Source organism: Anomaloglossus baeobatrachus, chromosome 7 (assembly GCF_048569485.1).
Source record: "Anomaloglossus baeobatrachus isolate aAnoBae1 chromosome 7, aAnoBae1.hap1, whole genome shotgun sequence".
NCBI lineage: Eukaryota > Metazoa > Chordata > Amphibia > Anura > Aromobatidae > Anomaloglossus > Anomaloglossus baeobatrachus.
In genome coordinates, this window is record NC_134359.1 from 231,960,214 (window position 1) to 232,104,392 (window position 144,179).

The following is a 144,179-nucleotide window of genomic DNA, read 5'->3' on the forward strand; positions in this document are numbered from 1 at the left end:
GAGTGGGGCCGTGGGCGGCGCTAGAAAAGTGCGGGAATCTGGAGTCCCCACAGTGATCAGTGAGGGGGGAGGAAACATACAGGATGCTCCGGCCCTCACATCCGACGTCAGGTCGGCAGTCCCGCCCTTACCCCTGATAGACAGGCCCGGGGGCGGGAGTTTTGCTACTAGGCCGCAATTGAAGCCGGGGACTAAATTTAAGACCGCGGCCGACAAGCAGGCGCGGTCGGCGCGGAAGTCCGCCGGCCGTCACCAATAAGCAGCTGCTGCAGCGTCCGGGATGAAGGCGCTCCATGCACATCCCCCATGGGGACACAGAGTACCTTAGTGATGCAGGGCCCGGTCCCTGAGGATAAATAGACTCCTGTCCGACAGATTCCCACAGGGGCTGCGGAGGGAGCATGGTCCCAGTGAATGGATGACCGCTCAGGATCCCACTTCTCCCAGAGCCGCTAAGGGATGGTGAAGGAGACGGCATGAGGCTCCGGCCTTTGTACCCGCAATGGGTACCTCAACCTTAACAGCACCGCCGACGTAGTGGGGTGAGAAGGGAACATGCCGGGGGCCCCGTGGGGGCCCACTTTTCTTCCAACCGATATAACTAAAATGAGAATGCATGAGTGGATGTGTGCCTCCTTCCACACAAAGCATAAAACTGAGGAGCCCGTGATGCACGGGAGGGTGTATAGGCAGAGGGGAGGGGTTACACTTTTTAAAGTGTAATACTTTGTGTGGCCTCCGGAGGCAGAAGCTATACACCCAATTGTCTGGGTCTCCCAATGGAGCGACAAAGAAAAAAGCACAACTGGTATTTTCAACATTTTTTATTAATATATTACCATATACTAACCACCCTTGTAAGAAAATGATCATGTAGATTATATACATATAATGCATATTATATACATATACAATGGCAGACGCTATGACAGCTTTTAAAAAGGGTCTGGGTGATTTTCTCACAACAAATGGTACCGTGGGTTATAAGTAATCTGATAGAGAATGTATAACTGGTGGAAGGTTGTACATGATGGACATATACCTGTCTTTTTTAACCTATACAGAGTGCCTTGGAAAAGTATTCCCATCCGATATACTTTTTTTCCCATGTTAAACCCACAAATGTATTTATTGGGATTTTATGTGATAAGTATTTGTGAAGTGTAAAAGGAGATGATACATGGTTTTCTAAATATTTTAAAATTATAACCTGAAATTTTGTTTTCAGCCCCTATAGTCTGATACCCCTAATTAAAATCCTGTGTGACCAATTGCCTCCAGAAGTCACCTAATTCGTAAATTAAGTCCACCTGTGTGTAATTTATTCTCAGAATAACTACAGCTGTTTGTTTTTTTTTTTTAAGAACATTAGTGCTCAAACTACATCATGAAAATCAAGGAACACACCAGACAGGTCAGGGAAAAAGTTGTTAAGAGTAAGCAGGGTTACGTTATGAAAAAAAAAAATAATAGCCCACGTTCTGAGCATCTTGTAAAGCTCTGTTCAATCCATCATCCAAAAATGGAAGTAGTATGGCACAACTGCAAATATACCACGACCTGTTGGTCGACCTAAATTGATATCCCAAGAAAGGAGAGAACTAATTGGAGAATTACTCTAGAGGCCCATAGCATCAGGAGGAGCTGCAGAGATCCACAACTCAGGTGGGAAAATCTGTCCACAGGACAACTATTAGGCTGAAGTCACACTAGGGTATTGCATGCAATGCGAGAGCAGAGTATCAGACTGTGATCCGATCTTCCGATTGGATCACAGCTGCGGAGGAGAGGAATTAATCTCTCCATCTCCTCCAATGTCAGCCTGTGTGTATATCTCACTGCACTTTGATATCATCAAAGTGTAGTCCGATGTTTCACTCACACCTCTAGACTTGTATAGGTGCGAGTGATGAGAGACTCGTAGACAATCACAGCATGCTTCGATTTTTTTTCCATGGTCCAATTAGGGCTGGGGAAAAACTCACAGATCTAAGCTGCAGTATTGCCTTAGATGGGGCCGAGTGCAATACGAGAATCATACGCCAGTGTGACTCTGCCCTGAGTTGTATATTCCACATAGCTGGCTTTTATGGAAGACTAGCAAGAAGAAAAATCATTTTTGAAAGAAAGCAATAAGAAGTCTCACTTGAAGTTTGAAAAGAGCCATGTAGGAGACACAGCGAGCATGTGGAAGCAGCTGCTCTGGTCAGATGAGAGCAAAGTAGAAATTTATGGGCTAAATGCAAAATGCTGTATTTGGCAGAAAACTAACACTGCACATAAACCTGAAAACACCATCCCCACAGTCTAACATGGTGGTGGCAGCATTATGCAGTGGTGGTGGGGGGGAGGGCTTTTCTTCAGCAGGGACAGGGAAATTGGTCAGACTTGAGAAGATGGATGGAGCTAAATACAGGGCAATCCTGAAGGAAAACCTGTAAGGTCATGTACACACTAAACATTTGGGGAGTTTTTTACCTCACTATTTGTAAGCCAAAACTAGGAGTGGAAGAGTCAGTGGAAAAGTATATTAGAAACACAGGCACCATTTCTGCATCATTTTTTTTTTACCTACTCCTAGTTTTGGCTTACAAATACTGATATTAAAAACTCACCAAATACTCACTGGGTACATGTGGACTTAAGAGGCTGCAAAAGACGTGAGACAGGGGAGTAGGTTCATCTTTCAGCAGAACAACAATCCTAAACATCCTGCCAGAGCTACAATGGATGGTTTAGATCAAAGCATATTCACTTGTGTGAACAGCCCAAACTCCAGACCTAAATCCCATTGAGAATCTGTGGAAAGACTAGAAAATTGCTGTTCACAGACGTCGCAATCTAATCTCACTGAGCTAGAGCCATTTTGAAAAGAAGAGTATAGACATGGCACAGCAAAAAAATGGTAGAAAAAATGTTAATGAAGACTAGAAAGTTAATGACAAAAAAACAAAAAACCTGGGAAGGTTTAACTAACCTTTAAGTACTTAAGTCCATTTTACAAATCATTGATGGTTTGTTTAAAAAAATATGGCCACATAAAAGGGGGCTTTAAAACCCATTTATTTAATTATATTAAATTATTAATTCATCATTGATCAAATTGATGCTCCCTGAGTAAAGAGTAGACAAAATGATAATGGGGCACTAATCCTAAAGCCTAATTTCATTGCCATGCAATTGCATACTATCTATAGTAACGCTTCTGTGATGGAAAATAGGAGCAATTACAAGTATAAAAAATAAATTAAATTTTCCTTAATAGATGGGATATATACACAGACATCTCAGCGTTTTGCTTTCCCTTGGGAAACTGCTTCGGTGTAAGACGTGTGAATGAAATCATAAAGTTGTTTTGCCGTATTAGAGTTTCCAAGGATCTCAGACAATCTCTCTAGAGGTAGGGTTGTCAGTTCTGCTATGTTCTTTACATGATTCATTATAGCTCGGCAATTTTTGGCATTGACCCCTGGCATTTTTAGAAGGAAGTCCTGAGGGCCTGGATTATACTTCTCAGATTCCGGGATGGTTTCCGAGTCTGCAGTAATAGCCATGGCAGTCGCGGCGTCAGGTTGTGGCCTGTTCTGCTTTAGCTCCTCAAACAGTTCCGCAGTGGCGTAAGGTGATGGACACCACAGAATACGAAGCCTAGGAAAGTGCAGCGTAAGAAGGGTGATTTTTGAGGTGATGTCATTCACAGAAATTTCCTGGTGGATTGAACTCCGAGATGTGAGGGAGAATGGCTTGTTGGGGTCAAATTCTATCAAAAGTATAGGTCGCTTGTAGTATCGGCTCATGGAAACGCACTGCGTGTAGAGACGTCCATTGTTCAATGACCCAATCAGGTCACTGACGCTTTTCCGTTCTACACATATGTCGGGCGTTAGAATATAATCTCCCACTTCCAGAGTGACAGGCTCTATGTCAATGCCGCGCCGGTGGATCAGAGATGGTAGCTCGCTACGGAATTCCCTCATGTCGACAATGATGTTGTGCTGCACGTTCTTCTGCTTCTGGCCTCCTAAAATTCAAAGAACTAGAATGACATATGCACTAAAGGTAAAAAGCAAGACAATTATACTGTGGAAATATCAACCTTTAATGAATCGCATGGGATCCATTGGACTCAAAGTGAGTTTTTTTCAAATCATATCTCTGCAAGTATGGAAGGTAGGTTACCATTCGTTTTGGTAGTTTCTTAGCTTGGACGCCCCTCAGTGCAGCACCACATACGGAGTTGACTACACGTGCCATAGTGACTAATAGTGTAAGTATTTTGGCACAACTAACTGAATGTTAAAAAGAGTCATTGTGGAATTAATATAACTTGGCTGCTTTTTTTTCCCCCCGAAACAAGAGAAACCCTGTCCATTAGATGAGTGGGCCGCAATACCACACACAACCAATGGACAGGTAAGGCACTCTTTTTGGCTGAAAGCTTCCATATCTCTTTAATCCTGTGCAACCCCTTACACTTCCAAGTTGCAGAAGATCTAAAATATAGAGAAGTTTTAATACATTTCTTGTGCTTTTGAAACTGCAGAGAAATGAGCTCCAATCTTTCCACAGTTTGATCCCAGAGACCTTACCTTCTTGGAGAATCTATGTTCGCACTTCTCAGTAGTTCCCCATATAAAACTGATATTATATAGAAATACCATGCTGTATAGTCACATAAAGTATCTGCAGAACTGATCATTATATTTCTTTAATAAGCAGTATATGTGACCAACAATCTTATCTTTCACAGACACGATGACAACTCTCGTGACAATTGTAGAGCAATTTTTTGTTAAATCTCCTTATTTTGCCATTACTGTTAATCTTTCTTGACATGTATGTATAAATTAAAGGTAACCTGTTATAAAAAAAACCCCAAAACTTTTAACGTGCAGATAAACTGTTCTAAAAGTGCGCAGTTGACCCATTGAAATCTTGGCTATTGTGAGGAAATTAATTCCTTCCGTCAACCTTTAAAGGGAACCTGTCACCACTTTTTTGGTGTATAAGCAGCGGCCACCACCAGTGGGCTCTTATGTACAGCATTCTAACATGCTGTATATAAAAGAGCCCAGGCCGCTGTGACAACATAAAAAACACTTTATAATACTTATCCAACGGTCACGTAGTTGGGTCATATGGGCGTCTCCGTTCTCCGGTGCCTCCTCTATCTGAAGCCTGTGTGCATGACGCGCACTACAATACTTTGATCTGCCCTGCTCAGGGCAGATCAAAGTGCACCTGCTCAGGACCTGAATGCCGGCAAGTGTGTATGACGTCGGACACGTCATGCACCGCGGCTAGAGGAGAATAAAGATGGCCAAAAGAGGCGGCGCCGGCACCGGACAACTGAGACACCCATCTGGCGAACCGCGCGACCGTTAGGTAAGTATTATAAAGTGTTTAAGTTCTCACAGCGGCCTGGGCTCTTATATACAGCATGTTAGAATACTGTATATAAGAGCCCGGTGTTGGTGGCCGCAGCTTATAGGCCAAAAAAGTGGTGACAGGTTCCCTTTAACTTTCAGTCATAGGGATTTTAGTCACCACTCTGTACATAGGGAGCAGTGGCTGTAATTGTTCTCCAGCCCTGACAAACAGCCGCTTCTGTACAGATGCAATGTTGTCTCTACTCCACATTTTCTGGAATTGTCCCAGATTGAGGAGTCTCTGGGAAAATATTTCTAGTCTGATTAATCAGATTACTAACTCCACAATTCAGATAACTCCCCAAATGGCCCTGCTTTCACTTAATTTGGAAAAATTTGACCCTATATATAAACCCATCCTAAGTCATTTACTTCTAGTTACTAGAAATCTTATAGCTTCTAATTGGAAAAAAACCTGCGGTGCCCACTATCTCTGAGGTCGTAGAGACTACTTCTCTTCACAACAATTTCGAGAAGTACTTTGCTACCATTAACAATGCCTTTGCCTCCTATTACCAAAGATGGGATCACTGGAATAGTTTTATACAAATTGTTACATAATTAAATATTATTTATACCCCCTTCACCTTGTTTTTCCTTGCCTCCACCCCCCTCCCCTTTTTCATCCCCAATAAAGTAATTACTTTACCTCCCCCTCCCTTCTCTTTTCCTATACCTCTACCCCCCCAGATAAAAAAAAGATGTATTCATACAATAGATCTCCACATGTATTCAAATAATGGTATGCTACGCACAATATCTTGATTGTGTGGATTTAATGTTATTCTGTTAACCTTATTTTAATAAAAAGGTATGAAAACAAATGCAATGCTGAGCTGACTGTTACTCAATGCTAGGGGGTGGTTATGTGCCGCCCCGGTCTTAGTCGGGTTGCTCGGATTCGGGATCGTGGCTCAAGGGGGGTCCGTACCCGGGCTCGGCGGACACTTTGATCCGTATAAAGGGTGTATTTACAGGGGATAAGTTTGTGACGCCACCTGCGGGTTGCGGTAATGGGAGTAACGCCGCTGCTGTAAGGAGTACCGGGGCAGATGGGGCTAAGCAGCCAGATTGTCAGTCCCTCCACAGGTAGGGAAGGCCCCCGGGCTCAGGGTTTTGGTAGTTATTTGGGAGAGCCGGGTGCAGGGGACCAGGGTACTCACTGTGGGGTGGGTAGTCGTGGTGCTGGATGAGGTGCGTCGGTGAGCTATTTGCGCAGGTGCGAGATTATGGTCGGCGCTGTGCATGGCGTCACTGCGTCATCCTTGTTCCCGACCTAATCCTCGTGCCTGTGCATTTGGCTCACCGGAACTCGCGAGAGCACCTATGTTTTCTGCTCTGCCCGCGATATGGCAGAGCAAACTGCGCCTGCACAATCAGACATGACTGCACAGGCGCGAAATTTGAAAGAGCAACGAGGATGATAACAAAGGCGTCATCACGTCAATCAAGAAAGGAAGACAGCGAACAGCGGCAGGAGGGGGGACAGAATCCGAAAGAGAGCACGCCCATCTGGCCAACACAGGTAATTAGCATACCTAACGGTCATGTTTTCTAAAGTTATTTTTGGGGTCTGCAAGGGGAGTCAGGGAACAAGGTGCATCTTCATAGAATGCAGCCCAGGAGCTGCAGAAGGTGACACTTTTTGTTTAATAGTGAAAAATCTGGTGACAGGCTCCCTTTAAAAGAAGCTGTCCAATGCTTAATATTGGTGGCCTATCCCTAGATAGAATATGTCATCAATATCAGATCAGTGTAAGTGAGAGACATGGCTCACCCCCTCGGATAAACTGTTCTAGTTCTTTTTCCTGGCATAGTCACTTGATACTTCAAGCCTCACCTTCACTCCCCTAAATTAAAAAAAAAACAAAAAAAAAAAAACAGTTCCTGACTGGCGGAGACTATTGATGACTAGTAATGTTTGTGTTGCCTGCTTAAGGATTTTAACGTACACATAATTGAGCCAGACTGCAATGGTTAATACTATACCTGCAACAAAAAGCTGGTGATAAGAGGACATTAAAATTCTTTTGTAGAACTTCTGCTATTTGCACTTGAGATTTCATTGTTGAAAATATGAGATAACTATCCCGAGAACAAAAGCTTTTAGATTGTGTTTACATGGCGAAAGTAATCGGCTTAAATAACATTTACCATTCCAAGAACAGTGGTTGAAAAGCAGTAATGGGATCTCACACTACCTACCAGCTCTGCGGGTATCGGGGGCATCTGATGCAGAAGAGGAATCTCTCTGAAGATCCAAGTTTGTGTCATCTCTCCCTTCCCTTTCCTCGGGGATCACCATGCTGGCCTTTTCCCTAAAAGCATACAAGATAAAAGATAAAATATATTAATAACAAACTATCAAGAAAAATACATGGATCGCACATCCCAAGAAATACAATGATCTAAAGCCGTTAGGCAAAAAATTAAATAGAACATGAGGTTCTTTGTTACCATTCTGATCAGATTGTATTACGCTCACTGCCACGTCACGGCGAACCTCTTCAGTGGGTCCCTATTCTAAACCTTGTAGTGCGGCACCGTGCACCAACCACTGCTTCAGCGACAAAGCGCCAGCAGGGCAGGTGACCTGGTGCCTAACAGCACCCATGCTGCAAGGCGTAGCCCCCGTGGCTCCAGGCCGGACCGCCCCACTGACAAGACACCACCACAACTGCGGCCAGCACACAGTACCAGCACACTGTGAGAGGAGCTGCGCACTCACCCTCCCACTGGCTCCCATATGTGAACTGGGAGCAAAAAAGGCTGACCCCTCTTGCAGTCTCCTGCTGAGCAAAATCATTTTTTTCTTGGATCTGCACTCCCCCCATTTGGCACAGGTGATTTTAATCAGCAGGAGAGTGCAAAGGCGTCAGCCTTTTTTGCTCCCAGTTCACATATGGGAAGCAGTGGGAGGTGAGTGCACAGCTCCTCTCACTGTGTGCTGGTACAGTGTGCTGGCCGCTGTTGTGGTGGTGTCGTGTCAGTGCAGCGGTGGTGCCTGGAGCCACGGGGGCTTCGCCTTGCAGCATGGGCACTGTGAGGCACCAGGTCACCTGCCCTGCTGGAGCTTTAGTCGCTGCAGCAGTGGTTAGTGCACAGTGCCGCACTGTAAGGTTTAGAATCGGAACCCACTCAAGAGGTTCGCCGTCACGATGCAGTGGGCTTAATACAATCTGATCAGAATGGTAACAAAGAACCCCATGTTCTATTTAATTTTTTGCCTGACGGCTTTAGATCATTGTATTTTTTGGGATGTGCGATCCATGTTTTTTTCTTCATAGTGTGTTATAAAATATATTAATGTTGCACACCTCACCTGCTAAGAATGTGTGTTTCCTCAAATTTAAAAAATAAACATTTCTAATTAGATATCAATTCACAGATTACTCCCAAAATCCCATTCTTTTTTCAGCTCTATCCGCCCCTCTGTGCATCCAGCGTCACACAGCAGAATGGGCGACCTTATTCTTATATGCTAAAAACTACATTTCCCAGCAGCACTTGTTTCTTCTTAGTACAGCAACTTTTATGAGCTAGCGACATTCTCCCATGTGACAAGCCCCATTGATCTGAGTCACCATTAAGCTAATTTAAGTGTAAAAATCACCTTATGAGAATATGCACTCTGCTGAGCGATAAAACCTTCTGTCATCTACATCAGTATAGATGCCTGTTTGGTTTTACAACATTGTTAGCTGGATTTCTGGCAGAAAACAACTGACCTCCCCCCATCCCTCCTCTGTGCACCGTCACATGCCTAGGCTCTCGCTGGCCCTGAACTCACCCTGACTAGTGAAGGCCAGCAAGACGCTAGTCACGCCACTGCAATAACACGACATGAGGAAGGTAAGACAAGCAGGTGGGGAAAGACAACAAATAACAGTCCACAGCTTCTCCAGCAGGAAGTTCTAAGCTGCAACAGAAGCGCACACCTAAGCTTCTCCAGAGACAGGCTCCTTCAAAGTGGACAGTACAGAATGAACTATGGCCGACATAGGGAGAAGTGAGAAGTGGATATTTATAGCAGAAAGGAATGGTTGCAGCTGAGGTTACAACTATCTGTTAGATCACTGCGGGATAGAAGGAAACCTTAATCCCTTCAGTATTATCAGATGGAATTAAATGAGCTCCAACTCTGTGTAAACGACGAGCAGGCACTAAAGAGGATCTGTGATCAACTATACACTGTGACCTTCTGATCCCAGATCATTCTTTAAAGTGGTCTTACACATAAGGATACAGCTGGCCAATCCCAATGATTTTGGTAACACCAGACTATTTTCTATGTGTATTGGAAGTTTAAAGGGGTTGTCCACTAATAGGATAACTCCTTCTGATTCCACTTGTTTTCCCCGGTTAAAATAAGAGACCCTGTACTCGCCTGCCATTCTGGCGTTGTTCCAGCGCTGTCGATAACCTCGGTTTGGAGCTCACAGGACATTGTGATGTCTCGGGAGCCTGTGTCCAATCACTGCCGGCTTCTCTCTCCCCACCTTCGGCCCAAATGAGCAATCAACAGGAAGTGAGTGATAGTTGCAACAGGAAGTGAGTGACAGCCGCAGCGTCACTTCCAGTTGATAAACTCATCTGATCCGAAGGCGATCTTTCGAGCAAATATTAGCTTGTGCAATAATTCGTTTTTACGCATGATAACTGTGTGATAACTATTTTCTCATCAATTGCCATCATTAACATTTTTTCCTGTCTAATAGGTCCTTTAGTTTCTTACTTTCCTCTTAATGCTCAAAACAAAAAACCCGTGTATTTTCACATAACCCCAAAAAAAGTAAAAATGCCCCGCTATTAAACTGACTTATGGTTAGTTTACACATAATTCCCAAAATAATAGGTTATAGTGGCAATTATATTGGATTACAAGGCCTGATTATAACTTAGTTTTCAACAGAAATATAAGACATGCATTGATTATTTTACCACTTTAAAATCAGCGTTCTCACATTGCTTAGTGATATTACGCTATGCACTCCATATACCGTCAGTACACAGAGCACTTTACGCACAGTAATACCTTTTCTATGGAAATCATTTGAATAGTGACACACGCTGGCAGGAAGGCACAACTGTTCTATATTAGACAGCAACAATAAATTAAATGCAGTTTCATGAATTTAGCGAGTGGGCCTCAGCCAGAGATTTTAACACTTTCCAATATCTCCATTTACTTTGGCCTCAGACAAGTTTTCCTTTGTTAATTGTCTTGGTATTACCTAATCAGCTGCTCAAAGGCTTCTTTTTCCTTCCTGAGTGAAGTGAGGTATCTCTGCTCTTCTGTGGATCCACCATAGATCAGAAAATAAACTCTAGAATTGGGAAATATAAAGATGGAAAAATACAATATAAACCTCAACAAAAACAATACAAACAACAATACAAACAACAACAATACAAACAACCACAACAATACAAACAGTAACAATATTAACAATACAAACAATAACGACAATAATAACAATACAAACAACAATAACAACAATACAAACAATAATAATAATAGTAAATGTACATAAAGGGTGATCTCATGTTCAGTCTTCAGTAGTGTACTGCTCCCATGCTTCCCAGCTTTCCGTTTTTTGTTTTTGTTTTGTTTTTTTGCATTCCTGAAGATTCACAGTTCGGACCTGCAGTACATTTCAACTGGTCACAACCGTTCGCTCTCTCATGCTGCAAGCAAAGGCATAGTTTTGCCTTTGCAGGGAAAATTAAGCTGTCAGGATACGGAGATCTGAAAGTGTAGCTTCAGAGCAGCACTTGCAAGCTCTTAAAGGAAATCTGTCAACAGTTTTTGCTACCTCATCCAAGAGCAGCATGATGTAGACAAAGAGGTCCCAAGTTCAACGATGTATCACTTAGATTACTGTGTGCAGGTGTTCTAACACTGAAAGATTTTAAATTTTGCATGTAGCAGAGCCGGAAGAGCTGTCCTTGCCCACACCAGGCTTTCAGTGCACATTTCCATAGACAGAAGCTGCTAAATCACAGAGGGGGGTGGAGTTGGACTGGAGCTCATGGGCTGCTGAAACCCACTAATGATAAGGATAAGATGCTTAAGGTGGTGTCACACACAGCGACAGCGACAACCACGTCGCTGCTAAGTCACCATTTTCTGTGACGAAGCAGCGACGTCCCGTCGCTGTGTTTGACATCCAGCAACAAGCTGGCCCCTGCTGTGAGGTCATCGGTCGTTGCTGAATGTCCTGCTTCATTTTTTGGACGTTGCTCTCCCACTGTGAAGCACACATCGCTGTGTGTGACAGCGAGAGAGCGACAAACTGAAGTGAGCAGGGAGACTGCTTCTGGCAGCCTGCGGTAAGCTGTAACCAAGGTAAACATCGGGTAACCAAGGTGGTTACCCGATATTTACCTTAGTTACTAGCGTCCGCCCCTCTCACGCTGCCAGTGCTGGCTCCCTGCTCCCTGCACACGTAGCTGGAGTACACATCGGGTTCGGGTAATTAACCCGATGTGTACTCTGGCTAGGAGTGCAAGGAACAGGGAGCCGGCACTGGCAGCGTGAGAGCGGCGGACGCTAGTAAGTAAGGAAATATCGGGTAACCAAGAGAAGTGCTTTCCTTGGTTACCCGATATTTACCTTAGTTACCAAGCGCAGCATCACTTCCACGCGTCGCTGCTGGCTGGGGGGCTGGTCACTGGTGAGATCTGCCTGTTTTACAGCTCACCAGCGACCATGTAATGACGCAGCAGCGATCCTGATAAGGTCAGGTCGCCCGTCGTGATCGCTGCTGCGTCGCTATGTGTGACCCCAGCTTTAAACTAACATCTCAGGAAAAAAAAGCAGACTAAGATAAGACACCCAGGGATGAATTCTCGGTTTGCAGATTACATTGCAAACACCTGCAGAGTCCCTTTAACAAAAAGATTTGCCAGCGCTAGGCTCTTGTACTAAGACACCTGCTGCCGCTAAAACTGCAAAGGTGGTCGGTAACCTAGGCAACCTGCAGTAAACTATACAATTAAAAATCCCTCTTTTCCTAAGAATGGAAAGGATGTTTAATTACAAGTATATTGCTGGTTTTAACAAGTATTTTGCAATTTTAACTACCGTATTTATAAGGAATGTAGAGAATAACTCTTAAAGAACCCAAAACTCCACCTATGCCCAAAATGAGCTGTAATTCCCTTTTCTGTCCAAAAGGATGTCATCAGCGTGAACTATGGAGTATTCTAGCAAGCAGCAAACCTATAGAAGACTGCTCATTTCCATATACCCTGCACAATGGATGTCGGTCAATACATGGTCTGTTGGACTTTCAAGAACTGTTTGGCCACAATAAGTATTCACAATTGTCTTGATCGTTTTTGTCTCATACACACCTCAATGTCTTCTGCTTGCTTGCCCGGTATATCTCGAGCTGTCGCACAAAGCTGAGCTCTGCATCATATAAGACCACGTATCTTGGATCCACTTCGTGCAGCACCCTGGTAAGTGCATAAGGGTCAGTGCAGCCTTGCAAAGGATGGATGACAGTGAGGGGCTCCTTTAAGATGCCGTAATAACAGTCTGAAGGCAAGTTCAACTGAAGGTCTTCATATTTCGGCTCTTCGATACTGCTCTCACTTTCCGGCCTAAACAGGTCTTCCTGATCTTTCCCCACCTCATCTTCTCCACCTTTCCCTATCATCTGGGTTAAAGTCAGTTCTGTCGTCTTTGCATTTTTTTTCTGTTTACTTGTTCCTTCTTTAGCCTTTTTTGCCCGAGCGTTTTTCCCACTTGCACCCAGATCCTTTTTCTTGCCAGCTTTTCGGTTTTTCAGCCACAATTCAGCAGCTTTCTCGTCCTTCCCAAAGGTTTTGTTGTATAGTCTCATCAACAGCGCTTCAGCCCCCACTGCAATATATTCTCTTAGCTGGGCACAGGTACGGTCATCACTGGCGCAAATCAGCACTCGGCCTGAAAAAGGAAGAAAACGACAAATATATTACAAAGAATGACCAAATCCAATTTAGAAATTGGAAGGCGACAAATGTGAATACATTTCCTATAAGAGTTTTACCAGTTTGAAATATACTGGAGTATTTCACTTTTTTCTCAAATGTGAAGAGCAAATAACCAATATAATGATTGCATCTTATGTATGTACATTTTGTAATATATTTTTTATTTCGCCATGCTGTTTGAGCACTCTCCTCTTGGTAATGCTACTGCTACCCATAGTGCTTGGAGATAATCAATAGTTCTCCATTTCTGGCCACCCTTCCTTCAGCTGGCTGGGAAATAGAAACTACAGCTGTATCCACCTTCATTCTGGTGATGTTTTTGTTTCCGTGAATAGCAGTATACGTGTAGCTTCAGTGTGCAGTTCATAATTTTTTCCCCATACAGACTAATAGTTAAAGAAGCACTCCCATCAAAGTTTTATCTTATTGCAATCACCATATTATATAGCACTGTGCATTTAAAAGTTCTCATTTTGCCATTCTACCCAGTTAATTCTTCTCTTTTCTCTGCTCTATGTAGAAAGAGGAAGTCTCTTGTCCCTGTATGAATCATTACCCAACCCAGCTGCTCAGCTCCTTCCCATTGCCAGAGACTTTGTAGTGATGACTCACAAGGAAAAGAGACTTCCTGTTTCTACATAGAGCTTAGAAGGATTCAGCTAGTCAGTTTTTAATCTTGTGTTGACATATACCTAATGGAAAAAGAGAGGCTTTAACTGGGTAGAAAGGCAAAATGAGCAAGTGTAAGTACACAGTGCTATATAATATGATTGCAATATATTAAGATGATAAAAAATGTTGATGGAAGTGTTTCTTTGAACATAAAGCACCACTTCGGCGTGTTTTTTTTTATTGCACAGCTGGAGTGGTGCAAAAAAAAAAAAAAAAAAAAAAGCAAGTCCCCTAACAACTTTCTGATACTCACCTCCTTGTGACTTCAACCTCTGCCTCTCCATCAGGCTTTGGAAATTTGTGACCAGTGGCTGCTACAGTATTTCATGGAGTGCTCTGTAGATCACTCTTCAATGCATCTCTATGAAAGCCTCATTTTGGCTCTCATAGACATGAATTAACATTGTGATATAACTTCTGACTTCCAGACAGTCAGAAGTTACTGTCACAAGATGGTGCCACAAGACTGGAGAGGCGTCGGTGAAAGGTAAAGCCGCTGGAAGGCGAGTATAGCACATGGGGCTTAGATTTAAAGCGCCACTCCAGCGCTATAAACAAAATAAAATGCTGGAGTAGCACTTTAAGTACGATTTGCAAAAATGGACAATACGAAATGTGGGGGTTTATTATTTTTTTTTTGTTTCAGGTCGGTCACATGGGTCAGTGGAAAAAACAGATGTGAATAGCCCCACTGACTCCGTGAGATGTTTGTGTCATCTTAAAATGAGAAAATCTTTTGTGAGGTCATGAACATTTTTGATACTTCTCATCTAGATAAATTGCTGTTGGTCAGAGCAAATACACATAATCCTGCAGGAAAATAAAAAAAACAAAACAAAAAACAGTGCAGATTTTGATGCCGATTTGCTTGTTGATTTGATTTCTGAAAAGCAGCAAAGCATTAAAAAACAAAACAAAGAAGAAAACCCCACAACTACAGTCACCCACCGATGCTCCTGTGCAAAAACGTCTGTAATTTGCTTCGGATTCTGGATTTCCCAATTCCCACAATAAATCTTTTATGCAACAAATCTGAGTACATACTGAACAGAAACGAGATCCAAAGATACCATAGGCATGTCAGCCATAACCTCCAAGACAGATCAGAGGTGGAGCACATAATTACAGAAATTCGGTCTTATTCTCAATCTGGTTTAATGGGACTGATCTTGATTGCAGATATTTAAACAAATAATGCACCGCTCCTTGGGAAAACATGCCAGAAGAAGGCGGATATGCGATCTTGCACTTCATAACACTCTGTCAGGTTAATGCTAAAAATATAACTTCTCACTGTTAGGCGGGCTTTGCACACTACGACATCGCAGGTGCGATGTCGGTGGGGTCAAATCGAAAGTGACGCACATCCGGCGTCACTTGCGATGTCATAGTGTGTAAATCCTAGATGATACGATGAACGAGCGCAAAATCGTCGTCATCGTATCATCGCTGCAGCCTCCGACATTTCCATAATGCCGGGGGAGCGACAGGTACGATGTAGTTCCTCGTTCCTGCGGCCGCACACATCGCTGTGTGTGAAGCCGCAGGAGCGAGGAACTTCACCTTACCTGCCTCCCGGCTGCAATGAGAAGGACGGAGGTGGGCGGGATGTTTACATCCTGCTCATCTCCGCCCCTCCACTTCAATTGGCCGCCTGCCGTGTGACGTCACTGTGACGCCACACGACCCGCCCCCCTAAGGAAGGAGGCGGGTCGCCGGCCAGAGGGACGTCGCACGGCAGGTATGTGCGTGTAAAGCTGCCGTAGCGATAATAATCGCTACGACAGCTTTCACTATATATCTAACGTGCGACGGGGGCGGGACTATCGCTGCAGCATCGGTAACACATAGTTACCGATGTTGCAACGTGCAAAGCCCGCCTTAGTCTTAGTGCCAGATGTCAGAATAGAGAATTCACTTAAGAAGGAAACAGTTTCTGAAAACTGCAGTGCGAGGACACAATAAAAGGAGGAACGATTTTAGGATTTCGTAGTATATTAGGTTCTCAAACCTTAATATATGGATGCACTTTCCAAGAGTTTAAATAGTAAACTCTAGGGAAAATACCCCTAAGAGTCACATGAAAATTGGAAATGCAGAAACTTTGCTAATAAGCTCTAATCTTCAAATTGGGTTGAATAACTTGTGGCTAAAAAAAAGTCCAACTCATCACCCCGCCACCACCATGCTTGACTGTTAGTATGAGAGGTTTGTGCCAATACAGTGTGTTTGGCTTTTACCAAACATGGTGCAGCGCATTATGGCCAAATATCGACTTTAGTCTCATCTGCCCAAAAGACATTGTTCTAGAGGTGCTGCAGCTTGCTCAGATGCACCATTGCAAACTTTACCCAGGCTGCCAAGTCGGACTCAATCATTTTACAGTGAAAAAATTATTCACAAGTGGAAAACATTCAGGATAGTTGCTAATCTTCCCAAGAATTAAAGGGAACCTGTCAGGTGCAATATGCACCCAGAACCACATTGCTAATCCCTGTCTAACTGTCCCTGTATCTAGCAGCATAGATAAATCTTTAGATTTATAGATCTTTAGAAAAAGTATTTCAAAGATCTTTTATGATATGCTAATGAGCGCAGTGACTAGTCACAAGGGTGTTATTTCCCCCACTAGTCTCGCCCTCTTAGCAAGCCCACAGGGGTCTGCTAACATGCTATTCAATGCCCAGCATCATCGGTGGCGACCGGTGTACCTGTGTCTGTTGTCACCGCTTCAGAACGCTAGTGTAGGGTCAGTGTGCATGATCAAAAGTCATTGCACTTCCAGTCATACGCACTAGACCTCTCTGAAGCCGGGACGTGTACACCTGCTTCATAGTGCGCATGACCAGAAGTGCTGGGACTTCCCCTGTGGGATGCTTCTGTGGGCATGCTAACATGCTAAGAGGACGGACTAGTTGGGGGAAATAACGCCCTTGCGACTAGTCCCTGCGCTCATTAGCATATCATGAAGGATCTTTAGAAATACGTTTTCTAAAGATCTCTTCATCTATGCTACTAGATACAGGGACAGTTAGGCAGGGTTTGGAAATATGCACACAGAATTGCTCGTGTTGCTGGGTGCATATTGCAGCTGACACGTCCCCTTTAATGTCCCTGGAAGCTCACCCCAAGGTCATACTAGGCAATGCTCAAAAGTAATTCCAAAAAACCCAAGAGATACAGCTTTGGCTCTAAAGGCCTCAGCTTGAATATTTTACAAGCTGAGGCCTTTAGAGCCTGAGCTGTAGCTCTTGTTTTTTTTTTGCAATTTCTCTGAGCATTGCTTAGTCTGACTTTGGGGTGAGTTTACTGAGACATTAATCCTTGAGAGGATTATCAACTACCCTGAATGTTTCTACTTGTGAATAATCTTTTTGAATGTAATATCATGGAATCCAAATTGTTTTGAAATGGCCTGATAGTCCTTCCTGGACTGATGGGAGCAACAATTATTTCTGAGATCATTACTGATATCATTTGTCCTCGGCATTGTGTTAACACATGTCCGAGTGCTCCAGACCAGCAAACTGCTTCTTCTACGCTCATACGTTATGGCCACAGTGCAAAACACACAGTTTTGGCACAATTTTCCAAAATCAAGGCAAAAAGGTTGCCGTTGTACCTTGATTGAGGCAAAAATTGTGTGAACACAGCCATGAAAAGAGATGGTCATACTTATTTATTTACTTGTGTATATAGCACCACTTATTTACACTACTCTGTACAGACATCACTTGCTAATTAACAATCAAGGGCATTTGATTATGAGCAAAAGGCTGCTACTTACCCTCATAAAGGAAGCGTGACATCAATAATCAATGGGCGGCACGGTGGCTCAGTGGTTAGCACTACAGCCTTGCAGCGCTGGGGTCCTGGGTTCAAATCCCACCAAGGACACTATCTGCAAGGAGTTTGTATGTTCTCCCCGTGTTTGCGTGGGTTTCCTCCGGGTACTCCGGTTTCCTCCCACACTCCAAAGACATACTGATAGGGACTCTAGATTGTGAGCCCCAATGGGGACAGTGTTACCAATGTATGTAAAGCACTGTGGAATTAACAGCGCTATATAAATGAATAAAATATTATCAATATATTACCTAGTAAGTTAATCCCAGATGCCTGCATGCAGGTATATGATAATTACACTGTTTGTAGCTAAACTATATTTGTAGTGGTTTTGATATACTTAAGTATAAACTTGCCTTTGTAAGTAGAAAACCGATAGCTTGAGTCTTCACGTACAATGGCCAAGTCACAGTCATGGTCTAAAGAAACATCCTTTCACTCGAATCGCTCCCGCCAGGTGACATCAGCACAGTCGTCTTTGAAATCTAGTGTGGACACTTGCATATTCTAGGCTCAGGACTCCATTAAGGGCGTTGAGCTTGGCGAGGCGTATACACTTTAGCTCGCTGCACATCACAGAGGCGTTCTGAGCGTAATTTCAAAGACGTCAGCTCTGAAGTTATCTGGCTGAAGCGATCAATCAATCAAAGAGAAAAACGTTTCTTCATATCGAGACTCACTGACTCGGCCAGTATACTGTAACACCCCAATAACTCGGGGTAACTTTTTTCTACTCACTGAGGCAAGATTTTACTTGACAATTATAGCAAAACAATTACACACAGTGTAACAACAAATCTCATTGTAATTCTCACGTAATTTCCTGCAGAAGACTGAGATTAAATTACTGTATTTTTCGCTTTATAAGACGCAATTTTGTTCCCCCAAATTTTGGGGGAAAGTAGGGGGAGCGTCTTATAAGCCGAATATACGGGGGGGAGGGGATGTGTGTGTATATATATATTATAGATATATATTATATATATATATATATATATATATATATATATATATATATATATATAAATAATATACATATATACATATATACACATTATATATATATGTGTATATATGTATACTTTTTATATATATATATATATATATATATATATATATGTATATATGTATATTATTTATTATATATATATATATATATATATATATATATATATATATATATATATATATATATATATATATATATATATATATATATATATACACACACACACACATACATACATACATATATACATACACTGCAGGGTACGCTCTGGAGCACTGCTGGGGGCAGGTGAACGCTGCGGGCGGCAGCGTTACATCTCCTGCTCCCGCTCATATAATATGCACAGCCGCTGTACATCACCGTGGTGCTGAAACCGCACCGCAGTGACGGGCTGGGGCAACGGTGCATATTATATGAGCCTGCGTCCCACTGTGATGGCACATGCCTCCCCTGTGTTAGATATGGCCCCTATGCTGCTGCTCATCCTAAAATAAAAAAGCTTTACTTGCCTCCTCCAGCGTTTCTCCCCGGTGTCCCTGCTTCCACTGTGATCAGGCAGGCAGAGATCTCACTCTGCTGTGCCGATCACATGACCGGCACCAAGAACCAGGAAGTGGAGGAACAGAAGCACGGAGGGAGACAGGAGGGAGTTCAGCGCTGCAGGAAGTACGGAAAGAGTGTTTTATTTTACTATGGGCAGCAGCCTGGGGGCGATATCTAACACAGGGGAATGTGTGCAATCCATAGGGGGGCATAGGCAGCACAGGGGAATGTATGCAATCCATAGGGGGCCATAGGCAGCACAGAGGAACGTATGCAATCCATAGGGGGCCATAGGCAGCACAGGGGAACGTATGCAATCCATAGGGGGCCATAGGCAGCACAGGGGACTGTGTGCAGTCCATAGGGGGCCATAGGCAGCACAGGGGAACGTGTGCAATCCATAGGGGGCCATAGGCAGCACAGGGGAACATGTGAAATCCATAGGGGGCCATAGGCAGCACAGGGGAACGTGTGCAATCCATAGGGGGCCATAGGCAGCACAGGGGAACGTGTGCAACCCATAGGGGGCCACAGGCAGCACAGGGGAATGTGTGCAACCCATAGGGGGCCACAGGCAGCACAGGGGAATGTGTGCAATCCATAGGGGGCAATAGGCGGCACAGGGGAATGTGTGCCAGCACAAGGGGGCTATATTCAATATAAGGTGGCCATATCCAGATTAAGGGGGCTAATTTTAGGATGGGGGGCTATGAGGGACATATACCCTATATGATTTGTTAGACGGACACTGGCATTATAAGATGGACCCCATTTAACATTAAAAAAAAAATAAATTATTTTTTCCTTCACCAAATTTGGGGGTGCGTCTTATAATCAGGTGCGTCTTATAAAGCGAAAAATACGGTAATAGGCCATTTTCTGATGTCATGATCCATTTAAAAGGGAACCTATCAGGTCGCCTATAAACCCAGATCTACAAGCAGTACTGGTTGCATATTTCTATTCCCTGCCTAACCGTCCCTGTATCTATTAGCATAGATAGAGATCTTTAGAAAAAAGTATTTCTAAAGAGCCTTTATTATATGCTAATGAGTGCAGGGACTAGTCACAAGGGCGTTATGTCCCCAGACTAGTCCACCCTCTTAGCATGTCAGCACACCCACAGGGGCGTGTGTACACGCTATTCAATGCCCACTGCCTTGCGCTATCAGCAGTGAAGCCCTTACCTGTGTCCCTTGTCACCACCTCATACACCGGGTTTAGGCTCAAGGCGGATGATCAGAAGTCCTGGCACTTCCACTCATGTGCACTAGACCTCTCTGAATCCGGGACACGTTCACCCGACTTCATAGTGTGCATGACTGTAAGTGCTGGGACTTCTGATCATGTGCACGGACCCTGGACCTGGCGTCTGAGGCGGTGACAACAGACACAGGTACATGTGTCATGGCTGACGACGCTGGGCAAGGGGCATTGAATAGCATATTAGCATTCCCCTGTGGGCGTGCTAACATGGTAAGAGGGTGGCTAGTCGGGAGACTGAAAGCCCTTGCGACTAATCCCAGCACTCATTAGCATCTCATAAAGGATCTTTAGAAACACTTTTTCTAAAGATCTCTTTATGTATACTACTAGGTACAGGGACAGTTAGGCAGGGATTAGCAATATGTACCCAGAACTGTCTGTGGGTCTAGGTGCATATTGCACCTGACCTGTTCCCTATAGTTCTCGTGGAAGCAGTAGGAGGGTACTTAATTTTTCACACACTGCTTCTGCATATTGTGTGTGTATAATGGGAGTTGAGGCCATGTTGTTGTCTATAATATTTGCAGCATAACCTATCTGTTGTAGGTCTCTTCCACATTTGTCACCTATTTAATCCATTCCAAGCTGCATGTGCACATAAAATAAAAGCGTCAGATTTTGCAGACCGCGATCTTACCCGGCCCTCCTACAGCATCACTGTCCTTGTTCTCTTCTTCAATCTCTTTCAGAACTTCACTCAAAGCTTCCCACTTGGGGTTGCTCTCTAGCACCAGCTCTCGCTTTCCATCTGATAATAGAAATTAGAAAGACAAGTTATTTATGCTTTGTACCGAAAAGCAGGTTATGAAAAAATAGTTCAGTAAATACACAACTTTTTTCATTTTACAAATCAGTGCATGGTGGTCAGAAATAAAAACACATACTCCCTGCCATTCCCTCATCGTTGTCCCAGCTTCCTTTTCTGTTGGCCGTGTCATGTTACAGATTTACGCAATCGCCACCGACTGGCTGCAGTGGTCACAGGTCGTCTGAGCCAGGAGAGAGTCCTAGTAGGTTTTCTCGCTTAGATCAGACAGAACGTCACCACTGTGAACAATCAATGGGCACTGATTGACTGCAGCAGTCCCATGCTCCCCCAATAAAAGAGAAGATAAGGAGCCTGACGAGGACACAGGCAGCGGTAATCAGGACTGGGGGCAGTCAAGTAGTTATGATTGTTATTTTACAGTATCGGCAGGTAATAATGGAGTTCCCATTTAAGTGTTTGCAGACCACCCAATGTCGTAATATATAGAGACAGTCAGAACCAATAATGTTTTAGAAAGTCACTGCATGAATATTGTGCAGCTGTAGAAGCATAGAACTGGCTGGCCGGACCCCCCCCACGGAAAAGATTTTCCACCATTTGTGCCTTCACAATTGCTGGATATATAGAGTTGAACAAGTGCTGTATAACAGCGCTTCCACATCCCATCCTTGTGATCATGCGACGCTGGGGGCCAATAGGGAGCAGATGCTGCCGGGTACTGAGTTTGCTAATATGGCAGCCCCAGTTACAGGGGAAATTGGCAATAATAAACATGTATTTAAAGCACCACTCCAGTGTTGGTTTTTTTTTGTTTATTTCACAGCTGGAGTCATGCTTTAAATGTAAGTCCTCCTGTCCCCTGTACTATGCTCACCTACTACCATCTTAATCAGTTTCCAGCGTCACTCTGGTCGGCCTCTGGCAATTTGTGACCTGCCAGCAGCTCTACTGTTCTTGGAGAGCGCTGGAGGTCACAAATCAATACACGCACCTCGTTCTGGTTTTCAGAGATGCATTGGGAGCTTGTGACATAACTTCTGACTTCCAGTCTTCGGTTATAGGCACAGGTTAGCGCCACAGGACATGAGCGATGTGCAAAATGAATTTTCTTAAGAAAATTCCGGAGGCTCAGTAAGATTTCCGCACCTGCGGGAAAATACCGCACCGAAATCTGCATCCAAATCCGCATGTGGTTTGTTGCGTTTTGCTGCGGATTTGTTGCGGAAATGCCGCAGCCAGCATCGGACTGGCTACTGGAGGAATCTCCAGTAATACCAGGCCTGTCCGTGGTTACCTGCACTGAACTCCGGAGCTCTCACCTGAGCTCCGGAGTGCAGCCTAGACTAAACTGCAAGCGCCGAGTGATTGATTCCCTGGCGATTGCAGTTTAGTTCAGGCCGGGCTGATCTCCGGAGCTCAGATGACAGCTCCGGAGTGCAGCCCGGCCTCTCTACAGCCGTCACCTGAGCTCCGGAGATCAGCCCAGCCTGAACTAAACTGCAATTGCTGGGGAATCAATCACTCGGCGCTTGCAGTTTAGTCTACGCTGCACTCCGGAGCTCAGGTGACAGCTCCGGAGTTTAGTTCAGGTAACGGAATCCAGGCCTGGCATAACTGGAGATTCCTCCGGTAGCCAGTCTCGCAGCTACCTGCGGAAAAGAAGTGACATGCAATTGTTTTTGCTGCAGAAATCCCGCAGCAAAACATGCAGCTGTCAAAATCCGCCTAGCGCGTACAGCATTTTTTTTTCACCATAGGATTTGCTGGTGAATCACTGCAGAGATGTTATGAACATTTTCTGCAGCGAAACATGCAGCAAATCCGCGGGTAAACGTGGGAAATTCTGTCTAGTGCGCACAAGGCCTTAAAGGGAATCTGTTACCTACTCACCTGCTCGACGGTCCCTTTCAATAGTTGCGTTGCTGGTTTTGATCTGGCGCTTCCACTATCTTTGCGATCACTGTCCTCTGTCTTGCTTGGTGTATATGATGCATTCTATAACTAATACAAAGGACCGGCACTCCAAATCTTCTGGAATATTTTTATACTTTATTACATATCATATCATACAGGCGTAAAATAACGCGTTTCGGCTAATAGTGAGCCTTTTTCACATCTATAGATTGAATGAATGCACACACATATATATACAAACAATTAGTGGATTACTTCCTTTGTGACTGACCCACCTATCTCATCTGCATATTAAATTAATTAGTTAAATTATGTTACTCAAATTTCCATATATGTGTCTCATTTCACTTAAATCAAAAACAAGCAGATTCACTAAGATGATGGTTCAATCACCATTACAACGGAATTAAACATATAAGAAAACTATAGTTAAACAACAGCCTGTCTCTGAGCTTATACACCCCCTGACGAGCAGACTCAGCCAGTTTAGTGCAAAAGCTGAAGGAGAATAGCCACCCACAAGTAAAAACAGAGCAAGAACCGGAACAACCGGAGACTCTGTCCACGACAACAGTCGGTGATAACACGCAGAACAAGAAATTGCCAACAGGCAACAGGGAGGGAGCTGGGTCTCCCAATACGGAACTATAAGAAAAAGAATTTACGGTAAGTAAACAAAATTCTCTTTTTCTTTATCGTTCCTTTGGGAGACCCAGACCATGGGACGTCTCAAAGCTGTCCCTGGGTGGGAAATAAACAGAAAACTAAGAAGTAGGCATAACCTAACTTCACAAATGGGCGACAGCCGCTTGAAGGATGCGTCTGCCCAAGCTCGCATCTGCCGAAGCATGAGCATGCACTTGGTAGTGCTTTGAAAAGGTATGCAGGCTAGTCCAAGTGGCAGCCTGACAGACTTGTTGAGCCGTAGCCTGGTGCCTGAAAGCCCAAGAGGCACCGACAGCTCTGGTCGAGTGTGCCCTGATCCCCGGCGGGGGAGGCACCTGAGAACACTGGTAGGCGTCCGAAATGGTCGACCTAATCCAACGGGATAAGGTCGGTTTAGAAGCAGAGAGGCCCTTGCGCCGACCTGTGGTTAGCACAAAAAGAGAAGTGCACCGCCTAAGAGTAGCGTTGCGAGACAGATAGATCCGGAGAGCACGCACCAGATCCAGAGTATGCAGCGCTTTTTCAAAGCGATGAACAGGAGCCGGACAAAAGGAAGGTAGGGTAATGTCCTGGTTAAGGTGGAAAGGAGAGACCAAGAAAGTCCGGAGTCGGACGGAGAACCACCTTGTCTTGATGAAAAACCAAAAAAGGTGACTCCGAAGAGAGCGCAGCCAAATCGGAGACTCTCCTGAGGGAAGTTATGGCCACCAGAAAGACCACTTTCTGTGAAAGACGAAACAAAGAAACCTCCCTAAGAGGCTCAAAGGGGGGTTTCTGCAAAACCGTGAGAACCAAATTAAGGTCCCAGGGATCCAAGGGCCGCCGGTAAGGCGGAATGATGTGAGACGCGCCCTGCATGAAGGTGCGGACCTGAGCCAGCCGGGCGAGAAGCCGCTGGAACAGCACTGACAGAGCTGAGACTTGTCCCTTGAGAGAGTTGAGGGACAGTCCCAGCTGCAGACCGGACTGTAGAAAAGACAGAAGGGTCGGCAAGGAGAATGGCCAAGGAGGATGGCCGGACGAGCGACACCAGGACAGGAAAATTTTCCAAGTCCTGTGATAGATCTTGGCGGAGGAAGACTTACGGGCCCGAGTCATAGTGGAGATGACTTCAGGAGGAATACCAGAAGCCGTCAAGATCCAGGACTCAAGAGCCACGCCGTCAATATGAGAGCCGCAGAATTCAGGCGGAAAAACGGACCTTGTGAGAGAAGGTCTGGACGGTCCGGGAGATGCCACGGCACCTCTACGGACAGATGGAGCAGGTCTGGGTACCAAGCTCGCCTGGGCCAGTCCGGTGCAATGAGGATGACTCGACGGCCCTCCATTCTGGTCTTGCGCAGGACTCTGGGCAAGAGAGCTAGAGGGGGAAACACGTAGGACAGACGAAACTGGGACCAGTCTTGCACCAGAGCGTCCGCGGCGAATGCCTGAGGATCGTGGGAGCGAGCCACATAAACAGGAACTTTGTTGTTGTGACGGGATGCCATTAGATCCACGTCCGGAGTGCCCCATTTGCGGCAGATTGACTGAAAAACTGCCGGGTGCAGGGACCACTCGCCACTGTCCACGGTTTGACGGCTGAGATAATCTGCCTCCCAGTTTTCCACGCCTGGGATGTGGACTGCGGATATGGTGGACTTTGAGTCCTCCGCCCATTGAAGGATGCGTTGTACCTCCAACATTGCCAGGCGGCTGCGTGTCCCGCCTTGGTGATTGATGTAGGCAACCGCTGTCGCGTTGTCTGACTGGACTCGGATGTGCCTGCCCGCCAGCAGATGGTGAAAAGCTAGGAGAGCCAGAAGCACGGCTCTGGTTTCCAGCACATTGATCGAAAGGGCTGACTCGGACGGAGTCCAAGTGCCCTGCGCTCGGTGGTGGAGACATACCGCTCCCCAGCCGGATAGACTGGCATCCGTGGTGAGGATCACCCAGGACGGAGCCAGGAAGGAGCGCCCCTGGGACAGAGAGAGGGGCCGAAGCCACCACTGAAGAGAGCTCCTGGTCTGTGGCGACAGAGCCACTAACCTGTGCAAGGAGGAAGGCCGCTTGTCCCAACAGCGGAGAATGTCCAGCTGCAGGGGACGCAGATGGAACTGGGCAAAGGGAACAGCCTCCATTGACGCCACCATTTGACCCAGCACCTGCATCAGGCGCCTGAGGGAATAACGGCGGGGCCTCAGCAGAGAGCGCACCGTCAGTTGGAGGGACTGCTGTTTGACTAAGGGCAACTTCACAAGTGCCGGCAAAGTCTCGAACTGCATCCCTAGGTACATGAGACTCTGGGTCGGAGTCAGAGTGGATTTGGGAAGATTGACAAGCCACCCGAATTGGGCTAGAATGGCGAGAGTGAGCGAGACACTCCGCTGACAGTCCACGCTGGATGAAGCCTTGACTAGAAGGTCGTCCAGGTAAGGGATCACTGCCAACCCCTGTAGGTGCAAGACCGCAATCACTGCTGCCATGACCTTGGTGAACACCCGAGGAGCTGTGGCCAACCCGAAGGGGAGAGCCACGAATTGGAAATGATCTTCTCCGATTGCAAAACGTAGCCAACGCTGGTGTGAAACTGCAATTGGCACATGCAGATCGGCATCTCTGATGTCGATGGATGCCAGGAAATCCCCTTGGGTCATTGAGGCAATGACTGATCGCAGAGACTCCATGCGAAAATGCCGCACCTGAACATGCTTGTTGAGAATCTTGAGATCCAGGATGGGCCGGAAGGAACCGTCCTTTTTGGGAACTATCAAACAAAGCTGTGGAAACAAGAAGCGCAAATAGGGTTTTATCTGATATACAGATGGGTGTAAGAGATAAGACAGGTACTCACCTGTTTGAGTTGTGACAGGCACAACTCCTTTGTAGGCATATAGCAAAAATATTTGCAGAGAATGGTCAGCCGCAGCCCCGATGATGCAGTAAAAATCACAGGGTGGATAGAGAAGTCGGGTTAAATGCTGCGCTAGAAACCACAAATCCAGGAGATGTAATGAATTCTTTCCTTTATTAACACAGGTCAACGCGTTTCAAAGGCATCTCCGCCTTCTTCATCAGGACAAAGAAGAAACAGTTTGTTTCTTTCTTTGTCCTGATGAAGAAGGCGGAGATGCCTTTGAAACGCATTGACCTGTGTTAATAAAGGAAAGAATTCATTACATCTCCTGGATTTGTGGTTTCTAGCGCAGCATTTAACCCGACTTCTCTATCCACCCTGTGCTTTTTGGGAACTAGGAAGAGATTTGAGTAGAAACCTCTGAACCGTTCCCGGGCGGGAACCGGTACAATTACTCCGTTGGCCTGCAAGGATGCCACAGCCTGTGAGAAGGCGGCGGCCTTGGAGCAGGGGGGAGTTGAGAGAAAAAATCTGTTTGGCGGGCTGGAAGAGAATTCTATCCTGTAGCCGTGGGGGATGATATCCCTCACCCACTGATCGGAGACATGTTGAAACCACGCGTCGCCAAAGTGGGAGAGCCTGCCACCGACTAAGGACGTTGCTGGCGCGGACAGATAATCACGAGGAGGCTGCCTTGGCGGCAGCACCTCCTGCGGTCTTCTGTGGACGCGCTTTTGGGCGCCAGTTGGATTTCTGGTCCTTGGCTGAGTTAGTGGACGAGGCCGAGGGCTTAGAGGATGACCAGTTGGAGGAACGAAAGGAACGAAACCTCGACTGATTCCTGCCCTGGACAGGTTTCCTGGTTTTGGTTTGTGGCATGGAAGTACTCTTCCCGCCAGTAGCTTCCTTAATAATTTCATCCAGCTGTTCACCGAACAGCCGGGACCCAGCAAAAGGGAGCCCAGCAAGGTACTTCTTTGAAGAAGCATCTGCCTTCCACTCTCGAAGCCACAAGATCCTGCGGATAGCGAGGGAATTAGCCGAAGCCACCGCAGTGCGGTGAGAAGCCTCCAGCATGGCAGACATGGCATAGGATGAAAAAGCTGAAGCTTGGGAAGTTAAGGTAACCATTTCGGGCATAGATTCCCATGCGAGGGAATGCATCCCCTCTAGAGAAGCAGAGATGGCTTTGAGAGCCCACACTGCTGCAAAAGTCGGGGAGAACGAGGCCCCTGCCGCTTCATATACGGGTTTGGCCAGAAGGTCAATCTGGCGGTCAGTGGAATCCTTAAGGGAGGTGCCATCAGCCACCGACACAACGGTCCGGGCTGACAGTCTAGACACCGGGGGGTCTACCTTTGGGGAATGAGCCCACTCCTTGACCACCTCAGGTGGAAAGGGAAAGCGGTCATCAGAACCACGCTTTGGGAAGCGTTTGTCAGGACAGGCCCTGGGCTTGGTCACAGCGGCCTGAAAACTGGAGTGGTTAAAGAACACTCTTTACTCTCTTAGGCGAGGTAAACTGGTGCTTTTCTGCCAGAGAGGGTTGCTCCTCTGATACTGGCGGATTGAGATCCAGTACAGAATTAATGGAAGCAATCAAATCACTAACATCTGAGTCACTTTCGGACAGATCAATGGGGTTCATGGAGTTAACCTCCGAGCCCCCCGTAAAGGCATCCTCCTCGTCCTGCGAGTCAGCTCCTGAATCAGAGCCGCGGGACGAGTAAGGAGAGGGAACCCTGCGTCTCTTCTTAGGAGGACGGGGTCTGGGACCAGATGATGAATCCTCTGTGAGCTCCGGTCCTGAGAGACCCCTAGCAGCAGAGGCACCCTGTGAAGGGGGCTGATGCATGTTCAGCAAAGTCCTGGACAGAAGTCCCATGGAGTCAGCAAAAGACTGGGAGATAGACCTAGAAAAAGATTCTACCCAAGCCGGGGGTTCAGCCACAGGAGCAGGAGCAGCCTGAGAGACCACTGGGGGTGAGACTCCAGGCTGAGGCACCGCCAGGTTAGAGCAGGCATCACAATGTGGGAAGATGCTCGGTTCAGGCAGCAGGAGCTTACATGCAGTGCATACTGAATAAAGCTTTGGAGCCTTGCTCCTCGTGTGAGACATGCTGCTGGAGTGGGGGCTCTGCCAGAGAATGAACCCCAGAGAGTATAATCAGAGATCCACAACTGGAGACCGGTTGTGGCTTACCAGACCGCTGGAGTGGTGTTGTGTGCCCTCCAGATCCCGAAGCCCGGACCCCCAAGTACAGCACCTCAGCAGAGATGCTGCAGACCAGCGCTGCAATGACTGATCGCAGAGAGAACGCTGAGAAAATGGCCACCGGAGCAAAGAGAGGGGGCGGGACTTGCTTGAGGAGCGGGATCTGGAGGGCCACAGAGACCTACAGGGGAGGGGACACACACTGCAGTGGGGAGTGTCCCTCCCCTGTACAGAACGGCCGCCGGGCGGAGCCGAGCCTGTCCATCTGCATGAGTGACATGCGAGGGCAGTGAAACCGAAACTAGGCCTCCGGCGAAGCCGGGGCCTAGATTTGATCGGTGCGGCCGGCGCGCAGGCACCATCGGCGCGGTTCTCAGGCGACAGCCAGAGAACCCGCCGGAAATGTCAGAACACATAATAAGCACACTCTGCCACAACAATAAAGTACAGGGACCCCCAATATATAAACGTCTCAGGTACTTAGCTTACTGAGACGCAGGGTCAAGTCCCTGGGGATGAGTGCTCCGGTCCAGCAGGGTCCTGAAGGGCTGCGGATGGAGACCGGTCTCCTGCTAGGCATGGAGACCGTGCTGGCTCCCACTTCAAGCCAGAGCCCATGAGGGATGGTGAAGGAGCGCGGCATGTAAGGCTCCAGCCTTGGAAATCAACCTTAACAACACCACCGACACAGTGGGGTGAGAAGGGACATGCCGGGAGTCCAGACGTTGACCCGGTTTTCTTCAAACTCTTTCCAAAAATCAAACAAATCAGATGAGAATGCATGTGTGGATGTACGCCTCCTGAACACAAAGCGATAAACTGGCTGAGTCTGCTTGTCAGGGGGTGTATAAGCTCAGAGGGAGGAGCTACACTTTTAAGTGTAGTACTTTGTGTGTCCTCCGGAGGCAGAAGCTAAACACCCATGGTCTGGGTCTCCCAAAGGAACGATAAAGAAAAGGCTGACTATTAGCCGAAACGCGTTATTTTACGCCTGTATGATATGATGGAATAAAGTCTAAAAATATTCCAGAAGATTTCGAGTGCCGGTCCTTTGTATTAGTTATACTGTTGATGCCTTGCTTGGACACGTGCACTTTCGATTGTGTGCCGCATGGAACTTCTGTTTCTTCATATGATGCATTCTATGTCATCAACAGTGTCCTCCTTTACTCACCTGTGCACACACACTTCTCTCTGTCCTATTGAGGGCAAATCAAAATATTGTAGTGTGGATGTGTGGGCAGTCATTGACCTTTCCCTGCACCTGCGCATTAGAGCGTTTAACTCTGCGCTCAGCTGGGCACAGAGAAGTGCGCAGGAGCGTAATGGAAGACACTATGTGGATGATGAAGGACGCATTATCCAAAAGAATCTAGACGTAGGGTGGTGATCGCGAGGATATATACACATATACATAACACACACACACACACCAAAAAAGATGAAATCCAAATGTTATCTTGGGCTTGGGAGCACTTTCATTATCTCTTGGGGGACATATTACATAAATAGCTCTTTAAGAAAAAAGTCCTGACCCCCCCAAATTGTTTTATTTATTTAATAAGTGCATTTTAGTACATATTCGTAACATATAAACCTATAAAGACTACACTGACATTGGTTTAACAAGAAATCATCTTTATTGAAAAATAAAAAAATATATTAAATATATCTAAAAACAGGTGCACAGCAGTTATGCATGAAAAAGCTATTCCAGAACACATAAATATTACTGATAGCTTCTGATATATATATTTTGTTGCCATCAGCATGTGATATTCATAAAAAAAGAAAAAAAAAAAAAGTATCAGAAATTAATATAAGGAAAAAAAAAAAAATTAAATAAAAATTGCAGTAGGTGATCTATAACAATATATCACCAACCTGATAGATTGCTATGTAAAGATTGCCAGGTACAGCATACAAAATGTGCCACATTACAACATATTAACAAAGCCTTACCTATGGGACACCCTGACGCGTTTTGCCGTGGCTTTCTCTAAGGGCGTGTACATATTCATAACAATAAAAAGCCTACACATACTAGGCATACACATGACTTTGTTCATTATTTTATATTATTTACACACCCACTCACATATATCTATGTAAACATACATACCCACAATACAGTGATTTATATGTAATCCCATAAACAATGCTCTCGAAAAATAAGATTTCTCCAGTAAGCCAGGCCTCATACAAACATGTAAGTATAAAAAAAAAAAAAAAAGTTATGACTCCTGAAGATTGGAGGCAAAAACGTAGCTCCCAATGATGTGCCTAATGACAAACCAGCTTCCAAACTGAAGTCTAAACTTCCTCTCTGATGTCACGTTTCTTCACCCTTGAATCCCACAAAGTATTGACAGGTTAGATTCCCAGTTTGTGGTCTCCAGAATGGTTACCGAGTGGTAGCAAGTGCACTAAAGAACTATTAGGCTATGTGCGCACGCTGCGTTTTTTTTTGCTAGACCCAAAAAAAAAAAAAAAACGCACAAAAACGCATCTATGAAAAAAACGCATTAAAAAAGCATGTTATTTTATATGTGCGTTTTTTTCCATTACATTCAATGGGTGAAAAACGCAGGGAAAAACGCAAAAAAATTGACATGCTGCATCTTTGTGGTCACCACAAAAATGCAGCAAACAAAAAAAAACAAACAAACCCAAAACTGCACTGTGTGGACAGCAAAAATTAAATCTCAGACTTAGCTGGAGAATGAAATTCATGCAGTTTTGAGACAAAAACTGCACCCAAAAAATGTGCAAAAACGCAGTGTGCGCACATAGCCTTACAAAGCCAACCGGATTGTTCGGTTACAGCCAAGCCAGCCCCTTTTCTGTCTACACATCAGCCATGAAAAAGGCTGACTAGGCTTATAAACTGAGCGGTCACCCTCTCCCCTTCTTCATATTTGCACATTGATCAAGTCATATGCCAACAAAAAATAGCCTAGATTCTTCCCATGCCTATCATCAGAGCTTGGACATCAACAGCAATTTTTTTGAAGGGATATAACTTAATAGAAAAGGCCCAAAGAACAGATACATTTGCGATTTAATTTATAAGAACACAGCCTGCACAGTTAAAGCTTTTTGTTTCTTACCCTGCTTGTCATTTGTTTCCATTGTTTTACATTTTTTTGTAGATTTCGAGTCAGGAACACGGTAGACCCGGCCTCGGGCATGAACAAACATGGACGTACTTGAGTCAAGAAACAGCCAGCCTTACAGGGGGAGCAAAAGAAGAAAATATATTTTAATAGCATTATTTAATGCTTTTAAAAGCACCCAACTCTGTTTTATATTCATAAATATTCTTTAAAAAGGAACTTCACGAACGTCTAGGCTTTTAAAAGATAAGACAAATTGATCCCTTTGTGACGCCACAGCAATGGTCCAGCAGCGGGAAATTACGTTTTATAGTTCTGTATATACTGTATATCTTTGGAAGTGTATTTGGGTGTGACGATGCACTTACAGCTCCTCCCCAATGCACTGCCAGATTCAGATAAAAATATACAAAAATATATATTTTTTCTCTGGAATTGCATTGTGGCGTGATTATACACCTATAGCGTCTCAACATCATACTGTACTTTTTGCATAACAACACTTCTCAGGTTCACAGACATGTCGCTGGTTCCGATAAATAGCAGGAAATACAGTCTGACACCTAAGCTGTAAGTGCCATGTCACACCCCAATAAACTTCCAGAGAGATAGATAAATATTTATTATTATACATACTAAAATATATTTATATATATATATATATATATATATATATATATATATATATATATATATATATATATATATATATATATATATATCTATATATATATATATATCTATATATATATATCTATATATATATATATATACATACATATATTAGTAAAATGGTCATTGGACACGTCTTAGAGGGGAGATATGCGTCACAGGGGTGGTTATCCTCCGTCATCTAAGCATGGAAGCAAGTTCCAGATCATATAGTACAGAAAGTGTTAATAGGGCATGGCAAGAGGAGGTTTACGACCAGTCCGAGAGATGGGTGGGATTGGCTGCTCAAGTATCCCCACCCTGGGGTGTGGTATGGTGAACATCATTAGCTGTCAGTGTGTGGAGGTAAGAAGTCCTCCTGTGTGAGGTCTTCACACTTGGACATGTATGCTGGTCTACTACTAAAGTGCCATTGTTGGGACTGTGTATCCCGTTTTCCTGCAAAGACAGACTATATATTTTCCTTGTGTGGTTTGCTTAATGGAGTTAAAAAAAAAAAAGCAGAAAAAAAAAAGCAGCCTTGATGTCTTGTTTAAATCGCCTCCTGTGCCTACCTCACATGCTGCTGATTGAGCAGAGATCGCTCCAATATATTTATATTTTTATATGCACAGAATGTCAAGACACTTTCCTGCTGCTGGAGGTTAGCCCTTTACCTTTTAAAGGGTAACCCAGACATATAAATTTCTACACCCCTTCAAGTCATTGCTATCAAGCATTTTAATTTGTTCTGCATCATTTTTCAGGTCTTTAGACTCAGCCAGTATTCTATGGATTACATTATTTCATCCATGACATCTCTTTTCTAAACTTCATAAACAAACAAAAAAAAAAATCCAGGGTCTAGACCAGACCTGGCCAAAGGGTGGCCCGCGGGCCACATCCGGCCCGCCTACTCTCTGTGACCGGCCCGCCTGGCTCAGGGCGCCCTTGCTGGCCGGTCAGTGATGAGGGCAATCTGACCTGTTGTCAGGAGCTCCAGGCTCCGGGAGGCCCGTGGTCAGATTGCCCTCATCACATGCTGCGTGCCAGGTAGGAAACAGAGGACAGATCCTGCAGCTCCGCACAGTCAGTGCAGGAAGCGGAACGCAGGAATCTCTCCTCTGTTCCCTGTCCGGCACCTTTTTCTGTGACACACGCGCGCCCTGATATCGTCAGTACGGCGCGCGTGTGTCATTTGAAAAGTTCCCGCCCGGCAGGAGAAGAAGCTGCAGCGGCGGGGCCCGTACGGAGAGAAGCAGCGGCTCCTAGGAATACAGCATCGGCGCAGCCTGGGTGGGCATGTGAAAGAGAAGCCGCTCAGCGGGGGGCTCGTACGGAGGTGCCTGAGGAGGGGACAATAAGAAGAGAGGGGAGTGGTTACTAGTAACCTGCGTGGACAATGGAGGGCGGGCGGAGGGGGTTAACTGTTGACAAATATTTGGGGTGTAGTGGTGTAGTATATGGGAATGTAGTTTTACAGGTGTGGTATATGGGGGGGGGTGTAGTGGTGTAGTATATAGTGGTGTAGTTTTATAGGGGTGTAGTATAATACAGGTGTAGTATAATACTACACCCCTATATACACACCTGTATTATCCTACACCCCTATATACACCTGTATTATACTACACCCCTATATATACCTGTATTATACTTCACCCCTATATACACCTGTATTATACTACACCCCTATATACACCTGTATTATACTACACCCCTATATACACCTGTATTATACTATACCACTACACCCCTATATACACCTGTATTATACTACACCCCTATATACACCTGTATAATACAGGTGTATATAGGGGTGTAGTGCTGTAGTATAATACAGGTGTAGTATATAGTGGTGTAGTATAATACAGGTGTAGTATATAGTGGTGTAGTATAATACAGGTGTATATAGGGGTGTAGTATAATACAGGTGTATATAGGGGTGTAGTATAATACAGGTGTATATAGGGGTGTAGTATAATACAGGTGTATATAGGGGTGTAGTGCTGTAGTATAATACAGGTGTAGTATATAGGAGTGTAGTATAATAAAGGTGTATATAGGGGTGTAATGGTGTAGTATAATACAGATGTATATAGGGGTGTAGTATAATACAGGTGTATATAGCGGTGTAGTATAATACAGGTGTAGTATATAGTGGTGTAGTATAATACAGGTGTAGTATATAGTGGTGTAGTATAATACAGGTGTATATAGGGGTGTAGTATAATACAGGTGTATATAGGGGTGTAGTATAATACAGGTGTATATAGGGGTGTAGTATAATACAGGTGTATATAGGGGTGTAGTGCTGTAGTATAATACAGGTGTAGTATATAGGAGTGTAGTATAATAAAGGTGTATATAGGGGTGTAATGGTGTAGTATAATACAGATGTATATAGGGGTGTAGTATAATACAGGTGTATATAGCGGTGTAGTATAATACAGGTGTATATAGGGGTGTAGTATAATACAGGTGTATATTGGGGTGTAGTGCTGTAGTATAATACAGGTATAGTATACAGGGGTGTAGTATAATACAGGTGTATATAGGGGTGTAGTGGTGTAGTATAATACAGGTGCATATAGGGGTGTAGTGGTGTAGTATAATACAGATGTATATAGGGGTGTAGTATAATACAGGTGTATATAGGGGTGTAGTATAATACAGGTGTATATTGGGGTGTAGTGCTGTAGTATTTTACAGGTATAGTATACAGGGGTGTAGTATAATACAGGTGTATATAGGGGTGTAGTGGTGTAGTATAATACAGGTGTATATAGGGGTGTAGTGGTGTAGTATAATACAGATGTATATAGTGGTGTAGTATAATATAAGTGTAGTATATAGGGGTGTAGTGATGTAGGTTATCACAGGTGTAGTATATAGTGATGTAGTATATTACAGGTGTAGTATATAGTGATGTAGTATATTACAGGTGTATGTAGGGGTGTAGTGATGTAGTATATAGTGGTATAGTCCAACAATGTAGACCAGCTCACTCCTGTGAATCACCTGGAACCTCAGCTGACCTGGTTAACTCCGTTCTGCCCGGATCAGGACGTAGGAGTCCATCCATACAAATGTGAACAACGACAAGGCAGAGTCCAGCAATAACGTGAGCAATCCAGGATGCTGTTAAAAAATTGTTTCCTTCTTTTTATTCATAAATTCATTAAAATATAATGGTCCAAGCAATTCAGAACAGCATTATCGCAGGAAAATAGCGCAGATAGGACTACGCGTTTCAGCGGTAAAATCCGCCTTCTTCATGGTCCAGAATCTGATCTGCTTTCCAAACATAGAACCTTATATACATCTCACTCCCATCAGGGTAATTACAAACATGTGTGAGAGATTTAAAAACATAAGCTAGAAAAGCAAATCAAACATGTAAGCTATCCGCATATTAATCAATATACAGCATGCATAAAAGTTATAAAGAAAGGATTCAGCATTTTGGAGAAAAATACAATCAGAAAATCCAATAACCTGACCATAAAATTATTTTTTAAGTGATACAAAAGCATAACACAGTAGTAATAGCCAGCAACATATAATGCAACAATGTATCAATAGTGCATAATGATATCCATACGATTGTTAAAGCCCTGTGGCATGCGGGTCCCCAGCTCAAATATCCACCTACTCTCTCTTCTCTCTTGCAAGCACTTTTTTATGAAAATCTCCCCCTCTCAATGGTTTTTTTACATGCTCTATGCCCATAAAAGAAAAACCGCGTAAATCCCCATTGTGTTTTTTTGAAAAATGTCGGGATACTACTGATGCACCAACCATTGGCAAATTGCTAGCATCTGAAAGAGGTTTGCGGATTCTAGTTTTAAGGGGGTTCATCGTGCAACCTACATATTGCATGCGGCATATATTGCAATTAATTAGATAAACTACATTCTCCGTATTACAGTTTATAAAAGAACGAACATTAAACTGTTTTTCATTGGAAATAGATGTAAATATTTTAGACTTATTAGCAAAACCGCAGCACTTACAAATATTAGCACCGCATTTAAAAAATCCTATTGTTTTTAACCAGTTGCTAGGGGAGATTTTGTCTGGATCTTTGAATATGCTAGGTGATAATAATGTAGCTAAGGTTGGGGCTCTTTTTGCCACAAAGGCAATATCATTATTTTCCACAATGTTTTTCAAAATATCATTCTGAGATAATAACGGAAGATATTTTCTGATAATTTTGACAATAGAATTAAACTGAGGACTATAGTTGGTGCTGAAAACTACCCCAGATTTTTTGGAGTCAAACTGTCTTTTTTTCTTAGTAGAATCCAACAGCTTAACCCTATCAATGCCTGCTATTTTTTTCTTGGCTCTCTCCAAAGACCAATTGGGATACCCCCTTTTTTTTAAATTGTTACAAGTTATTTCAATTTCTTCCTCCAATCTATCACTAGATGTGGTATTCCTTTTTAGTCTAATAAGCTCCCCCACAGGAATATTCTGAATTACATGTTTGGGATGACTGGAGGAAGCCATTAAAATACTATTGCATGCAGTAGATTTTTTATAGGGAGATATCAAGACCTTATTGCTATCCAAATCTGCGGTCAATTTTAAGTCCAAGAAGTTTGTTGATACCTCATGACCACTACTCGTAAATTTTAGATTGAAATCATTCAAATCCAAATAAGAAAAAAAAAACCTATCGCAGACGAGAGACTACCCCTCCAGACAAATATCAGATCATCAATAAATCTACCCAGCCAAACAATATTATCCTTGTATGGGTTATCAATGTTAAAAATATAATTTTCCTCCCACACGGACATAACCAGGTTAGCTAGGGAAGGTGAAAACTTAGCGCCCATGCTCACGCCTTGTGTCTGGAGGAAGTATCTCTCATCAAACGAAAAATAATTGTGGCTTAAAAGAAAATGAATTGAAGAGACAATAAACTTCTGGATGGAATCCTCGTAATTGCTGTATCTGGACAAACAATATGTGATACATCGTATCGCGACGTGATGGGGGATAGAGGGATATAACCCCACCACATCGCAAGATAGCCACATATAGTCAGATTGCCAGTGAAATTTTTCCATAATCTGTATCATACTTTTGGAATCTTTAAGGTGACTTGGTGTTAATGGCACTAGGGGTTGAAGATAAAAATCCACCCACTCCCCTAGTTTCTCGCTGAATGACCCTATCCCAGACACAATAGGTCTGAGAGGGGGAGGAAATACCTCTTTATGAACTTTGGGGAGTGAGTGGTATATTGGGACAATCGGTGTTTCACAAAAGATAAACTTCTTAATTCTATCTGAGATAGCACCCATACTGATCCCCTCCTGTAACAGATGTAGTAATTCAGAATTAAATTAATTAGTTGGATTTGATGGCAATTCAACATAGGTGCTACTATTTTCCAGATCCAACAAGTTCACCTTCCTGTATAAACCAGCATTGAGAGCTACAACAGCGCCCCCCTTGTCCGCCTGGACAATAAGGAGATCGCTGTTTGCTCTCAGCTCATTAATTGCCCTATGTTCAGAAGTACTCAGATTGAATTTAACCTCTTGATGTTCTACCTGGTTGTAAAGAGACACCAACTCACTTTCAATTGTTTCCTGGAAAAAATCAAGGAAAGGAGGTCTCGATTTTACTGGGTAAAATATAGGATTACGAGTCTGAAACCTGTCATTTAAATTCACCCTATGCTCCAGCTCTGTCTCCCCCTCTAGTTGTCTTAGATTGGAGACCGCTACCTGTTTACTAAAATGAATACAATTATTATCCAATGATACACTGGTAGATGATAAATCATTATACACATGAATATTATCCTCATTATAATGAACTTTAAGGGTCAAATTGCGTGCAAATCTATTGATATCAACAATAGTGTCAAATAAATTGAATTTTTTGACTGGAGAGAAACCAAGTCCTTTAGACAAAAGTCCAATTTGCCACAGGCACCCAGCACGCCGCCCACAGCCCAATCATTCAGGAAGATTGGGGCCGCCTCAGTGATATCGGGTCAACTGGAAGTTGACGTGACATCACTGGATCTCAGAGGTCATGGAGCCTGGGGGTCACATAATAGGGATGAGCGGACGGCAATAGCGCTGCTCAGAGGCACAATTAACTACACAAGGTATTTCAGAAATGCTTTACATCGATGTGACCACTATTCTGTGTAGTGGACCATCCCTTTAAGTTCCTGATGTGTTGCCTTTATCATATGCAATTCTGTATTATTTGCCTATATGGTCATCAAATGTCTGTGATGGGACTGTCACCCCACAGAAGCATACAACGAATAATCCTGTACTAGGACAGTGAGCAGAGATCTTGGAAATCATGATAAATTGATGCAAAACTAATGCTACAAATTTGATGTCCTGAAACAATAATACAAAATAACTGTTTAATTTAAGAATTCACCTGAATTTTGTCCAAAAGCTTTCTCACTGGCTCGCATGGACTCTAACAGGTTGAGAAAAGTCACGCAGTCGTACTGGGACAGGTACTGGAGCAACGTGCGGAGGATCTTTAAATCCTGAACCAAAGATTTAGTTTTGGCTCCAAGCTGATGCCACAGGGGATCCAAGTAATGACGTATAGTCTAGGAGAGAACAAAACAAAACCACACACATTAATGATTTATACCGTTTAGTCCTTCTATTACACAACTTTTGGCCCCGATTCATCGAGACTGGTGTTTTGTACACCGGTCATGAAGAAGAGTGCGCCGGAGTAAAATGTGAAAAACTCATTAGGAAGCGCGAGACTGGAGCTAGGGTTGTCAGCTCATACACATTATAGCAATGTAGGCTGAAAACACTTATCCATTGTGTATAGGGGCTTCTTTTCTCCCCACAAGAGATGACGAATCTGAAGGGTTATCACATCTAAGGACACGATGGCCATTGTCATTACACAGCTGATTGCTCGAGCAAAAATTATCAATCACTATTTACTTGGGGTGACAATACATGTGAACCTCACGAATGTCAAAAGGGATTTCGGTCAGATGGCTTTCAAGTGCAATAACTAGTGGTGGTGTGAAATATTTCACAGGACCCGGTCCATTGACTACATCAGTGTTCTGTGGCCACTGGATGGGAGCCCTGAGAACCTCCTCTTACCCGCAGGGAGTCTTCTTCTGAGTAACCGGCCTGGTGCGACTTTAGATGTGTGTCACGCCACAATGATGACGTCCCGCCACAATGAGGAAATTACGTCACAATGAGGACGTCCCGCCACAATGATGACATCACGCCACAATGAGGAAATGACGTCACAATGAGGACGTCCCGCCACAATGAGGCCGTACCGCCACAATGAGGAAATGACGTCACAATGAGGCCGTCCCGCCACAATGAGGCCGTCCCGCCACAGTGAAGCCGTCCCGCCACAATGAGGCCGTCCCGCCACAATGAGGCCGTCCCGCCACAATGAGGCCGTCCCGCCACAATGAGGCCGTCCCGCCACAATGAGGCCGTCCCGCCATGCCGGCTGATCGTAAGAAGAGGCTGTTCTCACGGTTCGTTTACAGCAGACTCAGATTACTGACATGGACGAAAGGACTTGGTTGTATGAATCGATTTGCACCAACTTTAGTAATAACTGATCTAACAAGTGTCGACAACAGCAACTCATTACATTTTTCGGAGCAAATCTGAAAATGTACACAATGACCTGAATACTTATAGGGAATCAGTCACCAAGTTTTTGCTGCCTCGTCTGAAAACAGAACTAATGTAGGAAAAGAGACCCCGGTTCCAGCGATGTATCACTTAGTTTACTGACTGCAGCAGTGGTGACAGTTCGCAGGTGTAGCAGAGCTCAGAAAGCTAACCCCGCCTATACCACAGCTCTCTATGTACATTGTCTATTGACACTGAGCTGCTTATCAGAGGAGAGAGTGTGGTCAGACAAATGCTCACAAGTACTTTATTCAGGGCAGTAATTATAGCCTGGTGATAAATTGCTTCATGGTGTGGAAACAACAGCACACAGCCAAATAAGGCGCCACTCACATCAGCAGTATTTTGCTGGAAAGCCGGATCCGGCACAGATCAGTTCCATTCATTTACAGAGCAAGTGCAGCAAAATGCGGTTACATGTGGTTGTGCATGATGCACGCAACCACATGTGACTGCATCTTGCCGCGCTTCCATTGTAAATAAATAGAACTGAAATGCATTTGTGCCGGAGTTGGCTTTCTGGCAAATTACCGCTGATGTGAGCGGCGCCTAAGCAACACATCCCTCAAATCAGTATCTAGGCCTCTAAAGCATGCTGTCCTCAGATTACATAGCAAAAACCTGCTGACAGATTCCCTTTAAGACCTATACTGAGACTTGTACTGCATCTAGGCATTGCCCAAGCTGCTTACAGTACCACGTGCCATAAGTTACCCATGTGTGTATCAGACGCTTACCAAGAAATGGAATCTGCCGACCATATACTTTTAAGTCTCTTTTATTAGATGAAAAATTATTTCCTCTAAAATGGTCTATCTACTGATGACCCGGTTAGCAATAAAGCATGTTCCTGGCCTTATCATATATTCTCTGACCATACAGACCCAATTCCCTCATGGACTCCCAATGAAGTCACGGGCTATAAATATATTCTGGTCATTATATTAGCGCAGGAATTATCATATACCTTATCAAAGGCCCTGCCGATGGCATTCTCCAGGGACAGATCTTCCACCTCCAGTGCAGGATTGTAGCGTTTCAGCTCCTTCAGACACGCGTTCATTATGTCCAGGACGGATGCTTGGATGGCCAGCATGGCCGGGGTCATGGTGATGTGCAGCTCCACCACTTCAGGCTTCTGATTCTCCAAAAATGAATTCACAGACACATGAAACCTTCAGAAACAAAGGATGGGTTATTTCTTTTTTGAATGCATGACATCAGAGAGAAAATCGTTCTAACTACACAGACACCAGCTATATACCTGTCCCCACCTGTCGCTGCACGAGCTGCAGGTTGTACTGGTAGGGAATGCATCTTAAAAGGGGATGTCCAGCTTTGGGGACAATTTATTATATTTTTGCTTTATGTATTTGAAGCTAAAAATCTTTTTTGCTATTCAGATTCATTACAAATGTGGCACCTTATGGCTTTTATAGGCTCTTTGTGTCCCTGCAAATTTAACTTTCATGTGTTCTGTGGTCATAAATCAGCTGATAATCTGAAAGAACAGATACTTAGAAACTCTCCTATTGAAACATAAGAATGAGCTCACTAACGAATTCTCAGTTAACTCACTTTGTAGTCAGCAGAAGAAAGTGCAACACAAGGGTTAGGCTAGGTTCACATTTCCGTTAAATTGTATCAGTCACAATCTGCGGCTCTGGTAAATAATGGAGTCCGTTTGGCGGATGCTGTTGTTTCCTATAGACTTGTATTAGTGGCGGAATGCGACTGATGACCTTGCGTTGCATCCGCTGCGCCGCGGTCAGTCGTTTTTGGACTGACTGTCGGGCGGAAACAACGCAGAATGTAACGTTTTTCGGGCTGTCAAAATTAACGCACCGCGCAGGAATCAGTCAGGCTTGTAATGTTTGTCTATGGTGCTGGATTGCGTCGTAATCCGTCTTACGACGGAATCCAGCGCTGGATTTCGTCATGCTCTACTGAGCATGCCCAGCAAGTTTGGCACACCCACTGGGCTGTCCCAAACACAAACGGATCATGACTGATCTGTCAAAAAACGGATGAACAGCGGATGTAACGGACGCGACAAATCAGTTTTTTCACAGGATTCCTGTGAAAGGAATCCTGTGAAAAACACATCAGTTGCGTTAGATGTCGACTGATCCGTTTCTGACGGACCTAACGGATTTAAAGCAAGGGAAATGTGAACCTAGCCTAACAGAACACAAAAATAGTGACAATTGTCATTTTCTGAACCCAAAATAGCAGAAATAATTTTTAGCCCAAAATACAAGAATTTAGGTACAAAAAAATCCAAATCACCAGGTGTGCAGTAGTTCTCTAGGAAGGTGTCAGCATGTATCATCCTTACATGGCGCACGCTAAAGTCCCTCTCATCTAGAGGTTATAAAGCAGATATCCCTCATAAGATAATGCTGCGGGTTCCCCTGAGACATCGCAGAGGACCACGGATCACATTGTAGTATCGGTGACGATTCACGCATCATTCACAGATTCTGGGATTTGTTGGAGGTGCACTGACATATGCCGGTGGGGGGTAAATCATTGTGCATACACTCCACATAGACTTCTCCCTTACAGTATATGCATATGGTATTTGCTTAGGAATCCACATTTCTTAAAGGGTAACTGTCATTTTTATTTCATAAATCTATAGTATACCTGAAAATAAGTTCTCATCACACAAATCTGCTGCTTTCTCTGCCAGAATTGATCAGTCATTATCAAAAGTCTCAATTCTGAGATAAAATCTGTATTCAGTGAAGACTTTCCCATTACTGAGATAGGAGATGGCGGCTGTTACTGATGAGATTCTACGATGATGGGAAGAGGGAGGAGCTAGAGGCAGAGGGAGGAGCTAGAGGCAGAGCTCCGCCCACCCATCTATCTGCAAAGAAACTCATCAGAATAAACAAAAAAGGCAGCACTAAATGTGCACTACTGCACTAAAAATGACAACTGTACTTATTATAAATTTGAGATTTTTGGCAAAAAATTGCAATTTCTTGAGCTGCCTCGCCACGTCACGGCAAATCTCTTTGGGGCAGTCCTACGCTAAAATATTTTTATAAAATGTGCCAGACGTCCTCACATATGAAATAGTAGAACTGCTCTTAGCAGCACTCACCTGGTCTATTTCAATCCCGTACCCATGACTGAGTCATGGGAATTGGTCGGTGGCTGACCCCCAGCTTGCTATGCACCCCACTTGGGATGTATTCCACCTGTCTAGATTTTGGCGGTTGGTGGCTGTTCACATTCAGCCATCAGGCCCTGTCCACAGGCTATTTACTTCATGCAGCATTTGCTTGGACCTGTCCCGCCCACAGCCATGGGTACGGGATTGAAAAAGACCAAGTAAGTGCTGCTAAGAGCAGTTCTACTATTTCATATGTGAGGCCGTCTGGCACATTTTATAACAATATGTTAGCGTAGGACTGCCCCAAAGAGATTTGCCGTGACATGGCGGGGTAGCTCAAGAAATTGCAATTTTTTGCCAAAATTCTCAAATTTTTATAAGTACAGTTTGGAAGTTTTAGTGCTGTAATGCACATTTTGTGCTGGCTTTTTGGTTTTTCTTCATAGAAACTCATCAGTAACAAATACCATCTCCTATGAAGGGGGGGGGGTTGACGTTCTGCCACTAGCTCTACCCCATCTATAGCTCCTCCCTCTGCCTCTAGCTCTACCCTGTCTATAGCTCCTCCCTCTGCCTCTAGCTCTACCCTGTCTATAGCTCCTCCCTCTGACACTAGCTCTACCCTGTCTATAGCTCCTCGCTCTGACACTAGCTCTACCCTGTCTATAGCTCCTCCCTCTGACACTAGCTCTACCCTGTCTATAGCTCCTCCCTCTGACACTAGCTCTACCCTGTCTATAGCTCCTCCCTCTGACACTAGCTCTACCCTGTCTATAGCTCCTCCCTCTGCCTCTAGCTCTACCCTGTCTATAGCTCCTCCCTCTGCCTCTAGCTCTACCCCATCTATAGCTCCTCCCTCTGACACTAGCTCTACCCCGTCTATAGCTCATCCCTCTGCTACTAGCTACCTTGTCTATAGCTCCTCCCTCTGCCTCTAGCTCTACCCCATCTATAGCTCCTCCCTCTGACACTAGCTCTACCCCATCTATAGCTCCTCCCTCTGACACTAGCTCTACCCTGTCTATAGCTCCTCCCTCTGACACTAGCTCTACCCTGTCTATAGCTCCTCCCGCTACCACTAGCTCTACCCTGTCTATAGCTCCTTCATCTGCCTCTAGCTCTACCCTGTCTATAGCTGCTTCCTCTGCCACTAGCTCTACCCTGTCTATAGCTCCTCCCGCTGCCACTAGCTCTACCCTGTCTATAGCTCCTTCATCTGCCTCTAGCTCTACCCTGTCTATAGCTGATTCCTCTGCCACTAGCTCTACCCTGTCTATAGCTCCTCCCGCTGCCACTAGCTCTACCCTGTCTATAGCTCCTTCATCTGCCTCTAGCTCTACCCTGTCTATAGCTGATTCCTCTGCCACTAGCTCTACCCTGTCTATAGCTCCTCCCGCTGCCACTAGCTCTACCCTGTCTATAGCTCCTCCCTCTGACACTAGCTCTACCCTGTCTATAGCTGCTTCCTCTGCCTCTAGCTCCTCCCATCATCATAGAATCTCATCAGTAACTACTGCCATCTCCTATCTCATGTGTATGACTCCTCAACCACTGGGGGTCCCATCATTCCAAGAGCAGGGGCTTGAGAGTGGAGGCGGATCCTGCACACCGATGCTCCATCCATTATGGGAGGTCTGAGCACCAGCTGAGTGCTACACAATCTCTGGCGGTCCCATTAAGAATTAATGGAGCACAAACGTATACGATCCATCTACAGCGCTCGGGATCAGGGGGGTCCCAGTAGATGGAAAGTTATCCCTATAAGTTCCCAAGTCCTATATATAATAAGAACAACCCTTTTATGCTACAGTCTTCTTTTTCCCTGGATATTCTGCCTGTGCTATAATCCTTATATCGCCTATGCACAGTACATTGGGCCATTATTATCTTTCCTTGCAAAACCCACACAAATTATTCATTTCCAACAGATTATTACTCTTTTTACTACTTCAAAGTGGAACATTAATCCCTTTGTGAACAGCAGCCAGATCCGTACTTGTCTGCAACCTTTCATTCTTGGTCACTAATGCTCGGTGGACTGGAGGGAAGAAAAATCCACCATCTGGAAGAAGCTGCAAAGAGCAGCCAAAGTGCCCCAAATAAGCCAGATAAACCCGGGGAGGACTGGCACCGAGTCAGCAGGTCCCAATGTAATGTGCTCGTAGAGTACACATGGCTGAACACCGCCAACACAACAGCGCCCGGTGATCAAAAGGCTTTCTTCATTAACCCCGTCGCTTTACAGCTAATGAAGATTCATTGCGTCATTTAGAAAATGATGTAACTGGATCCGTGCTCTCTCCAGTCCAGCTGGATCCGTGCTCTCTCCAGTCCAGCTGGATCCGTGCTCTCTCCAGTTCAGCTGGATCCGTGCTCTCTCCAGTTCAGCTGGATCCGTGCTCTCTCCAGTCCAGCTGGATCCGTGCTCTCTCCAGTCCAGCTGGATCCGTGCTCTCTCCAGTCCAGCTGGATCCGTGCTCTCTCCAGTCCAGCTGGATCCGTGCTCTCTCCAGTCCAGCTGGATCCGTGCTCTCTCCAGTCCAGCTGGATCCAAGACTGAAGGATTCCAGAAAAAAGCCTCTTCTGTGATAAGTATAGGTGAAATCGCCTTATAATGGTTCATTCAGGGCTTGAAGGAATGAATGTCGCTGACTTTGCATATACTGTATATTTTGGAACTAGAACATAGGGAATTGGTAAAGGAGCCGACTAAATCAGCGGTGATGTGGATTTATAGACATTCATCAGGCGAGGTCCAATGTATAGAAAACATTTTTCTACTAATCTCTACAAAAACAGAATACCGTACATATTATAGATATTTTGTTTTGTGGGGGAAGTAAAGCAATAACCAGTATGGTCACTAGCAATCCTATAGGAAGCCATGCTAAATTTCAAAAGGTCATCTTGTGCCGCTGCTCGTGAAGTTTTTTATTTGAAGGGGTTTTTCAAAACTTCCTTTTTCCCTGCTGCAGTTTGTTTTACCAAAACAAACTGTGCTTTACTCACCCTACCCGGGTCCAGCATTTCAGCTGCTTTATCCTGTCTGTTAGGGCTGACATCACGTCTGCAGCCAATCAGTGAGCACAGCTTCTGCTGCCATCTACTAGCGGTAGAGCCACTGATTGGCTGCAGAGGTGACACCGGCAGTAGCGACGGAGACTCAGCGCTAGACCAAGGGAGGGTGAATAAAGCTCAATTTATTTTTGAAAAACAAACTGCAGCCAATGAAATGGGGGTTTTCGGAACTAGAAAACCCCTTTAAATGACTGAATCTGAAGTGACTGAAAGGCTTAAAGGGAATGTGTCACCAGGTTTTTGCACCCTCATTTAAGAGCAGCATAATGTAGAGAAAGGGACCCTGATTCCAGCGATGTGTCACTTACTGACCTGTTTGCTGTCATTTTGATAAAATCAGTGTTTTCTCTGATGTAGATACTGTATAGCAGTTAGGCCTCTTTCACACGTCCGTGTAAAACACATTTTGTATGGTCTTTATGTGTGTGTGTGTGTGTGTTCAGCATGTGCTGTCAGTGTGCTATATGTGTGACAACCCCATAGCACACGGACAGTATAAACATCTATACTCCCCTGCCCCCGGCACTGTCGTCTCTGGCACTGCTGCTGTTCCAGGTCCGTGGTGCAGTGAATATTCTTGAGCATAATGAGCGGGCCCGGAAGCAAGTGACGGCAGTGCCGAAGACAGCAGCACTGGAGACAGGAAAGTATAGAAAATAATTTTATTTAAAAAAACACGTGTTTTCTCAGGTATGTGTCACATGCATCACATCAATGTATGGTGTGACACCCGTGCTGCCAGAGAAGAACGGACATGTCGCCGTGTAGAGCACACGGACATGCGTACTACGTTCCACACAGGCACATGGTCCTTGTGAAAACTCTCATGTGTGCGCAGACCCATTGATTTTAATGGGTCTATGTGTCAGTGTCTCCAATGCGTGTGAAAGCGGACATCACACATACCAGAAACACGGACGTGTGAAGGGGGCCTTATACAGAGCTCATGAATATGCTGGACTACCTGGCAGCACACCAAGTAGTCCACTAATGCTAAAAATAACTGATTAATCAGCAGCAGATTATCAAAACCACACTAAGCAGCCCAGTAAGTGACACATCGCTGGAATCAGGATCTCTGCCCCTACGTTATGCTGCTCTCAGATTAGGTGGCAAATATTTGGTGGCAGATTCCCTTTAAAGGTTTTGTTTATTGGACAGAGCAAGCAGCAACCCATCAACATAAATGCCGGCTTGCTTAAAATGATTCGGCTGCTGAAACGCTGAAGATTTGTTGCACATTTCACCTTTACGATCGAAAAGTGTACAATCAGCATTGAAATCGGTAGCTTAAAGTAATATACTGTGGATTTTAATTCCACGGTGACGGTCAATTTCCACAGTGGATTTTCTCCGCAGAATATGGTTGAGAATTTGTAAATCGTATGATAAGGTTTAGAAAAATTATACATTTTATTGTCATGTTTTCATGTTGTGACCCCGTCCTGACCAAATCTGATATGTAATTTACATGGTAATAGCTGGACTGTTGTGTCCTGGTGATTGTGAGAGTGGCGTTTTACTTTTATTTAAGGTTTATACCAACACACAGTCACAAGCCAGAACTGTTATATTTTCTCATTTTTTTCAAGATTTAAAAAAAATATACTTTTTTTTTTTTTTTTTTTAAGGGGGGGGGGTTCTTAATTCTTATTGTTCCTTGAGGAGACCTGTGATTATATTAAAATATACAATAGATATGACAACCTCCTATGACACCAAACCTATGGCCGAGCTTCAGAGGAGTACAAGAGTGGCGGCGATGGGTTAGGCCTCTTTCACACATCAGTTTTTTGCCATCCGGCAAATTGCGGATAAAACGGATCTGGCGTCTGATGCCACCGAATCAGTTTTTTTCCTCATAGACTTTTATTAACACCGGATTGTGCCACATGGCCTCGTGTTTCATCCGGCAAAATTTGTATGTGCGGCCGCCAGAAGCAACGTCCAAAGGACCACCGAAAAAACGGAAGGCGACGAATCAGGCGTCGTCCGTCTTTTTTTTTTTACAATGAAAAGACTATGGGCGCTGGATCAGTCGTCTTCTGGAAAATGATGGAATCAGGCGACGTTTTTTGCTTCTAGGCATGCTCAGATGTGTAAATTCACTTCTGGTCACAAAAGAAGTTCTCTCTATCTCTCTCATAGTAAAAAACCTTTGGCCTGAAGGGAAAAAATGAGACGGATCCGTTTTTTTACCGGATCCGTTGCATCAGTTTTGACACAATCTGCGACGGATCCGTCACATCGGGCACAAACCTGGATTATGCCTGATCGCTAAAAACTGATGTGTGAAGATGATGGGAATTATACATCACCATTATAGATTCATAGTGATTATACAGAAACATTTGGAGCCATCTCTGTATAACACATCTGGCACATGCCCTCATCTTTCAAACATCTGTACCAGCCATAGTGGGGTAGGTCAGTACGGTGGTGGGCTATGCTCAGGGTAGGTCATCAATATCAGATTGGTGGGGTGCGACAGCTGGCACTCCTGCCGGTGAGCTGTGCATGGCAACAACAGGATGTGATCAGTCTATTAACAGTGTAATATATGGAGATAAGGTATGCACACCAGTGACTATGGAAGGGGAATACATGAAAAGCAGAAACTGCTGTGTGAATACTGACATGAAAAATCCAATAGCTATATGTAAGAATGAAAATGTGAAAAATGGATCCTGCATTACTGCCATGAACATATGAATAAAGAGAAATTTAGCTTCTGAATTGATCAATGCAACAGAGCCCCAACACTACGCCAAAGTATTTCTCTACGTTGGGGTCCCTAGCTTGTGTGTGTCCTCTCATGCAGTTAAAAAACTTACCGTGTATGGGAAGCTGAGACCCAGGCTATATATGCGTATAATGTGGACTGGCAATAGGTGTGGGTGGGGAGGGTTCACAAACGAAAGACTACAAATCAATCAAGAAATAACGTCTGGAACACCATGCTGAGTCTGAACTGGGTGCAAAATCTAAAAAATCTACACTATATGGAGAGAAGGTATGCACACCAGTGACTATGTAAGGGGAATATATGAAAAGCAGAAACTGCTGTGTGAATACTGACATGAAAAATCCAATAGCTATATGTAAGAGTGAAAATGTGAAAAATGGAATCTGCATTACTGCCATGAACATATGAATCAAGAGAAATTTAGCTTCTCTCCATATAGTGTAGATTTTTTAGGTTTTTGCACCCAGTTCAGACTCAGAATGGTGTTCCAGACGTTTTTTCTTAATTGATTTGTAGTTTTTCGTTTGTGAACCCGGCCCCACCCACACCTATTGCCAGTCCACATTATACGCATAAATAGCCTGGGTCTCAGCTTCCCATACACAGTAAGTTTTTTTAACTGCATGAGAGGACACACACAAGCTAGGGACCCCAACATAGAGAAATACTTTGGCGTAGTGTTGGGGCTCTATTGCATTGATCAATTCAGTAGCTAAATTTCTCTTGATTCATATGTTCATGGCAGTAATGCAGATTCCATTTTTCACATTTTCACTCTTACATATAGCTATTGGATTTTTCATGTCAGTATTCACACAGCAGTTTCTGCTTTACATGTATTCCCCTTGCATGGTCACTGGTGTGCATACCTTATCTCCATATAGTGTAGATTGTTTAGGTTTTTGCACCCAGTTCAGACTTAGCATGGTGTTCCAGACGTTATTTCTTGATATATTAACAGTATAATGGCCGCGGCCGGGTACTGCACATTCACAGTTATATGAATGAATGGGAGTTGATCTGCCGTACCCAGTGGCAGACATTAAAAAATTGATGGAGTTGCGCTATCTGCTCCAAAACAGATTGCATATGGTCGCCGTCAGCACCGAGAGCAACTGATGGGCAGTGCGGCTGGGGGTCACACTCCCCCAACTGGATATTGATGATCTATCTGAAGTATGGGCCATTAATATAGAAGTAATGGACAACACTTCTACTTTCATCCATCACCAAGATTACATTGGAATCAGAAGGCAGAAAAATGGGGTCCAATTTTTACTTGAAATCGTTTTTTTTTCCAATACGATAGGTTTTCTATGTTGTGGTTAATAAAACTTATTTTCTAGTTCTCATGAACATATAGACAATTCAGACATTGATCTACAGATAGAGTAATTGTTTTGGGTTTTTTTTCGCTCTATTATTAACCCCTGCTTAACTCCCCCTCCTGACTTCCTTCAGAAAGGAATATTTTATGCATTATGATTACTTCTGCTGTCTTTTAACCACTTCACAACTGGCCGATTTTTCGCTTTCCGTTTTTGGTTTTCGCCATTCTTCAGAGAGACGTCACTTTCTTTTTTATTTTTCGGTCAATATGGTCATGTGAGGGCTCATTTTTTTTGCGGAACGAGTTGGACTTTTAAATTAAACCATGAGTTTTACCATATAGTGTACTGGAAAATGACAAAAAATTTCCAAATGCGAAAAAATTGCAAAAAAAGTGCGATAGCACTATTGTTTTTGAGATATTTTATTCACTGTGTTCATTATATGGTAAAACTGATGTGTGGGTGTGATGCCTGAGGTCAGTGCGAGTTCGTAGACACCAAACATGTATAGGTTTACTTTTATATAAGGAGTTAAAAAAAAAATCAGACGTTTGTCCGAAAAAAGTGGCGCACGTTTTACGTCATATTCCGTGACCCGTAGCGTTCTCATTTTTCGGGATCTATGGCTCAGTGATGGCTTATTTTTTGCGTCTCAGTCTGCCGTTTTTAACTGTACCATTTTTGCGCACATGCTACGTTTCGATTGCCTATTATTGCACTTTGCGCAAAATTCGTGGCAACCAAAATAACGTAATTTTGGCGTTTGGATTATTTTTGCCGCTACACTGTTAACTGATCAGATTAATTGATTTTATATTTTGATAGATCGGGCGTTTCTGAACGCGCCGATACCAAATGTGTATATTTTTTTAACCCTTTCATTTTCATTGTGGCGAAAGGGGGGTGATTTGAACTTTTAGGTTTTTTATTTCTTTTTAATTTAAAACTTTAACTTTTTTTTTTTTTTATTTTACTAGTCCCCCTAGGGGGCTATATGGATCAACAATCCGATCGCTCTGCCATATCTGCTGATCACAGCTATACAGCTGTAAACAACAGATATGCTCATTTTCTGCATCACCCAGCTCCAGGAAGGGTGAACCCGAAAGTAATTCATGTGAGCTACAGGAGTCATCACATGACCCTGTGCTTCCATGACAACCACCGGAAGTCACGTGATCACGTCACGTGACTTCTGTTATCGGCCGGTGAGTAAATGTTTACCGCCGATGCTGTTATAATGGCGCTGTCACATACTGACAGCGCCATTTAAGGAGTTAAACGGCACGAGCAGATAACGATTCTGCTTGTACCTGGCAGGCACACATCCCGCTGTGAAAATCAGCTGAGATGTGCGCAGATCGCGGCAAGCTGACTATGACCGCTAGGACGTAATATTACTGCCCGCGGTCGTTAAGGGGTTAATATTAAAAATCAGTTTAAAGTAAATCAATTATGGTAAACCTGATCCTGCTACAATCAGAGGAAGCCTTGTGCATCAAGCGCAATTGTATAGAGTCACTCCTGCGTCTCCCTGATAAATTGGGGGCTTCTCACCAGGGGCAGGGACTCAGATTGAGGAGAGTTTGGTTGAGCCCCCATACAGTTCTTGTGCTATCACTTCCATACAAGTAGTGATTAATCGTTCACGACTATTTGTTTTCTACATCTGCAGCACAGATAAGAGCACAATTCCAGTAAAGGATTTAGTGCCTGGCACAAGATGATAAAGGACGGCAGCTAGGTAAAAATCGAACAGCACGAAGGTGACCTCCATGTGCTGTCCATTCACATCACGTACACATTCACAGAAATGTACAAATCAGATCAAATGTGAACATGTTTCTGTTTTTTGGACATATGAATGAGGACTTAGGATGATTTCCCATCTGCACCGTATGGTCGGCCAGGAGCCTTTGTTGCATTTCCGTCCTATGTGACGGAAACAATACTGCAGTCATATTCTTCCAGTCTAAATTTTAATAGTGATTGTCCACTACTAGAACAACACCTTCTGATTCCACGTTTCCCCCAGGTAAAGTAATAAAGATTATACTCACCTCCCGTACCAGTGCTGTTACAGCAGTGCTGCTCCTCTGAGGCTTACACAGGGTTGTGACGTCATTTGAGCCCTGCATCCAATCACCGCCGGCTTCCTTCTCCCCGCCTTCAGATCAAACAAGTTAAAGGGAACCGGTCATCGGATGTTTTAATACTCCCCTACTGGTCGGTGTGGTGTAGACTGGTCAGATGAGCGTCTCCGTTCTCAGGGTCCCGCGCCTGCTCTTTCGGTCACCTTTGTCAGCGCTGCGGCTGTGTTCACTTCCCACTGATTGCTTCTGTGTCTGAAGGCGCGGCGTAGGAAGCCGGCGCAGGACTCACACGACGTCCCAACCCCACATAAGTTCTGTAGCACCACAGGAACAGCACTAGTACAGGAGGTGAGTATAATCTATTATTTTACCTGGGGCAAACATATGAAATCAGAAGGGGTTGTCCTAGTAGTGGACAATCCCTTTAATAAGTTATTTACCGTATTTTTGGGATTATAAGACACACTTTTCCTCCCAAAAATTTGGGAGGAAAATGAGGGGTGCGTCTTAAAATCTAAATGTAGCTTACCGGGGGGTTGTGAAGAGGGGTCAAAGGAAAAAGGGATAATGTTATGTGGGTGCTGCCGGCGCTGGTCAGTACGGCGCCACTCTGCTTGGCTCTGCTCGGCGCACAGCTGTTCTGCTCGGCGCACAGCTGTTCTGCTCGGCGCACAGCTGTTCTGCTCGGCGCGCGGTCATTCTGAAGATGTCGGCAGTCAGGGATTCAAATAATGGCGCCTAGAGTCAGCGCCTTCGCAGATGGAGCTCTCAGCTCAAGCTCTCATCTGCGTACGCGCCGACTCCGGCCACCATTATTTGAAGCCCTTATCGTAGACCACCGACACAGAGCGGAGTCACAAGCCCCGCGCAGAGCAGAGACCGCAGTGAGTATCTGGGCCTCCCTCTATACAATTGCCAGCATTACTGTACTCCAGTACCGCCTCTGACTCCTGTGACTCCCGCTCCGCTGCTGCCCCCTCTCCCTGATAAGCCACCACCAGATTACAAAAAAAAAATGGGGTCCGTTTTATTTCACCTTTTTTTTCTCCAAATTTGGGGGGCATCTTATAACACAAAATATATGGTAAGTTGATGGAGTTCACTGGGCCCCATCAATGTCCGCAGATTCAGGCTTACACAGAACTACTGTACATTCACATACAGCTCATCTATAAAACAACCAAATAAATAACAAATATATCCAACATCAGATTTATTTCAAGGACCAAAATCACATTGTTTTTAACCAATTTTAGACGTGTTCAGAGTAAATCTGGGTCTACTCACCTCGGCCATAAGTAAAGTTTTCTGACAAACAGATTTCTCATGACTCGTTCTACTTGGCAGAAACCGGTGTGAAAAGCGAGTGGATTGTCGGTGAAGGCCTTTATAAAACCCTGCTTGTTCTTTTGTCGATATAAGCGCAGGATGAAGGCTTCCTGGCAGGACTCCATAATCTTGTGTGCTTTATACACAAGGATACCTGAAGAAAACAATGAGAAGTGGATTATCGATAGCAATCACGTCACTAGTCACTTACCTTACCAACACAATATCCCTAAATGCCTTATGATCTTTATGTTCCACTTAATGGACAGAAGTAATTTCAGATATGGTCTAAACTGTCTTGAAGTTATAGAACAAAGAGCCTTCTTTTTGCTTAAGCAACCGCCTTGTGATCATTTCAGAGAAGCAGGTTTCCAGTGATTGCATTTTTGATTTATGAAAGGATGGGGGAATGAGAAAGGTTTAAAGCCATAACAATAACATGTAATAGTCCCATTTGCATCCAACCGAATTTTTAAGAATTCAGGTCAAATAACATAGGAGTTGAATGTTAGGGGAAGAAAGCAGGACTATGCTGCCCTCTAGTGGTGAAATTAGAATAAGCAGGGGTTTCTATATATCTAGTGGACAGTTTAATTCTCCAAGTGTCTAAAGGATGCTTTACACGAGACGATCTATCGTGCGATAGATCGTCGGGGTCACGGTTTTTGTGGCGCACATCCGGCATCGCTTGCGACGTCGGGCTGTGTGACACCTCCTAGCGACGCAGTATCGCTCACAAATCGTGAGTCGTGTACTCGTCGCTCGGTTTCATAATCTCGTTTAATTAAAATGGCGCCGGTTGCTCATCGTTCCCGGAGTAGCACACGGCGCTCCGTGTGACACCCCGGGAACGGTGAACAGCAGCTTACCTCCGTCCTGCGGCACCCGCCGGCTATGCGGAAGGAAGAAGGTGGGCGGGAGGTTTACGTCCCGCTCATCTCCGCCCCTCCGCTTCTGATGGCCGGCCGCTGTGCGATGTCGCTATGACGCCAAACGTCCCTCCCCCTTCAGGAAGAGGATGTTAGCCTCCCACAGCGAGGTCGCTCAGCAGGTAAGTGCGTGTGACGGGGGTTAACGACTTTGTGCGCCACTGACAACTAATTGCCCGTGACGCACAAACGACAGGGGCGGGTACGATCGATCGTGAAATTGCACAATAGATCGTACCGTGTAAAGCAGGCTTAAGGTAATCTCTGGATAAAGAGGGGCAATTATCAGATAAAGAGGGGCAATTAACAGATAAAGAGGGGCAATTATCAGATAAAGAGGAGCAATTATCAGATAGAGGGGCAATTATCAGATAAAGAGGGGCAATTATCAGATAAAGAGGGGCAATTATCAGATAAAGAGGGGCAATTACCAGATAAAGAGGGGCAATTATCAGATAAAGAGGGGCAATTATCAGATAAAGAGGGGCAATTATCAGATAAAGAGGGGCAATTATCAGATAAAGAGGGGCAATTATCAGATAAAGAGGGGCAATTATCAGATAAAGAGGGGAAATTATCAGATAAAGAGGGGAAATTATCAGATAAAGAGGGGAAATTATCAGATAAAGAGGGGAAATTATCAGATAAAGAGGGCAATTATCAGATAAAGAGGGGCAATTATCAGATAAAGAGGGGCAATTATCAGATAAAGAGGGGAAATTATCAGATAAAGAGGGGAAATTATCAGATAAAGAGGGGCAATTAAATCAGAGAAGTGTCATGTGCCCAGTATATAATTTCCTGAATGTAAAACACCAGAACATATTAAGCCTGATTCATCAAAGCTTTAATGGGTAAAACGCTTTGAAAAAGTTGCATAATTTTGGTGCAACTGGAGGCAGCGTGGCAACCACCACACGTCAAATTCATAATGAAAGGCAGAATTCGCTACACCAAAAATTTTACTCCAGCAGGGGCTGTTGTACGATTTGTGGCAGACACATCAAGCCCGTTGTCTGCAAATAATACCAGGAGAAATTGGCTGTGAAACCTGCAGAATTATGAATGCAGCTGTGGAGGACAAGATAAGAAATATAGATTAATGCAGTATCTAAAAAGTGTAACATTAAAGGGGCTATCCAGAACTTTGGTTATCTTTTCGTATGGGGCTAAAACCTTACTGGCAAATACCTATCTGGTGCTGATCTATGCTGGACCAGGTGGTGAAACTCCAGCTTCCTTTAAAGGGAACCTGTCACCAGGATTTTGCCACCTAATCTGAGAGCAGATTAACGTAAGGGCAGAGACTCTGATTCCAGCGATGTGTCACTTACTGGGCTGCTTAGTGCTATTTTGATAACATCACTGTGTAATCAGCAGTAAATTATCATTAGAGGACTACTTGGTGTGATGGCCAGGTAGTCCAGCATATTCATGAGCTCTACTTAACTGCTAGATCTGCAGAAGAAAAAACATTGATTTTATCAAAATGGCAGCAAACAGCTCAGTAATTGGACACATCGCTGGAATCAGGATCTCTGCCCCTACCTTATGCTGCTGTCAGATGAGGTAGCAAAAACTTAACAGATTCCCTTTAACCTCATGTCAACAGTGCAGCTCTTCTTTTCTGCTCTATTGATGGGCGTCTCTGCCGACGTCCTGCAGATTGACAGCATCTCCCCTCATTGACAGTGATGCCTCGTGTAAGATAAACATCTCCATCATGATGGCATCACAGGAAGCAGCACAATCGCCAGTCTGTGACGCTGGCTGGAACACTACATGCCAATTAGTTCTTAGTCCCATACCCCCCCAAAAAAAGCAAGGTCCAAGATAACTCCAATAAAGGGACTCCCGTGGTACATATTGATGACCCATTTTCAGTTCACCAAGAACCTGCACTGATTTGGGCTGTGGATGATGTAAACACGGAACAGGGCTGCACCGGGAGCACGTAGGAGCTGAACACCAGAGCACGACCCGGCCACTACACAATGAATGGTGCTGTGCAGCTCTGATCAGAGGTAAGAACAGTTTTCACTGGGGGTGCAGCTTGTCGGATCCCCACTCATCATCAATTTAAAATGTTTGGAGAACCAATATAATCTCCTGGGCTCCAACGCAAACTATAATTATACTGCTACAACAGTACTTAAAGGGAAGCTGTCAGGTGCAATGTGCACCCAGAGCTATGAGCAGTTCTGTGTACATATTGCTAATCCCTGCCTAAAGCTGGGGTCACACATAGCGACAGCGACATCGCTGTTACGTCACCATTTTCTGTAACGCAACAGCGACCTTGTAAGTCGCTGTTATGATCGCTGCTTAGCTGTCAAACACAGCGACGCAGCAGCGATCATAACGTCGCTACATGTGCAGAGAGCAGGGAGCCGCGCACACTGCTTAGCGCTGGCTCCTTGCTCTCCTAGATACAGTACACATAGGGTCCTGGACTCGACAAAGCGCGTGTCAGCGCGAAACAGGCTGTCGTCCGTTCACCGTCCCCTGCACCCCCTCTCTCCCCATGCTCCTGTATTTTGTCTGCAATAACGCAGAATAAAGGATATTTTTTGCACGCGATGGAGTGAGTTGCCGCATTCTGTTCTAGGATTTGTGGTTATGGACTTGTGTTGTTGCTGAGCACCGCTCCACCAGGCATCTTCAATCCAGGAGCAGTTAAAGTCCAGAAACATTGATTCCATGCAACTGTGAGTACGGCTCCACTGTTTGGCAGATTTTGCTCTGCAGTGCCCGATCTTGATAATTTTTATATTAATTACCTGATGCGTACTGCAGCTACATGTACACAGAGCAGGAGCCGGCACTAGCAGCAAGAGCGGCGGAGGCTGGTAACGAAGGTAAATAATGGGTAACCAGGGAAAGGTCTTCCCTTGGTTACCTGATGTTTACCATGGTTACAGCTTTCCGCAGCTGCCTGACGCCGGCTCCTGCTCCCTGCTCCCTTCATTTCGTCGCTCTCTCGCTGTCACACACAGCGATGTGTGTGTCACAGCGGGAGAGTGACGACCAAAAAATGAAGCTGGACATTCAGCAACGAGCAACGACCTCACAGCAGGGGCCAGGTCGTTGCTGGATGTCACACACAGCGACAGCGACGGGACGTCGCTGCAACGTCACAGAAAATGGTGACGTAGCAGCGACGTCGTTGTCGACGTCGCTGTGTGTGACACCACCTTAACTGTCCCTGTATACATTAGCATAGATAAAGAGATCTTTAGAAAAAGTATTTATAAAGCTCTTTTATTGTATGCTAATGAGCGAGGGGCCTAGTCCCCTAGGCATTAGTTCCCCAGCATGTTAGTGTGTCCCTGTGGGTGTGCTAACATGCTAATGAATACGCAGCGTCACAGGATGATCTCACTCACCTCTCCGCGTCAGACGGGGTATTTTGGCTCAGTGCGCATGACCTTTTAGTTTGGGTCATGTGCACTACTTCAGTTTGAAGCCAGGACGTGTACACCCGGCTTCATAGTGCGCATGACCCAAACTCCGGGGTCAAGCGCACTGAGCCGAAATCCCCCTTCGGACGCGGAGAGGTGAGTGAGATCATCCTGTGAAGCTGCACAGTCATTAGCATGATAGCACGCTCACAGGGACGCACTAACATGCTAATGGGGGCGACTGGGCGGGGAACTGACGCCCAGAGGTTTAGTCTCCTCGCTCTCATTAGCATACGGTAAAAAAATCTTTAGAAATACTTTTTCTGTAGACCCCTTTATCTATGCTAGTGTATACAGGGACAGTTATGCAGGGATTAGCAATATGCACCAGAACTGCTCGTAGTTCTAGGTGCATATTGCACCTGACAGGTTCCCTTTAATAATTATCACTCCCAAAATATAGAACTGACACTTAAGTGAGCTTTACACGCTATGAGTTTGTTACAGCGATCTCGTTGGGGTCACGGATTTTGTGACGCACATCCGGCCGCTGCAGCGATCTCGTTGTGTGTGACTCCTAGGAGCGATTTTGGATTGTTACATCGCTACGTGTGATGCCGCAGGAACAAGGAATCTCTCCTTACCTGCCACATGCCAGTAATGAGGAAGGAAGAAGGTGGGCGGGATGTTACGTCCCGCTCATCTCCGCCCCTCCACTTTGATTGGGCGGCCGCTTAGTGACGTCGCTGTGACGCCGAACGAAACCGCCCCCTTATAAAGGAGGCGGTTCGCCAGTCACAGCGACGTCGCCGAGCAGGTAAGTACGTGCAACGCTGCCGTAGCGATAATGTTCGCTACGGCAGCGAACTTCACATATCGGCATAACGATAGGGGTGGGTGCTATCATGCTCGCCATCGCTAGCATCGGCTAGCGATCTCGTAACGTGTAAAGCCTCCCTTAGTGCACCATCAGGCTCCAACTCCATTCACAGTCTTGTTAGCTAATAGGCATCGTCAATCTTTCTACCACTAAGAAACCCCTGAAAATATTTCTTTACAAAACTCAGACTTAAGACCCTTGGCATATTTTAGGCCTAGCATACTAGACCCTATGCCAAGGCTTTAAATCAAAGGAGTTTTCTACTATGTGAAGGATTTCATTATTGGTGTTGATGGCTCGGCCTTTCTTCTCCCTCCAGGGCTGACATCAGTCTGATGTGCCTTATGTCAGTGATTGCTCTTCTCTCCCGGTGTTGTGGCACTCACCAGTTATCAGGTTGGCAGGAATCCGGTCAGTGAGGAAATCAACCACGAGGATGCGGCTGGTGACGAACAGGACGCCCCCCTGTGTGTAGACATCGTAGCGTTCATTACTGCCAACCTCATTGGTGATAATACGAGGCAAATGGGCGACTCCTTCCGATCTCATCTGTTCAATTAGATATTCCTGAAACGACAGAGCAGCACCAATGTTATAAAGAAAGACATTACAGGAGAACTGTTGTGGCCTTAGGCTGGTTTCACATCCCCGGTATTTTGCCGGAATCCGGATCTGGCACAAATGAAAAACAGTTACATTCATTTACAATGGAAGCACGAAACAATGTGGTCGTGTATGAAGCATGTGTCCGCATGGTGTCGCACTTCCATTGTAAATGAATGTAACTGTACTGCATTTGTGCCGCATCCGGCAAAATACCGGAGATGTGAAACCGGCCTTACCCGAAAATCAATACTAAGTGCTGCTCCAAAATACTACATAATGCTGCCCCGAGCAGGCTTCATCAACGCCACATTGACCCACTCCTGACCAGGTGGTTTCCCATGTTTTGGTGGTTTCATTTTTTTCCTCCCCTTCTTCTATGAGCCATCATTTTAATATTTTCATCCACACAACCATAGGAGGACTTGTTTTTTGCAGGATAATTATAATAATATTTATTAATTTTTATAGCGCTATTAATTCCATAGCACTTTACATACATTGGCAACACTGTCCCCATTGGGGCTCACAATCTAAGGTCCCTAAATGTATGTTTTTGGAGTGTGGAAGGAAACCGGAGAACCCGGAGGAAACCCACGCAAACACGGGGAGAACATACAGATGTTGTCCTTGGTGGGATTTGAACCCAGGACCCCAGTGCTGCAAGACTGCAGTGCTAACCACTGAGCCACCGTGCCGCCCTAGATGAGCTGTAATTTTCAATGAGGGGAGGGGGGTGTGAGGTAGCACGGTCGGCTGCGCAGCAGAAGACACGGGATCCAGGCATATAGGTTCACAGCACTCGGTTTTAATCTTCAAACAAAAGTCCATAACACAATACATGTGCCTCTCCAGCAGAGAACTCAGGGAGTTCTGTTCACTCCCTCACACCCGGCACACCTGCCCTTGTTCCTGATTCTATTTAACCCTTCCTTCAGTCTGTAGGGAAACAGCATTAACCCTATAGTGGATTTACTTTCTATCATGGAGTGAGCACAACCTGGGCGAGACATACCGGCCGTCATAGATAACCCCGGTCACAGTCTCACATACCCCCCCCTCAGTTCAAGCGTGCGGGGTTGAACTCCAGCCATCAAACACGGGCCGCGGGACAAGGCATCGGCGTTGCCCTGCAACCTACCGGCCCGGTGTTCAACCGTAAACCGGAAGTTCTGCAGAGAAAGGAACCACCGGGTAACCCGGGCATTCCGTTCCTTGGCGGACCTCATCCAGACCAGTGGAGAGTGATCCGTCACCAAGCGAAACTGCCGTCCCAGCAGGTAATAGCGTAGGGACTCCAAGGCCCACTTGATCGCCAGGCACTCCTTCTCCACTACGCTATAATTCCGCTCGGGAGGGGTGAGCTTCCTACTCAAGAAGGTGACGGGGTGTTCCTCCCCCTGAACCACCTGAGACAGTACTGCCCCCAGGCCGACCTCCGAGGCGTCAGTCTGTACAATGAACTCCTTCCGGAAATCAGGGTTGACCAGAACGGGCTGTCCGCACAGGACCTCCTTCAGGGCCCGGAAGGAGTCCTCGGCCTGCGGAGTCCAGCGCACCATGACGGACTTCTTGCCTTTGAGAAGGTCCGTCAAGGGGGCTGATAGTCCCGCAAAATCCTTTACAAACCTCCTGTAGTACCCCACGATACCCAGGAAGGCCCTAACCTGCTTCGTGGTCAGGGGTCTAGGCCACTTCTGGATCGCCTCAACCTTGTTAATTTGGGGCTTAATCACTCCTTGGCCTATCACGTAGCCCAAGTAGCGGGCTTCCGTGAGTCCCAATGCACATTTCTTGGGATTGGCTGTCAGTCCGGCTGTTCGAAGCGCGTCCACCACCGCTTGTACCTGTTCCAAGTGGGTCTGCCACTCGGAGCTGTAAATAATGATGTCATCAAGGTACGCTGATGCATACGCCTGGTGGCGTTCCAGCACTAAGTCCATCAACCTCTGGAACGTGGCCGGAGCGCCATGTAACCCAAAAGGCAAGACAACATAGTGGAAGAGACCCTCCGGCGTAACAAAAGCGGTTTTCTCCTTGGCGGACTCCGTCAGTGGCACCTGCCAGTACCCCTTGGTCAGGTCGAGCGTGGTAAAATACCGCGCCTGTCCCAGCCTATCAATCAGCTCATCCACTCTGGGCATGGGGTAGAGATCGAACTTGGATATTTCGTTCAATCTCCTAAAGTCATTGCAGAACCTTAAGGAGCCATCGGGTTTTGGTATTAGGACGATCGGACTAGCCCATTCACTCCGGGATTTTTCGATGACCCCCAGGCGTAACATTGTCTTTACTTCCTCCGATATGGCTTGTCGTCGAGCCTCCGGTACCCGGTATGACTTCAGGCGTACCTTCAGGTGGGGCTCGGTGACAATATCATGTCGTATCAGACTGGTCCTACCGGGCAGCTCGGAGAAGACATCGGGGTTCTGCTGAACCAACCGTCTGGCCTCTCACCTCTGAGTCTTGGTGAGGGCTTCTCCAATCCTTACTTCCGGTTCGTCCTCTCCGGAGGTCGCTGGAGCCGGAGGTGAAGGACCCGAAGAGGAGGGAGATGGGGAAAAAGCAGCCATCAGGCTTTCCCGTTCCTGCCAGGGTTTTAATAGGTTGACATGGTATATTTGTTCAGGTTTCCGCCTACCGGGCTGCAATACTTTATAGTTAACCACCCCGACTCTTTCCTTTATCTCGTAGGGGCCTTGCCACTGAGCCAGGAATTTACTCTCCGCCGTGGGGATTAATACCAACACCCGATCCCCGGGTTTAAAGGTCCGCACGGTGGCTTGTCTATTGTAGCGGCCGCTTTGCGCTGCCTGAGCCTCCTGTAAATGCTCCTTCACAATTGGCATGACCGCGCTTATGCGGTTCTGCATACCCAAAATGTGTTCAATCACACTTTTATGGGGGGGTGGGCTCTTGCTCCCATGTTTCCTTTGCCAGGTCCAACAATCCCCGGGGATGTCGCCCGTATAACAACTCAAAAGGCGAAAACCCCGTGGATGCCTGTGGCACCTCACGGATGGCAAACATCAAATAGGGAAGCATCATATCCCAGTCTTTCCCGTCTTTTGAAATCACCCTTTTTAGCATGGTTTTCAGGGTTTTATTGAAACGCTCCACTAAACCGTCCGTTTGAGGATGGTACACAGACGTACACAACTGCTTGATCTGGAGTAGCCGGCATAGCTCTTTGGTCACTTTAGACATGAATGGGGTCCCCTGATCCGTAAGGATCTCCTTGGGCAACCCCACCCGGCAGAACACAGCAAACAACTCCCGAGCTATAAGCTTTGCTGCAGTATGTCTGAGAGGTATCGCCTCGGGATACCGGGTGGCATAGTCAACGATCACTAGGATGTGTTGGTGCCCTCGAGCGGACTTTACGAGGGGCCCCACCAGATCCATCCCTATCCGTTCAAAAGGGACTTCTATAATGGGTAACGGTACCAACGGACTGCGAAAATGGGTCAGGGGTGCGGTAAGCTGACACTCCGGGCAGGTTTCGCAGAACCGTTTTACCTCCCCAAAGACTCCGGGCCAATAGAACCTTTGCAATATTCGCTCCTGCGTTTTCTTGACCCCCAGGTGGCCACTCATCAGGTGTTTATGAGCCAAGTCGAGGACCCGCCGACGATGCGGCTGGGGCACCACCAACTGCTCTACCCCCACGCCCCGTATTTCATCTACCCGGTAGAGTAAATCCTGCTTAAGAGCGAAATGGGGGTACCTTACCTGGGCACCGGGCAGCTGTGCCACCCCGTCAAGTACTGTCACCCGACTCCGGGCATGTATTAATGTAGGGTCCTGGAGTTGGGCAGTCCCAAACGTATCCGGGGACGCCTCCAACTCCGGGATGGATTCGACCGTCTCAGCCTCTCCTGCCAATACCTCTAGGGGCGACCTATCGGGTTCACATTCTGTCCCTATCATGGGGACCCCTACGGCAGGTGTCCCGGATTCAGGATTGTAGGGCTCAGGTCCCGGACTGACCAATATCTGAGGAGACTTAGAGGGTCCCTTCCATAAAGTCCAAAAATAGGGCAGATCCCTTCCTAGGATCACGTCATAAGGAAGAGTGTTAAGAAGTCCCACCTCATGTTGCACCTGACCGCAAGGTGCTGTGATGGTGACAATCCCCGTGGGATAGTCTCGGCGGTCCCCATGTATGCAAACCACCCCCACGGTACGTCCTGTGGCCTTTACTTTAGCCCTCAAGGTGGATCGCACAAGGGTCACTAAGCTTCCGGAATCCAACAATCCTGTAACCGGACATCTATTCACCTGTATTTGGCACAAGTGGGGCTCCGTCTCTGGGGAGACCAGGTCAGCGGTACACACCACCTGAGCATACATTGAACCCCGCCGGGTAACCCCACAATCCATGGGCTCCGTGGTGAGTGGACACTGGGCTTCCATATGTCCCACCCGCTGGCACCGCCAACATCTAATGGGGACGGAAACACCCTTGACGGGTTGTCGTTTAGGGTACAGAACCTTCAGGACCTCAGGATTGGCGGCCGCGGCCTCAGGCGGGACGGTAGGGGACTCCTGCACCGTTGTCGGCGGTGGGTCCTTGGCCCTAGGCTTGGAGGGGCCGGACCGACGGGCGGTACGCAAAGTCTCAGTGTCCCGTATCAAGTCCTGCGTAGCCACATGCCGCTCTACCAGGGACACTAATTGGTCCAGGGTACTCGGGTCACCCTGTCCTACCCACCGTTGAACGGTGACGGGTAAAGTGCGCACAAAACGATCCACTACTACCCTTTCCACCATCTGCGCCGGGCTCAGAGTGTCAGGCTGCAACCATTTTTTTACAAGATGCAACAAGTCATAGGCCTGGGAGCGTACGGGTTTGGCTTCCTCATAGAACCACTGATTTACCCGCTGAGCCCGTACATAGGTATTCACCCCCAACCGTGCCAGTATTTCGGCTTTTAGGGTCACATAGTCAATGGCGTCCTCGGTACAGAGGTCCAGGTACGCTTTTTGGGGTTCCCCCGTCAGATAGGGCGACAATACCTCAGCCCACTGGGGGGGTCGGCAGCTTTTCCCGCTCGGCCACCCGCTCAAACACCGCCAGGAACGCTTCCACATCGTCCCCCGGGGTCATCTTTTGCAACGCTTGTCTCACCGCTTTCCGGACGCTGCCGTCATCACCCGGTCCCGGGGTTGTTGCTGCCGGTCCGGCACGGATCGACTTGGCCAGGAGAACCATCTGTTCTTGGTGCCTTTTTTCCTGCAATTGCAAGGCTTGCTGCTGACGTGCATTGGCCTGATCCATCTGTTCTTGGAATTTTTTTTTCCTGCACTTGCAAGGATTGGAGCAGGTGTGCATTGGTCTGTTGTTGCTGTGCATTAGCCTGTTGTTGCTGTGCATTAGCCTGTTGTTGCTGTGCATTAGCCTGAGCCAAATGCTTTAGTATGTCCTCCATGGCGTCGCCGGGTTTGGGCTGTAGTATAGCCGCTCGAATCCAGGACATGCGCAGCTGGGTCACCAGGGATGGATGCTACACCTCACCGGCTGTGATGCCCGCATTCTCCACCATATGTGAGGTAGCACGGTCGGCTGCGCAGCAGAAGACACGGGATCCAGGCATATAGGTTCACAGCACTCGGTTTTAATCTTCAAACAAAAGTCCATAACACAATACATGTGCCTCTCCAGCAGAGAACTCAGGGAGTTCTGTTCACTCCCTCACACCCGGCACACCTGCCCTTGTTCCTGATTCTATTTAACCCTTCCTTCAGTCTGTAGGGAAACAGCATTAACCCTATAGTGGATTTACTTTCTATCATGGAGTGAGCACAACCTGGGCGAGACATACCGGCCGTCATAGATAACCCCGGTCACAGTCTCACAGGGGTTTATGAGATACATTGGAGGGTGGTAAAACTGACCTAACAGTAGGATTCTACAGGTCAGTACGATTATGGCAATAAAGAATAATTTAAAAAAAACAAAAGTTTAAATGGTGAAAAAATTGTGGAAATTCATTAAAAAAATAAAAATAGCTTGTGTCGCCATTTTTTTTTAATATTTTTGGGGGAGGGTCTGTTTTTTTGCATGGGTAGTAGTGCTGGGCACTGCTCGGTACTAGATCGAGCATTAGGGGTGAGCATTAGGGTGCTCGATTTAGTAATAAGAAGGGCCAGGTATCGCGTGGTGCTCGGGTTAGGCTGTGTTCACATGTTGCTTTTTTCATGAGTTTTATGTAAATGAAAAGCTGCTTTTTACACTAACAGCAAAAGCTACAAGATTCCAGAAATCTCACACACGTCTGCTTTTTTTACCTGTCTGAAATGGAAAACTGCTGCGTTTTTGAAAGAAGCAGCGTGTCAGTTATTTCAGCGTTTTTGTTCCTTTTTTTCACTATTGAAAGCAATGACAGAAGTGCAAAAACACAACTGAGCGTTCTACGGCTTTTGTGGTGAATGAATCTAACATTATTCCAACATGTACTGTAAACAAAAGACACCAAAAAACGTAGCAAAAAAAAAAGCTGCAAAAAAATCCAGCAAAACCGGCTGTTTGGAAGCTGCTTTTTTAGTGGCAAAAGAGCAGGTGTGGCTGCAGGAAAAAAAGCAGCAAAAAAGCAACATGTGAACATAGCCTTAGGATGAACCAGCTTCTTTTTAGTTATTGGAACCACCACTGAAGCCGGGGACTGCCCCCAGGTGAATGCAGGTACTCCTCGCTCAGCTGAAGAACTCCTGGGTTAGTTCCCTCTTCCATCTGACTGTCTCTGCTCTGCTATACCTGACCAACTCAGTCCGATGTAGGAAAGACGGTCAGATGTAGCAGAGCAGACTGTCAGAGACGATACATCAGATGAAGTGTCTCAGCTCTGCTATACCTGACCACCTCACACAGATGTAGCATCTCTGACTGTCTCTGTTCTGCTACATCTGACAGTCTCTGCCTTACCTGTCTCAGCTCTGCTATATGTAAGTGAGACAATAAGATGTAACAGTACAGAGACAGATGTATAGTGTCTGACTGTCTCTGCTCTGCTACATCTGACCTTCCCTACCAGGCTCGCTTGCTATCATCTCCTCCCTCATGACGATCGCTGCCCTCCCCCATGACGATCGCTGCCCTCCCCCATGACGATCGCTGCCCTCCCCCATGACGATCGCCGCCTTCCCCTCCCCTCCCCCATGACGATCGCCGCCTTCCCCTCCCCTCCCCCATGACAATCGCCGCCTTCCCCTCCCCTCCCCCATGACAATCGCCGCCTTCCCCTCCCCTCCCCCATGACAATCGCCACCTTCCCCTCCCCCATGACAATCGCCGCCTTCCCCTCCCCCATGACAATCGCCGCCTTCCCCTCCCCCATGACCCTCGCCGCCATTCCCCTCCCCTCCCCCATGACCCTCGCCGCCATTCCCCTCCCCTCCCCCATGACCCTCGCCGCCGTTCCCCTCCCCTCCCCCATGACCCTCGCCGCCGTTCCCCTCCCCTCCCCTCCCCCATGACCCTCGCCGCCGTTCCCCTCCCCTCCCCCATGACCCTCGCCGCCGTTCCCCTCCCCTCCCCCATGACCCTCGCCGCCATTCCCCTCCCCTCCCCCATGACCCTCGCCGCCGTTCCCCTCCCCTCCCCCATGACCCTCGCCGCCGTTCCCCTCCCCTCCCCCATGACCCTCGCCGCCGTTCCCCTCCCCCCATGACCCTCGCTGCCGTTCCCCTCCCCTCCCCCATGACCCTCGCCGCCGTTCCCCTCCCCTCCCCCATGACCCTCGCCGCCGTTCCCCTCCCCTCCCCCATGACCCTCGCCGCCGTTCCCTCCCCTCCCCCATGACCCTCGCCGCCGTTCCCTCCAATCCCCCATGACCCTCGCCGCCGTTCCCTCCAATCCCCCATGACCCTCGCCGCCGTTCCCTCCAATCCCCCATGACCCTCGCCGCCGTTCCCTCCAATCCCCCATGACCCTCGCCGCCGTTCCCTCCAATCCCCCATGACCCTCGCCGCCGTTCCCTCCAATCCCCCATGACCCTCGCCGCCGTTCCCTCCAATCCCCCATGACCCTCGCCGCCGTTCCCTCCAATCCCCCATGACCCTCGCCGCCGTTCCCTCCAACCCCCCATGACCCTCGCCGCCGTTCCCTCCAATCCCCCATGACCCTCGCCGCCGTTCCCTCCAATCCCCCATGACCCTCGCCGCCGTTCCCTCCAATCCCCCCATGACCCTCGCCGCCGTTCCCTCCAATCCCCCATGACCCTCGCCGCCGTTCCCTCCAATCCCCCATGACCCTCGCCGCCGTTCCCTCCAATCCCCCCATGACCCTCGCCGCCGTTCCCTCCAATCTCCCCATGACCCTCGCCGCCGTTCCCTCCAATCCCCCCATGACCCTCGCCGCCGTTCCCTCCAATCCCCCCCATGACCCTCGCCGCCGTTCCCTCCAATTCCCCCATGACCCTCGCCGCCGTTCCCTCCAATCCCCCCATGACCCTCGCCGCCGTTCCCTCCAATCCCCCATGACACTCGCTGCTGGCCCCGCCCCCATGACACTCGCTGCTGGCCCCGCCCCCATGACACTCGCTGCCGGTCCCACCCCCATGACACTCGCTGCCGGTCCCACCCCCATGACACTCGCTGCCGGTCCCACCCCCATGACACTCGCTGTCGGTCCCACCCCCATGACACTCGCTGCCGGTCCCGCCTACATGACACTCGCTGCCGGTCCCGCCTACATGACACTCGCTGCCGGCCCCTCTCCCCCATGACACTTGCTGCCGGCCCCTCTCCCCCATGACCCTCGCCGCCGACCCCTCTCCCCCATGACACTCGCCGCCGACCCCTCTCTCCCATGACACTCGCCGCTGGCCCCGCCCCCATGACACTCGCTGCCGGTCCCACCCCCATGACACTCGCTGCCGGTCCCGCCTACATGACACTCGCTGCCGGTCCCGCCTACATGACCCTCGCCGCCGTTCCCTCCAATCCCCCCATGACCCTCGCCGCCGTTCCCTCCAATCCCCCCATGACCCTCGCCGCCGACCCCTCTCTCCCATGACACTCGCTGCCGGTCCCGCTCTGCTTGCTCCTGTTACCTCCTCTGCAGGACCGGTATTCAGCACCAGCACCAGGTTTCCCGGGTCACAATACAGCTTCAGGAAGTTCTGCAGGATCCTGTCAATGCCGAGTCCACGGGCGGCGATCACCAGCCCGTCCTCATGGAACAGGTCCAGGAAGATCTGGTTCTCGTACTCCAGGAGGGGAGCCATGAGGACTCCTGCAGTGTGCGCTATAGAGGTGCTCAGGGGCTGCGCACTGTGACCGTCCAGCAGGCTGTGCAGCCTGTAGCACCATGTGTCAGCCGCTGGAGGGCAGCACTCGCTGTGGACCCTCCCCACACTCCTGTGTATGCTGCTGGGAGCCTCTAGAGTGGAGTTGATTTTTCGAGGGGAAGACGTCACCGGAAGGGGCGGGGCCTCCTCAATGCAGCGCAGACTGCAGAGCTGTGGGCGGGAAGCAGCGGTGCTCGGGCTGTGCAGAGCGGACGGAGCCTGACCCTGAGGTGGAGAAACAGTCCTCATTAGTGATAACGCGGAGGTCTCAGACTGGATGTTGGGGGCACAGAGCAGCGTCTCCTGTCAGTGCGGGGGGCTGCAGCTCGTGTATATGTCACAGGGAATGTACTGAGGCTGCAGCACCGTGCTGTGGAGGCTTCAATAAGGAAGGGGGCTTATGGGGGGGTTACACGGAGCAGGGGGTGATGCTGTGGAGGCTTTCATAAGGAATGCGGGGGTTACACAAGCAGGAGGCGACGCTGCATGTTTGGGGGGGGGGGGGCTTGTAGGAGGCAATGTGGAACGTTTTAGGGGGGCTTGCACTTGCCAGGGAGCGACTCTGCACGTTTGTGGGGTCTCACACTGGGCAGAGGGTGACACTGCATGTTGGGGGGTGCTCGCGCTGGGCAGGGGGCGACGCAGCATGTTTGGGTGACTCACGGGGGCGACACTGCACGTTTGGGGGGCTCGCCCTGGGCAGCAGAGGGCGAAGCTGCATGTTTGGGGGGGCTCACAGGGGGCCGTGTTGCACGTTGGGGGGGCTCGCAGGGAGAGAGGCTGCACGTTGGGGGGGGCTCGCAGGGAGAGAGGCTGCACGTTGGGGGGGGGGGCTCGCAGGGAGAGAGGCTGCATTTTGGGGGGGGCTCGCAGGGAGAGAGGCTGCACGTTGGGGGGGCTCGCAGGGATAGAGGCTGCACGTTGGGGGGGCTCGCAGGGAGAGAGGCTGCACGTTGGGGGGGCTCGCAGGGAGAGAGGCTGCACGTTGGGGGGGGCTCACAGGGAGAGAGGCTGCACGTTGGGGGGGCTCGCAGGGAGAGAGGCTGCACGTTGAGGGGGGGCTCGCAGGGAGAGAGGCTGCACGTTGGGGCGGGCTCGCAGGGAGAGAGGCTGCACGTTGAGGGGGCTCGCAGGGAGAGAGGCTGCACGTTGGGGGGGCTCGCAGGGAGAGAGGCTGCACGTTGGGGGGGCTCGCAGGGAGAGAGGCTGCACGTTGGGGGGGGCTCGCAGGGAGAGAGGCTGCACGTTGGGGGGGGCTCGCAGGGAGAGAGGCTGCACGTTGGGGGAGGGCTTGCAGGGAGAGAGGCTGCACGTTGGGGGAGGGCTCGCAGGGAGAGAGGCTGCACGTTGGTGGGGGCTCGCAGGGAGAGAGGCTGCACGTTGGGGGGGGCTCACAGGGAGAGAGGCTGCACGTTGGGGGGGCTCGCAGGGAGAGAGGCTGCACGTTGGGGGGGCTCGCAGGGAGAGAGGCTGCACGTTGGGGGGGCTCGCAGGGAGAGAGGCTGCACGTTGGGGGGGGCTCGCAGGGAGAGAGGCTGCACGTTGGGGGGGGGCTCGCAGGGAGAGAGGCTGCACGCCTATAAAAATAAAACTATAAATATCTTTTTTTTTATTTTTTTAGAATTGATATACTTGCTTTAATAAAACTGTTCTAGAACTTTAGGCAGAATGTTCATTTCTATAATGATAAAGCTCGGAGTGACATTAGTGAGCAGTCACTGCCGGTTGGATCTGTATCGGGCTGCTTTCACACATTGCTGTAGGTAATTTCCAAAACAACTCCAAAGTCCTCGCATGTAGACCCACAGTAAACTGTTCAGATCTCGCTGACCGTTCATTTCCTGTCTTTAGCAGCCCCCTCTGATCCTCGCTTATGCCCCACATTTATTAGGCCCCAGTCCTATTTCCCTCCTTTTATGGCAACATAACTCCATGAGGCTCACACCGCCTGATTCAGGTCATAGGGGGCGAAACGGTTTTTTTGTGTTTTTTTTTTTTTAAAGGGACGTAAGTTACTTTTCGCTAAGCGTCTGTCTGTTGCCACCGCTGTTCCATAGGACAGGCTCTGGCAGAGGTCACACTATATATTTTACACAGGGGTCACAATACGCCTTAGAAATTTTGTGAAGTATTTTTAGCCAAGGAGGGGAACATCATAATTTGCAGCAACTCAAAACGATAGTACATACAGTAGATGGGTATCCATAAGGCCCCTTTCAGATGTCCGTGTTTAAACAGGTGAAAGCCACACGTACTGGTATGGTCATCCGTGTGGTACCGGTAAAAAAAGTAAGATACTGAAATTAATGTTTTGGGCTGTTTTTTTTTTTTTTTTGTGTAAAGCCTGAAAAATTATAGATATAGAAAGATAAATAGAACTGATAGAATACTGTTAGGCTATGTGCACACGTTGCTTTTTTTTCAGCGCGAAAAAAAACGCACCCTCTGGCAGAGGGGAGAATTGTAAACAATGCTTTTTGAGAAAAACACATCGAAAACGCATGCGGTTTTCATGCGTTTTTCATGCGTTTTTTTTAGGTGCGTTTTTTTTAAGACTTGTCAGTGTTAATAAAGTTGGTTGAATACAGACCTTTGGAAAAGAAAACCTGTGATGTCATTTCCTTCTCCACATTCTGTTTGGATAAATGGGAGGGCTTGGAATGGAAGAAGCACCATTTGAATTTTGGAAAAGTTGAAATAAACTTCGCGCACCATGTCACATTAGCAGGGCTCCTTGGGTACCTATACGTCAGAAAACCCCCACAAGTGACCCCATTTTGGAATCTGCACCCCTCAAGGATTTTATTCAGGAGTATATTAAGCATTTTGAATCCACAGCTACTTCCCCCAAAATGTTGCTGTAGCAACAATATTCTCACTTTTAGGCCCGTTTCACACGTCAGTGAAAAACACTGATGTTTTTCACTGGCGTGTAAAACACGCACATGTCCCTCCGTGTGCCGTGAATCACGGCACACATGGGTTGTCTAAGTGCAATCCGGGCTCCGTTCTCCGTGGCCCGTGATTGCACTCAGCAATCATCTTACCTGCGCCCGCTCCCGCTCTCCATGGTGCTGATCGCTCCCGCGGTGTAGCATCCGGCTGGTGCTGACCCCCGCAGCAGCTGCTTCCGGGTCGGCTGTGTCACGCATCATGAATATGCGCGACAATAATGAGCTGGCTCAGAAGCAGCAGGGAGAACGGGCTGCAGAGGACATCGCTGGACGCCGGGTGAGTAAAAATGATTTCTTTAACGTTCCTATGGGAGACCCAGACCATGGGTGTATAGCTACTGCCTCCGGAGGACACACAAAGTACTACACTCAAAACGTGTAGCTCCTCCCTCCTAGCATATACACCCCCTGCTAGCCAGTCCTAGCCAGTTCAATGCTTTGTGTTTCAGGAGGTCACACACACATGCATTCTCTGATTTTGATTTTTGATTTTTCCTTCTGGATCAAAGATTTGGAAGAAAAGCGGGTCCAGTCTGGACTCCCGGCATGTCCCTTCTCACCCCACTGTCGGCGGTGCTGTTAAGGTTGACTTTACAAGGCTGGAGCCATCACATGCCGCGCTCCTTCACATCCTCTGAGAGGCTCTGGGTTGAAGTGGGAGCCAACACGGTTCTCACTGCTTTGCAGGAGACCGGTCTCCATCCACAGCCCTGTTCAGGATCCTGCTGGGCGGAGCTATCACCCCCCAGGGACCTGGCAACCTGCGTCTCACAAGCTAAGTATATGAGACGTTATTACCACAGAAAGTGGTCTTTCCAGGGGTCCTTATTATTTATTTATTGGGGGAGTGTGTTTTCTGTTTTGTGTTAACGTTTCCGGCCGGTTCTCCAGTTTTCACTGGAGAACCGCGCCGATGGTGCCTGTACGCCGGCCGCATGTTTTACTCTAGGCCCCGGCTTTCCCTGAGGCCTAGTTTCAGTTTCCACTGCCTCTGCATGTCAGTCATGCAGAGGGACAGTGTGGCTCCGCCCAGCGGCTGTGCAGCACAGGGAAGGGACTCTCCTCACTGAGGAAGGATTCCCTCCCCTGGCTACCTCATTTGCCGCTCTCAGAGCAGGCCCTGCCCCTCTCCTCGCTACGGTCGCCATTTTCTCAGCGTTCTCTGCCTGCATAGGCACAGAGATTCCGCGTTGTGACAAGTGGGGGCCTGGGCTGAGGGCTAGAGGGCACAGACATGTCTGTTTAAACGAACTGGCAGCCACAACCTCCGGTTTGTGCAGCTGCTTATTTTATCTGTTTATATATGCTGGGGGCCATTCTAGACAGAGCCCCCACCTCTGCAGCATGTCTAACAGAGCGAGGCTGCAGGCTGTTTTTATTCTCCACTGCAGGTAGTCTCGTACGGCCGAGCTCATAACCACTGTGGCCCCTCAGCTTGGAGGCTCATTAATGGTCCCCCCAGCTGCTCCGGCTTCGGTGGCTGACCCCTGGTTTGGCTGGAATCCTATCTCCAGGGGTCGGCTGTCTCGGCATCTGCTGAGCATGCAGCCCCCTTCTCAGGGCGTTTTCTGCTAAGAGGAGATGCATTCCCTCAGCTCGCTCAGCAAAGCTCACAGAGGACTCTCCTTCTGGTCTCAGACCCCGTCCTCCTGACAGGAGACGCAGGGTCCCCTGTCCTCCCCGTCCCGCAGCTCTGATTACGAGCTGACTCACTGGACGAGGAGGATGTCTCTACCAGGGGCTCGGACGCTTCTTTATGTACCATTGATCCGTCCGTAGGTGACGCAGATGCTAATGATTGGATTGCGTCCATTATACTTGTACTGGACCTCCATCCGCCTGTATCAGGGGAGTATTCCCCGCTAGCAGAAAGGCATCAGTATACCTTTAACAGGACAAGGAGTGTGTTCCTTATCCACTCCAGTTTTCAGCCCACTATGTCCAAGCCCACAGCCTGTCCTGTCAGACCCCAAAGCGGGGTTCTGCTGCCTGTTTCCCCCTCCCATCAGAGGTGGTCAAGGAGTGAGCTCATTCGCCAAGGGTGGTCCCTCCGGTGTCTAGACTTTCAGCCCGGATAGTTGTATCAGTGGCTGACGGCACCTCTATAAGGATCCCACGGTACATTAATTTTGTACTGGACCTCAATCCGCCGGAGTTACCTTGCCTAGGAGAACACAATGCGTGTTCCTTAACCACTCCAGTTTTCAGGCCATTGTGACCAAGCCCAGGGTCCGCTCTGACAGTCGCTTCCCATGAAGCGTGATTCTGAGGACTGTCTTTTCCCTGTTCACCAATGGTGGTCAAGAAGTGGGCTCATTCACCTCAGGTGGCTCAGCCGGGACCGTTATGTCAGTGGCTGATGGCTCCTCACTTAAGGTTTTGCGGTCCGCCCGGTTGTCCTTCTGGCCAAATCTGTATGGGGGCGGCAGGAGCTTTGTTCTCCTCAGCTTTACAGCAGTGCGGTTTTTTTGTAGCCTTCTCTGCTTCTCTGGAGGAGATGCATTCCCTCACAGGGACTCTATGCCGAAACGGTTGCCTGAACTTCCAGACTTCAGTCCTATCATCCTATGCCATGTCTGCCATGCTGGACACCGCACGGCGGTGGCCTTGGCTACTTTCCACGCTATCCGCAGGCTCCTGTGGCTTCGGAAATGGAAGGCAGATGCCTCTATAGAAGTTCCTTGCTGGGTCCCTTTTGTGGGACCAGTCTCTTCGGAACCAACTGGATGAAATTCAGGAAGCTCTTGGCGGGGAGAGTTCTTCCTTGCCACAAACCTAAACCAGGGAACCTGTCCAGGGCAGGAATCAGTTGAGGTTTCGGTTGTTTCCGTTCCTCATCTGATCGTTCTCTAAGCCCTCGGCCTCGTCCTCTAGCTCGGCCAAGGTTCATAGACCCAAATGGCGCTCGAAGCTGCGTCTTCAGTAGACCGCAGGAGATGCTGCCACTGAGTCAGCTTCCTCCGAGCTATCTAGCCACAACGTCCTTGGTCGGTGGACAGGCTCTCTCCACTTGGCGACGTATGGTTTTAACACGTCTCCGTTCAGTGGGGGCGGGATTATATCTCCCATGGCTACAGGATGGAATTCTATCCACCCGCCAAACAGATTTTTTCTGTCAACTCCCCCCGGCTCCAAGGCCGCCGCCTTCTCACAGGCCGTGGCATTTCTTGCAGGCCAATGGAGTAATTGTACCGGTTCCCGACTGGGAACGGTTCTGAGATTTCTGCTTAAATCTATTCCTAGTCCCCGAAGAGGGCGGTGCCTTCCGACCTGGATCTTTAGCTTTTCAAGCATGATCAGGTGTGGCGTTTTCACATGGAGTCTCGGTCTTGTTCCGTGTGTTTGTCACCGGATCAATCAAGAACCCAAGGAGATTCCCTAGCAGCCATCGGCATCAGAGATGCCTATCTGCAGGTGTCAATCGCAGTTTCACACCAGCGTTGGCTACGTTTTGCAATCGGAGTGGTCCAATTCGTGGCTCTTCCCTTGGGGTTAGCCACGGCCCCTCGAGTATTCTCATTGGGGCAGCTGTGATTAGGGTCCTGCACCTCTAGGGATTAGCAGTGATCTTTTGCCCTGGACGGTCTTCTTGTCGGGGCTTCATCCAGTGCAGACTCTTAGCAGAGTGCTTCGCTCACTCTCGCCACTCTAACCAATTCGGGTGGCTTGTCATTCTGTCCAAGTCCACTCTGACTTCGAACCAGAGGTTCCCAGGGACGCAATTCGAGACTCTGTCGGCACTTGTGAAGCTGCTCTTAGTCGAACAGTAGTTCCTCCGCTGGCGGTCGACGTCGTTCTATCAGACACCGAATACAGGTGCTGGTCAGATGGTGGCGTCAATGGAAGCGATTCCTTGCCCAGTTTCTCCTGCGTCCTCTGAGACTGGATGTTTTCCGCTGTACAAGCGAACTTCCTCCTTCCACGGGGTGGTGGCTTCGCCACTGACCAGGGGCTCGTTTCAGTGGTGGCTTCGGCCACTCTGTCTCAGGGACGCTCCTTCCTGGCCCCGTCCCGGGTGATCCTCACCGGGATGCTAGTCTATCCGCCTTGGGAGCAGTATATCTCCACCGTGGAGCGCAGGGCGCTTGGACTCTGTCCGAATCAGCCCTCTGGATCAATGTGCTGGAGATCAGAGCTGTATTTCTAGCTCTCTAAGCCTTTCACCATCTGTTGGCGGCTAGGCACATTCGAGTCCAGTCGGACAACGTGACAGCGTTTTCCTACATCAACTTCCAGGGCGGGACACTCAGCCGCCTGGCAATGTTGGCGGCTCAACGCATTCTTCAGTGGACGAGGGACTCCTAGTCCACCGTATCCACAGCCCACATCCTAGATGTCAAAACTGCGAGGCAGACTATTTCAGCTGTCCAACCGTGGTCCACGATCCTCAGGTTTTTGCGGCAGACGCACTGGTTCATGTTTGGTCCCAGTTTCGTCTCTTTTACGTATTTCACCCTCTAGCTCTTGTCCAGAGTCCTGCGCAAGATCAGTAAAGAGGGCCATCGGGTCATTCTCATTCTCCAGACTGACCCAGGCAGGCTTGGTACCCTGACCTGCTCCTTCTGTCCGTTGGGTTGCCATGGCATCTTCCGGACCGTCCAGACCTTTTCTCAGAAGGTCCGTTTTTTCCGCCAGAATTCTGGACTCTCAGATTGACGGCGTAGCTTTTGAGTCCTGGATCTTGTCGACTTCTGGTATCCTTCCTGAAGTCATCTCCATTATGACTCGAGCTCCAAAGTGTCCTTTGACCTTTTTGGCCTTGCCGACCCTCCTGTCCCTTCCACAGTCCGGTCTACAGCTAGGACTATCCCTCATTAAGGGACAGGTCTCGGCTCTGTCACTGTGTGCCAGCGGCGTATCGTCCGGCTGGCTCCGGTGCGCTCCTTCAAGGGCGCATCTCACATCATTCCGCCTTTTCCGGCGGCCTATGGAGCCCTGGGACCTTAATCCGGTCCTCACGGTTCCCGGAAACCCCCCTTTACGCCTCTTAGGGAGTTTTCTTTGTTTCATCTTTCACAGAAAGTAGTCTTTCTAGTGGCCATAATTTCCCGCCAGAGAGTTTTGGCTGCACTCTCTTCGGAGTCACCCCCTTTTTTGGTCTTTTGCATCAAGACAAGGTGGTCTCCGTCCGACTCCGGACTTTTTTCCCTAAGGTGGTTACTGCTTCCACCTTATCCGGGGCAATTTTCCTGCCTTTCTTTTGTCCGGCTCCTGTTCATCGCTTTGAGGAAGCGTTGCATTTCCTGGATCTGGTGCGGGCGCTCCGGATCTATGTGTCTCGCACCGCCGTTATTAGGCGGTGCACCTCTCTCTGGTGCTGACCGCTAGTCAGCGTAGCGGTCTCTCGGCATCTAAACCGACCCTGGTTCGTTGGCTTAGGTCGGCCTTTTCCGATGCCTACAAGTGTACTCTAGTGCCTTCCCCGCCGGGGATCAGGGCACACTTGATCAGACCTGTCGGTGCCTTTTGGGCTTTCAAGCACCAGGCTACGGCTCAGTAGGTCTGTCAGACTGCAGCTCGAATTAGTCTACATACTTTTTCGAAGCACTACCCAAGGCATGCTCATGCTTTGGCAGACGCGGGCTTGGGCAGACGCATCTTTCAGGCGTCTGTCGCCCATTTGTGAAGTTAGGTTTCGCCTGCTTCTCAGTTGTCTGTTTATTCCCACCCATGGACTGCTTTAGAACGTCCCATGGTCTGGGTCTCCCATAGGAACGTTAAAGAAAAAGAGAATTTTGTTACTTACCGTAAATTCTTTTTCTTGTAGTTCCGTCATGGGAGACCCAGCACCCTCCCTATTGCCTGTTGGCAGGTTTCTTGTTCCGTGTGTCTTCACCGGCTGTTGTTGTTGTAGACAGAGGTTCCGGTTCTTCCGGGTTTTACTCTGTCTCTTCTTGTGGGTGGATGTCCTCCTTCAGCTTTTGCACTAAAATGGCTAGGACTGGCTAGCAGGGGGTGTATATGCTAGGAGGGAGGAGCTACACGTTTTGAGTGTAGTACTTTGTGTGTCCTCCGGAGGAAGTAGCTATACACCCATGGTCTGGGTCTCCCATGACGGAACTACAAGAAAAAGAATTTACGGTAAGTAACAAAATTCTCTTTTTTTATTTTAAAAGCACGTTTTTTTCTGGCACGTGTTTCACGGACCACACCACTACGTGGTCCGTGGAACATCAGTGATGCCAGAAAAAAATGGACATGTCTCCGTGCGGCAATCACGCACACGCGGGTACGCCGCACGGAGACACGTGCAGTGAAAAATCACTGACGTGTGAGCAGACCCATTCATTATAATGGGTCTGCGTATGTCAGTGATTCTGGTATGTTTAAAAAAAAGCACAAACGTACCAGAATCACTGACGTGTGAAAGGGGCCTAAGGCTATGTGGCCATGATCCAGCGACACGGCGTCTAGTACACAGTGTCAGCCTTCCTGCAACTTTGGGTTCAGGCTGCTGTGGAGCTCTATGCTACCTGCAGAGAACACTCTCGTCTCCGCAGCATAAATTGACATGCTGAGGCTCGGGAAGCCACGCCACTGGTCAGTTTATGCTGTGGAGAAAAGAAGCACAGTGGGCATGGGATCTCCAAAAATCCTTCCACTGTGCTTCTACTGCACAACGCAGCGTTATGGACGCAGGGAAAACACTCAGCGCCCATAACGCTGCAAACCCTGATTGTGGGCACACAGCCTAAAAAGCGTCAATGGATGAATGGATGTCAAATATATATAACATCCCACCCCCCTGCATATTCTAAGCTGGCACCTTTAGTACCTTTCATGTGGCACTAAAGGGTGCCTAGCTTAGTATTTATCCAAAAAAAAAAAACAATGAAAAAATGGCGTGGGGTCCCCCCTATTTTTGATAGCCAGTCAGGGTAAAGCAGACAGCTGTAGCCTGCAAACCACAGCTGGCAGCTTCATCTTGGCTGGTGATCAATTTGGAGGGCTCCCCAGGCTTTTTTTTTTATTCATAAATAAAGAATTAAAAAAAAAATAACTTGGGGTCCCCCCAAATTAGATCATCAGCCAAGGTGAAGCTGACCGCTGGGGTCTGGTATTCTCAGGGTGGGAAGAGCCATTGTTATTGGACTCTTCCCAGCCTAAAAATAGCAGGCCGCAGCCGCCCCAGAAGTGGCGCATCCATTAGATGCGCCAATCCTGGCGCTTCGCCCCAACTCATCCCGCACCCTGGTGCGTTGGCAAACGGGGTAATAAATGGGGTTGATACTAGATGTGTAATGTCACCTGGCATCAAGCCCAGCAATTAGTGATGTCACGGCGTCTATCAGATACCAGACATAACTAATTGACAGTAAACAAAAGCAAAAAAAAATGACAAAAATTTTTTTATTAGAAAAAAACACTCCCCAAATCATTCCCTTGTCTCCAATTTAATCAAAAAATGTGAAAAAAATGGGTCCGCAGAAATCCATTTGGACGTCCCACGTCGCCTCTGGACCTTCTAGAATATGGGGGCACGTTCAGGGAACGTATCCCCCATTTTCTAGGAGGGCAGACCCTCCATTTGAGGAGAGTGGGTGCCAAAAATCTGCACCCACTCTCCCCGGGTCACAGCTGCAGAGTGCGAGCAGCCAGCACAGCTCTCTGAACACAGTGCTGAGCTGTCAGCTGCTCTGCTCATGTGACCGCACTGACCGGCGTCTGCTGTGAAGGAGGAGGGGACCGCGGGGGATCAGCGCTGCGACCGGACAGGTAAGGGGGAATACCGGGGGGAATAGGGGGTGACCTGGCAGGGCCTTGGGGGCATTTTCTGTCGCATGTCTCAAGGCACATGCGACAGAAATCATAGGAGCAGGGTGGCCGGTGCGCTACTGTGCGCGCGGCCATGTTGGATTTTCGGGAGGGGGGTCGGGGGTCGGGACGGGCACTTTGGCGACACCGGGGGCTTTCCAGGACTTTGCTAGGAAGTGAGGTCAACAGGAAACCTCTTGACGTCACTTCCAGGAAAATGCCTGCGTTCTGGCATGCCGATAAAGCCCGCGGAGCGCAACAAAAAAGCAGCTCACTGCGGTGTAGCTGCGTTCTGACCCACATCATTGATTCAATGGGGGAGAGAACGCAGCCACACCGCACAAAAGAAGTGACATGCTGCTTTTCTTTCCGCACCGATTTTTGGCATCCAAAACGCTGCGTTTAGAAACGCAGCGTGTGCACTGATTTTTCGGCTTTCTCATACACTTTGCTGGGAAAACTGAACGCATGCAATTTACCACTGAAACGCTGCGGTTCTAAACGCAGCGTGTGCACACAGTTAGCTTGACCAGCTGTTTTACACCATTTTTATTTTTTTTTTAATAAACAAAAAAAAGACGTGGGATCCCCCCAATTTTCATGTCCAGCACAGGAACAGCAGCCTTCAGTTGTCTGCTGTACCTTGGCTAGTTATGAAAAATAGAGGGGATCCCACGCTTTTTTTTTTTTTTTTTAAATTTTTAGATTTAAAAAAAAATACATGGCTCACCTCCATTTTTACTAAAAACCAGCCATGGTACAGCAGACAACTGGGGGATAATATTATTAGGCTATGTTCACACACTGCGTTTTTTACCTGCGTTTTTGGTCTGTTTTTGCTGCAGAAATTTCTTGAGAAATTCTTGTAACCTTTCTGCAGACATTCCCCAGCAAAACCTATGGGAAAAAAATTTAGCTGTGCGCACACTGCGTTTTTTTCTTAAGAAAATTCTTTCAGTAGATTTTCTTAAGAAAAAGAATGAGCATGTCACTTCTTTTCTGCAGGTACCTGCGTTATTTCACTCCATTGACTGTAATGTAATCATGAAATAGCGCAGGTGTAACGCAGGTAGCAAGTGATGTGTGTTATTCCTGCGTTATTCCTGCGTTATTCCGCGTTTTCGGGACATAGTGTAGTTTCCTGCACTGCGTTTTGCAGGGAAGTGATGTCACTAGGACAGGAAGAGGAAGAGGAAGAAGAAGAGGGAAAAAAAGCGTGGGCTCCGCTGTATTTTTACCTTCCAGCTGGGTAAACACACAGCGGCGGTCCGGTATTCTCAGGCTGGAGAGAGCGAGGGACAGGGTTAATGCCCCCTCCCCCTCCCGCAGCCGAGAATATCAGCCGCAGCTGCCCCGGGACTGTCGCATCCATTATGCGACAGTCCCGGCGTGTTACCGGCTCCTCCAGATGCCGTGATGCTGGGGCAATCCAGGTAATATGGAGTTAACGGCAACTAATAGCTGCCGCTAAATCCAAGATTAGTGATGGCAGCGTCTATGACACGCCGTCACTAATCTGTAAGTGAAAGTAAAGAAACACACCGAAAAATCCTTTATTTTGAATAAAGGACAAAAAGCCCCCTCTTTCTCCAGTGTATTAACCCCTCCCAGACACAGCTCCGACGTAATCCACAGCGATGTCCCCCGGCGCTTCCAGCCCTGCTTCAGCCGCGTGTGACAGTTCTCCACGGGTCAGTGAGCGAGTGGTGAATGCGGCTCCCTGAGCGAGATGCAGAGGTGACTCCAGGAAATTTCTCACGGCCGCTGATGTGAACACATTACTGGCCGCGAGAAGTGCTGTGTGTGTGTGTGTGTGTGTGTGTACATGATAAATAAAGCTGGAATATCTATCCCTCTATTATGTATCTATCCCTCTATCTATCCATCCATCCCTCTATTATCTATCCCGCTATCTATATTATCTATCTATACCCCTAAATATCTATCTATTATCTATCTTTCTATATTATCTGTCCATCTATCATCTATCTATCCCTCTATCTATCTTTCTATATTATTTATCTATTATCTATCTTTCTATCGTATCTATCTTTTCATCTATCTTCTCTATATCTATACCACTAAATATCTATCTATTATCTAGCTATACCCCTAAATATCTATTATCTATCTATATCCCTCTATCTATTATCTATATCTATCTATCCCTCTATAATCTATCTTTTCCCCTAAATATCTATTATCTATCTATCCCTCTATCTCTGTATTATCTATTTTTTTTTTTCCATTTTCAATGTGCTTTATTGCTGTAAAGGCATTAAAAAACGCAGGGACCAACATGAAAAAAACGCACCAAATACACACCTGCGTTATTGGTACGTTTTTTAACGCAGGTACGCTAATCCTTCACTCTCAAGAAATTTCTTAAGAAAAATCATTTTTCTAGTGTGAACATAGCCTTAAGGCTACTTTACACACTGCGATCGGTCCCGATATCGCTAGTGTGGGTACCCGCCCCCATCTGTTGCGCGACACGGGCAAATCGCTCCCCGTGCCGCACAACATCGCCCAGACCCGTCACACATACATACCTGTCCGGCGACGTCGCTGTGAAGGGCGAACCGCCTCCTTTCTAAGGGGGCGGTCCGTGCGGCGTCACAGCGACGTCACTGAACCGCCGCCCAATAGCAGCGGAGGGGCGGAGCTGAGCGGGACGTAACATCCCGCCCACCTCCTTCCTTCCGCATAGCGGCCGGGAGGCAGGTAAGGGGAGCTTCCTCGTTCCTGCGGCGTCACACGCAGCGATGTGTGCTGCCGCAGGAACGAGTAACAACCTCGTTACTGCTGCAGTAACGAGATTTGAGAATGGACCCCCATGTCGCCGATTAGCGATTTTGCACGTTTTTGCAACGATGCAAAATCGCTTATCGGTGTCACACGCAACGGCATCGCTAATGCGGCCGGATGTGCGTCACGAATTCCGTGACCCCAACGACTCCGCATTAGCGATGTCGCAGCGTGTATAGCCCGCTTTAGGGTGGAAAGGGCCATGGTTATTTGGCTCTTTCCAGCCTAACAATAGTAGCCCACAGACACCCAAGACGTGGCGCATCCATTAGAGGCGCCAATTGTGGTGCTGGACCCGGCTCTTCCCGTTGCTCTGGTGCAATGGCAAACGGGGTAATATTTGTGGGGTTGATGCCAGCTCCAGCTAGTAATGGGTGGCATCTAGCAGACACCCTTACTACTAGTCCTGAACTAGTGATGAAGTCACTGTCGCTACACCCGCGGTAGCGTGGGTGTTGTCAGGATATCATCAGAGTTCATTGGATACGCACCTGTCCCCAGCGATGCTGTCCCTGGCACTGATGTCTCTGCTGCTTCCAGGTCCTCTGTGCAGTGCATATTCATTGAGTATAATGAGTGGGGATCGGAAGCAAGTGACAGAAGAGCTGGAGACAAGCGAGTATAAAAATTCATTTTATTTCAGAGACACGTGTTTTCACCGGTACGTGTCACACGGATCACATCGGTGTGACACCCGTGCTGCCGGAGAAAAAACGGACATGTCTGCGTGCAGGTAAACGTGGGGCCACATGGTCCATGTAAAAACACGCGTGAGGAACACCATCGAATAACATGAGTACGTGTTGCATCCGTGTTAAAAACGGATGTCACACATACCTAAAATATGGATAAAAATTCCCCGTTTTCCCATCAGTGTGGGTCCCAGTGATCGGACACTGATCAGCAGGTGATCACCTGTCATATGGATAGATGATCACTTGTTTTCACTAAGTAATCCCTTTAAGGCCCATAAACAATCCCTACAATCATTTGGCTGACAGCTGTCTCTTGACTATCACATACAGGAGTGCTCGGCCAAATGTTCTTGTGTTGTCTATCTGAGAGCAGATGTCGCCTCCTCTGGGGGTGGATTATCTTTCAAGAGAACAAAAGGATCAACAAGTGGAAGTCAAACACGCCGGTTCCTACCCTCCCTTGTCATCCATTATCGAGGTAAGTCGGGAATCCCCCATACACATCAGATTGTTGTCTGATCCGGGCGACTTTAGCCCTATGTTTATGGGAGCTTTCATGTAATCTGTATAAGGGCTTATTCAAACATCTATGCACGTCAGTAAAATCTCGGAACACGATGCATGGACTGGCTGAGGCCGTCCTTATAGACAGTGCTGTGAGCTCAGAAATCATGAGCCTCAGTGCAGCAACTCCGATCCAGTCACCTCTGTAGTGAGACAGCTAGAATGGAGTTACTCTACAGAGGACATTCCTTATAGACAGTACAGTGCCTAGAAATCATGAACCTCAGTGCAACAACTGCGATCTAGTCATCTCTATACTGAGCAGTGGTGTAACTAGAGTTTGATGGGCCCCAGTGCAAAGTTTGGACCTGCCCCCCCCAACACAGACACACGGGGTACGGGATAATGATGTTAACACTTGGCTCTTTCCCTCAGCACCCAGGTTTCCCATGATCTGAAATCCCTCTTTTTATTAGCATGCGCCCCATAATCCTCCATATATTATACTGCAGAACATAGTCCTCCATATATTATAATGCACCCCCATAGTCCATGTATAAGGTAGCCCTCATAGGCCTTTGTATATTATAATGCAGCCCCCATAGTTCTGCATGTATTATAATGCAGACCCCATAGGCCTCTTTGTATAATAATGCAGCCCCGATAATCCTGCATATATTATAATGCAGCTCACATAGTTCTAGTTATGTATTACTGTGTAATGCACTCCTCATAGTCCTTCATGTATTATAATGCATTTCCCATAGTCCTCCATGTATAAGGTAGCTCTCATAGCCCTCCAATTATTATAATACAACTCCCATAGTCATCCATGTATTATAGTTCACCCCATAGACCTCCATATATTATACTGCACCCCATAGTCCTCCATGTTTTATAATGCACCCCCATTGTCCATGTATAAGGTAGCCCTCATAGGCCTTCATATATTATAATGCAGCCCCCATAGTTCTGCATATATTATAATGCACCCCACAGCTCACCATGTATTATAATGCAGACTCCATAATCCTCCATGTATAATAATGCAGCCCCGACAATCTTGCATATATTATAATGCAGCTCACATAGTACTTTATGTATTACTGTTTAATGGACTCCCCATAGTCCTTCATGTATTATAATGCAGTTCCCAAAGTTATCTGTATATTATACTGAACCCCATAGTCCTGCATATACTGCACCTCATAGTCATCTATGTATAATTTACCCCATATTACTCCATATATGGTAATGCACCCCAGAGTCCTCCTTGTATTATACTGCATCCCATAGTCCTCTGTATATTACACTGCACCCCATAGTCCTCTGTGTATTATACTGCACCCCATAGTCCTCTGTGTATTATACTGCACCCCATAGTCCTCTGTGTATTATACTGCACCCCATAGTTTTCCATATATTATAATGCACCACCATAGTCTTTTATGTATTATAATGCGGTCCCCATAGTCCTTCATATTGTATTATTCACCCCAGAGTCCTTCATGTATTCTAATGCAGCCCTATGGTCCATGTATAAGGTAATGCCATTAGTCCTCATATAATGCAGCCCCCATAGTTCTATATGTATTATAAGGCAACCCCATAGTCATTCATATTGTATTATGCAGCCCCATAGTCCTCCATGTATAATGCACCCCCACATTCCATGTATAAGGTGTTTTTCATATGGTATTATGCAGCCCCATAGTTCTCCATGTATAATGCACACTCGCATTCCACGTATAAGTTGTCCTTCATATTGTATTATGCAGCCCCATAATCCTCTATATATAATGCACCCCTATAGTCCACGTATAAGGTAACCCCATTAGTCCTCCATATAATGCAACCCCCAGAGTCCTATATGTATTATAATGCACCCCGTAGTCCTTCATATTGGATTATGCAGCTCCATAGTCCTCCATGTATAATGCACCCCTATATTCCATGTAAAAGGGATCTTTCATATAGTATTATGCACCCCTTATATTCCTCCATAAAATAGTATGCACCCCTTATAATCCGCTATATGCTAGTATGCAGCCCCCATATAGGGCACCACCATATTGTGTGCCCCAATATAATATTGTGCGCCAACATATAATTATATGCAGCCCACATATAGTAGTATGCTTCCCCATAGTCTTCTGGCCATCCTGATTAAAAAATACAAATATACGCACTTCTCCTCATTCTCCCACTGCCCGAGTCTCCTCAGCGTGTGTCCACTGTTCTGCCACTCTCACATTTTACACAGCGGCACGCAGTAGTGACGTCACCGCACTCCTCTGTGCTGACACATCAGAGTGTCACAGACGCACAGCGGGAGAATGATGAGAAAGGGAGTGTTCTGTTCCTTCTGTCATCATGCCTTTCAATTGTATTGGCATGTGTGATGACGATATAAATGAAAGTGTGATCCTCGGCAGGGGGCCGATGCCAGCGCTGGCATCAGGCCCCTGTGACTCACGGGCCTTATGCCACTGGTGGTATGCCACTGGTGGAAGCTACAGGGAGATCATAAAAAAATCCACTGCTATCTTTACGGCTCACTAGTGAATCATCTAGAATGGAGTTGCTAAAATGAGGTCCTCAAAAAATCAACTACAATCCAATATTGTAGATTGTGGCGACTCTGTTGGCTGCGCTCTGTTCACATGTTGCAGATTGGGTGCAGAAATGTTCTCCATGAAATCTGCACATTCTGACAGAAAAATGCACCAAAAAACACGTGTTTTGGTACATTTTCGTGCCAAACATTTTTCTTAATGTAGTCAATATTCACATGCTGTAGATTGCACTAAATCTGCAAAAAAAATAACGTGTGCACAACACATCAGCATTTACATTGACTTTGCTGCCATAGCTGGCATAAAGATAGACATGCCGTGCTACAAACTGCACAAAATCTGCAACAAAAAACGCACTGTGCACGCAGCCTTAGGGCCGCTTTACAAGCTACGACATCGCTAATGCGATGTCGTTGGGGTCACGGAGTTTGTGATGCACATCCGGCCGCTTTAGCGATGTCGTTGCATGGGACACTTATTAGCGATTTTAAATAGTCGAAAAAATTTTCAAAAACGCTAATCGGTGACATGGGGGTCCCTTCCCAATTATCGTTGCTGCAGGAGGTACAGTGTTGTTCCTCGTTCCTGCGGCAGCACACATCGCTATGTGTGACACCGCAGGAACGAGGAAGCTAACCTTACCTGCAGCCGCCGGCATTGAGGAAGGAAGGAGGTGGGCGGGATGTTACGGACACTCATCTCCGCCCCTTTGCTTCTATTGGGTGGCCGCTTAGTGACGTCGCTGTGACGCCGAACGAACCGCCCCCTGAGAAAGGAGGCGGTTTGCCGGTCACAGCAACGGTAGGCAGGTAAGTACGTGTGACGGTACCGCACGATGTTGTGCGCCACAGGCAGCGATTTGCCTGTGTCGCAAAAACGATGGGGGCGAATACGCACGCTAGCAATCTCAATAGCAAGATCGCAGCGTGTAAAGCGGCCATTACGCTATCAAGGCTGAGACTGGAGGGCGTAAAGTAAAACTGAAAATGGAATTTTACCCTATAGAAATACATAAAAAATATCACAGTGTGGACGTTTGCTCCATTAAAATTCCTGAAAAATCATTAAAATATTAGTCGTTGAAATCATTAAAATTATAAAGCTGGTATATGTATGTTTATATATATGTGTGTATGTGTGTGTGTGTGTATATTTTTGTGTGTGTGTGTGTTGTGTGTATATATATATATATATATATATATATATATATATATATATATATATATTGTGAGACTGTGACCGGGGTTATCTATGACGGCCGGTGTGTCTCGCCCCGGTTGTGCTCACTCCATGATAGAAAGTAAATCCACTGTAGGGTTAATGCTGTTTCCCTACAGGCTGAAGGAAGGGTTAAATGGAAACAGGAACAAGGGCAGGTGTGCCGGGTGTGAGGGAGTGAACAGAACTCCCTGAGCTCTCTGCTGGAGAGGCACATGTATATTGTTGTGGACTTTTGTTTGGACATTAAACCGTGTGCTGTGAACCTTAATGCCTGGATCCCGTGTCTTCTGCTGCGCAGCCGACCACGCTACCTCACATATGGTGGAGAATGCGGGCATGCCAGCCGGTGAGGTGTAGCATCCATCCCTGGTGACCCAGCAGCGCATGTCCTGGATTCGAGCGGCTATACTACAGCCCAAACCCGGTGACGCCATGGAGGACATACTAAAGCAGCTGGCTCAGGCTAATGCACAGCAGCAACAGACCAATGCACACCTGCTCCGGGCGTTGGAACGTCAGCAGCAATCCTTGCAAGGGCAGGACACAAGGCACCAAGAACAGCTGGTTCAGGCCAATGCACGTCAGCAGCAAGCCTTGCAATTGCAGGAACAAAGACATCAAGAACAGATGGTTCTCCTGGCCAAGTCGATCCGGGCCGGACCGGCAGCAACAACCCCGGGACCGGGTGACGACGGCAGCGTCCGGAAAGCCGTGAGACAAGCGTTGCAAAAGATGACCCCGGGGGATGATGTGGAAGCGTTCCTGGCGGTGTTTGAGCGGGTGGCCGAGCGGGAAAAGCTGCCGACCCCCCAGTGGGCTGAGGTATTGTCACCCTATCTGACGGGGGAACCCCAAAAAGCGTACCTGGACCTCTGTACCGAGGACGCCATTGACTATGTGACCCTGAAAGCCGAAATACTGGCTCGGTTGGGGGTGAATACCTATGTACGGGCTCAGCGGGTAAATCAGTGGTTCTATGAGGAAGCCAAACCCGTACGCTCCCAGGCCTATGACTTGTTGCATCTTGTAAAAAAGTGGTTGCAGCCTGACACTCTGAGCCCGGCGCAAATGGTGGAAAGGGTAGTAGTGGATCGTTTTGTGCGCACTTTACCCGTCACTGTTCAACGGTGGGTAGGACAGGGTGACCCGAGTACCCTCGACCAATTAGTGTCCCTGGTAGAGCGGCATGTGGCTACGCAGGACTTGATACGGGACACTGAGACTTTGCGTACCGCCCGTCGGTCCGGCCCCTCCAAGCCTAGGGCCAAGGACCCACCGCTGACAACGGTGCAGGAGTCCCCTACCGTCCCGTCTGAGGCCGCGGCCGCCATTCCTGAGGTCCGGAAGGTTCTGTACCCTAAACGACAACCCGTCAAGGGGGTTTCCATCCCCATTAGATGTTGGCGATGCCAGCGGGTGGGACATATGGAAGCCCAGTGTCCACTCACCACGGAGCCCATGGTTTGTGGGGTTAACCGGCGGGGTTCAATGTATGCTCAGGTGGTGTGTACCGCTGACCTGGTCTCCCCAGAGACGGAGCCCCACTTGTGCCAAATACAGGTGAATGGATGTCCGGTTACAGGATTGTTGGATTCCGGAAGCTTAGTGACCCTTGTGCGATCCACCTTGAGGGCTAAAGTAAAGGCCACAGGACGTACCGTGGGGGTGGTTTGCATACATGGGGACCGCCGAGACTATCCCACAGGGATTGTCACCATCACAGCACCTTGCGGTCAGGTGCAACATGAGGTGGGACTTCTTAACACTCTTCCCTATGACGTGATCCTAGGAAGGGATCTGCCCTATTTTTGGACTTTATGGAAGGGACCCCCTAAGTCTCCTCAGATATTGATCAGTCCGGGACCTGAGCCCTACAATCCTGAATCCGGGACACCTGCCGTAGGGGTCCCCGTGATAGGGACAGAATGTGAACCCGATAGGTCGCCCCTAGAGGTATTGGCAGGAGAGGCTGAGACGGTCGAACCCATCCCGGAGTTGGAGGCGTCCCCGGATACGTTTGGGACTGCCCAACTCCAGGACCCTACATTAATACATGCCCGGAGTCGGGTGACAGTAATTGACGGGGTGGCACAGCTGCCCGGTGCCCAGGTAAGGTACCCCCATTTCGCTCTTAAGCAGGATTTACTCTACCGGGTAGATGAAATACGGGGCGTGGGGGTAGAGCAGTTGGTAGTGCCCCAGCCGCATCGTCGGCGGGTCCTCGACTTGGCTCATAAACACCTGATGAGTGGCCACCTAGGGGTCAAGAAAACGCAGGAGCGAATATTACAAAGGTTCTATTGGCCCGGAGTCTTTGGGGAGGTAAAACGGTTCTGCGAAACCTGCCCGGAGTGTCAGCTTACCGCACCCCTGACCCATTTTCGCAGTCCGTTGGTACCGTTACCCATTATAGAAGTCCCTTTTGAACGGATAGGGATGGATCTGGTGGGGCCCCTCGTAAAGTCCGCTCGAGGGCACCAACACATCCTAGTGATCGTTGACTATGCCACCCGGTATCCCGAGGCGATACCTCTCAGACATACTGCAGCAAAGCTTATAGCTCGGGAGTTGTTTGCTGTGTTCTGCCGGGTGGGGTTGCCGAAGGAGATCCTTACGGATCAGGGGACCCCATTCATGTCTAAAGTGACCAAAGAGCTATGCCGGCTACTCCAGATCAAGCAGTTGCGTACGTCTGTGTATCATCCTCAAACGGACGGTTTAGTCGAGCGTTTCAATAAAACCCTGAAAACCATGCTCAAAAGGGTGATTTCAAAAGACGGGAAAGACTGGGATATGATGCTTCCCTATTTGATGTTTGCCATACGAGAGGTGCCACAGGCATCCACGGGGTTTTCGCCGTTTGAATTGTTATACGGGCGACATCCCCGGGGATTGTTGGACCTGGCAAAGGAAACATGGGAGCAAGAGCCCACCCCCCATAAAAGTGTGATTGAACACATTTTGGGTATGCAGAACCGCATAAGCGCGGTCATGCCAATTGTGAAGGAGCATCTACAGGAGGCTCAGGCCACGCAAAGCGGCCGCTACAATAGACAAGCTACCATGCGGACCTTTAAACCCGGGGATCGGGTGTTGGTATTAATCCCCACGGCGGAGAGTAAATTCCTGGCTCAGTGGCAAGGCCCCTACGAGATAAAGGAAAGAGTCGGGGTGGTTAACTATAAGGTATTGCAGCCCGGTAGGCGGAAACCTGAACAAATATACCATGTCAACCTGTTAAAACCTTGGCAGGAACGGGAAAGCCTGATGGCTGTTTTTTCCCCATCTCCCTCCTCTTCGGGTCGTTCACCTCCGGCTCCAGTGACCTCCGGAGAGGACGAACCGGAAGTAAGGATTGGAGAAGCCCTCACCAAGACTCAGAGGCGAGAGGCCAGACGGTTGGTTCAGCGGAACCCCGATGTCTTCTCCGAGCTGCCCGGTAGGACCAGTCTGATACGACATGATATTGTCACCGAGCCCCACCTGAAGGTACGCCTGAAGTCATACCGGGTACCGGAGGCTCGACGACAAGCCATATCGGAGGAAGTAAAGACAATGTTACGCCTGGGGGTCATCGAAAAATCCCGGAGTGAATGGGCTAGTCCGATTGTCCTAATACCAAAACCCGATGGCTCCTTAAGGTTCTGCAATGACTTTAGGAGATTGAACGAAATATCCAAGTTCGATCTCTACCCCATGCCCCGGGTGGATGAGCTGATTGATAGGCTGGGACAGGCGCGATATTTTACCACGCTCGACCTGACCAAGGGGTACTGGCAGGTGCCACTGACGGAGTCCGCCAAGGAGAAAACCGCTTTTGTTACACCGGAGGGTCTCTTCCACTATGTGTCAGGTTTCCGGGTTTTCCAGTTCTCTGTTGAAGAAGCTTGCCCTCGGTTAACATGGAGTTTACTGTTCTGTTGCCCTACTTCCTGTCCAGCTGCTTAAAAGGCCGCCTCTAAGCCTAGTCCAGTGCCTGAGTATACTGCTTGCTGTGTGCTCCTGCTTTGCTGTTTCTACTTCCTGATTGCCTTGGATTTTCCTGAAACTCTACCGACCGACTCTGGACCATACCCGGTTTTCTTCAAGCTGTGCCCGGACTCCGTCTGCCGTCTTTGATCAGCACTCTGCCCGGTTCGTAACCACTCTGGACAATCATCCCGTACGGACACTCCTGGACTATACCACTTGCCCCTTGTGTACCGGCTGCTGCGCATTTAGGCCTTCCGGGGTTGATTGCCGGACAGTCCCTGTATAGGGGTTCGCTCTGGTGGTCTCCCTGGGGGAGTCCGGTGCGTGGCCCCGGGAATCCCCTTCGCTCTGTTTCGTGAAAGTGTTTTGTGTGTTGTTTTACTGTGTTTATTCCCGTTGTGTATCTACCGTGGTTACATATTATATAACATCTTGTACCAAGAACTCGTCTCTGTTGTCATTGCCCTAACGCTATCGAAATCCTCAGAACATACAGTAGTATTACATTATACTCAGGCCTTAAGAGGATTTCGCTGGGGCAATGACTGAGACACGAGTAGATCAGCTCTTTTCCATGATCAACTCCTTGCAGCAGGAGATGGAGGCGGTGCAAACTAAACTCAGAGATGTGGAGGCACAGCTGGGCCATGATCACCAGGTACTGGGTCCGGCTATTCAGGATTTGCAAGTCAGAGTGGAGGCTCAGGAAGCCGTCCCCACTACGTCCGTATCAGCTGCCGGTATGCCTAGGTTACCCCCATTCCGTTTCAATGGTGATCGTAGTCAGTTTCGTGGATTTGTGAACCAATGTATACTGTTTTTTGATGTACATGCTGATTATTACCGTTCTGACCGGTCCAAAGTGTTATGTATAATCATGTTATTAACCTCACGAGCACTGGCTTGGGCTAATCCTATGATAGAGAATCGGGACATCCGTTTAAATCACCTGGATGACTTTCTGAACGCAATGGCGCAAATGTTTGATGATCCGAATCGCCGTGCTACCGCTGAATCGGCTCTCCTTTCCTTACGTCAGGGAAAGCGTTCTGTCGTTGAATACGCCACTGAGTTCCAGAGGTTAGTGGTAGACACCGACTGGGGAAACAATGCATTATTGTCTGTTTTCAGAAAAGGTTTGTCCGGTACCATCAAGGACGAGTTAGCTCGTTCCGAATCTCCAGGGGATTTTGAACTGTTTCTCCAGCACTGTGTGCGTATTGATACCCGCTTGACGGAGCGTAGACAGGAAAAATGGGCAGCTGTAAACCGTGTAAACAACTTTGCGTTTCCTTCTAGAGAACCCGCTCTCAGGACACCACGGGAGGCCGAGGACGTTCCTATGCAAGTGGACTCTCTGCAAAAGCGAGAGACCAACGAACGTCGCGAACACCGGCTCCGTGAGCGTTTGTGTTTCTATTGCGGTCAATCGGATCATTTCTTGATCGACTGCCCGAAACGTCCGAATCGCCCAAATAAGGTATTGGCAGCCATGGCAGAGTGTGACAACACGGACGCAGAGTCCGATATCTCTGAGGCAAGTGGGCACTTGGATGCGGTATTTCCCTTGACTGTAATGTCAACCTCACCGAAGGACTCAGAAGGGAAATATACCCATTGCTCGCTCCCCATTCAGATCCGGTGGGAGGGGCATCTAATACCTACCTCTGCAATGATAGATTCTGGGGCAGGGGGAAATTTCATGGACTCCTCTTTTGCCAGGAAACACGGTATCCGGACTCAGCAAAGATCCTCACCGGTTACCATGGAGACGGTAGACGGATCTCCGTTAAGCTCTGGACCAGTGGATCGGGAAACAGTACCGCTAGAATGCGTGATGAAGCCAGGTCAGCAGGAGACCCTTGTTTTCATGATAATTTCTTCTCCTCATTTTCCGATTATTTTAGGTATTCCGTGGCTACGGTCTACGAATCCGGTCATCGATTGGGAAACTAAGGAAATATCCTTCCCACCGCAGAGTGGTCCGACCATTAGTCCAACTGTTCTGGTTCCAGTAACACCGAATGCGGAGGGCACTGTACAGGTACCTGTTCTACCCCCGGTTTATGATGACTTTGCTGACATATGCGACAAAAGAAAAGCCGATCGGCTTCCCCCGCATAGACCGTATGATTGCCCCATAGACTTACTCCCAGGGGCGGAGATTCCGTTTGGCCATGTCTACCCGTTGGCGGCACCTGAGCTAGAAGCACTAAAAGAATACATTGATGAGAGCCTAGCCAAGGGATTTATTCGCCCGTCTACCTCACCAGCAGGGGCACCCATCTTTTTCGTGAAAAAGAAAGAGGGGACTCTGAGACCCTGTATTGACTACCGGGAACTGAATAAAATAACCATCCGGAACCGGAATCCGTTACCGTTGATTCCTGAGCTATTGGAGAGGGTCCAACAGGCAAAAATATTCACCAAATTGGATCTCCGTGGGGCATATAATCTACTTCGCATACGTCCCGGAGACGAGTGGAAGACCGCGTTCCGATGTCGGTATGGACATTTTGAGTACCTAGTGATGCCTTTTGGACTTTGTAACGCTCCCGCGGCTTTCCAACATCTAGTTAACGATATTTTTAGGGATATCATGGACCAATTCATGGTGATTTATCTGGACGATATCCTAATCTTTTCTGATTCCCTACAGGAACACCAGGAGCACGTCAAGACCGTACTTACCCGGCTGAGGGAAAATCACCTGTACATTAAACTGGAGAAATGCGAATTCCATTGCTCACAGATACAATTCTTAGGGTATGTCATCTCTCCTCAGGGACTGAACATGGAGTCTGGCAAGATACAAGCAATTCTGGACTGGCCGGAACCGGGTAACGTCAAAGAGGTACAACGCTTTGTCGGTTTTGCCAACTTTTACCGACGTTTTATCCGTAATTTTTCAGAGATCGTTCGTCCCATCACTCTGTTAACCAAGAAAGGACAGAAGTTTGTGTGGTCCGCCCAGGCCCAGGAAGCCTTCCATCGTCTCAAGGTTTGTTTTACCTCAGCGCCTATATTGGTACATCCGAATCCCGCACTTCCCTTTATCGTGGAAGTCGACGCTTCCGACTACGCATTAGGGGCCATCCTTTCTCAAAGGACTGGGGACAAGAGTCTCTTACATCCGTGTGCTTTTTTTTCCCGCCGGTTGTCCCCTTCAGAAAGGAACTATGACATTGCGGACAAGGAATTGTTAGCGATTATTTCAGCTTTCAAGGAATGGAGACACCACTTACAGGGAGCCGCGCAGCAAGTGATAGTACTCACAGATCATCGTAACTTGGAATTTCTTAAGTCTGCCAGGTGCCTGTCTCCACGGCAAGCCCGTTGGAGCCTATTCCTTAACCAGTTCAATTTTGTCGTTACATACCGTCCAGGTTCACGTAATGGGAAAGCCGATGCCTTGTCCCGAATCCACGCCGTGGACTCCGTGCCTGGAACCCCGTCTCAGACCGTGTTATCGGATGCCAATTTCGTTGGAGTAATCCAGGACCAGGACTTGTGGAAGGACATCAAGCTGGCCTATGATGGTGACGTATTTCTTGCTGCCCCCCCGAATGATGTAACTCTTGTTCTTCGGAATGGTGTGTGGTTAAGAGAACGACGCATTTATGTCCCGGAGGCCGTAAGACTTCGGGTTCTCAAGTTTGTCCATGACTCCGTGTTGGCTGGTCATAGGGGGGTACAGAAGACGCAGGAATTTCTAAGCCGTTTTTTCTGGTGGCCTACCTGTTTAAAGGATGTGAAGGACTATGTCCACTCATGTGTGGTTTGTGCCCGGTGCAAGGTTCCTCGTGTGGCTCCTACGGGACTCCTCCAACCGTTACCCGTTCCATCTCGCCCTTGGGGGTCCATCTCAATGGATTTTATTGTGGAGTTGCCAGTCTCAGGTGGTCACAATACCGTTTTAGTGGTGGTGGATCGGTTGACTAAAGCTGCTCACTTTATTCCGTGTACCGGTCTTCCCTCAGCCGCAGAGACAGTGGATTTGGTTATCCAGAACGTATTCCGATTGCATGGGATACCAGACGAGATCATATCTGACCGGGGCGTGCAGTTCACGTCTAGGTTCTGGAAGGGGTTTTGTACGGCACTCCAGATTGATGTCTGTTTGTCTTCTGCATACCATCCTCAGACAAATGGGCAAACCGAACGGACCAATCAAACCCTGGAACAATACCTTCGATGTTATGTCAGCCATCTGCAGGACGATTGGTTGAAGATGCTTCCGTTGGCGGAGTTCTCGTATAACAACACTCAGAGCAGCTCCACTAAGGTAACGCCCTTTTTTGCTAACTTGGGTTACCATCCGGCTATTTTGCCTAGGTCACCGGTTGCGGTTTCAGTGCCTGCCGTGGAGGACAGAGTGACAGAGCTACGACAAAATCTGGAGGTTCTAAAGGACACTGTGGCTGCGGCTCAGGAGCGTTACAAGAGGTCGGCGGACACTCACCGGAAACCGGCACCCATGTATAAGGTAGGGGACTCTGTATGGTTGTCCACCAAAAACCTGAGATTGGGTGTCCCTTCGCAGAAGCTGGGACAAAAATTCATCGGTCCGTTTAAGATCACCGGGATCGTGAGCCCTGTGGCCTGTCGGCTGCGGTTACCGCACCATCTGAAGGTACACCCGGTCTTTCATGTTTCTCTCCTCAAACCCGTCTCTCCTAATACGTTTCCTGGTCGTGTCGTGCCTCCTCCTCCGCCTGTGATGGTCGACGACGAGGAGCAGTTCGTGGTTGAGGACATTATTGACTCCCGGCTCCATCGTCGTAGGCTTCAGTATCTGGTACGTTGGCAGGGGTACGCCCCCGAGGACGATTCCTGGGAACCAGTGGGTAACATTCGGGCACCCCGGAAGATCGCTCAGTTTCATCGACGGTACCCGGACAAGCCAGGCCCTGATCCGTCCTGAGGCCGTTTCTGGGGGGGGGAGTAATGTCAGGTTTCCGGGTTTTCCAGTTCTCTGTTGAAGAAGCTTGCCCTCGGTTAACATGGAGTTTACTGTTCTGTTGCCCTACTTCCTGTCCAGCTGCTTAAAAGGCCGCCTCTAAGCCTAGTCCAGTGCCTGAGTATACTGCTTGCTGTGTGCTCCTGCTTTGCTGTTTCTACTTCCTGATTGCCTTGGATTTTCCTGAAACTCTACCGACCGACTCTGGACCATACCCGGTTTTCTTCAAGCTGTGCCCGGACTCCGTCTGCCGTCTTTGATCAGCACTCTGCCCGGTTCGTAACCACTCTGGACAATCATCCCGTACGGACACTCCTGGACTATACCACTTGCCCCTTGTGTACCGGCTGCTGCGCATTTAGGCCTTCCGGGGTTGATTGCCGGACAGTCCCTGTATAGGGGTTCGCTCTGGTGGTCTCCCTGGGGGAGTCCGGTGCGTGGCCCCGGGAATCCCCTTCGCTCTGTTTCGTGAAAGTGTTTTGTGTGTTGTTTTACTGTGTTTATTCCCGTTGTGTATCTACCGTGGTTACATATTATATAACATCTTGTACCAAGAACTCGTCTCTGTTGTCATTGCCCTAACGCTATCGAAATCCTCAGAACATACAGTAGTATTACATTATGTTGTCTTGCCTTTTGGGTTACATGGCGCTCCGGCCACGTTCCAGAGGTTGATGGACTTAGTGCTGGAACCCCACCAGGCGTATGCATCAGCGTACCTTGATGACATCATTATTTACAGCTCCGATTGGCAGACCCACTTGGAACAGGTACAAGCGGTGGTGGACGCGCTTCGAACAGCCGGATTGACAGCCAATCCCAAGCAATGTGCGTTGAGACTCACGGAAGCCCGCTACTTGGGCTACGTGATAGGTCAAGGAGTGATTAAGCCCCAAATTAACAAGGTTGAGGCAATCCAGAAGTGGCCTAGACCCCTGACCACGAAGCAGGTTAGGGCCTTCCTGGGTATCGTGGGGTACTACAGGAGGTTTGTAAAGGATTTTGCGGGACTATCAGCCCCTTGACGGACCTTCTCAAAGGCAAGAAGTCCGTCATGGTGCGCTGGACTCCGCAGGCCGAGGACTCCTTCCGGGCCCTGAAGGGGGTCCTGTGCGGACAGCCCGTTCTCGTACACCCTGATTTCCGGAAGGAGTTCATAGTACAGACTGACGCCTCAGAGGTCGGCCTGGGGGCAGTGTTGTCTCAGGTGGTTCAGGGGGAGGAACACCCCGTCACCTTCTTAAGTAGGAAGCTCACCCCTCCCGAGCGGAATTATAGCGTAGTGGAGAAGGAGTGCCTGGCGATCAAGTGGGCCTTGGAGTCCCTGCGCTATTACCTGCTGGGACGGCAGTTTCGCTTGGTGACGGATCACTCTCCACTGGTCTGGATGAGGTCCGCCAAGGAACGGAATGCCCGGGTTACCCGGTGGTTCCTTTCTCTGCAGAACTTCCGGTTTACGGTTGAACATAGGGCCGGTAGGTTGCAGGGCAACGCCGATGCCTTGTCCCGCGGCCCATGTTTGATGGCGGGAGTTCAACCCCGCACGCTTGAACTGAGGGGGGGGGGTATGTGAGACTGTGACCGGGGTTATCTATGACGGCCGGTATGTCTCGCCCCGGTTGTGCTCACTCCATGATAGAAAGTAAAAATCCACTCTAGGGTTAATGCTGTTTCCCTACAGGCTGAAGGAAGGGTTAAATGGAAACAGGAACAAGGGCAGGTGTGCCGGGTGTGAGGGAGTGAACAGAACTCCCTGAGCTCTCTGCTGGAGAGGCACATGTATATTGTTGTGGACTTTTGTTTGGACATTAAACCGTGTGCTGTGAACCTTAATGCCTGGATCCCGTGTCTTCTGCTGCGCAGCCGACCACGCTACCTCACAATATATATACACACACATACACACACACACACACACACACAGTACAGACCAAAAGTTTGGACACACCTTCTCATTCAAAGAGTTTTCTTTATTTTCATGACTCTAAAAATTGTAGATTCATATTGAAGACATCAAAACTATGAATGAAAACATGTGAAATGAAATACTTTAAAAAGTGTGAAACAACTGAAAATATGTCTTATATTCTAGGTTCTTCAAAGTAGCCACCTTTTGCTTTCATTACTGCTTTGCACACTCTTGGCCTTCTCTTGATGAGCTTCAAGAGGTTTTCCAACAGTCTTGAAGGAGTTCCCAGAGATGCTTAGGACTTATTAGCCTTTTTGCCTTCACTCTGCGGTCCAGCTTACCCCAAACCATCTTGATTGGGTTCAGGTCTGGTGACTGTGGAGGCCAGGTCATCTGGCATAGCACCCCATCACTCTCCTTCTTAGTCAAATAGCCTTTAAACAGCCTGGAGGTGTGTTTGGGGTCATTGTCCTGTTGAAAAATAAATGATGGTCCAACTAAACGCAAACCGGATGGAATAGCATGCCGCTGCAAGATGCTGTGGTAGCCATGCTGGTTCAGTATGCCTTCAATTTTGAATAAATCCCCAACAGTGTTACCAGCAAAGCACCCCCACACCATCACACCTCCTCCTCCATGCTTCACGGTGGGAACCAGGCATGTAGAGTCCATCCGTTCACCTTTTCTACAAAGACACGATGGTTAGATCCAAAGATCTCAAATTTGGACTCATCAGACCAAGCACAGATTTCTACTGGTCTAATGTCCATTCCTTGTGTTCTTTAGCCCAAACAAGTCTCTTCTGCTTGTTGCCTATCCTTAGCAGTGGTTTCCTAGCAGCTATTTTACCATGAAGGCCTGCTGCACAAAGTCTCCTCTTAATAGTTGTTCTAGAGAGGAGAAGGTGTGTCCATACTTTTGGTCTGTATATGAGGACCTCAAAAAATCAACTCCATTCTAGTGGTTTCTATGAGGAGCTGTATAGATTGAAGTTGATTTTTTGAGGGAGAGATCCTCAAAAGACCAACTCAATTCTAGTCACCTCAGTACTGAACTGTCTAGAGTGGAGTTGATATAATGAGGTCCTCAAAAAATCAACTCCATTCTAGTCACTTCACTAGTGAGCCATCTAGAATGGAGTGGCTAAAATGAGGATCACAAAAAATCAACTCCATTCTAGACGCAACCATGACATCACGCTCTGACGTCACACCGCACAGCCACACGTCAGTTCCCACTACAATGACCGGCTTCCCATAAACTTAGGTAAACATCTCTCTTATTGATCCCAATTCAGGAAGCATCCTGCAGAAAACCAATGAGTAGCAGCTGAGTCGTTTTCCATCCCACTGGAAAATAAAAAAAAATTCTAAAGGTCCAGGCTACCATCCAATACATTGGCAGGCCGTCTGCCGATCTGTATTTATAACTGCTCAAAGCGCTCGACATGGCAGCCAGCGACCGCACTCTGCCCTGCTGCTCCCAAACCTCCTGACATGCACTGCGCACAGATACAGATGTCTGCGATAACCCACAGCGCTCTCAGCTATTGGCGACCTCTGGCGGCACCAGGACGGTACTGCACCCGTGCTGATGGGGAGGGGAGGGGTACTGGAAGGAGGAGATGTCCGGCGAAGCAGGGACAGAGAGTGACATTCAGCACTTCTAGGACCCAAAAATTTATCACAGTGCCACGAAATGATAAAGTGAGAGTGCTTAACCCTTTGCATATTCATACCTCCAGTGGCGTAACTAGAGTTTGAAGGGCCCCGGTGCAAAGTTCGGACCTGGACCCCCCGTCTCCATGTACACCGACACTTGGGGTATGGGATAATGACACTGACATTCGGGGTACAGGATAATGACGCTAACACTTGGCTCTTACCCTCAGCACCCAGGTTTCCCATGCTCTGAAATCCCTCAGTCAGCACCCAGCTTTCCTATGTTCTGATATTGTTAGAGAAGCCATCTTGTATCTTTTTGGTATAGATCGAAGTCCAGTATAGAGTTCATCTGCTATTCTTTATACGGTCATCTTGACCTGGCGCTTGTTTGACAAGGTTTGATTGAACACATCTCTTAAAACACTTTTTATTACATATCTTTGGCTTGAAATATTAATCCTTTCTTGGCTTAAAATATTAATCCTTTCCTTATGTGATGATATCATGCTTATATCCCAAATAACTATATTTGGTAAAATCTGAAGTTGTATAATCATATCACGTGTCTCATATTGCGTAATCAGCTTAGAAGGTATAAGAAACCTTGCAATTCTAATAAAGACAGAGAACCTTGATTCACTATAGACTTCACTTGTCTTGGTGTGTTAATTGTCACTCTCACAACCGGCCGATCCTTCATCTACCTGAGAAGGTATAGAGCAGACGGCTCTAACAATATCCATCTTGTCCTCGGCACCCAGCTTCCTCATGCTCTACTGTACATCTTTCCCTCAGCACCTAGCTTTCCCATATCAGAGCATGGTAAAGCTGGGTGCTGAGGGAAAGAGCCTTTTTCCCTCAGCACAAAGCGTTCCCATGCCATGTTTGTTTCTGTGTCCCTCTTTCTCCAAATACTATATTGACCCCCACATAGTTTTCCATATAGTATAGCGGGTGCCACATAACCCTTCATATATTAGAATGCACCTCCATAGTCCTCCATTTATTATAATGCATTTCCCATAGCTCTGCATGTATTAGAATTCACCCCATAGTTCTCCATATATTATACTCCACCACATAGTCCTCCATGTTTTATAATGCACCATGTGTAAGGTAGCCTCCATAGTCCTCCATATAATATAATGTAGCCCCCATAGTCCTATATGTATTATAATCAAGCCCCATAAACCTTCATTTTGTATTATGCAGCCCCATAGTCCTCCATGTATAATGCACCCCTATATTCCATGTATAAGGTGTCCTTCATATTGTATTATGCAGCCTCATACTCCTTCATGTATAATGCACCCCTATAGTCCTTGTATAAGGTTTTTTTCATGTTGTATAATGCAGCCCCATAGACCTCCATCTATAATGCAGTCCTATAGACCTCCATGTATAATGCACCCCTATAGTCCATGTATAAGGTGTCCTTCATGTTTATTATGCAGCCCCATAGATTTCCATGTATAATGCAGCCCCCAGGCCTCCATGTATAATGCAGCCCCCCTAGGCCTCCAATGTATAATGCAGCACCTCCCAGGCCTCCATGTATAATGCAGCCCTCCAGGCCTCTATGTATAATGCCGCACCTTCAGGCTTCCATGTATAATGCAACACCTCCAGGCCTCCATGTATAATGCAGCACCACAGGCCTCCATGTATAATGCAGCCAGCCCCCAGGCCTCCGTGTATAATGCAGCCCCCTCAGGCCTCAATGTATAATGCAGCCCCCCAGGCCTCAATGTATAATGCAGCCAGCCCCCCCAGGCTTCCATGTATAATGCAGCCAGCCCCCTAGGCCTCTATGTATAATGCAGCTCCTCCAGGCCTCCATGTATAATACAGCCCCCCCCAGGCTTCCATTTATAATGCAGCACCTCCAGGCCTCCATGTATAATGCAGCCAGCCCACCAGGCCTTCATGTATAGTGCAGTACCCCCAGGCCTCCATGTATAATTCAGCACCCCAGGTCTATGGCCACCGTGCACTCATTGAGTTATATATATAAAAAAAAACTAAAAAAAAACTGACCCTGCTGCTCCGGTCAGTGTCCTCCCGTCCTGCACTCTGCATGTCTCACCACAGCAGTCGCACAGGAGTGACGTCACCACCCAGGCACAGGGGGGAAATGATGGAGCGGCGTGAGCCGCTTGATGCTTTATCATTGCTGTGTGTGATGACAGGGGAGGAGGGCCCGATGCTGCCGCTGGTGCCGCTGTCAGCGGCGGTGGCAACGGGTCATATAGCGGCCACGTGGTACGCGACAGAACAGCGCAGCTCCTCTCTCACTGGAAGGAGATGGCTGCTGATCTGCAGGGCGACCGCGGGCCCCTAACCAACCGCGCCCAGTTGCAATGGTGACCTCTGCGACCGCGTTAATTATGCCCCTGGACATACTATATTTACCATTAGCGCCCTTTTGTCTGTAGGGTCCACGACTCCTAACTCAGGTGGTTTGGACTCCAGCCTTTAGTAGCGCGGTAGTACTTCTTTGGTTGTCTTTTTTTCCATTATCTGACAGATCTGGACATGGAATCTGTCCTCTACCAGTGGCTACGTCCATTTACTTTTTTGCAATATAAAAAAAAGTATAATTACTTTTCACAGCACTTGTGGCATTTATTTATTTATTTATTTAGTGCTTGAAAATAACTGGTAGCCACACATAATATTGACGCTTTGGGCACAATTTGGCCATTTTCACATAGGGGTGTACTCACTTTTGTTGCCAGTGGTTTAGACATTATTGGCTGTGTGTTGACTTATTTAGAGTGCACATTAAATTTACACTGCTATACAAGCTGTACACAGACTACTTTACATTATATCAAAGTGTCCTATCTTCAGTGTTATCCCATGAAAAGATATAATACAATATTTGCATAAATATGAGGGGTGTACTCACTTTTGTCACATAAAGTATTATAGCCAGGCGGGACTGACTGTAGGAGAAAAGCCAAAAGGGACCCCAGTGCTATGCCCCTGATTGGCCCCAATGGTCTGATTGCTATGGCATCTCGCTATATGTAACAATGTTCTGTGATGGAAATACGACAGAAAGTTGATAGGAACACGGAGAAAAAATACTGAGATTTGTTCTGAACATAAAACCCCAATTTCCGGCCCATTACAGACACTTCCAGGCCTTCTTTAGACACATACAATTCACAACACAAGTAACTTGAGGGTATGTGCACACGTTGCTTTTTTTTCAGCGCGGAAAAAAAACGCACCCTCTGGCAGAGGGGAGAATTGTAAACAATGCTTTTTTGAGAAAAAGGCATCGAAAACGCATGCGTTTTTCATGCGTTTTTCATGCGTTTTTCATTCTTTTTTCATGCGTTTTTCATGCGTTTTTTTAGGTGCGTTTTTTAAGACTTGTCAGTGTTAATAAAGTTGGTTGAACACAGACCTTTGGAAAAAAAAACCTGTGATGTCATTTCCTTCTCCACATTCTGTTTGGATAAATGGGAGGGCTTGGAATGGAAGGGGCACCATTTGAATTTTGGAAAAGTTGAAATAAACTTAGCGCACCATGTCACATTAGCAGAGCCCCTTGGGTACCTATACGTCAGAAAACCCCCACAAGTGACCCCATTTTGGAATCTGCACCCCTCAAGGATTTTATTCAGGAGTATATTAAGCATTTTGAATCTACAGCTACTTCACCCAAAATGTTGCTGTAGCAACAATATTCTCACTTTTAGGCCCGTTTCACACGTCAGTGAAAAACAGTGACGTTTTTCACTGGCGTGTAAAACATGCACATGTCCCTCCGTGTGCCGTGAATCACGGCACACATGGGTTGTCTAAGTGCAATCCGGGCTCCGTTCTCCGTGGCCCGTGATTGCACTTAGAGATTAACTCACCTGTGCCCGCTCCCGCTCTCCATGGTGCTGATCGCTCACGCGGTGCAGCATCCGGCTGGCGCTGACCCCCGCAGCAGCTGCTTCCGGGTCGGCTGTGTCGCACATCATGAATATGCGCGACAATAATGAGCCGGCTCAGAAGCAGCAGGCAGAACGGGCTGCAGAGGACATCGCTGGACGCCGGGAGAGTAAAAATGATTTTTATTTTAAAAGCACTTTTTTTCTGGCACGTGTTTCACGGACCACACCACTGCGTGGTCCGTGGAACATCAGTGATGCCAGAAAAAAATGGACATGTCTCCGTGCGGCAATCACGCACACGCGGGTACGCTGCACGGAGACACGTGCAGTGAAAAATCACTGATGTGTGAGCAGACCCATTCATTATAATGCGTCTGCGTAAGTAAGTGATTCTGGTACGTTTAAAAAAAAGCACAAACGTCCCAGAATCACTGACGTGTGAAACAGGCCTAAGGCTATGTGGCCATGATCCAGCGACACGGCGTCCAGTACACAGTGCCAGCCTCCTGCAGAGATGTGAGTGTTGTCCACGGGAGAACGCAGCTGGCCATGCCCACGATTTGGGTTCAGGCTGCTGTGGAGCTCTATGCTACCTGCAGAGAACACTCTCGTCTCCGCAGCATAAATTGACATGCTGAGGCTCGGGAAGCTGCGCCACCGGTCGGTTTATGCTGCGGAGAAAAGAAGCACAGTGGGCATGAGATTTCTAAAAATCCTTCCACTGTGCTTCTACTGCACAACGCAGCGTCATGGACGCAGGGAAAACAATCTGCGCCCAAAACGCTGCAAACCCCGATTGTGGGCATCCAGCCTAAAAAGCGTCAATGGAGGTCAAATATATATACAACGTCCCACCCCCCCCTGCATATTCTAAGCTGGCACCTTTAGTACCTTTCATGTGGCACTAAAGGGTGCCTAGCCTAGTTTTTATCACAAAAGCAAAAAAAAAAAATGGCGGGGGGTTCCCCCCTATTTTTGATAGCCAGTCAGGGTAAAGCAGACAGCTGTAGCCTGCAAACCACAGCTGGCAGCTTCATCTTGTCTGGTGATCAATTTGGAGGGCTCCCCAGGTTTTTTTTTTATTTATAAATAAAAATAATAAAAAAAAAATAACATGGGGTCCCCCCAAATTAGATCACCAGCCAAGGTGAAGCTGACAGCTGAGGTCTCGTATTCTCAGGGTGGGAAGAGCCATGGTTATTGGACTCTTCCCAGCCTAAAAATAGCAGGCCACAGCCGCCCCAGAAGTGGCGCATCCATTAGATGCGCCAATCCTGGCGCTTCGCCTCAACTCATCCCGCGCCCTGGTGCGTTGGCTAACGGGGTAATAAATGGGGTTGATACCAGATGTGTAATGTCACCTGGCATCAAGCCCAGCAATTAGTGATGTCACGGCGTCTATCAGATACCAGACATAACTAATTGACAGTAAACAAAAGCAAAAAAAGACAACAAAAATTTTTTTATTAGAAAAAACACTCCCCAAATCATTCCCTTGTTCTCCAATTTAATAAAAAAAATGGGTCCGCAGAAATCCATTTGGATGTCCCACGTCGGCTCTGGACATTCTAGAATATGGGGGCACGTTCAGGGAACGTATCCCCCATTTTCTAGGAGGGCAGACCCTCCATTTGAGGAGAGTGGGTGCCAAAAATCTGCACCCACTCTCCCCGGGTCACAGCTGCAGAGTGCCGAGCAGCCAGCACAGCTCTCTGAACACAGTGCTGGCTGTCAGCTGCTCTGCACATGTGACCGGCCGGCGTCTGCTGTGAAGGAGGAGGGAGCCGCGGGGGATCAGCGCTGCGACCGGACAGGTATGTATGACACCGGGGGGAATTGGGGTGAACGGGCAGGGCCTGGGTGCATTTTTCTGTCGCATGTCTCAAGGCACATGCGACAGATAACATAGGAGCAGGGCGGCCGGTGCGCTACTGTGCGCGCGGCCATGTTGGATTTTCGGGAGGGGGGTCGGGGGTCGGGGCGGGCACTTTGGCGACACCGGGGGCTTTGCCAGGAAGTGAGGTCAACAGGAAACCTCTTGACCTCACTTCCAGGTAAATGCCTGTGTTCTGGCGTGCCGACAAAGGCCGCGGACCGCAACAAAAAAGCAGGTCCATGCGGTGTAGCTGCGTTCTGACCCCACATCATTGATTTCAATGGGGGAGAGAACGCAGCCACAACGCACAAAAGAAGTGACATGCTGCTTTTCTTTCCGCACCGATTTTTGGCATCCAAAACGCTGCGGAAAGAAACGCAGAGTGTGCACTGATTTTTCAGCTTTCCCATACACTTTGCTTGGAAAGCTGAACGCATGCAATTTGCCACTGAAACGCTGCGGTTCAAAACGCAGCGTTTCCGCGGTAAAAAACGCAACGTGTGCACACAGCCTGACCCCAGATATCTCTACAGCTCTTCTAAGTAAATGTACATAATATATGAAGAGATACAGGAGCGTCTGCCCACACATTATCTGAGCAGCTCCATGTAATGTACAGTGTTATATGAAATTTATGGTAAAATGTACTATAGCGCAATGACTGCGTCCTGTCCCTTTAAATCTGCACATGCCTCTGTCACTATGGTAACTGCATTGATAAGCAGCCAATAGAACTGCTCAGTTTGAATAAAAAAAAAAAAAAAAGTTGTTTATCCTCAGTTTGTTACACCTCATCAGAGAGTGAAGACAGACACCAGCGATCAGCGAGAGATTTCAGGTATGAGACATAATATAACATATCGGGCGGCGATACATCCATCACCCGCACTCACACTGGATACCAGGCGGCGATACATCCATCACCCGCACTCACATCAGATACCGGACGGCGATACATCCATCACCCGCACTCACACCAGATACCGGGCGGCGATACATCCATCACCCTCACTCACACCAGATACCGGGCGGCGATACACCCATCACCCTCACTCACACCAGATACCGGGCAGCGATACATCCATCACCTGCACTCACACCAGATACCGGGCGGCGATACATCCATCACCTGCACTCACACCAGATACCAGGCGGCGATACATCCATCACCCGCACTCACATCAGATACCGGACGGCGATACATCCATCACCCGCACTCACACCAGATACCGGGCGGCGATACATCCATCACCCTCACTCACACCAGATACCGGGCGGCGATACACCCATCACCCTCACTCACACCAGATACCGGGCAGCGATACATCCATCACCTGCACTCACACCAGATACCGGGCGGCGATACATCCATCACCCGCGCTCACATCAGATACCAGGTGCCGATACATCCATCACCCGCACTCACACCAGATACCAGGCGGCGATACATCCATCACCCAACACTCACACCAGATACGGGGCGGCGATACATCCATCACCCTCACTCACACCAGATACTAGGCGGTGATACATCAATCACCCGCACTCACACCGGATACCGGGCGGCGATACATCCATCACCCACACCCACACCAGATACCGGGCAGCGATACATCCATCACCTGCACTCACCAGATGCCAGGCGGCAATACATCCATCACCCGCACTCACATCAGATACCAGGCGGCGATACATCCATCACCCGCACTCACACCAGATACCGGGCGGCGATACATCCATCACCCTCACTCACACCAGATACCGGGTGGCGATACATCCATCACCCTCACTCACACCAGATACCGGGCGGCAATACATCCATCACCCGCACTCACACCATATACCGGGCGGCGACACATCCGTCACCCGCAATCACACCAGGGGGTATCGGCCATCACTTGTCCCATCAGACAGCCTCTTTAGTGAAATTGATCACATATGTAACAGGAAATATCTTTCCATCTCCCAATCTCGCCCGTCCACAACAGCCCCTGAATATAGAGACATTGTTCTTCAGTGTTTTCAGGAACTGTCGCCCAAGTCATAGAAATAAGGATCAAGTCCCTACAACCTCTGCTCCTCTTTTATAGGATTTTGATACATTTCAACAAAACGAAGATGTCAGCACATGCCATTGATTGGACTGGATCTTCTGCCAGCGTTGGACCAGGTAGTATCATCAGTCTGTAAGGGCCGACTGTTTCCTAGATTCAGGATTTCCACTTTAAAGGGGTTATCCAGGAATATTTCATTGTTAGACTTTGGGCCTTTGAATTTGTCATCAGAAATCAGCTATTATTTAAATCAGGTTTTTGTGTTCAATGTATTTTTTAATAATATTTGTCATTGTTTTTGTTTTTTTTTAACCATATCACAATCTTTAATGGAAACAGCACTTAAAAATCTTGCAGTTCTCACTGTGGCCACTGGGGTTTTTTTTTTTGTTTGTTTTTTTAGAGGTGGGGCTTTAGTCTCTAATCTGATCCTAATATCTGGGTATTTCCTTTAGTTTACCTTACACCTGAGGAAAAACTAAGAAGATTGTCATATTGTATGATGCTGCTACCGTCACCGATCTTCAAGAAGGAGGTCAGTGAGAAAACCAAGGGCAACATTGGTGTTTCTTTTATTATAAGGTGGTTGTGTATTCAGATGTTCCTATTAATCCTTGTAACTTAATTGCTTGTCTTCCCAGCGCCTGATGCCAACCAGCCCCGAGGCCCAGAAAAAAAGTTTGGAGAGAATTATGCGCCTACCTGGATGAAGAAGAAGAAGAAGACATACCAAAAAAGTCGGTTAAGAAGATAAAACTGGACATCCACATCCCTGCAAGGAGGAGACAAGAAAGAAGGATCCAGGAGGACAACCGACAATACATCAACTGGTTCTTGAGAGGAAGGAGAAATATCATATGGACCATCCTGCTGGGGCCTCAAAACTGAAACATCAAAGATGGCGGTGGTAAGTATAATAATAAGAACAATAATATGAGCGATAATAAAAATGTAGTAAAAATATGATGAAAATAACAGTAGTAATAGGTAGAACAGCAATTTGATCCAGGGTTCTAGGACTGATCGCCTTTTCTCGGGGTCAAGAAGGAATTTTTCCCCTGTGACACAAATTGGCTGAATGTGTCCTGTTTTTTTTTTGCCTTCTTCTGGATCAACATTGTAGGGATAGTGTAGTACTAATAGTTATAGAAAAGTTAGAATAATACTGTAATAAGAGAGCAGGATAATAATAGTAATAAAATAGTTATGTCTATAAAATAAAACACTAACTTAGAAAAAAAATATAAAAGTTAAAATAATACTGTAATAAGAGAGCAGGATAAGAATAGTATAACACCTAAACTCTATAAACACTATAGTACTAGTTTAATTAGCACTACAATATTAATTACTTAGCTAGAAATAACATCATTAGCTTTGATCCAGGGTTCTAGGACTGATCGCCTTTTCTCGGGGTCGAGAAGGATTTTTTTCCCCATGACACAAATTGGCTGAATGTGTCCTTGGGTTTTTGCCTTCTTCTGGATCAACATGGTAGGGATAAAGTAGTATTAATAGTTATAGAAAAGTTAGAATTATACTGTAATAAGACAGTAGGATAATAATAGTAATAAAATAGTTATATCTATTAAAATAATACACTAAATTAGAAAAAATATAAAAGTTAGAATAATACTTTAATAAGAGAGCAGTATAAGAATAGTATAACACCTAAAATCTATAAAAACTATAGTCATAGTTTAATTAGCTCCTTAATATTAATTACTTAACTAGAAATAACATCATTAGCTTTAATCCAGGGTTCTAGGACTGATCGCCTTTTCCCGGGGTCGAGAAGGAATTTTTCCCCTCTGACACAAATTGGCTGAACGTGTCCTAGGGTTTTTGCCTTCTTCTGGATTAAAAACCATTAGGCATAATTTATTAGGATTTTTTAATACAACAATTTGAAAAAAGGTAAGAAAAATGATAAAAAAATAAATAAAATAATAACAGATGGACATTTAAAAAAGTAGTAGTGCAGTAATAGTAATAATGGTAGTTATAATATCAGATGGGATTTAGTCCCAGTTAGTCAGTAAATTAGTGATAAGTTAGTGTAGGGACCCATCTGAAGAGGTCGCCTTGACGTTGGCAGATGGGCTCACACAATTTGATTACATTGTGTGCTAAGAACCTCACATGCATCTTTAGAGAAAATATACTGTATTTTTTGGACTACAAGACGCACTTTTTTCCCCAAAATTTTTGGGTAAAGTGGGGGGTGCGTCTTATAGTCCGATGTCTGCGGTGTGGTACTGGTGGAGCGGGTGGGTGAAGGCAGGTGCGGTGGTGGTGGAGTAGGTCATCAGAGGAAGGAGCAGGCTGTAGCAGCGCTACCCTGACCACGTGGGCCCGCTCATTTGATATGCATGCCCATCATCCCACCCATCATCTCTCAGCCCTGAAGCCGGCGCTGACAGGTGGGCAGGAAGATGGGCGGAGGATGCGCGCATACTAAAGAGCCGGCCCGCGTGATCACCCCTGGCAACTACAGCCTGGAGTGATCATGTGCGGCTGTATTCACTGCTCCCCGTGGATCATTATAAGCGTGGGGGGCAGTGAATAAGTACGGTATACTCACCGTTCATCTGTAACATCACGGTGTCCTCCTGTCTGTGTGCCAGCTGATCTGTGTAGAGAGCAGTGAGCACAGCGATGACGTCATCTCTGTACACACGGCTCCACACAGGTCAGCTGGCACACAGACAGGAAGCGAGCGATGCTGTGTGGAGTGAGGAGAGGTGAGTATACAGCGGGAGTCCTCCAGCTGTTACCGCAAATCCGTCCGCGGCTGAAATGACCGTGAGATCTGCGGTGACTTCAGTCAGGTGATGTGTGGTGACAGCTGGAGTCAACGCTGATCCCGGCGGCTCACTTCACTTGCGGCCTGACCCTCACAGAGAGCGGTCGTGTTCTATGGCTGCTCTCTGTGATTGTCAGATGTAGCAGAGCAAAAAAGGGCAACCAGTCCAGTTAGCCCAGGCCAACATATCTAATGCACAAACAGGATGCAGACAAGCCTCTCAACATGATGGACACTTCACAGGTGCAAGGTAAATTGCACACTAGTGGCGCGCATAGGGCACTGTTCACACTTGTATGCGCATGGTGTCCAGCCAGCAACCTATTACCACGCCCTTACTATTAGATTAGGAGGGTTACTCGGACACTACTCACTGCAGCACGTAAGGGACAGAAATTCCACTATGCACGGCCGTATTAAGAGGCCCGGCTGCACCCCGCATAATCAAAGTGCAAAAAAATACATATAAAATATATGTGAGGTATTAGTTTGTAAATTGGCCAATATACGTAAGCCCACAATCCTCATCACGGATCCTCACGCTTGCGGGTCCCTACACTGATAAATATCAAAAATAGCAACAAAAAGAGGAGATAAAAACTCCACCAAAAATGTATTATAAAATGTACTCACAGCAAAAAAGGGCAACCAGTCCAGTTAGCCCAGGCCAACATATCTAATGCACAAACAGGATGCAGACAAGCCTCTCAACATGATGGACACTTCACAGGTGCAAGGTAAATTGCACACTAGTGGCACGCATAGGGCACTGTTCACACTTGTATGCGCATGGTGTCCAGCCAGCAACCTATTACCACGCCCTTACTATTAGATTAGGAGGGTTACTCGGACACTACTCACTGCAGCACGTAAGGGACAGAAATTCCACTATGCACGGCCGTATTAAGAGGCCCGGCTGCACCCCGCATAATCAAAGTGCAAAAAAATACATATATAATATATGTGAGGTATTAGTTTGTAAATTGGCCAATATACGTAAGCCCACAATCTTTATCACGGATCCTCACGCTTGTGGGTCCCTACACTGATAAATATAAAAAATAGCAACAATAGTTACCACACGTACCCGCGTGTGCGTGTTTGCCGCACGGAGACATGTCCATTTTTTTCTGGCATCACTGATGTCCCACGGACCACGCAGTGGTGTGGTCCGTGAAACACGTGCCAGAAAAAAACGTGCTTTTAAAATAAAAAACATTTTAACTCACCCGACGTCCAGCGATGTCCTCTGCAGCCCGTTCTGACATGTCAATTGTTTTTGCCATTTGGGTTTTGCACTGCAAAGCTGAGTTTTTGACCAAAGTTCTGCAACAAAAAGGCTGCAGTTTGAACTGCATAGTGCGGACAAGAAACCCAAATTCCCATAGACTTTGCTTGAAAAGCAGAGCACAACCATTTTGGCATTAAACGCTGCAGTTGAAAAAGCAGCAAAAAAGCAGGTAAAAAGCAGGTAAAAAGCAACGTGCGGACATAGCCTAATGGATGCGGCAATTCTGGGCAGCTGCTGGCTGATATTTTTAGGCTTGGGAGGCTCCCAATAATGTGAGTCTCCCCAGCCTGAGAATACTAGCTGCAAGCTGTGAGACTTTATCTTGGCTGGTTATCAAAATTGGGGGACCCGCATGCCGTTTTTTTTTGTTTTTGTTTTTTTAAATTACACCCATACAGTGTCAGCAGCAGATCCTTGTCCCATAACAGTGTTACATGACCACATTTTGTTGCTTAAAAATTTTATTTTCCTATTTTCCTCCTCCAAAACTAGGTGCGTCTTACGGTCTGGTGCGTCTTGTAGTCCAAAAAATACGGTAGTATCTATGTAGAGCTCCTGTCAGCTTAACCCCTCATATGCTGAATTCCGCATCTAGGTGGTTAGCCAGGAGATGGCCATCTTTATACTCAATGGCTTCCCAGCGATGAGATTGCAGCTGCTGGGGGATTGCTAAGGCCCCCCATGTCTACCAACTTACTCCTCCTATTTGACCCCGACAGAGACCTAATCAGATACCTGTCAGAGTTCTGCCCACTGCTCTGCTGCTGTAAGTTGTACTGCTGCTGCCCACCAGCTCTGACACTGCTGCTACATACAATGTCATGGAGCCCAGCAGCTTACAGTGTGATTCGGCCCACATCATGCACCGCGGCTGGCAGAAGTAGTTTATCACCAATCTCAGAAATGACAGATCAGGGAATTAATTTATAGACCTTGAGCTGGTAAACAAACTTGATAAATAAAGATTATTACATAAGTTGCCTCCTCTGTCATATCTACTCTAATAAAATACTAAGTGAAAACTGGATATTACTGTTTTTGGGGTCTGGGGACGCTGTCGTTTATTCATTTGTTTTAGCGTCTAATACAAATTAGTCTAATGCAAATTAACCTCTGTATGTCCGTCATTTCCGGGTTCAGTGGAGCTCCAATCAGCCCCATGATCCGACATGCGGCGGAGTGCGCAGGCTCCAAAGGTCATGGCAGCGTGATGAGTTTACATAATCCCGCTGCTGTCGCGGGCGGGGAGGAGGGTGTCAGCACACCGCGCTCACCCCTTCTGCTCGGGTCCGGCTGCTCAGTGGTGGCTCGAGCCGTAGGCCAGATCCCGGGGGTTTCTCGAGCGGCGCTCCTCGCCCGTGAGTGAAAGGGGGGTTGTTTGGGGTGTTGGGATAATGTCCGTGACGCCACCCACGGTTGTGGTGATGTGTAGCACCACCGCTGCTCAATGCGGGGATCCCGGGGATGGTGATGGGGAGCAGCCAGGTGTTGTGTTGCCCCTCCGTGGGTAGGGGTTGGTGATCCCGGGGCCCGGTGATGGCTTGGGAGGTGCAGGGCTTGGTGGGCGCAGGGACGCGGGGGCAGCGCTGTGCCTTGCGGCACTGTGGTACTCACTCAGCCTGAGACTTGGACACAGTTTGTACGGTAAACCAAACGGCTGGTAGGACGGTCCCACAGACGGCTGCTTTGCTTTCCCGATAGGTGACGTGATGTCCCTCTTCCTTGCACCTGTATGTACGGATGGTTGCGATGGGTCCCCACCGGTAACCCGCTCCCCGGCTTCAAGCTGGGCCGGAGGAGCACTACACTTTGCCCGCAGGCGCTGGCCCTCAGAGACTGGTGCCCTGGCGGTGGCGGTGCCTCTGTTGTACGGGTTGGGCTGTTGCCTTCAATCGGGACTTGGTTGTTGGGGGAATCTACGTCCCCTTCACTGACGGATTCGGCAAATTTGGCGACTCCTAGCCTTGCCGGGGTCCGAGAGGCCCCTGCCCTGGTGCTGACTGTCTTTCGGAACACTGCTCCAGACCACCGGGCACACAGCCAACGGGGTCCTTCCAGGAACTTCCAAACGGTCCCCCTCCGGACAGTCACCGCCGTCGCTGACCTTGCTGTTCTAGCCCTACACAAAGCTGGGCTCTCAGGCTTTGCACACTCTCTGCTCTGTCACCACTTCTTGCTTTCCTCCTTTACTCCTTTTCTTTCCTCCACTTTCACTTCTTGGTTGTTTACTCTAGCCCTTCACTGGACTTCACTCTTCCCCTGCCCGGGGCTAACTTGTTTACACTTGCCCTCCCTGGGCTAATCTGCCTGACACTTCCTGCCTCCAGAGCTGTGAGCTCCTTGGTGGTCGGAGCCAACCGCCTGGCCCACCCCCTGGTGTGCATCATCAGACTCCTGGAGGAAGGCAACAAGGATTTTTGGTTAGCAGATGTGCCTACCTGGAATGTGGGGTGTGGTGGTGTGTGACCTGTGTCCCCTGGCTTGCCCAGGGCGACACATTCCCCCTTAGCAAAATGCAGACCGTCCGCGGGCTGCCGTCCTACACCGGTTTTATTTTTCTGTAAAAGGGGATAACAGGGTTAAACAAACATGCATAACATTTTTAATAACTTCTTCCCAAGACGGGAGGCACATTTTACTTTTAACGTTTCAACGGTATACGGTCACGGTTTCCGCTCTCTCCCACCCAAGTAACCTGGCCCTGATGCTGCCCCTAAAACCCAGGCAGCACCCCTTGACCCACAGTCCAGCACACGGTACCCGAGCGGGATCTGTCCTTCCCTCCAGAGGGTAGCCACCGGTTCCTTTGGCGGCTGGGCCCTGGCCTGCTCTGCTCAGGGCCCTCCCTCCAACCTGCCTCTCCGGAGGCGGCCTGCGGAAACGGTAACGGTACCCAACATATTTACAAGCCACTAACGTTTGTGGTTGCCCTGCAAAGTTCACGGGCTTGTCCATGGATAGTTCCCATGCATTTTTAAACGGTCCCCACGGGGACAACGGTGCCGGCTCCAGCCGGTTGCTAATCACAGCAGACAATCAGGTGAAAACTCGGATAATCATCTTTCTTATCATTGCAGAACTTTCAAAACCTTTCAAACAAGCAACAACACTCTTTTACATTTGCGGACCCCTTTTACTCATAGAACGGTCTCCCTGTACCTAAGTGGGGGTCTACCTAGGTTGGAACGGGTGGACCTTCGGAGCCCGGTGTCAGTGGTGCTAGATAGTGGGGTAGAGGGAACAATCGGTTCCTCCTCCCTGCTATAGTGTGGAGCAGGCGGAGGTGCAGGGGGGCTGGGTGCAGGTTCATCCCTGGGCACTGGCATTGGTTCTGGCTCACGGTTAACCGCTTCCACTACTTCTTCATCCACGGGTTGTGGGAACAGTATCACTGGAAGGATCACCGCGCCGTTCTGTGTAGGCCAGTTTGCTGGGAAGTCACCCATTACGGTGTGGATTACCTCTGCTGCCTTCTCCACTGGTGGAGGAACCGGTACTTCAGCCTCTGCTTTCAGCGCTGGGGGGCATTTTTTTAGATGGTCCCGGGAAACTGTGGCTAGGGTGCCCCCTTGATCACGACTAATCTGGTAAGTTTTTCCATTTCCCCATTCTGTGGGTTGTATGACATAAGGGACTTGCTCCCACTGATCATCCAGCTTGTGGGCTTTTCTCTTCCGTTTCAGCACCACATCTCCTGGCTGGAAAGGACCTGCGGGCGCCTTCTGGTTGAACCGGTGCTCTTGCTGCTCTCGGCTTCGACTGAGGTTTTTCTCCACATACTCCTGGATTTGCCGGTACTGTGCTCTCCTTCGAGTTTCCCACTCCGCCGTTGAAGGGAGTGCCTCCGGAGCTTCCAACCCCATCTCCAGGTCCACCGGCAGGCGGCCAGGCCGAGCCCTCATCAAATACGCTGGGGTGCATTTCGTTGAGCTGGACGGAATGTTATTGTACATGTCGACCAAGTCAGGTAGCTTTTCCGGCCATATGTTCCGTTCTTCCAGCGGTAACGTCTTGAGGAGTCCCAGGACCAAGTGGTTCATTTTCTCGCACATGCCGTTGGTTTGAGCGTGGTACGGGGTGGTCCGAATCTTCTTGCAGCCGTACAGCTGGCAGAATTCGTGAAACACTTCTGCTTCAAAAGCCGGGCCTTGGTCTGTCAGCACCTTCTCGGGGTACCCATGGGGTCAGCAGAAATAAGCCTGGAACGCTCGAGCAGCGGTTCGACCAGTTAGGTCCTTAACGGGGACTACCACCATAAATCTTGAATAGTGGTCTACCATGGTCAATGCATATGTGTACCCACTTCGGCTAGGGGTGAGCTTGACATGGTCCAGGGCGACCAGCTCCAGCGGCTGATGGGTAACGATGGGATGTAATGGTGCCCTCTGGCTAGTCTCGTCCTTTCTCCTCAGTGTACAAGGACCGCACTCTCGGCACCAGGCTTCCACCGATTCCCGCATCCCACTCCAATAGAACCGCTCCCTCAACAGCATCTCCAGCTTTTTCCACCCGAAGTGGCCAGCACCATCATGGTATGCCCGCAGGACAGTAGCAACCTCAGCTTGAGGAACGATCAACTGGCATATTTTCTCATGGGTTTTTGGGTTGATCAGCTCACGGCACAGCCTCCCTTGGTGTAGGTAGAGCCGTTTTCGCTCTTTCCACAGGCGTTGGGCTTCGGCTGGAGCGCTAGGGTCCATTCCCATGGCGCCTTGTTCCACCAGAGTCTTGACAAGGCGGACAGCCGGCGCTTGGTCCTGGGCGTCCTGCCACTCTTGACTGGGCCGCGGGTCCAGATCCACCCTTTGCTGACATACTTGTACCCTCTCTCAGTAGGCGGCTGGTGAAACGCAGGCAACTCAATCTCCTCGAGGTCGTCATCCTCACACCCCTCTTCTGACAAATGGGGCATCCGGGAGAGTGCATCTGCATTGATGTTGACACGACCAGCTCGGTACTTTATGGTGAAATCATAGTTGGCTAACCGGGCTACCCACCGCTGCTCCAGCGCGCCCAACTTGGCCGTGTTCAGGTGAGTCAGCGGATTGTTGTCCGTGAATGCGGTGAACTTTGCTGCCGCCAAATAGTGCCGGAACCGTTCCGTGATAGCCCACACCAACGCCAGTAGCTCGAGCTTGAAAGAGCTATAGTTCTCAGGGTTCCTTTCGGTCGGCCGGAGTTTTCGGCTGGCATAGGCAATCACCTTCTCCTTTCCATCCTGGACCTGGGAGAGGACCGCTCCTAGCCCCACGTTACTGGCGTCCGTGTGGAGGATGAATGGGCGCCCGTAGTCAGGGTACGCCAGGACCTCTTCTCCGGTCAGGGCCGCCTTCAGCTGGCCAAAGGACTCCTCATGCTTGTCCTCCCACAACAGTGGGGCTCCGACGGGTTTACCACCTTTGGTCTGTCCCACGAGGAGATCTTGCATGGGGGCGGCCATCTTCGTGTACCCCTTTATAAAGCGCCGATAGTACCCCACCAGACCCAGAAACTGCCTTACTTCCCTCACTGTAGTGGGCCTCGGCCAGCTTTGGATGGCAGTGATCTTCTCAGGGTCGGGGGCGACACCATCCGCACTCACCACATGCCCTAGATATTGCACCCTGGGTTTCAGCAGGTGGCATTTTGAGGGCTTCAACTTCATCCCGTACTTGGCAAGGGACGCGAACACGTCGGCCAGGTGCTCCAGATGGGCTTCATACGTCTGGGAATAAACAATCACATCATCCAAATACAGCAGGACGGTCTCGAAGTTTAAATGTCCCAGACAGCACTCCATCAGCCGTTGGAAGGTCCCGGGGGCATTGCACAGCCCAAACGGCATGCTATTGAATTCGCAGAGCCCCATCGGGGTGGTGAAGGCGGTCTTCTCCCGGTCCTCTGGGGCCACGGCCACTTGCCAGTATCCGCTGGTGAGGTCAAGGGTCGAGAAGTAGTTTGCAGTTCTTAGTGCAGCCAAAGATTCTTCAATACGAGGCAATGGATAGGCATCTTTATGGGTTATCTGGTTGATCTTCCGGTAGTCCACACACATCCGCATGGTACCATCCTTTTTCTTGACCAGTACCAACGGAGCGGCCCAGGGACTACAACTGTCCCGAATAACCCCTGCCTCCTTCATATTCCTCAACATATCTTTGGCACACTGGTAATGTGCAGGGGGAATAGGTCTATACCTCTCTTTGATGGGGGGATGTTCACCCGTAGGAATGTGGTGTTGGACCCCCTTGATCTGCCCAAAGTCTAGGGGGTGCTTACTGAAAACCTGTTCGTACTCCTGCACCACCCTGTGTACCCCTGCCCTGTGATGTGTAGGGGTATCATCAGTGCCCACATGTAGCTGTTGGTGCCACTCCTTTGTGTCCCCCTGGGGTGGGGAAGTGCTGGTGGTAGGTGGGAGTGTGGATGGACTGGCTTCCTGGATAGTGTGAGGGTCCAGGGTGAGCAGCTTGGCAATGGTGGCATACCGGGGGAGCCTGACTTCTTCCTCCCCACAGTTCAACACTCTCACAGGCACTCTCCCTTTCTTCACATCTACCACCCCTCGGGCGGCTACTACAGTGGGCCAGTGCTCGGAAGGCATGGGCTCCATCATCGCAGGGTAGTCACGCCCCTGAGGCCCTACTGCTGCCCTACACCAGATCATCATCTCACTCCTAGGGGGCACAGTCAATGGAGCAACATCCATCACTCGCACTCCACCAATCTCCTCTCCGGTTGAGCTTACATGCTGGCGGTACATCAGGGCGCGGATCTCACGCTGCACAGCCCTCTGCCGGCTCCCCGCCGCCGTGGCGGCTAGCTGTTGCAATAGGTTCAACACATCAGCCATGCAGTGTTCCATCACATTGGTTCCCAGCACTATTTTCGGGTTATGATCACTAGGTTCATTCATGATCACAATCATACCCTGGTGTTGCAGTTCAGCTTGCCCCACTGTCATAGCCACCTGTTTATACCCCACCTGGGTCAATGGAAGTCCATTAGCGGCAATCAAATTTATACTATTGTCTGGAGGCGCCAGCTCGTCTGTGGCCCAATATCGCTGATACAACGTGTACGGTATGGTAGTTACCTGTGATCCAGTGTCCAAGAGAGCCATCACTGGTATGCCGTCCACAGCCACGGGGATGATAGGGCGGGCCCCGACATATCGGTCTCGCCAGTCCGGGGGGCCACGGTGTTCTACTCCTGAGGATTGGCCCGGGGCCCCAGGGGTTGCTCGTTTAACGGGCACTGTCGGTAATAATGGCCCGGCTTACGGCACTTGTAGCAGATTGGAGGTCTGCTCCGCGAGTTGTTAGCGCTTCTCCGCTGCATCCAGGGAACATCTTCGGGACTGTCAGCAAGCTGTATCTGTGCTGGAGGCTGAGATCTGGTCAGAGGTTGTAGCGCAGCAAGGATCTTGGCAAGGTCTCCGTCCAGGCGACGGACCTGGGCTGCCAGTTCTTCCACTGTGCTGCTCGAGGCTGCAGGTATTAAGGAAGTTGGTTTGGCTGGGGCCGCCACAACGGGAGCTGTCTCGACGGGCCACGGGACGGGTTCCAGAACTTCAGCAGCTGGGGGCTGTAGTGCTTTGATAGCCCGCTCCTTTAACACAGCAAAGTCCACATCAGGGTGTTCCAGGGCCCACAGCCGGAGTTGTTTACGATCCTCAGGGGATCTCATCCCCTGCGCAAATTGCTCCACTAACATCTTGTTGCTATCCGCCTCATTAATAGAGTTCACCCGCTTCAGCGTGCGGAGGGCGGTCTGCAGACGTAGAGCATAGTCCCGAATGCTATCCCCAGCTCGTTGCCGGCACTGGTAAAACTGCATCCTCAGCTCAGCTTCAGTCCGGGTCTCGAAGGCAGTCTGTAGCTTCTCGAAGATGGTGGCAACAGAGAGCCGGTCCCCCTCGGCCCAGGTCTCCGCTTCCTGCTCCGCCGCACCGGTTAACTGGCCTAGCACTATCGCTGCACGTTGCTTATCAGTCAGGGGGTACAGCTCTAGCAACGGGTTAAGCTTTTTCCGGAAGGCCTGTAAGGCATCCGGTTTCCCGTCATACTGCGGTAGCCAGGCAGCTCCGGGCGCATAGGGCAAGGAAAACGGCATGACCTGAGCAAGCGCGGGGGCCGCGGCACCTTCCGCCGGTACGGCCGGGACCTGGGCAGGCCCATTCCCATCCGCGGGTGCCGCTGCGGCTGCGACCACCGCTCCTCCAGCGGCTCCGTCGGGCGCAGACATCTTGTTTCCGTCCCCCTTAGCTCTTTCCGGCCCCTCCTCTCTTGGGGCGGGGTTTTGGCCTTCGCGCCTCTACTGCTCAAGAAGACGCTCGAGCGGGAACTTTTCGCGCCAAAGATGGCGGCTTCTGAAATTTTTCTGCCGGATACCTCCGGCGGTAACAAGGCGCACCTCTACCAGACGGCAGAGCGGTAAGATCCTGTTCGTGACGCCAAGTTGTCGCGGGCGGGGAGGAGGGTGTCAGCACACCGCGCTCACCCCTTCTGCTCGGGTCCGGCTGCTCAGTGGTGGCTCGAGCCGTAGGCCGGATCCCGGGGGTTTCTCGAGCGGCGCTCCTCGCCCGTGAGTGAAAGGGGGGTTGTTTGGGGTGTTGGGATAATGTCCGTGACGCCACCCACGGTTGTGGTGATGTGTAGCACCACCGCTGCTCAATGCGGGGATCCCGGGGATGGTGATGGGGAGCAGCCAGGTGTTGTGTTGCCCCTCCGTGGGTAGGGGTTGGTGATCCCGGGGCTCGGTGATGGCTTGGGAGGTGCAGGGCTTGGTGGGCGCAGGGACGCGGGGGCAGCGCTGTGCCTTGCGGCACTGTGGTACTCACTCAGCCTCAGACTTGGACACAGTTTGTACGGTAAACCAAACGGCTGGTAGGACGGTCCCACAGACGGCTGCTTTGCTTTCCCGGTAGGTGACGGTGATGTCCCTCTTCCTTGCACCTGTATGTACGGATGGTTGCGATGGGTCCCCCACCGGTAACCCGCTCCCCGGCTTCAAGCTGGGCCGGAGGAGCACTACACTTTGCCCGCAGGCGCTGGCCCTCAGAGACTGGTGCCCTGGCAGTGGCGGTGCCTCTGTTGTACAGGTTGGGCTGTTGCCTTCAATCGGGACTTGGTTGTTGGGGGAATCTACGTCCCCTTCACTGACGGATTCGGCAAATTTGGCGACTCCTAGCCTTGCCGGGGTCCGAGAGGCCCCTGCCCTGGTGCTGACTGTCTTTCGGAACACTGCTCCAGACCACCGGGCACACAGCCAACGGGGTCCTTCCAGGAACTTCCAAACGGTCCCCCTCCGGACAGTCACCGCCGTCGCTGACCTTGCTGTTCTAGCCCTACACAAAGCTGGGCTCTCAGGCTTTGCACACTCTCTGCTCTGTCACCACTTCTTGCTTTCCTCCTTTACTCCTTTTCTTTCCTCCACTTTCACTTCTTGGTTGTTTACTCTAGCCCTTCACTGGACTTCACTCTTCCCCTGCCCGGGGCTAACTTGTTTACACTTGCCCTCCCTGGGCTAATCTGCCTGACACTTCCTGCCTCCAGAGCTGTGAGCTCCTTGGTGGTCGGAGCCAACCGCCTGGCCCACCCCCTGGTGTGCATCATCAGACTCCTGGAGGAAGGCAACAAGGATTTTTGGTTAGCAGATGTGCCTACCTGGGATGTGGGGTGTGGTGGTGTGTGACCTGTGTCCCCTGGCTTGCCCAGGGCGACACACTGCCAGCATCTCTGCAGAGCCCCATTGAGGAGGAGAGGTTGCTGGAGCTAGGCGCAGGTACGCACTCCTTGAGCTGAAGATACTGGGAGCTGTGGTTTGGGAACTGTATGGAAAAGGGGCAGCTTAGGTGGGGTCTTTATAGAAAAGGGGGCTGCATGTGATGGGATCTGCATGGAAAGGGGGCAGTATGGGGGATCTGTATAGAAAAGGGGGCCGTATAGGGTGGGATCTGCATGGAAGAGGGGGCAGTACGGAGGGATCTGTATGGCAAAGGGGGCAGCCTGCGAGTGGGATCTGCATGGAAAAGGGGACAGACTGTGCAGTTGAATCTGTATAAAAAGTCGGCAGCTTGTGGGATGGGATCTTTATGAATAAGGGGGCAGCTTGCGAGATAGAATTTGTATGGAAAAAGGGCAGCTTTCAGGTAAATCTGTATGGAAAAGAGGGCTGCATAGTGTGGGATCTGCATGGAAAAGGGGGCAGCCTTTGGGATGGGATGAATATGTAAAGGCGGCAGCATTGGGTGGGATGAATATGGAAAAAGGGGCAGCCTGCAGGGTGGGATCTGTATCGCAAAGCGGGCAGTAGGCGAGGTAGGATCTGTATGGCAAAGGGGGCAAGCTGTAGGATGGGATCTGTATAGAAATGGGGGTTGACTGCGGGATGGGATCTGTATGAATAAGGAGGCAGCCTGCGAGGTTGGATTTGTATGGAAAAAGGGGCAGCCTGGGAGTAAAGCTGTATGGAAAAGGTGGCTGCATGAGGTGGGATGTACATGGAAAAGGGGGCAGCCTGTGGGCTGCGATGAGTATGGAAAGGGGCAGCATTGGGTGATATGATTATGGAAAAGGGGGCAGCCTGCTGGGTGGGATCTGTATGACAAAGGGGGCAGCCTGCAGGATGAAATCTGTATGGTCAAGGGGGCAGCCTGTGGGTTTGATCTGTATAGAAAAGTGGGCAGCCTATGTGATTGGGTCTACAAAAAAAGGGGCAGTCTGTGCCGTGGGATCTGTATGAATAAGGGGGCAGCCTTTGGGGGTGGGATCTGTATGACTAAGGGGGCAGCATGCAAGGTGGGATCTGTATAGAAAAATGGGCAACCTTGGGGAAAATCTGTATGAAAAAGGGTCTGCATGGGGTGAGATCTACATGAAAAAGGGGTAGCCTGTGGGGTGGGATGAGAATGGAAAAAGGCACAGCCTACGATGAGAGATCTGTACGGCAAAGGGGGGTAGTCTGCGGGAAGGGTTCTGTATGGCAAAGGTCACAGCCTGTGGAATAATATCTGTATGGCAAAGCGGGCAGCCTGTGGGGTAGGTTCTGTATAGGAAAGGAGTCAGCCCGTGGTGTGGGATTTGTATGGCAAAGGGGACAGCCTGGAAGTTGAGATCTGTATTGCAATGGGGGCCACGTGGGGGTGGGATATGTACTGCAAAGGGGGACACCTGGGGGTGGGATCTGTATGGCCAAGGGAGCATAACTTTGCTGCAATGTGTGCGTGCTGCTGCCCCTCTCTTAAAGAGCCAGCGTTTCACTCCTAGGAAGTGCTTCCAGCCTATCGCTGAGAGGCATTGGGTATTTAAGGAAAGCTCCCACTAGGGGAGTTGCCTGTTGAATGCCTTAGTTTAGCTGGTTAGTGTGTAGTGCCCTAGTTAGCTAGTTGTCAGGTCCCCTTGTCTGTTCTATCCGTTCAGTCCTGTTGGTTTCTCATGCCTGTCGGTTCTAGTGTACCTGCCTGTCCGCCCCGGCCATGCCTCCAGCCTCAGGAACCCCGGTGGCCCTCGCCACACCAAAGACTGTGGCTCTCCAGCCCGACTGTGCTTCCAGCCTCAGCTACCCCGGTGGCTCTCGCCACACCAGAGACTGTGCCTGTCTAGTCCAGCTGTGCCTCCAGCCTCTGCTACCTGGTGGTCTTCGCCACACCATTGACTGTGCCTTTCCAGCCCGGCCGTGTCTGCTGCCTCAGCTAACTTGGTGGCCCTCACCACACCATTGACTGCGCCTGTCCAGCCCGGCCATGCCTCCAGCCTCAGCTAACCCGGTGGCCTTCACCACACCAGAGACTGTGGCTCTCCAGCCTGACTGTGCTCCAGCCTCAGCTACCCCGGTGGCTCTTGCCACACCAGATACTGCACTTATCCAGTCTGGCCGTGCCTCCAGTATCAGCTACTCCAATGGCCCTCACCACACCAGAGACTGTGCCTGTCCAGCCCAGCACTGCTTCCAGCCTCAGCTAACCCAGTGGTCTTCACCACACCAGAGACTGTGCCTTTCTAGCCTGGCCGTGCCTCGAGCATCAGCTAACTTGGTGGCCCTCGCCACACCAGAGACTGTGCCTGTCTGACCTGACCATGCCTTCTGCCTTTGCTACCCTTGTGGTCCCTGTCTACACTTGGTCTTCTGTCTCAGCCCTGTCTGCTTCTGTGTTTGCCCCTGCCCTGGGGGTCAGCTTCCACAGTCCCGTACTTTACCCCACAAAAGGGTAGGTCAGGGATTTCCCTGTAGTCCAGTGGGTGCATTTTTGCTCGCCACAGTACCATCCCTGGCGGCGAGCGTGACAGTCATCTGTGTGCTATCAATTTTTCACAAACTGATTTAAAATGTTGAGAAATCTCCATAATTTTTTTTCATCTGAGAAAATCTGATGACATGCTTCCTAAACTTTGATGGTAGAACTGACACACTGACCAAACTCTGATGACACTGTAGTTCCTTATCGATTCCACTTTTTAATAATACCATACACAGTTGATCGTTAGGGGAAACCTGAAAAACTGAAAAAACACCAGTAACCTGCAGCTATGGGGTTAATCTGCAGGTTAATAACATTTGGAACCTGTACATCGAACACTGCTGCCTGGAGGAAATTAACTTTATTCCTTCCTGCAGCATTCGGATTTTAGCATGGGAGCGACGCGAGTTCAGTCACTGCTCTGCATATCAAAAGTAACGGTTGTAACCGTGGCCCATATCACTAACTGACAGCAGGTTTTAATGCTGAGCAGCTGTCAGTCAGTGTGGGGGGTGCAGTTACAGCCTCCTCTCTCAATACACAGAGCGGTGACTGAACCCATGCCGGCGCCTCCCAAGTGACTGAAACCTGAAGACTGCTAGGAAGAATAAAGTTAATTTCCTTCAAGCAGTGGGGTTCAATGTGCAGGCACTGGGCACGTACCAAATGCTATTTCCCCATATATGCAGGTTAATAGCATTTTTTCACATGACAGGTTTCCCTTTAAGGCTTTTTGTGTTATTAATGTGGGCGTAAAGGTTGTATACAGCTAAAATTAGTCATACCTGTGTGCCTATTGGATGATACCTTGTTCAGTAAAAATCCTCTTTTATAGCTTTGACATTCCAGGCTATAGGGCAGTCATGGCGAACCTTTTACAGGCCAAGTGCCCAAACTGTAGTCCTAATCCCAATTTTTTTTCCGAAGTGCCAACCAATCCTATTATGTAAATAATTGATTTTAATCTTACCTTTGCAGTCTTCTCTTCTCTTCAGCAGGGGGCATCACGCTCATGCATGCTTACCACACATTGAAGCTGAGCCCTTTCCAGACACAGCAGTTGATCTTTCTGGAAAAAAATTGCAGCATATTAGATAGAGATTTTAGCCTGGAATGCAATAAGATGTCACCTGTAATCCACATCTACATTTCACAGTCTGAACATCTTGAAATCCCATAAAGACATACGAGTTGCTACCCTCCCTTTTCATTGTGTAGTTATGTCGCCCTTCCTGAGCCACTTCCTGGTAAACATGTTCCCCATCCTGATATATATTTCCTACATTCTGGTATATTTGTCCCCATCATGGCCTCATCCTTGTAAATGTCCTCCATCCTGGTAAATGTACCCCATTCTGGCATGTTCCCCCATGCTGGTAAATGTACCCCATTCCTGGTAAATGTCCTCCATCCTGGTAAATGTTCCCAATCCTGGTTAATTTACCCCCATCCAGGTAAATGTATCCCCATCCAGGTAAATATCCCCCTTCCTAGCATGTTCCCTTTCCTGGCATGTTCCCCTTCCTGGTAAATGTTCCCCTTCCTGGTAAATGTACCCTATTGTGGCATGTTTCCTCCATCCTGGCATGCATGTTTCCTCCATCTTGGCATGTATATTTTCCCTATCCTGGCATGCATGTTTCCCCATCCTGGCATGCATCTTTCCCCCCCATGATGGCATGTGTGTTCCCCCCCACCCCTACTGGCATGTGTGATCCCCCCCCACCCCTACTGGCATGTGTGTTTCCCCCCCCCCATACTGGCATGTGTGTTTCCCCTCCTTCACCCCATACTGGCATGTGTGTTTCTCCCGCACCCTATGCTGGCATGTGCGTTCCCCCCCATACTGGCATGTGTGTTTCTCCCCCACCCCATGCTGGCATGTGTGTTCCCCCTCCCCCACCCCATGCTGGCATGTGGTTCCCCTCTCATACTGGCATGTGTGTTTCTTCCCCACCCCATGCTGGCATGTGTGTTCCCCCTCCCCACCCCATACTGGCATGTGTGTTTCTCCCCCACCCTATGCTGGCATGTGCGTTCCCCCCCCCATACTGGCATGTGTGTTTCTCCCCCACCCTATGCTGGCATGTGCGTACCCCCCCATACTGGCATGTGTGTTTCTCCCCCACCCTATGCTGGCATGTGCGTTCCCCACCCCATACTGGCATGTGTTCCACCTCCCCCACCCCATGCTGGCATGTGTGTTTCTCCCCCACCCCATGCTTGCATGTATGTTCCCCCTCCCCCACCCCATGCTGGCATGTACGTTCCCACCCCATGCTGGCATGTGTGTTTCTCCCTCACCCCATGCTGGCATGTGTGTTCCCCCCCCACCCCATGCTGGCATGTGTGTTCCCCCCCCACCCCATGCTGGCATGTGTGTTCCCCTCCACCCCATGCTGGCATGTGTATTCCCCCTCCCCCACCCCATGCTGGCATGTGTGTTCCCCCCCACCCTATGCTGGCATGTGCGTGCTCCCCCATACTGGCATATGTGTTTCTCCCCCACCCCATGCTGGCATGTGTGTTCCCCCTCCCCCACCCCATGCTGGCATGTGCGTTCCCCCCCTCATACTGGCATGTGTTTCTCTTCCCCACCCCATGCTGGCATGTGTGTTCCCCCACACCATACTGGCATGTGTGTTTCTCCCCCACCCTATGCTGGCATGTGCATCCCCCCCCATACTGGCATGTGTGTTTCTCCCCCCACCCCATACTGGCATGTGTGTTCCCCCTCCTCCACCCCATGCTGGCATGTGTGTTTCTCCCCCACCCCATGCTGGCATGTATGTTCCCCCTCCCCCACTCCATGCTGGCATGTGCGTTCACCCCCCCATACTGGCATGTGTGTCCCCCCCCCACCCCATGCTGGCATGTGTGTTCCCGCCCACCCCATGCTGGCATGTGTGTTCCTCCCCCTCCCCATGCTGGCATGTGTGTCCCCCCCCCATGCTGGCATGTGTGTCCCCCCCCATGCTGGCATGTGTGTGTCCCCCCCCATGCTGGTATGTGTGTGCCCCCCCCGCCCCATGCTGGCATGTGTGTTCCCCCCCACCCCATGCTGGCATGTGTGTTCCCCCTCCCTCACTCCATGCTGGCATGTATTCCCCCTCCCCCACCCCATGCTGGCATGTGTGTTCCCCCTCCCCCACCCCATGCTTGCATGTGTGTTCCCCCTCCCCCACCCCATGCTGGCATGTGTGTTCTCCCGCACCCCATGCTGGCGCTGGCCTCCCCATCCCCACCTTGGCACAGCCGCACACGAGTTATAAAAAAAAAAAAAAAAGCAACACACAACTCACCTTCCTGCACATTCTCCCCCGCTGCACGCCGCTGGGTCCTCAGTTCCCACACCATGCTGGCATGTGTGTTCCCCCTGGCATGTGTGTTCCCCCTCCCCCACCCCATACTGGCATGTGTGTTCCCCCTCCCCCACCCCATGCTGGCATGTGTGTTCTCCCGCACCCCATGCACTGGCCTCCCCATCCCCATCTTGGCACAGCCGCACACGAGTTATAAAAAAAAAAAAAAAGCAACACACAACTCACCTTCCTGCACATGCTCCCCGGCTGCACGCCGCTGGGTCCTCAGTTCCCACCCCATGCTGGCATGTGTGTTCCCCCCCACCCCATGCTGGCATGTGTGTTCCCCCCCACCCCATGCTGGCATGTGTATTCCCCCTCCCCCACCCCATGCTGGCATGTGTGTTCTCCCGCACCCCATGCACTGGCCTCCCCATCCCCACCTTGGCACAGCCGCACACGAGTTATATAAAAAAAAAAAAAAAAAAAAAAAGCAACACACAACTCACCTTCCTGCACATGCTCCCCCGCTGCACGTCGCTGGGTCCTCGGTTCCCACCCCATGCTGGCATGTGTGTTCCCCCCCACCCCATGCTGGCATGTGTGTTCCCCCCCCACCCCATGCTGGCATGTGTGTTCTCCCGCACCCCATGCTGGCGCTGGCACTGGCCTCCCCATCCCCACCTTGGCACAGCCGCACACGACTTATAAAAAAAAAAAAAAGCAACACACAACTCACCTTCCTGCACATGCTCCCCCGCTGCACGCCGCTGGGTCCTCAGTTCCCACGCGGCCAGAAGACCTCATTACACCCGCGCCGCTCGCTGACACTCCTCCGTCTCCTAGGCAACACACCTGCAGCCGGGGGAGGAGGAGTGTCAGAGTGAGGAGAAATGTCTTCTCCGCTCCAACACAGCTTTGATCTGCCGGCACGACTGCACCAGCAGATCAAAGCGGCAGGATCAGGCGACAGCACGCGTGCCAGCAGAATGGGCTCTGCGTGTGTGGCGCCCTGGACTAGCCAGGTCGTCACAGGTAACACACAAACACCCCCGCCCCATTAGACAGTAACATTAGCCAAACACAAAATCCTTGTTGCCTCCCTCCAGGGTCTGATGTCCACACCAGGTTGGGCGGAGCCAAGCGGTTGGCCCCACCCACCGAGGAGTTCACAGGCCTGGAGGCAGGAAAAGCAGTCAGAGTTTGGAGGAGTTGAGTTCAGGAGTCCAGTGGAGGAGGTTGAAGTGAAGAGTGTCTGGGATTGTGGCCCAGGCACTGACAACAAGGTTGGCAGACAGTGGTGGCCGTCTGCAGGAGTGGTGAATCAACGCGGAACCGTAGGACCGGGGTCGGGCGTCGGCCCGCTGGTACCGACCGAGGAGCGAAGTGAAGCCAGCACACACAGGCAGGGCCATCGGACTCCGACTAGGCTTGGAGTCACCGTCAACAGTCAAATCCGAGTGTGACAGGAACCCCAGGGGTTTCCTAACAGCCAAAGACCCGTTAGAAGGCAACCGCCCACACCGTGAGGGTATACAGCTACCGCCTAAGGCTAGAGACCCAAGGGCCAGCGCCTGCGGGCAAACGGGCTCCTCCGGCATCCATACACCGGGGAGCGGACTACCGTTGGGGATCCACCGTAGTGAAACAAGTACACAAAGCTGCAGGGAAAGACAGCCGCCATCACCTGTCCGGGGAGAGACAGTGCAGCCGGCTGCGGGACCCGTCCATCCAGCCGTTTGGTTTACCGAGGACTTTGTGCATCTCTTACTGAGTGAGTACACCCGTGCCATCCGGCACCGCGCCGCGCTGTCCCTGCAACCCTGCACCTCACCTACCCTGCCTCCCCGTAACACCACCGGGCCCCAGGACTACCGACCCCTACCCACGGAGGGGAAGACAACATCCCAGCTGCTCCCTACCATCGCTCTCGGGATCCCCGTCACCAGCAGCGGTGGTGCCTATCTTCACCATAACCCGTGGGTGGCGTCACGGACTAAATCCCCAAAACCAACCACCCCTTTCACTCACGGGCGAGGAGCGCCGCTCAAGTCCCTGGATCCGGCCCACCGCTCGAGCCACCGAGCGGCAGCAGCCGCAGTAGCGCCGGAGCCCGAGCGTTAGCGAGTGCGGCAGCGGCGTCCTCCCCGCCCGCGACACGTGCCCCTGGTGGCACGCGTGCCATAGGTTCGCCATCACTGCTATAGGGTGTACGCTGTGCTGAAGACAAGACTCTCCCCAGCAGTTTTGCCCCTCTGTGGGCACTGTCTTCAATTATGATGTGCACAGGTGCAGAAGAGTCACTGTAACTTCTGGTCCCAGTGATTTTCATGTGCGAATGCGATCCGATAAAAAATCGGATTGCACTCACACTAGTGTTAATTTATGGGACAGTGTCCTCTTGCTTAATTTTCTACAGCACGAATCGTGCTCTCGGTGCAATCGCAGCATGCTGCGTTTTGCAGCGAGTCGCAGCTTACGCAGCCCCCATGCAACCCTATGGGTGCGTGTGAAACATCGCACTGAGCTTGCATGCTATGTGAGTGCAGTGCAGTGCACGCATAGACAGACAGCGGAGGAGATGGAGAAAGTGCTCCCTCCATCTTCTCCGCACCTGTGATGAGATCGCAAGATCGCATCACAGTCGCATGACCCTCGGCTGACACACGCAGCAGTGTCATTAGCATATTGATCCGATGCTCTCGCATCAGAAGCAGTACGCAAGCGGACAAGAGCCCTAAAGGTGAATTCCCCACTTTCTCCCTGCAGACAAACGATATGGTTTCCTAAGCCCTAGTTTAATAAAATTCTGCTAGCCAGCTTGCTCTGACTCTCCGGTGCCTGAAAGCTGTTAATGTTGATCTCATTCATAGAGGTATTCTCAATATTTATTTATATCAGGAAGCACACAAGAAAGCAGAGAGAGGGCCTTGCAGCACTGGAGAGAAGCAGTGAGCTGCTGGGAATTGTAGTTTTAGCAGATAAAAAAAGGTCCAGCGATGTAGCTCTGTGAATCTGGATGCACAGAGGGACAGATGGAGAAGTAAACAGACAGAAATGTACAAGAAATAAGCCTTATGTTTAATGTTATCATTTGTACTGCGTATTACCAATAGTCATGCAGATACTGTGCCTTGTAAAAATAAATAAATATTACCATTGTGGGAATAACCTTTTAAGATGTGTGCTCCATTACTTTTGTTCGTTTAGTGCGTATGTTTTACCAGTAGAGGGCAGCCTTTGGTAATGCTTAAAGCATACTGCTCCATAATAAACAGCAGAAACACAAAATGTAAGTATTGGTACAATATTGAACTGTAGGTAACCAGAATTTATTCACACAAAGTGTTTTTTTTGTTTTTTTTTGTAGGAACAGATCTCTAAAATGTAAATGTTTGTTTCTAAGATCCCAATAAAAGATTTAAAAAAATGTGCAAATTCTATTTTAGGTTTGTTCTATTTTCTAATTGTTGTTCTTAACGTGATCGCCACATCAGGACACAAACCTTTGTTCCTATGGCATAAAGGTTTCCCCCTTGGAAGCAGCCTATGGACCAGTGTTGAGAATTCCTGTAAAGCAGGGGTGGGCAATTAATTTTCCCATGGGGCCGCATGAGAAATTGGGATAGTTTTAGAGGGGCGGACTAATATAGTTAGCTCAGTTCTACATATATATATATATATATATATATATATATAGATAGATATACATATATACACACACACGAACACGCATATATATACTGTGTGTATATAATATATATACACATATACACAATGTATACATGAATACACACACAATCCCCATATACTACATCACTACACCCGCCACATACTACACCTGTAATATACATCCCTATACACTACACCTGTAATAAACTACACCTCTATATACTATACCACTATATACTACATCACTACACCCCTATATACACCTGTAATATACTACATCACTATATACTACACCTGTAATAAACTGCAGCACTACATCAAGATATACTACACCTGTGATAACCTACATCATTACACCCCTATATACTACACTTGTATTATACTACACCACTACACCCCTATATACTACACCTGTATTATACTACACCCCTATATACTACACCTGTATTATACTACACCCCTATATACTACACTTGTATTATACTACACCACTACACCCCTATATACTACACTTGTATTATACTACACCACTACACCCCTAAATACTACACCTGTATTATACTACACCCCTATATACTACACCTGTATTATACTACACCCCTATATACTACACCTGTATTATACTACACCCCTATATACTACACCTGTTTATACTACACCCCTATATACTACACTTGTATTATACTACACCACTACACCCCTATATACTACATCTGTATTATACTACATCCCTATATACTACACCTGTATTATACTACACCCCTATATACTACACCTGTATTATACTACACCCCTATATACACCATGTGTATTATACTACACCACTACACCCCTATATACACAACCTGTATTATACTACACCACTACACCCCTATATACACCACCTGTATTATACTACACTACTACACCCCTATATACTACACCTGTATTATACTACACCCCTATATACTACACCTGTATTATACTACATCCCTATATACACCACCTGTATTATACTACACCCCTACACCCCTATATACACCACTTGTATTATACTACACCACTACACCCCTATATACACCACCTGTATTATACTACACCACTACACCCCTATATACACCTGTATTATACTATACCACTACACCCCTATATACACCTGTATTATACTATACCCCTACACCCCTATATACACCTGTATTATACTACACCCCTATATACACCTGTATTATACAGGTGTATATAGGGGTGTAGTATAATACAGGTGTATATAGGGGTGTAGTATAATACAGGTCTATATAGGGGTGTAGTATAATACAGGTGTACATAGGTGTATATAGGGGTGTAGTATAATACAGGTGTATATAGGGGTGTAGTATTATACTACACCCCTATATACACCTGTATTATACTACACCACTACACCCCTATAAAACTACACCACTATATACTACACCACTACACCCCCTATATACCACACCTGTAAAACTACATTCCCATATACTACACCACTACACCCCAAATATTTGTCAACAGTTACCCCCCTCCTCCCCGCCCCCCATTGTCCCCGCAGGTTACTAGTAACCACTCACCTCTCTCTTATTGTCCCCTCCTTAGGCAGCTCCGTACGAGCCCCCCGCTGAACGGCTTCTCTTTTACATGCCGAGTTGTTGTTATCAGCCATCATCAGACTGAGGACCATACAGAAACAGTACTTATGAGATGTAGTCAGCATCACAAATAAACATTTACATCCCAGCATCCCACACAGTATGATATCCACCATAGCCTCCTATACAGTATAGGAACCAGAGACCCTCCTATATTATAATGTCCCCCACATCCCCTCATTTGATGTCCCCCACAGCTCCTCATTTGATGTTCCCAACAGCCCTTCATTTGATGTCCCCACAAAGCCCCTCATTTAAAGGGGTTTTCCCATGAACAAAGTTCATTTTAATCAATAGATCACGAAATAATAATAATAATTTCCACAATTGGATGTATTTAAAAATATGTTCCTGTGCTGAGATAATCTTATATGTGTGTCCCTCCTATGTACTGTGTAATGGCTGTGTGTGACTGTACAGGGACATGGTCTGATCATACCACAGCTCCTGGACAGGGGAGGAAGTAAAAAAGTATAACTGCAGAGCCGGCCCACAGTGTGGTACAGCAAAGGGGTATATGGGAAGAAGCAGTTCCTTGTATAGCCCCTCCCTGACATTGGACAGCCTGCTAACGTGTTTTTCCAAAAAATAAGACACTGTCTTATACTTTTTTTGCCCCCCAAAAAAGCATTAGGGCTTATTTTTGGAGGAGGTCTTATTTTTGGAGAAACATGGTTGAGGGTGAGAAAATAAAGACTAGGATGGCTGGACCTCATAATGGTAGAAAGATGCATGTACCCCAAAACATAATGAAGTGAACAACAGAGACAAAAAGGGGCTATACCATGCTAGTAAATAGAAAAGTAATAGACCACTCTTTAAGATAAATATATCAATTTTATTATAGAGAAAGTACTAATTTTATAAAACAGTGAGAATATCACAAAAATGATTTTTAATCAATATAAATATAAAAAAACAGGTAAAGAGGTAAATGGAGGAGGAAAATCCCACAAGAAGGACGGGAGACTAACCCCTACCCTAGCCACAGATCAAGCAGGAGGCCAAGTGTTAACAAGTAACCACCAATGTACATAAATTGATAGGATAAAATTAAATTCCTAATACATTGATAAAAATCAACAAGAAAGCCTACCTGTGTGTAAGTAAAAAAGGGCTGGAGGGGAAAGACTGCCGTCCAAGGTGTGGGATCGGTCCTATGCATTTATATGTACATGTGGATGGATACCTGGCCTTGGTATTTCCCTTGTCATATCTTTAAACTTGTCAAAGAGTTGGATATTGACTAAAAGGGCCACTTCATATGGTGGTTATGGTGGTTTCCTAAAAAGAGTCATTCCTTGGCTGGGTCCTTCCCGGAGGGATATCTGGCTGGTTTCTGTGTTGAGACTCCTAACAGAGGCTCCACGGACCTTTTTGATTTGCATATTTCTCAGGGGGCAATGCACCTAGGATTTCACTGTCTTGAGCGCCCTTGTTAGCTGCTGGCAGTGTTTTCTCTGGCTGGTCTCCCCAAGATCAGTGATTGTTTAGTCCAGAGATGCTGACACTGGCACCAGGTAAAACAAGTCCTGAATGCCATGCAACCTTTGGGTGAGCACGCTGCGTCCGTGCCCTTTTGGCGTTGCTGGTTGGTCTGAAGCCTTGTCCCTTGGCACTGTGTTTACTCTGTGTGGATCCCTTTCACTTGGAACTACTCGGGTCCCGCTCACCTGTGTGGCTAGCAGGGTGAGCTTGCTCTCAGGGTTCACGCTTGGGATTTTCTGGACGGATTTGGGAAGTCCTATCCCCCTCGTTGTGCTAGTACCCCAATTTTGGAGCGGGTGGAGAACAGTTCATGAAGATTCTGTCCTCGTCGGGTGAATTACTGGGCTGCATAAAGCTCCTTCCCAGCCTAGGGTCCGCGTACCCCGCCGTTCTCTGGCCCCTGCCCGCTTGTAGCACAAGGCCGCTGGTCTTCCCTCCGTGGCAGTACCATGCCCCCTGTCACTACCCCCTGCGACCGGGGTTCCAGCTCCTTCCAGGCCAGGCCAACGTCTGGCACCTGGGACGGGTACAGGAGCCCAGCTCCACAGCGTGACCTTGTCCTGACACGGCTCACTGACACTCTCTGACGACTCTGACAGGCCCTCCTTCTACCATCCCCCCATCTGGGTGGTCTTATTCCCCTCAGGCCGCCCAATGGGTGTTTGGTGGGTGTGGTGCAGTGTGTTCCTCAGGATTTGTGTATACCTGTTCTTAGCAACACCAAAGGGACAGGACCCATAACCAAGGAGGAGCGGGTACCATGCAGAAAGGCAGATTGCACTGCACCATGTGACGACCTGATAGGCCAGGGCATCACACATGCAAGGGGAGGCATTGCCCCCCCTGCAAACCTTCCATCTGGGGGTCTTACCTTCAGACCCCTGCTTCTATTATAATCAACTCTTTGCCCACGTGGACTTAAAATAAACATTGTTTTTCTGTCTTAAAAGGTCGGGCTGGAAACATCAGGCTGCACTTTGAACACGCTCCATCACATGACAAGTTATGTCATACCTGTCAGGAGCCTTTGCACTTTAGCATCTACCCTCATTTTTATGTCCAGCGATACAGAATTCTTCCGGCCGCATGGAATGATGGGAGGAACTGACGTGTCGCAGGTCCTGTATGCTAGCATTGCGGCAGGTCCTTGCACTCCACTGCACAGCCTCTCAGGATTCTACCAGCCGGAAGAAATCTGTGTTGCTAGATGTGGTGGGTGTGTGTGTGATGCGATTTGTGTGTGTGTCTGAGATCGGATGTATGTGTGTGAGATCGCATGTATGTGTGTGAGATCGGATGTGTGTGGGTGTGAGGTCACTGCAGGTCCTCTGCTCGGCATCGGGTGAATATGATTTCGGGGTGTCTGTTGTCTATAATGACGTGTCTTGCAGTATCTTTAACTTTTTTAGCTGCACAGACACTTCATTATTGAACCGCGGTTGAGGCTTATTTTCAGGGTAGGGCTCATATTTAAGCCTTGCTCTGAAAATGCTAAAATTCCTTGCTAGGGCTTATTTTTGGGGGAGGCCTTATTTTTGGAAAAACACGGTAGTTGGGTGCTTACCAACCAAGTATGTACCAGTACGTTCTGGTGATTGCGGGGGCACAGACAAAAGTGGAATAGAAAGTGATCAAAAAAATACTATGTGACCCAAAATGGAACTAATAAAAACTACCAAGTCATTTTGCAAAAAAAAAAAGCCCTCACATGAGTCTGTTGGCAGAAAAATTAAAAAACCTATAGCCTTTAAAATTTGATGATAGAAGAAAAACTTTACTTTGTAAAAATAAAAAGTGTTTCTTTAGCATGGTGTTAGCCAAACCTAAAAAAATATAAATATGGTATTGCTGTAATCATACTGACCTGAGGAATAAAGCCGCCTAATCAATTATACCGCAAAGTGAATGGCGTAAAAAATAAATAAAGCCTATTCTTCAACTGCTGTTGATTTGTTTATTCTGCCTCCCAAAGATCACCGTCAGGCTCGGCTCACATTTATCCTGCACTCTACGCTGAGTGCCTAGGTGGCGTCCCTGTGACTTCAGGCACCACAGGGTACTGCAACCCCATTACGGTGTAGTACTTATCTCAGATCCAGGGCAGGTCGATGCCGGTTTACACTTACGCAAACATACAGTCAGTTGGTTGCCCTACCCAATGGGGACTGAGCCAGGGTCGGCTCACAACAGGGGGTCACTACAGCGGTGGGTTTACAGGACTCCACCACACCAGGGGCTCCCCGATCCACTTGAATAGGGGACTCAGGGTCAGGAAGAAGGCGGGACGGGGTATGAGAGAACCATGTCCCAGACCTGCGATAGGGCATCTACTGAAACTGAATTGTCTCTTGAATTTAGGTAACATACATTTTTAACCTTCATATTTACCCTGGAGGCAAAAGGATATATTTAAGGATATCCCTACTTCTGAGCTAACTGCTTGAATACTTCCCCATTGAGCGATTGAGCTCCCATTCTGATGCTCTCATCTGTCGTCTGCTTAGGGAATCTGCAATCTGATGGAAAGAACTGTATTCTCTGCCCACCAAAAATTCCTGAAGCAAGAGACTGGAGCCATACATATCCTGGGACACCCTTAGGAGGGATAAAACATATTGCCGTGACATTGTTTGATAGGACCTTTATGTAATTAGCTCTCTTTCTTAAAGTGCCTCATAGCTGTCTCGTAGCTCCCTGTGATGGAGGATCTAGTTTGAATCACTGATTACCATCTTCCCTGTCGATACTGATCTCCTATTTGGGTACTCAACCTGACTGACTCTCATCGGTGGTAATTAGAATACAAGAGTGGGTGACCCAAGGCACTCATTAAAGATTTTCTGGAAGAGTCCACCAATGCAAAGAGTTCCTTAAAGGAACCTGTCAGATGCAATATGCACCGAAAACCACGAGCAGTTCTGGGTGCATATTGCTAATCCCTGCCTAACCGTCCTTGTATCTAGTAGCATAGATAAAGAGGTCTTTAGAAAAAGTAGTTCTAAAGATCTTTAATCTTATGCTAATGAGTGAGGTGTCTAGTCCCAATGGCGTTATATCCCCTGAATAGTCCGACCTCTTAGCATGTTAGTACGCTCACAGGGGCATACTAACATGCTATTCAATTTAGCATCACCAGCGGTGCTGTGTGTGCCTGTGGTCACAGCAAACACAGGTACATACGTCACCACTAGTGATTCTGAATTGAACAGCATGATAGTACGCCCCTGTGGATGTGCTAACATGCTAAGAGGGCGGATTAGTCGGGGATAAAACACCCTTGGGACTAGTCCCCATGCTTATTAGCATAAGATAAAAGATCTTTACAAATACTTTTTCTAAAAATCTCTTTATCTATGCTAGTGTATACAGGGACGGTTAGGCAGGGATTAGCAATATGCACCCGGAACTGCTCGTGGTTCTGGGTGCATATTGCACCTGACAGGTTCCCTTTAGTGATTGTCTCAGAGTAATCCTTCTGTTTAAGGATTTCTGCTGATTGTCTCAGGCTGACAGAATTACCTTCTGTTGATCTCTGGAGGGAAATTGACTCCACCGGACACTGGAAATGCAAGATGTCATCAGACGCAGGACACTCATGACCTCCCTGATTTTTTTTCACTGTTCCTCGCGTTGAAAGGAGCGGAACCTGTCTCAGTGAATCTCTTTTCTTCTGGACGCAAAGGTAACTTCTTCCAGGAATCTAGCAGGACCCCCAAAAAGATCTCCTTGGTGCCTGACTTCTGTTCTTCTATTATACATCCCAAAAATCCTATGGTTGTCAAGGTTACTTCGCGATGGAATGTCAGTGCTAACTGGAAGTCATCCTGGTATGGAATTATGACTATGCCCTTCTGTCTGAGGAAGATCACTATCTCTGTTATTAGTTTTGTAAACACCCGAGAAGCAGAGGACAAACCAAACTGGTGGCACTGGAACTGGAAATGGAAAATTGTATTTTTGTTCTCTCTATTGCAAATCTCAAATATTTTTGTCTAAAAAGATGGATAGCCAGATAATATTATGCTTCTTTTAAGTTCAGAGTACACATCATTGCCTATTTGTTTATAAAGTGGATGGTTGAACTTATTGATACATTCGTAGTTTTTTGTACACTACCCACTGATTTAATGGTTTTTAGTTGACGATTGTACGGAATTCTCCTGAAGGCTTTTTTTATAGAAAAAAAACTAGAATAATGACCTTGGAATTTCTCTTCTTTGGGAACGGGGACTATTGCTTCTGATTAGAGTTGAGCGGACGTCTAATAATTCGGGCCCGGCGGATCCGTCGCGGGTTGGAAAAGAAGTCCGGATCCGATCCGGAATCCGGACCCATGTATGCGAATGGGGAGCGGATCCGGGACGAGAGAGAGAGAGAGAGAGAGAGACTACGCTCAACACTACTTTCTGATTCTAATAATTTCTGAATATCCATCCATTGACGTTGAAATATGGTCGGAGTCTGGGCGGTTGTCAGCACAAATTTTTCAAGTGGAAGCTGGGAAAACTCTATCCTGTATCCCTGAAATTGTGTGAAGCACTCAGGGATTTGAGGACATCTGCTGCCACCCCTTTAAAAAATTGAGAGGGATAAGACCTATGAAAGGACTGGTATTTTCTGGGTATCTCCTCTGGAAACCCTTTGTTTTATTCAGATGCCTTCTCTAGGATCTCGTCTAGTTCAGAGCCACAACCTCTCAAGCCTGGAAAAAGGATAAAACAAAATTAATTTTTAGAGTGGTTGTCCCCGCACCAGGTCTTCAGCCACATTGCTATACACTCTGAGTTTGAGAGGGTATTAGTCCTGGCCCCAAATCTCACTGATTCTGCCTATTCATCAACCATAAACAGTGTTGCCATCCTAAGTAGTAAGGGAGTCGAAAATAAACTTTCAGGATGTTTTACTTTTCAGATGATTTTTCAAGTACTTAATCCAGCGATACATAGAACTGGCAACCGATGTAGCCGCTACATTAGCTCTAACAACTGCAGCAGAGGCTTCCCAGGCCCTTTTTAGAAGGCTATTTCTTTTTCTGTCTATCAGGTCACTAAGGCTAGACAAGGCCTGAAATGGGATGGAGGTCTTTCTCTGGATCCTGGAATGTCGATTTTTGGAATTTCCTCCAATTCCCTTTCTTCCTTCAGTTTGAATGTGAGAGAGATTTTAAAGTCCCATGGAATAACTAAATTGGTTTCCGCATCTTCCCATTCCTCCTCATGGCACTCATGGTACAGATGTGATCATTAATGGGAAAATCTTATTTTTGGGGTATTGAATCCTGCGAACATTTCATCTTGTATGGAACGAGATTTTTCCGTCTCTTCCACCTTCATAGTGTATCTGACAGCCCTTAATAGCTCGTCAGTATCCAATGAGAATTCTCCCTCCCTCTTCTGGGTGATTACTGTTATTTCTTCCCCTACCTCCTGATTTGAGTCAAAGGATTGATCCTCTTCCTCAGAACTCTGCTACATCTCCTATCTTGGTCTCTTATGCCAGGGGTTGAAATGTGGAACCTGAGAAAGAACTAAGCTGGAGACCATCACCTGCACTTTTTCTCTAATCATTAATCACGTGTCTGACAGGAAAGATGATTTATCCTCCCTAACGATCTTATAGATACAGTCGCCACAGAGACACTTCTTATATGCCTCTGGTAGCTTGCAGTTGCAAACGGCACATCGTTTTGTCTTTCTGGTAATTCTCCTTGATCCTTTTTTCCCAGTTGTGCCATACCCCGCCTAAAAATAAGGGTAGATTAAGAGATTGGAACCTACTTAATACAGGAACTTACAACCTCTGGGTAACTTATATGGACCAGGGGCGGCTCTAAGGGCACATCGGAGCGGTTCAAATCTTCCATATCTCATGACAATGCTAGCCACCGACATCGTGCATCCTCCACTCTAGAAACCAATAATGTGTTCCGGGCTTGAACACATGCACTGTGCAGCCCCAGAAGCTGGAATGCAGTTATCTTGCAGGAAGCTAAGAGCCCTCTGCAGAGGGAAGCAGCTAGACACCGGGTGCATCATCCTGCTCTACTGGTGTAGTCAGAGGGACCTATTTTTGAGAGATTTCAGCCCTGGACCTCTTACCAAGAGGAAGGAAAGGGATGGACCCCCTGATCCACCTGAGTCTGTCCACAAGTAAATCTTCACACAACAGTGCCTGCCTCTTGTGTCTGTCCTCTATAGGGACAGGTAAAACACTGAGAGGGGAGGGGTGGGAGGGGCATTTTTACCTTTTGGGTACTTCCTCTCCCGATAGAGGATGTGAGGGACAACTCTTGTGATGCTGTCATGAGGAACATCCTAGAAAACATCAATAAAATGACAATTGAAAAATTGTGGCTTATAAAAATACAGAAATTGATTAAGCCCTTAAGGCCCCTTTACACACTGAGACTTTCTAGTGATCCCACCAGCGATCCCAACCTGGCCGGGATCGCTACAAAGTCTCTGGTGAGTCGCTGGTGAGCTGTCAAACAGGCAAACCTGGCCAACGACGCAACAGCGATCCGGACCTGCAGAACGACCTAGCTAGTCATTGGGGACGTTGTAAAGCAGCTTTTTGAAAGGGAAGTCGCTAACGAAGTCGCTGTAAAGTCCCCTTTACACACTGAAACTTTCTAGCGATCATGCTGCACAGCGGGAAACAAAGGACCAAAGAATGGTCCTGAACGATTTGTAGCGATCAGCAACTTCACAGCAGGGGCCAGGTCGCTGATGTGTTTCACACACTGCAATGTCACTGTGGAGGTCGCTATTACGTCACAAAACCGGTGACGTTACAGCAATGTCGTTTGCGATGTTGCAGTGTGTAAAGCCACCTTTAGAGACCGATTCATTAACACTGGCGATAAAGTGCTAATCCAGACTATGTCCAGTCAGGAATTGGAGTAGCAATTTGGGAGTAAGAAACGTTGGCACTTTAGTTGAATTTGACAGGCAGGTTTGTCCACATCCCCTCCTTTCTAGCTCTGCCCAAACTGGCGTAAAAAACAAACGTGCCTTTCAAAACATTTTACACCAATTTTCTGCCGTAAAAGTTCAAACCCTGAATTATCAAGCCCGGTATTCACAACAGTCTTCATGTGGAGATGTACTGGAGTCAAAGATGCATGATTCATTTAGAAGCATGCACCTCCGAATTACTAAGGCACATCTGAAAAGTGGTGTGCACCTTGGCACAACTTGCCACACATCTTACTCTCGTTGGGGACTTAAGTAAGATATCTGGCGTAAGACATGGTGCAGCTAAACTCATGAGTTACTCATGAGACAAACAAAGTATTTTTACGCCCGTTTACACATTGATACACATTTTGGCAGAGCTGGCTGAAACTGATGTGAAAATGACAAAACACAAAATTTTAGGGACTTTTCAAATCTGTGTGTTTACTGTTTTCTAATGTTAGCACTTTACTACTTTATTGTACTACGATCTTTTTACTTTATGTGTACACAACACAATCAGGGTTCAAATTAGCAAAGATGCCATATCTGTGCTACCTATTAATCTTCATTAATCCTTGACTCATATTTTTTTCTTTAATTTTCACCTATTGTGTAAGATTCAGCTACCATTGTGCAATATCATTAAGTACGTCTGAAGATTGCAGTGTAGCCTACAAGACTATTGAAATACTGAACCTTTTTAGTTTGTTGAACTCTTTTCTGCACACTTTCATTATCTAGTCGTGGAATCACCCAGACACCTTAGCTATGAACACAGGGATTTAATTGTGAGATAATTTATAAAAAAAGGATTACAAATTATATCCAACAAAATGAGAAATACTTTTTTATGTCCGCAAAGCTAATACTTTTGATGTATTTTATTTTTTATTCAACTCTAATTGTTTCCATAATTTTCGCTTCCTGACATGTTATTAATCATCCGCAGGAGAATAAAAAGTGGGGATGTAATTCCTAGAATAAAAGTCTTTCCCGCAGTTATCTTCATAGAGGCTATTCTTGAAAATGGATGTTATCTTTAATTCTACACAATTAACCTTTTGTTTGGCTTAAGGGAAAGAAGCTGGCGGGTGAGCCGACCATTTAGAAGATGAGTTTTATAGGAGTTCTTCTAATTTTCCTTTATGTAAGTGACACTGACATACCTTTTGTCTCCTTTTCGCCTCGTCTTCAAAGGGAGCAAATTATTATACTGAGTAAAAGCTTATTGTAAAGTTGATGATAATGCTGTCTATAGGAAATGTCTGCACTTGCTACAGGATACTAATTTTTCCCTCTGCATTTAAATGCTATTAAAATATAAGACCTAATTATACACTACCTTGTGTCTGAGTTTTAACTCTGTAACAGGTTGAGTTGCTGTTTGGAGATTCAAACTATCATGTTTCTTCTGTTGTTATCATCTCCTCTGACATCTATAATTTCCATCATTTGCATCTGATACTGGTCAACCCATTGTTTGTTGTAAGCATGACAAACTTATTAGAGTCTGTTTACATCACTTTAATCTGGTGGTGGTTAACCCACTGTTTGCTGCAATTATTATAAACTGTTTTTAGAGATTGTTCTCACTAAGATACATTCTGCTGTGGATTGTATAACATGCATCTACTCTGGATAACCCATCACTTGCTGTAAGCTTCATAAGCTGTTAGTAGATTGTATAACATGCATCTACTCTGGATAACCCATCACTTGCTGTTAGCCTCACAAGCTGTTATTGAAGTGTTTACATTGCATTGCTACCTGCTGTGCAGTTTGCTACCTATATTTTTAGACCAATCATTTTCCTCTTCTTTTGCCCTACTGGTTCTGTGGCTTCTAGTGTGTGCTGCCTCACTTGCTATTGAGATAAGCAGGTGAGTGTCATGATCCAGGCCAGTATCTGCTTTGGCAGTGTTTCAGCCCCGGCCTGATCATGTCAAGAGTTAATACCCCTTTGCCTCGTTCCTGTTTCCGGGATGCTAAATTTGGCCACTCCTCTCTTGATGCAGTGCCAGTTATAGTCTAAACCTTCAGCTTGTGTAGCTGGCTCTGGTGAGCTCCTGATCTGTGCTACCGCATTCCTCTGATTCCCTACCTCTGTTTGTTTACCTACTCTGTACTTTGACTCCCTGGTATGACTTAGGCTACTTTCACATTGCATTTTTCTCGACGTCAACAGGTCCCGTTGGGGCATCCGTCCGGACCGCCCCTCCCCCACTCTGCAAAGCGTGCTCCGGACGCATGCGCCCGACAGGGCCATTCACTGTTATGGAGCGCACTGTGTTAGCGTGTGCTCTGTTTTGTGCTATTTTTTGCACATATACGTTTCTGCAGACGGACACCCGAACGTGGAGGAGTACGTTCGGGTGTCCGTCTGCAGAAACGTATATATGTGCAAAAAATGGCACAAAACAGTGCACACGCTAATGCAATGCGCTCCATAACAGTGAATGGCCCTGTCGAGCGCATGCGTCCGGAGCACGCTTTGCAGAGTGGGGGAGGGGCGGTCCAGACGGATGCCCCAACGGG

General features: G+C 48.0%; 1 protein-coding gene across 1 annotated transcript; it reads right to left on the bottom strand.

Moving 5' to 3' along the window:
- Positions 1-822: 822 nt before the first annotated feature.
- LOC142245323 (DNA repair endonuclease XPF-like) lies at positions 823-69,547 on the bottom strand. The gene is made up of 11 exons (XM_075317951.1): positions 69,180-69,547; positions 59,910-60,090; positions 54,272-54,467; positions 41,577-41,784; positions 39,345-39,525; positions 32,259-32,378; positions 21,386-21,496; positions 12,789-13,365; positions 10,664-10,756; positions 7,635-7,747; positions 823-4,021 (listed from the first exon to the last, which is right to left on the bottom strand). Exons 1-11 carry the CDS (start codon positions 69,351-69,353, stop codon positions 3,288-3,290), a joined length of 2,688 nt encoding a protein of 895 aa, XP_075174066.1. The 5' UTR covers positions 69,354-69,547; the 3' UTR covers positions 823-3,287.
- Positions 69,548-144,179: the final 74,632 nt, after the last annotated feature.

Bases quoted from the DNA above. Each gene is read 5' to 3' on its own strand.
- LOC142245323 (XM_075317951.1), bottom strand. From the start codon at position 69,353: ATGGCTCCCCTCCTGGAGTACGAGAACCAGATCTTCCTGGACCTGTTC. The intron at 39,526-41,576 runs GTATATGATAAT...GTTCTCTCCTAG, and splicing joins TCGGCAGGGCCTTTGATAAG to ACTATACGTCATTACTTGGA. The intron at 21,497-32,258 runs GTAAGAAACAAA...TTCTATTATCAG, and splicing joins GGAAACAAATGACAAGCAGG to ATGGAAAGCGAGAGCTGGTG.